At 43.6% G+C, this 136,964-nt stretch overlaps 1 protein-coding gene across 2 annotated transcripts; it reads right to left on the bottom strand.

The window, feature by feature from the left end:
* Positions 1 to 16,690: 16,690 nt before the first annotated feature.
* DENND3 (DENN domain containing 3) lies at positions 16,691 to 84,246 on the bottom strand. Of its 2 annotated transcripts, XM_087962249.1 has the most exons (23): positions 84,037 to 84,246; positions 68,929 to 69,205; positions 66,551 to 66,666; positions 64,032 to 64,168; positions 60,243 to 60,354; positions 58,545 to 58,664; positions 55,965 to 56,183; positions 53,889 to 54,010; positions 53,149 to 53,304; positions 52,038 to 52,134; positions 50,707 to 50,810; positions 49,034 to 49,215; positions 47,315 to 47,836; positions 43,465 to 43,727; positions 40,238 to 40,408; positions 38,668 to 38,797; positions 37,512 to 37,619; positions 36,061 to 36,197; positions 28,233 to 28,393; positions 26,412 to 26,545; positions 24,622 to 24,740; positions 22,852 to 22,989; positions 16,691 to 20,911 (listed from the first exon to the last, which is right to left on the bottom strand). In XM_087962249.1, exons 1-23 carry the CDS (start codon positions 84,121 to 84,123, stop codon positions 20,687 to 20,689), a joined length of 3,837 nt encoding a protein of 1,278 aa, XP_087818375.1. In that variant the 5' UTR covers positions 84,124 to 84,246; the 3' UTR covers positions 16,691 to 20,686. The 2 variants fall into 2 exon arrangements, with proteins under 2 accessions (XP_087818375.1, XP_087818376.1); XM_087962250.1 differs by lacking the exons at positions 60,243 to 60,354; positions 64,032 to 64,168; positions 66,551 to 66,666; positions 68,929 to 69,205; positions 84,037 to 84,246 and adding an exon at positions 59,463 to 59,608.
* Between the last annotated feature and the right edge of the window lie 52,718 nt (positions 84,247 to 136,964).

Here is a 136,964-nt window from a genome sequence, read left to right as displayed (position 1 = left end):
TGGGTGGATTTTGGATCCCCACCATAAAGGTTCCCCGTCTTTTGACTTGGTCGACCACGGCCTCAGGACAACCCTGATTTTATCTTCAGTCTTCGGCCAGTCCTGTCTTGTGCTTTTCAGCAGTCATTTTACCTCTCCTCTTTATAGGAAATTTCATAGAAGCTCGTTTTCTACCAGAGTTTCATAGAACTATTTTTAAAGGATCGAAGGAATATTTTGTTTCTCCCCCTTCATTGCCCACCCCACCCCCCTCCAAAATATGACATTTGGAACATTATTTTTTAAAAAAAGAGGGAGACCTGAAGGCTGTCGAAGTTGGGAAACAGATTTTACGTGGTTGTTTTTAGCTAAGCGTGTTCTCCTTCTGTTGCACTCGGAGACTTTGCTACACCTAACACATGCACTCCACTACTCCCACCACCCAGCAGTGTTTTAATTTACCATGGGGGGGGGTCTCCACCCCCCCTTCAGAATAGTTGCTCATTCCCTTTTAAATCAGCCATTTTAATTACGACCCTTGGCCTTTCTGGAAGGGCCCTGCTGAACAGGAGTCTCGATGAATCTCGTGAAATGAGATTGCCGTGCTAATTTTCTCTCCTTGGGAGTTAAAAAAGCAAAAAAAAAAAAAAAAGGCAACCCTCTCTTTTCTCTCTTCGGTGGAATTTTGCTTTTTTGAGTTGTGTGTTCCCTTCCTGGAAAAGCTCGCTTTCATTCCGTTCCCTCAATAAACAAAAATAAAAGAGATTGACATTCTGCTTGGCAGAGAAATGCGAAGCATTCAAGATGGTGGCCACGATTGTATGATTGATGCCCCCCCCCCCCCCGCACATGCCTTGCACCTCTGAAAAGGGGAGGGGCTTTGATCAGATAATGGCCATCTTGTTTTGTTTTGTTTTGTTTTGTTTCTCAAAATCAAACAAGCAACGATGTGGTGGTTTTCCCCCAAAATTAACTTCCTTTAAGGCAGGGGGGTCTCCAAACTTGGACATGCTGGCTGGGAATTCTGGGACTTGAAGCCCACAAGTCTTCAAGTGGCCAAGGTTGGAGACCCCTGCTTTAAGCCATGGTGACTCCAAACATCAGAGAGTGTGCTTGTTCCTTCCTGGCTAATTGAGAAGTTTTCGCCCATTGTTCGATGACATCCTCCTTGGTTCTGGGGTGGGAAAAGGGGAAGGCCTCTTAGATGTTGGGCTATACTTTGGTCCTTGTTCTTCTGAGCCATTGGGTTAAACCACACTGACAAACCCAAGGTAGTTTTCTGCCCAGTTCTGATAAAGAAGGCCCTCTTAACTTGAAAGTCCAATCTTCTCAACGTTCCTCATGTTTAGACTTCCTGGCAGAATTGTTCTCCTTCATCTCTGGAGCTTTATCTTAAGAACATTGAAATGCTTTCAAACGTGGCTACCCTGATGTCCGAAAAGAGACGTGCAGGCTATCATTAAATTGGTATTAAATTAAATGGGATTTAGACCTGAACTTTAGATTTGTAGGTCTATTTGTCTATCTCAGGGGTCCCCAAACTTGGTCACTTGAAGTCCACAGGTCTTAAAGTTGCTAAGTTTGGAGACCTCTGGTCTATCTGGAAGACAATGGGACACACACTTTGCTTTTTATAACTGAAAGTGATTTAATCCCGTGTCATTAAAACTCAGGACATGATTGGTGTCTTTCTCCTTTACTTAGAGATTCCCAAACCATGCTGGACTATAAACTGAAGTGTAATTTAAGAGTTTTTAGAATAGCAAAAAGCAACCCTGGCAGTATATTTTGGCTTGGGCCTTGGGATGAACACAAAATTCACCGCGTCCTAGTTAATGCTTCTATTTCCATGTTTTGGGGCAGGACATAAATGGCGCACATTGAAAAATCCTCATCCCTTCAGGTGGTTCAATCAAAAGCCAAATTCTTCCTTGAATGTGATGTATCTTATCTCGTCTATCAAATTCAGCTGGCTCTGCGTAGTCCTACTTAACTGTTGACCAGATTTACTTTAGGAATTACCAATATTTATTTTCTATCTGACATGACAAGTTTTCTTCATTTAGGGTGAATTAAGGGGTAGGAAAAAAGCAATAACCGCTCTTCATTAATTTTTTGGAAATGGGCTCTTTATTTGGTTATGGAGACTTTTACCCAACCAGCTGTTAAAATATTCTGTAATGATTCAAGAACCTGTTCCCTCATCCAGACCCCGTTGGAGGTTTGTCAACGAAGGGAGCTCCTTCACTCCAAAAGACAATGGAGGTTGAGCAAATTCCTTGAGAAGGAATTTGATTCTGCTGAGCCATTTAATTTAGATTATTCCTTGACAGTGGAGAACCTCTGGACAAGATCTCCGGTCCATCGTGGTGATCTTTCTCCATGCTAAAACTCCTGGAGAGAGAACTTCAGAGAACCTTTGATTTTTAAATTTTTTTTTTTTTTTGGAAAGATCTCTGGCAGAGATGCAAAAGCAAGTTCAGTTAGAGTTGAACTGTATTATTGCAGGATTAGCTGATTGGATTTTGGTGGGAACAGATTCGAGGCCTTCAACTCCTGGTAGCAAATGAGAACCAGGCTGGGTCCCTTCAAGGATTTTAAGAAAATCAGATGCTCCTGGGTAGAAGCTTCTGGTGATGACTTTCTGGATCAAGGGTCTCCAACCTTGGCAACTTTAAGACTTAAGCTGGCTGGCGAACTCTGGGAGTTGAAGAGTTGAAGTCCACAAGTCTTAAAAGTTGCCAAGGTTGGAGACCCCTGACCTAGATCCAATTTGATCACAGCTCAGTTAGAAAAGTTCACCTAGCTCTTTTCCTTTTTGATCAATTCACTTTTGATCCCTCTTTGTTCCTTTAAATCGTTTGAACCCGCTGCTCCCTTCCCTTGCCCTGCGTTTGCCAAAGTGTACAACTTTTCCATGCCCTGCTGACCAGCGCCAGGCCATGCTCAATTTAGTTGGTGGCTTCTTCCACACACTCCTTTGAAGTCCGGCCGGTCGGTCGTGGGAAGGAACCAGGGAAGATTGGAAGTGTCTTGCAGTTGTCCTTCATTTGCAGGAGCCGCCTTGGTTTCTCGCTCATAAAGCCAAATAAAAGTTAGGGGCATCCAAAGTTGCACAAAAGTTTGAAAATTGGGCAACTTGCGTTGCAGAAAGGAAGAGAGAGATCAAATGAAATCCCAAATTGTTTCGGTTGTCTCCTAGCTGTGGAATTTGAAGTTTGCACATTGAGCCCCAGAGCAGTGATTTCTGCAAGAAAAGATGGAGGTTTTTAAAACATCTTGATTTTTTTTTTTTTAAAAAAAGGGGGCATTTGGGGGGAAAAAAACCTCCAGAGTATCCATTTCCATGTTGCACTCGCAACTTCATCAGTAACGTACCTCTTACTAGAATCTTCTTGACAGTCAGGTGGAGATTGTGGGAGAATCTGCAAACAGGAAGAAGGTTCTGGAATCATAAGAGTTTCTTCCCCAGACAGTTGAATTCCATTAGATCATTGAATATTTCACCTCCTGTGAGAGAACAAATTTAGGATGAGTTGAATCCCAATATATTCCTTGGAATAATTCCTCGATCACCAAGTAATCACAAAATGGCCCGGGTTCTGTAGCATCTTCCAAAGTTGACGAAAGACACAACTTTGGAAGCCTTTCCGTAGCTGCAACATGTTTGCTCCAAACACCACGAAGGGATGAGGCAAATTCTCAAGAGCTGTGATCTTGCTTCTTCAGAATCAGGAAAGGGGCTGAGATGTCCAGCTTTTCCAGAGGTCAAGGTGTCATCCCTTAATAGAGGTAGTAGTCCTGTCAAGCTATGGGGTCATTTCCTCCTCCCTTCCCGGCCTCCCAATGTCACGGGTGATAATGAAGTAACTTTTCCAATGTTGGTCATTTTTGTTCTTCTTCTTTAATTTCTGGTGCAACCCAAACCTGCCACTTCCCTCATAGTTAAATGGCCAGCTGAATTTCTTTTTGTTTTTTGTTTTTGTTTATTTTGCAAAAAAAAATGCCTCATCTACTGAAAAGCTGCATCTAGGCATCTCATAATGAAAAATAAATAAATATAAGTATATAGAGATATCTATAATTAGTTCCATTGTGAACTGGCCGTAAGAAACTTCTTTTTTATCAACTTATTAAGTTGGAGCACTATACTAGCTCTTGCTGAGTTTAGCAAATGTTTATAAGTGTGTGTTAAACACATAACGTTTCACAGGGACTTAGGGAAAAGGGACAAGCGAGACGACGTCGGCTGAGTGCAAGTGGCATTGACGCCTGGGATGGTAATTTCAGCACAGATATTTTTGTTTTGGCGGGGGGGGTGTTGGTGTTTTTTTCTTTTCTGGACTTCATTGCATGACAAACAGATTAACCGTTCTGCACTTTTGATCTGTTGGTATATATATATATATACATATTTTTTCCCATGTATCGTTAGAAGCGGCTGAATGTATAAAAAAAGTCAAAAGTTCACAGTTACATGTGCTCAATCCATTGTTCTACAGTTCAATCTTAATAAACATTTCAATAAGAGAGATTGGTTTGTGTCTTGTGTCTGCAGGGATGGGGAAGGGGAATTCACTCTGGAGTATATATTTACGCACAGCTCGTCTTTTGACTAGTTGACCATTCATTTAACAGATTAACAGAGTTGGAAGGGATCTTGTAGGTCATCTAGTCCAACCAGGAGACCCTACACCATTTCTGACAAATGGGAATCTAATCTCTTCTTGAAAGCTTCCAGGGATGAAGCTCCCTTCTGAGGGTAATTCTGAGCGCAGTTCTGTTTAGTGACAGAGGTGGGTTGCTGCAGGTTCGGATCGATTTGCCCAAACCCTTTGTTCTGATTCAGCATGGTTCAAAGAATCGGCAAATCGAATCATCGGCTGGCCCCACCCCCGCCTGTTTTGGGGGGCAAAAATCAGCCTGAAAAAGGCCCCCAAACCAGCCTGAAAACGGCCCAAAAACAGGCCGGAAAATGGGCATGGCCAGCCAGTGGTGGGATTAGCCCCAACCGGCTGAATCCTATCTCTGTGAGGCGAGTGGCCGGGAGGCGGGGCTGGGTGGGATGAGTGACATCGCCCACCCAGTCACATGACCAACCAGCCAGAGAACCGGTTATTAAAAAATGTGCAGCCCAACACTGTTTAGTGACTGTTTGAAGTTGCCAAAGGGCTGGAAGAAAGTGACTTGCAACCAGTCCTCAGATTACGACCATCATAATATCCTTGCAGTCAGATGATCAAAATTTGGTGGCTTGGCAACCAACCTGTATTTTTATTACGAGTTTAATACACATTTGCTTATATACACAGTGGCACCTTGGTACTCAACTGTTTTGAAATTCATCGAATTTATTACTCAACGCATTTTGACATGAAAAGTTTGTACTTCCTGTCAGGATTCCGGCAGTTACCCCCATTTAAATCATGTGTCTCGAGCCAAACTTCCAAAACTTCAAAAGGATTTATTGGGAGTTAACATGTCCGGCGCTGCCTGGGGGTAGCCAAGTCTGAGGCACATCATTCATTGTCACCCTTGAGCAGAGGTGGTATTCAGCAGGTTGTGACCAGTTCTGGAGAACCGGTAGCGGAAATTTTGAGTATGGAGAACCGGAAAATACCACCTCTGACTGGAGATTTTACCACCAAGCCACGCCCACAGAACTGATAGTAAACAAATTTGAATCCCACCACTTCCCTTGACCCTGGTTTTCCCCCCACCCCTCTAGGTATATCATAATTCATATTCTCCAATGGGACACCTCCATAGCCAAGAGCCATCAATCATGCTCTCCAGTTAGAATTTTGCACGGCAGAAACTTCAGTCACCTAGTTACTATAGTTGAAAACTATGGAATGCACTTTTGATTTCCAAGCTGCCGCACTGCTCATCCCTTCCTTTCTGATGGCAACTCTAAAAAGATCATAGAAATACTTTATGAGTTGACACATTGTTTGCTTGGTACTTGACATACAAACTAGAACATAACAGTGCCGACGGCCTTGTGACTCTCTACAGGTAGTCCTCAAGTGACAACCACGATTGAGCCCAACATTTCTGTTGCTAAGTGAAACCTTTGTTAAGTGAGTTACACAGTGGCTCAGTGGCTAAGACGCTGAGCTTGTCAATCAGAAAGGTCAGCAGTTCGGCGGTTCAAATTCCTAGCGCAGTGTAACGGAGTGAGCTCCTGTTCCTTGTCCCAGCTTCTGCCAACCTAGCAGTTTGAAAGTATGTAAAAATGCAAGTAGAAAAATAGGGACCACTTTGGTGGGAAGGGAACAGTGCTCCATGCGCCTTCGGCGTTTAGTCATGCCGGTCACATGACCACAGAGACGTCTTCAGACAGCGCTGGCTCTTTGGCTTTGTAACGGAGATGAGCACCACCCTCTAGAGCTGGAAACGACTGGCATGTATGTGCAAGGGGAAACTTTACGTTACCTAACAGATAACAGATCATCAGAGTTGGAAGGGACCTTGTAGGTCATCTCGTCCGACCCCCCATCCAAGCTGGAGACCGTACACCATTTCTGACAAATGGCAGTCCAGTCTCTTCTTGAAAGTCTCAAGTGATGAAGCTCCAACAACTTCTGAGGGCAACTTCTGTTCCATGGGTTGATTGATCTCACGGTCAGAAAGTTTCTCCTTATTTCCAGGTTAAATCTCTCCTTGTTCAGTTTCCATCCATTATTCCTTTTCTGGCCTTCAGGGGCCTTGGAAAACAGCTTGACCCCTTCCTCTCTGTGGCAGCCCCTCAAATATTGGAAGACGGCTATCATGTCTCCCCTGGTCCTTCTCTTCACTAGACTAGCCATGCCCGGTTCCTGTAACCTAGGTACCACTGTGTGTTTGTGTGTGTGTAAGCAAACTTCATAAAAATAATGATTGCAGTATGTGATCACCATTTGCAACAAGCAAACAGAGAAGCTGGATTAATGGCTGCAGCATAAAAAGATTGTAAGATTGGGCATGGCTCACTTAATGACCACGCTGCTTAGTGACAAATGTTGCAGTCCCAATCATGGTCACAAATCAAGGATTCTCTGTAATAATCATTATATTTATATGCCACCTAACTCCCAGTTATTCTGGACCGATTACAGTTGTTAAAGGTTTTTTTTAAAGAACAACAAAAACAAAAACGGAAGAACACAAAAGAACGATAACAAATAAATAAACCCAGAGGGGGAGTAAAAAGGAAGAAAGAGGCATATTGATCAACACAAATCAAGTTGACCAAATTGAACAAAACAATACCTAAACCGCTCAGCTAATATGATTATGTTCACATCAATTGGCAATTCTTTTGCTTAAGGACAGGTGTGTGTCCTTTCCTGGTTTATAACACACATTGTCGCAGCTCCTAGACCCTGGTTTGCAATTCCCCGTGCCTCCATATCCAACAGCATGCTAGATATGAGATCCTTAGTGGTATCCAATACCCAACTAGGTAACATCATCAGTGCCGAGCACCAAGTTTTTAGAATATCAAGGACTTCACGGTTCAACCCCCAGCTATAAATATTCCATTCTTATGTTGGATTTCCCCAATGTGGTCCTTCCCAGGTGTCTTTCTCATCAGAGTAGACCCTGTGGCCAAGATGTTTAGGATGTGGGGAAAGGACAGTGTCAACTCCTAAAACATTTCTATGCCGATTTTAGAATTGCCATGAACCGGGTGCGATTGGGGAGAAATTTGAAGGAGCAGCGCGGCAGTTTAAAACCAAAGTGCATTCCATTCTTATCTTGCAAAGATGGCAACTAAGCTACCAGAATTTCTGCCGAGAAAATCCCTAATTGGAGAACATGATTGATGACTCTCAGCTATGAACGTGTTTCGTTGGAGAATATGAATTATGATACAGCCAGAGGGGGGGAAAGCAGAGTCATAGGTGATAGTGAATTACATGTCTCAGAATCGGCTTCATATACGTCATGCCGACATGTTCGCTCCTAATAAATCCGTTGAAGTTTTTGAAGCTTGGCTCGAGGCTCATGATTTAATTCGGGCAACTGCCGGAATCCTGGCAGACAAGAATATTACCAGCGGCTGCAAACAAATGAAATTGTTTTCTGTTGATTTGTGGGAGACCTGAAACTTTGTACAAAACCAGATTTTTCAAAATTAAAGTTACAACTCAAGAGGTCGAGAGCAAGAGAGAGAGAAGTGATTGAAAGGGAGACCCTGCCTTGCTCAGGGAGATAATAAATCAATGTCAACCAATTCTCCAAAGCACCTGAGGGCAGGACAAGAAACAATAGATGGAAACTCATCCAGGAGAGAAGCAAATGGGAAAATAAGGAGAAATTTTCGTGGCAGGGAGAACAATTCATCCATTTGTCTTCAGAAGTTGTGGGTGCTCCATGACTGGAGTTTTTTTTTAAGATCAATCAATCTGAATAGAGCTGGAAGGGACCTTGGAGATCTTCTAGTCCAACCCTCTGCTCAAGCAAGAAACCCTATACCATTTCAGACAAGGGGCTGTCTAATTTCTTTCCAAAAATCTACAATGATGGAGCACCCACATCTGAGCCAAGATCAGATTAACTTAGAAAAGCCTCTGGGAAAATCCCTTTTTTTCCCTTCGGCAGAATTGCATTTGAAAACTAGAGATTTAAGGGGTGATGAAGGAGCCAAAGCTGCCAAGAAATCTCTAGAGGTGGCAGGGCGGGAGTTATGGACTGTGAAGTTTTAAAATGCCTGTAACTTTAATTTCCTTTGGTGATGTCATGTGAGGAAATCTGAAGTGTTGACAGATTTGAATTGTGGACAGATCCATTTAGTGGATCGCCAAATGCTTTGGAGCAGACTTTGGAGTTAAATATAAACCCTGGATAAAGGATGAACGCAGAGAGCTTTTTCATAGCATACATCATGAGGCCAAAAAATAACAACAGCACAACAGTGAGGAAAAAGTGGGAGCACCACGAAGTGTAAATAAAGATTGCCCTCCATCTTGGAATAGGATAGAATAGAATTCTTGATTGGCCAAGTGTGATTGGACACACAAGGAATTTGTCTTTGGTGCAAATGCTCTCTGTGTACATAGAAGAAAAGATACATTCGTCAAGAGTCAAGAATCATCAGGTACAACCATGATAGTCATAGGGCACACTAAGCAATAAGCAATAATCTTCCCTGTGACTCAGATCACAAATGGCAACCAAGGTAGCATCATGGCTTTGCTGTGGGGCTAGCACTGGGCTAGGGGAACTCTGGGTCAAACCCATCTTCCAACGTGGAAACTCAATGGGCCACCGTGAGCTCATCCCTCTCTTGCTCCACCCTACTTTACAAGTTGTTGTGGGGACTAAATAAACAGAGAGCCTCAGAAGAACTCCAGAAGGAAAGAGGGACATAAATCTAATTCATGAACTGATCCAAAAAGTCATTCAGAGCCTGAGGTGCTCTCTGAGCTCAGTTGTTTTCTTGCAGACGTTTCATTACCTAACTAGGGAACGTCATCAATGCTAGGAAGGAATGGGTGTTGGTTCTCTAGTGGTTTGCCTTATCCATGTTGGTGGGAGTGTTTTTGGTGGTTCTGTGATTAGACAAACACCAATTTAATGAATTTCTGGAGACAAGTTCCAGTGGTTAATTGTTCTCACTGTCAGGAAATTTATCTTTAGTTCTAGGTTGCTTCTCTCCTTGATTAGTTTCCACCCATTGTTTCTTGTCCTGCCCTCAGGTGCTTTGGAGAATAGCTTGATTCCCTCTTCTTTGTGGCAGCCCCTCAAATATTGGGAGATGCTATCACGGCATGCCTCGTCCTTCTTTTCACTATAGCTATTCCTGCAACCGTTCTTCATGTTTTATCCTCCAGTCTCCCAATCAGCTTTATAACAGAATAATAGAGTTGGAAGGGACCTTGTAGGTCATCTAGTCCAACCCATCCCCAAGCAGGAGACCCTACACTATTTCTGACAGGTCTCTTCGTGAAAGCTTCTAGTGATGAAGCTCCCACAACATCTGAAGGCAACTTCTGTTCCATGGGTTGATTGTTCTCACTGTCAGAAAAATTCCTCCTTATTTCCAGGTTTAACAGACAGATAATCAGAGTTGGAAGGGACCTTATAGGCCACCTAGTCCAACCCCACCACCGAAGCAGGAGACCCTACACCATTTCTGACAAATGGCAGTCCAGTCTCTTCTTGAAGGTTAAATCTCTCCTTGTTGACTTTCCATCCATTGTTCCTTGTCTGGCCTTCAGGTGCTTTGGAAAATAGCTTGACCCCTTCCTCTCTGTGGCAGCCCCTCAAATATTGGAAGATGCTATCATGTGTCCCCTGGTCCTTCTCTTCACCAGACTAGCCATGCCCAGTTCCTGCAACCGTTCATCATATGTTTTAGTCTCCAGTCCCTAATCATCCAGTTTATCATGAACAAAACTGGATGCAGTACTCTAGATGTGGTCTTACTAAGGCTTTATAGAATAGTATTAGTACTTCCCTTGATCTTGATTGTATCCCTCTGGTAATGCAATTTAGGATTGCATTAGCTTTTTTAGCTGCCGGTGCACACTTAGTTGCTTGGTTCTTCCCTTTCCCATTAGAAAATGAGGAGGGCTTCCCCCTCCTCCTTTGACCAAGAGCCCTGACCATTAAAGGAACAGTCTGTGTCCTCCAAATGTTCTCCCTTGTATAAGAACCTTGCCCAGTTCATCCACCCACTCTGTAGGAAATTGGCCTGAGAGCGGATTTGAGATGCAGATTCCAAGCTGCTATTCACTGGGTCATTTTTAATCATGCAGCTTTATCAACATGAGGCAAAATGCAGAGAGAAAAAAAAAAAAAAAAAAAGGCAGCGAGGCAGACAAAAGAGATTTCCAGGGTTACACGGCTGTTTCTTTTTCCTGAGGCCAAGTGGCATTTCCTCAAGGAAGTGAATCGAGAGCTTGCACGGGGATTAGGTGTGCAAAAAACAGCCTGCCCTGGTGTGGCTATTTTGTACAATCGCAGGGGAAGCACCTTCAATGCTTTCTCTTGTGCATCTCTATCTGGAAATCGCTCCCGTGGGAACACCCAGGTAATCCTCGACTTACAACAGATCATTTAGTCACCTTCAAGGTTACAACGGCACTGGAAAAAAGTGACCCGCGACCATTTTTTCACCCTTAAAACCATCGTAGCATTTCCCGCGATCATGTGATCAGAATTCAGATGCTCGGCACTGCTTCGTACTTACGTCCATCGCAGTGTCCCGAGGTCATGGGATCGTCTTTTGTGACTTTCTGGCAGGGGTAGGATTCAAATTTTGTAACAACCGGTTCTCTGGGCGTGGCTAGGTGAGTGTGGGCGTGAGACTGAGTGGGCATGGCTTCTTCTTCGTTTGGTTTTTTTTGGCAGCAACCCCCCCCCATTTTTTGGGCCTTCTGGGCCTCAGGAAAGCCTCCTGCGGGGGCGATTTTGCTCCCAGAAAGCTTCCTTGGGGCTCAGGAAAGAAAAAAACGGAGCATGGGGGAGCACGCAGCACCCCCCCTGAGCTCCATTTTGGGGCCTTCTGGGCCTCAGGGAAACCTCCTGGGGGCCATTTTTGCTCCCAGAAGGCTTTCCTGGGGCTCAGGAAGGCAAAAAATTGAGGGGGTGGGGGGAGCTGTGCCCCCCTCCATTTTTTGCCTTCCTGGGCCTCAGAGAAGCTTCCTGGGTGAAGCAGTAAGGAAGCGAAGGGAATCCCAGCAGAGCTGAACATAGGAACAGCTGATCATTGGGAGAGAGAGAAAAAAAGAAATTCCTTGAGGAGTGACTGGGCAGGGAAGAATGCAGTCAACGATGTCGGGCATGTGTGTAACGTTGCACATGCGCGATAAGGACTGACGGGGCAGGGAGGGGTGGGGTGGGCAGAGAGGGGCAGGGCCGGCCAGGGGCATCATTTCCCAGTTCTCCGAATCGTGCAGAATCATAACAACCAGTTCTATAGAACCGGTCCAAACCGATAGAATCCCACCCCTGCCTACTGGCAAGCAAAGTCCATAGGGAAGTTAAATTCACTTAACAACACCTTACTAACTTATCAACTGCAGTGATTTGCTTAACAACGGTGGCAAGGAAGGTCATTAAAAAAAAACTCGCTGAACAAATGCCTCTGTCAACTCACAAAACATTTCTATGCCTGTTTTAGGGTTGACACGAACAGAAGGGGTGGGTGGGGATTTGAAAGAGCAATGCAGCAGTTTGGAACCAAAAGTGCATTCCATTAGTATCTTGCAAAGATTGTAACTAAGCAACCAGAGTTTCTGCCCCGCAAATCCCTAATTGGAGAACGTGATTGATGACTCTTGGCTATGAACGTGTTTCATTGGAGAATATGAATTGTGATGCACCCAGAGGGATGAGGGGAAACCAGGGTCAAGAATGACAGTGAATTACATGTCTCAGAATCAGCTTCAAACAGGTCCTGCCGACATGTTCGCTCCTAATAAATTCTTTATAGTTTTTGAAGCTTGGCTTGAGGCTCATGATTTAATTAGGGCAACGGCCGAAATCATGACAGCCTCACTTAAAAACAGGAATGTTGGGCTCAGAAGTGGTTGAACATTGAGGACTCCCTGTAATAGGGACCATATAAATAGGAGACAGTCAATATAAATCCTAAGGATACAAGCAGGGAATTGTTTGTTTAGCAGAGTGATGGCGTTCGGGAAAAAACTGTCTTTGCATCTAGTTGTTCTGACGTGCAGTGACCTATAGCATCGTTTTGAGGGAAGGAGTTTAAACAATTTATGTCCGGGATGTGAGGGGTCTATAGATATTTTTACAGCCATCCTTTTGACTCCTGCAGTATACAGGTCCTCCATGAAAGGCAGGTTGGTAGCAATTGTTTTTTTCTGGAGTCCTAATTACTTTCTGAAGTCCTGTTGGGTTGCAGAACCAAACAGTTGCCTCCAGAGGTTGGGGGAGGTCCATCACTGGAGGTATTTAAGAAGCGATTGAACAACCATATGTCTGAAATGGTATAGGGTCTCCTGCCCGAGCAGGAGGTTGGACTAGAAGACCTCCAGGATCCCTTCCAACTCTGTTCATATGTTGTCCTGTCGTCAGGGTGCGTTTCCGATGGACCTTTTGGGAAATACCCCCCCCCCCATTATATAAGAAAGGAAGTTAGTCTGTTTTGGTTCTCCACGCTTCAAGCTTTCTTTCCTCGTGTACAAAATCTGAAATGTTCATCTCGATTATTGGCAGAGGAACTTTCACGTCCTTCCTTTGACAAGTGAGACTTGTGAAGAGAGACACAACATGCCCAGAGAAAGATGCTGTCACCTACGTCTGATGAAATGTGAACAAAAATAAAGCGAGAAAGAACAACGTTGCCCTGACAAAGGATGCCCTATAACCGTGATGGCGAACCTATGGTGCCACGTGGCAGAGCCATTTGTGCCGGCACACGAGCTGCAAGCAAATTTGCCTCACTGTGCATGTGCGTGCCTCACAGCTGATTTTTGGCATGTTGGAGGCCTTTTTCGGCCTCCCAAAAGCTTGAGGAAGGCTTCTGCAGGCTTGGCAGGCCAAAAACTAGCCCCGTTTCGTCACTTCCTGTTTTTCTGAAAATACCAGAAGTGACAAAACAGGGCTAGTTTTTGGCCTGCAGAACCTGCAGAAGCCTTCCTCAAGCCTTTGGGAGGCCAAAAAAGGCCTCCAATCCACCAAAAATCAGCTGTGAGGCGCAGTGCAGATAAGGGGGCGGTGGGGGTGGGTGAATGCGTGGAGGGGCATGCATTGCCTTCTGAGTGCTGGCATGCGAGTATGTACATGCAAGTGCACGCACCATTTTTGGCACAGCAGCCCCAAAAAAGTGAGCCACCACTGCCCTATAGCATTTCAGACAAATATTTATCTGGTTCCACTGGTTAATTGTTCTTAGTTCTAGGTTGATTCTCTCCTTGCTTAGTTTCCATCCATCCATTCAATCAATCAATTAGAATAGATATGTAAGGAACCTTGGAGGTCTTCTAGCCTAACCTAGCCTAGCTCAAGCAGGGGATCCTATCTCTTTTCATTTCAGACAAGTGGATGTCCAGGCTCTTTTGGAAAACCTCCAATGTTGGAGCACCCACAACTTCTGAAGGTGAGCTGTTCCATTGGTTAATTGTCCTCCCAGTTAGGAAGTTTCTCCTTAGTTCTAATTTGCTTCTTTCCATTAGTTTCCATCCATTGCTGCTTGTCCTGCCTTCAGATGCTTTGAAGAATAGCTTGACTCCCTCTTCTCTGTGGCAGCCCCTGAGATATTGGAAGACTTCCATCATGTCACTCCTAGTCCTTCTTTTCATTAAACTACACATACCTAATTCCGCAACAGACAGCTAGAAACTTAGAGAAGTTACTTTCTTGCACCCCACCCTCAAAAACAAAATAAATTATTTGGCAAAAAGGACATATTTTAAAATGCCCGGCGAAGATCAGGATTTCCAGCTCCTTTCCACCCTGCTCAAACAATCATTCTTCTCTTTCTTTAAAATGTCATTTTTTTTCCGTTCCTGCAAACCGGCTCGTCTGCCCTGGACCATGTTAGCAGCGGAGGTCATCCCATCTCCAGGCACAGGTCAGCAGCCAGATTTGGCCCTGGGACTGAGCATCAGCAAAATCAACAAGGCTTGTCATTGCTTATAAATTCTCGGAAACCCGGCTCCGTGATTGCCAGAATCCTGAGACCAAAGAACTTGGGAAAAGGCTGAGTAATGGTAGGCGCACAAGGAAAAGCCCCGTTGTGGGAAAGAGCGCCTTGTGCCAAAATCTCAGGTGGCTGAGAGGACCTGTTGTGTTACGGGATCTCTTCAAACGGGGGTTTTTTGTTGCTGAGCAAGCAATTTTCTTTTCTGTTTTTATTCAATAATTTTTATTGTTCTTTTTTTACCTTTTACACATCTTAACCTTAATATTAACAGTACTGTGTCATCATTATTATATAAACCAATCTCATATAAATATCTACATTTATATACATTCATATATGTATCTGTAATTTTATCTCCGTTATCTTTATTTCTATTATTCAACCATTTATACCAATTATCCCAAATTTTGTAATATTCCGACTCTTCTTTATCTTTTAATGTTAACATCAGTTTATCCATTTCAGCACAATCTAAAAAAATTTGGATTACTAATTCCTCTGAGGGCATATTATTTTGTTTCCAGCATTGTGCGAATGCTATCCTTGTTGCTGTCAATATATATAGTAAAATATATTTAATCTTTTTCCTATATTTCCCTTGAATTATTCCCAACAAGAACAATTCCGGTTTAAATTCTATTCGATCTTCCACTATTTCTTGTATCCAACTCCATATTTTAGTCCAGAATTTTTGGGCTTCTGGGCATGACCACCACATATGATAGAAGGTACCCTTGGTTCTGTTTGCATTTTGAGCAAGCAATTTTCATTGACACTTCCCAAGGCTCCCGTTTTCCCAATTCCCAACCATCACACAGATAGAAGAATCCTTATCCCAAGATTATTTCCCCCTCTTCAATGGGTTTTCTCAGGCAAATAGAATAGCTAGAGAAACGTGGATTGAGGCCAGCTCACCTGACACTCGGGTTGCTTCAAGAATTGGGACGCTGCTAAGTTCCAATTATACTACCCGTGTTTCCCTGAAAATAAGACCGTCTTATAATTTTTTTTGCCACCAAAAAAGGCACCAGGGCTTATTTTCAGGGGATGTCATCCACTGACTAACCTCACTTTGCTGTCAGGAATTTCTTCTTCTGCGGCCGGCAAGGCTTTCCTGAAGGCCTCTGCAGTTGATAACAGAGCTCTGAATCAATCCAGAGCTTTGTTATGAGATACAGAGGCCTTCAGGAAAGCTGTGCCAACCTTGCCAGCTGCAGAAGAAATGGGCCGGCAAGGCAGGTGTCGGGGTGTGCAAGGCCTGGCTACAACTGTCCAAAGATAAGGAGTAGGGCAGCTCCACCACCCTCATCCCTATCCTAGCTTAATTTTTACCCCTGCACTCTGGAGTGGGCAGGATCTTAATCAGGGTTTATTTTTTGGGGGGGTAGGGCTTATATTGGGCGCAGATGGAAAAATCAAGCTAGGACTTACTTTCAAGGTAGGTCATATTTTCGGGGAAACAGGGTAAGTTAAGTGCTCGGCCCAGGAATGAAATTGATACAGTAGTCCTTGACTTACAATCCCTTGTTTAGTGGCCGTTCCAAGTTACAACGGCAGTTAAAAAACAAAAGTGACATTTGACCGTTGATGACAAGCAAAGTCTATCAGGGAAATGGAGTTCTCTTAACAACCGTATGATTCACTTAGCAAAGATGCAACTCGCTTAACGACCAAGGTAAAAAGGGTTGTAAAATTGGGTCCAGTCGCATGGCATGCTTTATGACTTACGACTGTAATTCTGGCTGGAAGTTGAGAACCACCTGCCACAGAAGCAAAGGGGGGGTTGAGTTTGTAGCTGCCTGCGCAGTTCCTTATTTCTTCTTACTTCTGACCTTGGGTGTGTTGTGTTATGGATTTCTGTTTTTCTTTTTCTTTTGCTGGTTCTGGATGTGAAGAGCACTATGCATTTCATCAAATGAAACCATTATTTCATCTTCTTCTATCTTTAGGTCTTTTGTTTCCTGGAGAGACTCAAATGGGATATTCACTCTCCTTTGTATCAGACATTTTCTTGAGCTAGGATAATTTGGCATTTAATACTATGTTTGTTTGGCATTTCATGGAGACATTTAAGCATCGTTTAAAAAAAAAACCTCATTCCAGTGCTTTTCAAATGACACGATTTTTTTATTAGAAGTCTGTCATCGTTCACAATGAGACTCTATCCGCTGGCATTCAAAATCTTATACAATTCTTTAATATTTACAATATGGTATATTGTTACGCAGACTCTTATTCACAACTAGGAAGAACGAATGTTTATTGCAGTGTACAGTGTTTTAAGCAAATGAGGGGAACAGAATTGGTTGGGAAATTGCCAATTTAGGCTTCAAAACAGTGGAAGGGGCTTATTCAGAAGTGAGAGAGTGGGGGAGAAAATAAGGTTTTCGTGAGAGGAAGATCCCGTAGGCGAGATCCATTTTGCAAACGAAAGACACCCCCCCCCCCTTCTTGCTGCCAACAAGCCTTTCCCATTTTAAGAGGAAAACGGTGGACAAAATGAAATAATAGATCATTGTTTCTCCAAGAAACTGACAGTTTAACCCATTAAATATTTGCAATAGCAGCTTTCCTGGGAACGTGGTAAGCCCTGACAGTTAGAACAATTAGTCAGTGGAACAACTTGCCTCCAGAAGTTGTGAATGCTCCAACACTGGAAGTTTTTGAGAACATGTTGGATAACCATTTGTCTCAAGTGCTGTAGGGTTTCCTGCCTAGACAGGGGGTTGGACTAGAAGACCTCCAAGGTCCCTTCCAACCCTATTCTATTCTATTCTATTCTATTCTATTTTCTATTCTATTCTATTCTATTCTATTCTATTCTATTCTATTCTAATCCTTGAATTCTTTTATCAAGAATCTCTTGCTAAGACAAAAAAAAAAGAGAACACCTGTCTGATCTTGATGAATACAAATCACCAGGACCCAATGGATTACATCCCAGAATGCTAAAGGAGCTGGCAGAGGTTATCTCAGAACCACATTTTTCCAAAGTCCTGGAGCACCAGGGAAGACCAAAGGACTGGAAAAGGGCTGATGGGATTCCCATCTTCAAAAAAAAAAAAGGGTGGGGGGGAAACAGACCCAGGAAACTACAGACCAATCAGCCTAACATCGATACCTGGGAAGATACTGGAAAAGATAATAATACTAATTATTAGTTAATAATGATTTTTAAAAACCAGATCTGCCAACATCTAGAAACGAGGAAAGTAATAACTAGAAGTCAGTTTGTTGAAAGCAGATCATGCCAAACCAATCTTATTTCGTTCTTCAACATAGTGACTGTATTAGTAGAATTTAGCCATCTGTCAGTAATGGCGTAGGGCAGTGCTGTCAAACTCGCGGCCCGGGGCCCAGATGCATCATGCGCTGGCTACTCCCACGCTCGATTTAGAAAAAGGGAAAAAAAGTCCCGATATGCCATGAGACGCCCCTGTGATGACACGAGTTTGACGCCCCTGTGTAGGGCCTCCTGCTTGGGCAGCCCGGGGGGTGGGGGTTGGACTAGATGACCTACCAGGCCCCTTCCAACTCTGTTAATCTGGAAATCCTGCTTAGAAATACAGATATACAGATTAATGGAGTTGGAAGGGATCTGGTAGGTCATCTAGTCCAACCTCCCGCCCAAGAAGGAGACCCTATACCAGGGGTCTTCAAACTTGGCAGCTTTAAGACTTCTGGATTTCAACTTCCAGAATTCCTCCTCCAGTCATGTTAGCTCAGGAATTTTGGGAGCTGAAATCCACAAGTCTTAAACTTGCCAAGTTTGAAGACCCTTGCCCTACACCATTTCTGACAGATGGCAGTCCAATCTCTCCTTGAAAGCCTCCAGCGTTGAAGCTCCCACAACTTCTGAAGGCAACTCCTGTTCCATGGGTTGATTGCTCTGTTAATAATCTGTTAGCAAAGTTTAAGAGCAGAGCACCACTGGGAAAAAAAAAAAAGGATCTGGGTGTGTGTAGGGGGGTGTTGTGCGGTTCTCTGCAGGGCAAAGCAACCCTTTATATGCAGAAGAGTTTCCCTGCAGCCCCTCCAAACAGGGCACCAGACACAGCCGAGTGGGTGTCTCCGATGGCGCCTCCCGTGCACCTTATTTTAAATTTTGCAAAATCAAAATTTAACACCCATTGCTCAATTGGTGCAATCGGACCGTGAATAGTTTCGCTTTTCAGGAAGCCCAGAGGTCCAAATTCTGAACCAGGTAGGTGACAGGCAGTCCCCGACTTACAATTTAGTGACCGTTGAAAGTTACAACGGCAGTGAAAAAAGTATAGAATAGAATAACAGAGTCGGAAGGGACCTCGGAGGTCTTCTAGTCCAACCCCCTGCTTAGGCAGGAAACCCTATAGCATTTCAGACAAGTGGTTGTCCAATCTCTTCTTTAAAACTTCCAGTGTTGGAGCCTTCACAACTTCAAGTGACCGTTTTTCACACCTACAACTGTTGCAGCATCCCCACGGTTCAAAATTGAGATGCTTGGCAACGGATTCATATTTACGATGGTCGCAGGGTCTTTTGACAAGCGAAGTCCATGGGGGAAGCCGGATTCACTCAACAACCGGGCTGCTGATTTAGCAACTGCGGTGATTCACTTAACAGCCGTGGCAAAGAAAAATCGTAAAATAGGGCAAAACTCACTTAACAAATCTTTCCTTTACCCTACTGATTCTGAAATGAAGGTTCAGGAGAGTTTGATACAGCTAGCCCTCGCTTAAAAACTGGACACTTAGCAATAGCACTTAGACTTATATACCGCTTCACGGTGCTTTTACAGCCCTCTCTAAGCGGTTTATAGAGTCAGCCTATTTCCCCCCCAAAATCTGGGTCCTCATTTTACCCACCTCGGAAGGAAGGAAGGCTGAGTCATCTTGAGCCGGTCAGGATCGAACTGTTGGCAGTTGGCAGAGTTTGCCTGCAATACTGCATTCTAACCACTGTGCAACTACGGCTTAGATAGCGATAGTACTTAAGACTTATATACAGCTGTCAACTCATAAAATATTTCTATGGTCTTTTTAGAGTTGCCAACTGAAAGGGGGGGGAAGGGGTTTGAAAGAGCAGTGCGGCAGCTTGGAAATCGAAAGTGCATTCCATACATATTTTTCCAAACATAGTAACTAGGTGACTGAAGTTTCTGCCGCGCAAAATTCTAACTAGAGAGCATGATTGATGACTCTTGGCTATGGATGTGTCCCATTGGAGAATATAAATTCCGATACACCCAGGGGGTGGGGGAAAACCAGGCTCAAGGGTGACAATGAATGATGTGTCTCAGAGTCGGCTACACCCAGGCAGTGCCGGCATGTTAACTCCCAATAAATCCCTTTGGAAGTTTTGGAAGTTTGGCTCGAGACTCATGATTTAATGGGGGCAATTGCCAGAATCCTGACAAACACTTAACAGGGCTTCCCAGCCCCTTTCTAAGTGGTTTACAGAGTCAGCCTCTTGCCCCCAACAATTGTGGGTCCTCATTTTACCCACCTCAGAAGGATGGAAGGCTGAGTCAACCTGGAGCCTAATAAGATTCGAACTGCCAAATTTGCAGGCAGCCAGCAGTCAGCAGAAGTAGCCTGCAGTACCGCAGTCTAACCACTGGGCCACCAAGGCTCATTTGAAGCAACCATCTGAAGTTACAACAGACTCCCCAAAAGATACTTACCACCCCAACTCAACATTTTGACATCTAACCCCACCCACAGTGCATTTTCAGCACTTGGCGATTGGCCCACATTTGTGGCTGTTGCAGCGTCCTGGGTTTCACATGACCCTGGTTTACAACATGGTTACTTCCAGGTTCTGGCAAAAAAAAAAAAAAACCCACCCCACTCATTGCAAACAAGTTCACTTAACAACCACGACAACCACAACAAAAGTCATAAAGTAAGTTTGGTCATAAGATGATCTGCTTAACAACTGGCATGATTTATGGCTGTAGTTCCAGGTTCGATTACCTTTGTTAAAGTCGAGGACTTCCTACATGAAGGAATTTCCAGGGATCCCCTAGTTACCCTCTTTCTCAGGATGCAGTTTGTGGTTGAAAGGGGTGGAAATAAATTAAAAAGGAACATTAACTTTTCCATTCGGGTTTTTAAAATGCTATTAAACGAAATGGAAGCCCAAACTCTCTTCCACCTTCCAGATTGCTATCTTCCCTTCTTCCTTTCCACCTCCACTCAGAACGTAGCGATCCTCGGCGGAGCACAAGGACTTCACCGTATCCGTGTGTCCAACCAACTCTTTTTCCACCAATTTCCTTTCCGTGTCCAACACGTAGACTTTTCCTTTGACCTTGCCCTGGGAGAGTCCTCGGCCACCAACCCACATCTGGAAAGGAAATCAAACTTTTAGAACAGGGTTTGGGGAAAGGAAGACTCGGAAGGCGGATGGATTCGTCTGTTACGTCTGTTCTTTCTTTGCAACAAATGCACAAGCCTAAGAAAAATGGATGTTTTTCTCCGGCATTACAACATGAACCATCATCCTCTTTTAACGACCCCCCCCCCCATAATCCCTTGCGGGGTGGAGTCTGGGCAACTAAATGGAGCTGAGTGTTTACTGGCTGGATGCCCTTCCTGTCACCAATGTGGAGGTTTTTTTCCCCAGCAGATATATTCTCAGTGGGTCCAGAGAGAGAAATATCTGTGTCTACTGAAGACTGATCTCACAGGCATTATGACACCGTTACTCCAGGTCACATTTTCTGCTTTGAACATGGATGTCTCGTGGCTCTAACATCCATCCATGCAAAGTAGATGTTTTAATTTGCTATCCATCCATCCATCCATCCATCCATCCATCCATCCATCCATCTTTCTATGGTTATTACCAAGTTTATTACAACACCATCAGCAGAAAAGGGGATTTTTTTGTTTTAAGCAACAGAATAATGGTAAAAAGTGAGGATCAACTAGTCATACCTGATTTTCACCAGAGGTACAGTTATTTAAAAAAGACATCAGGCTACAAATGGTATACACCTTATTTAAAACTCTGAGATTACAGTGGTATTTTTTCAAACTTGGTAACTTTTAAGATGTGTGGGACGTCGACTCCTGGAATTCCCCAGCCAGCCATGCTTTCTTGAATTTAGGGAGTTGAAGCCCGCAACATATTAAAGTTACCAAGTTTGAAAAAAAAAACCACTGGACTAGACAATTAGAGGTATAATTTTATGCCACGCCCTTATATCAGAGGCACCTTACGACGAGAAAAATATCTCAGTATATATTCCTGGTTTTACACCTGCAGATATAACGGAGTGGAATGCAATGTAGGCACAATGGTCATTCACTGCTCTCTAGTGGAAAAAGCCATATATAAAATCGCATTTCTATGGAGCAGGGGTCTCCAACCTTGGCAACTTTAAGCCTGGCAGACTTTAACTCCCAGAATTCCCCATCTAGCTTTGCTTTCATGAATTCTTGGAGTTGAAGTTCTCCAGACTAAAAGCTGCCAAGGCTGGAGACCCCTGGCACCACCAGAAACCCCGTAATAAATGATTTATTATAAAATTTTCATTAAATGTTCAGTTTGGTTGCCACTTTCTTCTAAACACGTCCTTCTTCCTTTGAGCCAGGAGCTTTGAACCATCCTAGGTGCCGTACTATTTTTTTTTCTCTTAATGAATAAAATAGGCTATAAATGGTCTATGAGACCAGATTCTTGTCCATCCTGTCCTTTTGAACGCTTAAGTCATTTTTTACAGCTTTTTAAAAAATCGGCCCTTTATCGCTTTTATAAATACTCAAGGCAGAAAATGTCTTTAATGTTCTTCTTGCTCCTCCTGTTTTCCCAACGAACAACAACCCTGTGAGGTGGGTTGGGCTGAGAGTGACTGGCCCAGAGTCACCCAACTGGCTTTCATGCCTAAGGCAGGACTCGAACTCACCGTCTCCTGGTGATTGGCCCACAGTCACCCAACTGGCTTTCATGGCTAAGGAGGGACTAGAACTCACCATCTCCCAATTTCTAGCCTGGTGTCTTAACCCCTAGACCAGGGGTGTCCAACCTTGGCAACTTTAAGACTTGTGGACTTCAACTCCCAGAATTCCTCAGCCAGCAAAGCTGGCTGAGGAATTCTGGGAGTTGAAGTCCACAAGTCTTAAAGTTGCCAAGGTTGGACACCCCTGCCCTAGACCAAACTGGCTCTCATTTTAAGTAAATTGTTGGACTTTTGGTTACCCAAATTCCATGACACTCCTATAACTGGCCAAAATCCCTACAACAAACGAGCAAGAAGTATTCCTCCTATGCGCTCAGTGTACCTGGTTTTTCACTTTGATCATGCAGGTGATCTCTGAACAGTCTTGCAGGCTCATCTTCTGTAAGGGGGTGGAAAAATCCTCCATATTCCAGATCAACAGCTCACAGCTGCCGGCCCACGAAGCCCAGACTTCGCCCCTCTGAAGCCAAAAATAAAGAAAAGCAAGCGACATGCTGAGGTATTGAGATTTAATAGCTAACCAGCTGCTGTAAAAGGCTGCTGCAATGAGGATGAATCGGCATGGTTATTGCCGCTTTAAGACTGAGGGTGGGTATTGCCACTTTAAGAAGCTGTCTATATAAATGAAGCCATGAGAGGCCGTATCTCTCTCTCCTTGGGTTCTGTCTCCATTGTAGCTCTCTGTGTAGACTAAAGAAGATTGATTGATTGCCAGGCATTTGCCTACCACATATACTGTATGTATGTATATAGCAGTCTTGTATATAAACCTGTTGTGACTCCGAGACTTAAACCTGATCAGTCAGCAGATGTGGGTTTGAGCGAGGAAGAAGATCTGGCACTGAGATTCGAGCCTGCATGTGACTTGGAGGGGAGTCAAGTAGAGGGAGAGGAGTTGGATTTGAGAGATGAACCTGATTTATTGGAAGATTCAGAGGCCACTCTCCCCCCTGAACCTACTTCCCTAATTAAACCTCAGGTGTTAACTGTTAATCAGGAAAGTGTGTCGGAGGTTTCAAGCGGAGATGAAACTGCCGGATGCTGGCTGGATGCCAGAACTAGGAGAAGATTGAGACGTCAATCTCAATTAGAAAAGAGACGTCCAGCAAAGGATTAATTAATGAGACTGACACGCCCTCTCTCAGAGGATATAAGGGAGCGCACGACTTTGAAATCTTTGCTGGAAACAAAGTGAGTTTTGCCTTGGAAAGATTCGCGTCTGACTACTGCGTTGTGAGTTACGAACTTTACAGAATTGCCGGACAGATTCTAGGAGGATTGCCAAAGGACTGTGATAACAGAGCAATTGAATCTTCTGTCTCTGGTTTTGTTTGCGTAAAGTATTTGAACTATATAACTTGAAGTTTTCATCTGTGGATACAGGTGGGACAGAACATAAACCATTGTTAAAAAGCAAAGCCTCTGTGTACTGTGCTTTGCTCCTGGGTTATCTCACAATAGTAGTCACGCTGCAAACACTGACACAACATCAGACAACGGGGTAGAATATTCTGGATGGTGGACTTTGCTTGAAGCTGCCACAGCTGCCCATCTAGAATTTACAAGTAGCCCTCGATTTAAAATGATTCATTTAACAACCATTCAAGCACCGGAAAAAAAAGTGATTGATGGCTGTTTTTTCACCCTTCCAACCATTGCGGTATCCCCGCGGTGACGTGATACCCAAAATTCAGATGCTTGGCAACGGATTCATATTTATGACGGTGGCAGCATCGTATTGGGGGTCACCTGGTCCCTTTTGGCAACCCTTCTGATAAACGAAGTCAATGGGGAAGCCAAATTCACTCAACGACTGTGTTCCCAACTCGGCAAGTGACTCGTATTTATGACGGTTGCAGTGTTCTGTGACCACTTTTTGCCACTTTCCGACAACGGGGAAGCCAGATTCACTTAACAACTGGGGTTTACTCACTTAACAACTGCAGGGGTTCACTGACCAGCTGTGGCAGGAAAAGTCGTAAAACAGGGGCAAAGTTCACTTAACAACTATCTCGCTTAGCAGCAAAAAAATTCAGCCTCCATTGTGGCCATAATCGGGGACTACCCGTGTACAATGCTTGGAACAGGTTACCTCAGGAAACAACTGGAAACAGAGCAGGGGTGTGAGGGGTTCCAAGGGCACATTTTCCAGTTTCACCTTCTGGCGAACCAGCCCGTTTGTGCTGACCACAGCAATGTAGTCTTGTATACCTGAAAGCAAAGAGACAACGCAGAGTTTAGGACTGGGAGCAACGCCATCGAAAGAGACCGCAGCACGAGAAAAAGGAGAGCAAGAGGGCTTTAAATGGTAAATATGGTATTAATTCAGGTGGCCCTCGAGTTACAACTGTTCATTTAGTGACCGTTTGAAGTTACAGTGGCACTGAAAAAAAAGGGGACTGATGAGTATTTTTCAGCCTTACGACCAATGCAGCCACCCCCCTGGCTAGTCTACAGAAAAGAAGGATTGTGGGGGGGGACATTATAGCAGTCTTCCAATATTTTGAGGGGCTGCCCCAAAGAAGAGGGAGTCAAGCTATTCAGAGAACCAGAAGGCAGGACAAGAAGCAAAGGGTGGAAACTAATCAAGGAGAGAAGCAACCTTGAATGAAGGAGAAACTTCCTAACAGGGAGGACAATTAACCAGGGGAACAGCCTTGACTTCAGAAGTTGTGAATGCTCCAACACTCAAAGTTTTTAAGAAGAGATTGGACAGCCATTTGTCTGAAATGGTATAGGCCAGAATTTCCTGCCTAAGCAGCGGGTTGGACTAGAAGAACTCCAAGGCCCCTTCCTGCTCTGTTATTCTGTATTTGGGTGGATAGATGGATAGGTGTAGATGATTAGATAGATAGATAGATAGATAGATAGATAGATAGATAGATAGATAGACAGACAGACAGACAGACAGATATCTATATCTATCTATCTATCTATCTATCTATCTATCTATCTATCTATCTATCTATCTATCTATCATCTAGAGTGATAGGTGATATAGAGATATATAGATATATAGATAAATAGATATAAATAGATATAGATAGATATAGATAAATAGATATAGATGATAGAGATAGCGAGATAGATAGATAGATAGATAGATAGATAGATAGATAGATAGATAGATAGATAGATAGACAGACAGACAGACAGACAGACAGACATCTATCTCTATCTATCTATCTATCTATCTATCTATCTATCTATCTATCTATCTATCTATCTATCGTGATAGGTGATAGATATAGAGATATAGAGATAAATAGAGATAAATAGATATAGATAAATAGATATAGATATAGATAAATAGATATAGATAGATGATAGATATAGTGATATAGATAGATGGATGGATGGATGGTTGGATGGATGGTGGGTGGGTAGGTGGATGGATGGATGGACTGCATCCATTCTAGTACTTGAGGGGCTGCCCCAAGAAGAGGGGAGCAACTTATTCTCCAAAGCATCAGAAGGTAGGACAAGAAAACAATGTACTGAAACCAATCAAGGAGAGAAGCAACCTGGAATTAAGGAGAAACTTCCTAAGAGTGAGGACAATTAACCAGTAGAACAGCTTTGCCTCCAGAAGTTGTAGGTGCTTCATCACTGGAGATTTTTAAAAAGAGACTGGGCAGCCCCTTGTCTGAAATGGCTGCCATATAGAGTCTCCTGCTTGAGCAGAGGGTTGGACTAGAAGACCTCCAGAGATCCCTTCCAGCTCTATTCTGCTTGACTGATTTAACCTATAACTGCTGCCATCTTTGACTTTTTAGGGTTGCTCAGGCTACCCCAGGAACGATACCGAAAGAGAGAAAGGACTGAGATTGAAGTACGAAGCATTTCAGAAGATAACCGGGCGGGCGACGCAGGAAAACTCACAGCACCAAAGCCGATTCTTGTAGAACTGGATCGAAGTCACCGTTTCCAAGGGCAGCTGGAACCGACGGTTCACTTTCAGAGAGCTGATGTTCCACGCAATGACGGTGCCGTCCACACTGCAGGAATACACCTCGCTGTTTGAAGGGATTAAGAAACACGCTTCTTACAAAACGCACGCGCAAATCAGCACAGGTAGTTCTTGAGTTACGACCTTAATGGGTTACCTATAAGACCGACCCAATTCTTAGAGCTGTTTTTGTAGTGGTTGTGGTTTGCTATGGGGAGGTTTGGCCCGAAAATCCAGAAGGAAAGGGTGCTTGGGGGAGGAGGGGGCGCGAATCAGTGGTGGTGTTTTACCGGTTCAGCCCGGTTCGCCTGAACCAGTAGTAGTAAAAAAAAAAGGCCCAGCTGAGAGGAGGGGAAAAAAATCCTCCACAATAAACAAGATTTGAAAAAAAGATGCAAAAGTGTTACACTCCAGTCTAGTAATTAGAGGGGGAAATTTGTTTTATGAGAAAAGATAATATGAAATTGTAAACAGGACAGACAAAAGTATACATTGATTAGAAATATTTTTAAAAAATTAGAAAAAGATACGTAATTGAATTAAGAAAGGAACGAGGTCATTTAAAATAAGGCTACAGGAAGTAAAGGAAGGTTAAAACTATTGCGAAAAAAGTTATAAGATATGGATTAGAATGTGTAAGATAAATATGTATCGAGTTTATGTCTGTATGGAGAAGTGATAACCCGGGAGCACGCTGTTCTAAAAAAAAAAAGATATTTTATTTGTATTTATATGTTTTGTGAAAACTTAAATAAAACTTTTATTTAAAAAAAAAATCCTCTACAATCAGCTTAGAGGAGAGAGAAAAGCATAGAATCGGCCCTTCCACCCGCCCCTGCGCTTTTCTCTCCTTTCTCCTCTCAACTAATTGGCACGGCAGGCCTCAGGTGGCGTGGGGAAAGCTGTGCCCACGCGTTAGGTACACGCGCATTAGGCGCACGCGCGCGTGGGTGATCATCTAACCGGTAGTGGAACAGGTAGCATCCCACTGCTGGGGGAAATGGCATTGTGGTTTGCTGGCAGCCTGTGCAGATGGCAGTGGAATCGGACAGTGGGGAAGAACAGGGACCAGCCCAGGAGTCTGGAGAGGACTCGGACGAGGGTCGTGCGTCCGATGCAGAGATGGGACCAGGACCATCTGGGAGCGGTGTGCTAACTCCGGAGCCTCCAGAGTCTGGCAGCAGTGAGGCAGAGGATAAAGGGGAGCCTGTTCCCAGTGAGCATGTGCACAGAGCTGCTAGAAGGCAAGAGCAGTTAAGACAAAATGGGCGATTCGGGAGTAAGGCTGGGAGGTGATTGCCCCTCCCCTAAGATATAAAGGAAGTGCAAAGGGACAGGAACCTTTGCAGGAAGCAATGTCGCTCGCTCTGTTCGGATTAAACCTTGAAGCGGTGTGTGGACTTTGTACTTCGGTTGGTTTTTTAGAGTTAATTTGGCACTTTAGTTGTTGGCAGCAGTTCAAAGGAGATAAAGGTGGGTGCTTATCTCGAGGGACTATTTGGGACTCATTATGGACTGGGAACGAACATAATTCCCAGCGTTGAAATAAAACAGGAGTTGTTTTAACTAAGTGTGTGCTTAATTACGGTCTCAGAAAGCCTTGGTCAGAACAGGCATAAAACATGGTCATGTGACCACAGGGTGCTGGGAACAGCTGTCAATGTGAGCTGGCTGTCAAGAGCCCAAAGTGCAAGTACAACGACCATGGGGGGCGGGGAATCTGTCATAACCTTGGAACCAGATCCTCTACCCACCTAGGTAGACTCTCTCTGGTATCCACAACAATGTCCACAATTTCACGGCGATGGTCATTCAGTTGCTTATTGCAAGACATGCTGTAGGTGTTGATCAAGTAGATGACGGAATCTGCAGAGCCGATCCAAACTTGACTTTGTTCTGCCATGATCATACATTTCTGAAGAAAGGAAGGAAGGAAAAGAAAAAGAGAGAGAAAAGGAAGGAGGAGGAGGAGGAAAAAAAGAAAAGAAGGAAGGAAGGAAGGAAGGAAGGAAGGAAGGAAGGAAGGAAGGAAGGAAGGAAGGAAAAGAGAGAGAGAAAAGGGAGGAGGAGGAGGAAGAGAAAAAGGAAGAGGAAGTAGAAGAGGAGGAGGAGGAAAAGAAAAGGAAAGAAAGAAGAGAGAAAGAAAGAGCCATGTAATGCAAAACTTCTCAAGAACTTATTGTATGTCACTTTTTCCACCTTTTATTTACAAAAAATCCATGGGGTGTTGTTGTATTGGTCTAGCTGTGGCTTGCGTGAAGGGGTATGTGGGGACCACTGAGTTAGGGAGCTGACTATGATGGTCAGGGCCTAAGGCTGAAAAAGGGGAGCAGGCCTTCGTGCTCTCCTGGCCCCCTAGGGTAGTGACAATCCAACCTCCCACCCACCTAGCTTCCGCCCCCTGGGGAGTGTAGTGCTAATGTCAAGGTAGACAAGCCCAGGTGGGAGAGACCCTGGAGGTGGGTGCATGGAAGGACTCTAATGGTGGGTGCGCACCTCCTTGTTCAACGCCTGACACCCACCACCCCTAAATACCGGAATCCATCCCCAGAGTCATTGGGAAGGGGGGGCAGAGAAATTTTTATTTAACAACCTGAGAGAACGAAGAAAGGTCTCAACAGTTCAGTGAAACATGGAAACGAACACCAGCCCTGCTCAACACCGGAGGGGCTGCATCTCTGCAGAGCCAATGGCTGCACCCATGTCCACAATGGTGAAAAAGCCTGAAAATGGAGAAAGGCCTGGAGCTGAACGCAGCAGGCCCACGAAGAGCTGCACCCGCAGTAGGCCCATCGCTCGGCAGCCGGTGGAAATCGAGGCGCTCGGGCTGTCGGCGGCCACGGCGGAGGCGGCAGCGGCGGCGACGGCCGGGACGGGAGGCGACTGCAGCGGAGGTCGCCGGCGGCTGCGGAGAGACGGGCTCGGATGGGATACGTGGCGGCGGTAGAAGAAACGCGGCCGCGCGGCGGCAGCGAAGGCGCGGCGGTGGCAGAAGAGCAGAGGCCGCGGCGGCGGCAGCGGAGGCGCGGCGGCGGCGGCGACGCTGTGGAGGCCCAGCGACGGTGGCGCAGAGAAGCGGAGCCAGCGCGGCGGCAGCGAGCGCGCGGCGGCAGAACGGGAGGCGCCGCGGCGGCGGCAGGAGAGCGGAGGCTGCGGCGGCGGCGGCAGGCCAGCGGCAGCGCAGAACGGAGGCCGCAGCGGCGGCAGAAGAGCGGAGGCCGCGGGCGGCAGCGGAGGCCGCAGCGGCAGCTGAAGAGCGGAGGCGGCGGCAGTGCGGAGGCAGCGCGGCGGCTGAAGAGCTGGAGGCGCGGCGGCTGAAGCGGAGGCGCGGCGGCGGCGCGGAGGCGGCAGCGGCGCGGCAGAGAGCGGAGGCGCGGGGCGGCGCAGCGGAGGCAGCGGAGGCCGCAGCGCGGCGTCCTCGGGCGGGAGCGGCTGCAGCGGGGCGCCGGCGTCCTTGGCGGGAGTGGCTGTCGGGTCGCGCAGCGGCGGCGGCAGCGACGGTAACGGCGGCCGGAGCGGTGGGGGGAGGGTGGAGCGCAGTCTCCGCCCGGCCTTCACGGCCTTGAGGCGAAGTCTGGACCTCTGCTAGAGGCTGTAGGCTTTTGCGCCTTGTAGCGCCCACGGGTGGGGTTTTTTTTCGCCAGCCTTCACGGGCCTTGAGGCGATGTCTGTTCCTCGACTGGGGAGGCTTTTCAGACTTCTGCGCTCTTGGTAGCGCCAGCGGGGACTTCGCCAGCCTTCACGGGCCTTGAGGCGACGTCTGTTCCTCGACCGGGAGGCTTTTCAGACTTCTGCGCTCTTGGTAGCGCCAACGAAGTGCCTTTCGCACGGAGGCTAGAGTGCCTGTCAGGCAGTGACTTTCTCCTCAGCTCAGGGAGACTTTCTCCTCAGCTCAGGAGACTTTCTTTTCCTCAGCTCAGGAGACTTTCTTTTCCTCAGCTCAGGGAGACTTTCTCCTCAGCTCAGGAGACTTTCTTTTCCTCAGCTCAGGGAGACTTTCTTTTCCTCAGCTGAGGAGGCTCTTTAAATTTATGCGCGCGCAGAGACTGTCTGCGGCTCCAGACATTCTGTGGCTTCAGCTCTTTCTTCAGTGACTTAGCTTCTTGCCTGGGTGTCTCTTCTGACATCCCACCTTCGTCGCCAGTGTTGTATTTGGTCTAGACGGACACACCAGGCAGACACAGGAGCTGAAGAATAACGTTTCTTTATTTGAAGCAGTAACAGATTAACGTGGCTGCCCAGCTGGGCTGGCAGCCGCTGGCTGGAGCCGGGCCCCAACTGCTCAGTTGATGCCGTTTGACAGCTCCTTATATAGTCTGCTGTCAAACGGCACCAACCAATGGGAACAGTCAGATGGTCCCGCTCAAAATGCGGACCAGGTTGAAGACTTAGCTAGTCAGGGACACAACACCCCTTTCCCCTAGCTAAGGGCATGCGCTGCCCAGCCTTTTGGAAACACAATGGTATAACAAGGAAATTGAACTAGTATCTGCTTGCACACCTAACCACTAGGCTTAACACAAAATTGGCACCCCACTTGTCACAAGGCAGGAGCCTGAGAAGGGGAACCAGATAAGATGGTGAATAAACCTGTCTGGTGACTGCCTGCATGGGGTAGGGCAGAGGTGCCTGAACCCTAAGGCTGGAGGCTCGTTGTGCTCTCCTGGCCCCCTTGGGACAAGAACATCCAACCTCCCACCTACCTAGCTTCGCTCCCTGGGGAGTGTAGTGCTAATGTCAAGGGAGACAAGCCCAGGTGGGAGAGACCCTGGAGGTGGGTGCATGGAAGGACTCTAATGGTGGGTGCGCACCTCCTTGTTCAACGCCTGACACCCACCACCCCTAAATACCGGATCCATTCCCCAGAGTCATTGGGAAGGGGGGCAGAGAGAATTTTTATTTAACAACCTGAGAGAACGAAGAAAAGGTCTCAAACAGTTCAGTGAATCATGGAAACGCACACCAGCCATGCTCAACCCCGGAGGGGCTGCATCTCTGCAGAGCCAATGGCTGCACCCAGTCCACAATGGTGAAAAAGCCTGAAAATGGAGAAAAGGCCTGGAGCTGAACGCAGCAGGCCCACGAAGAGCTGCACCCGCAGTAGGCCCATCGCTCGGCAGCCGGTGGGAGTCGAGGAGGCGCTCGGGCTGTCGGCGGCCCGGGCGGAGGCGGCAGCGCGGCGGCGACGGCCGGGACGGGAGGCGACTGCAGCGGAGAGTCGCGCTGCGGCTGCGGAGAGAGGCGACGGCTGCGGAGGCGCGCGCGCGGCGGCGCGAAGCAGAAGAAACGGGCCGCGGGCGCGGCGGCAGCGGAGGCGGCGGTAGCGGCGGCCGCTGGTGGCGGCAGAAGAGCAGATAACGCCGGCGGCGGTAGCGGAGGGCGCGCGGGCGGGCGGCGCGGAGCTGGCGCGACGGCTGCGGAGGCCCGGCGACGGCGGCGGCAGAAGAACGGAGGCGCGCGGGCGGCGGTAGCGAGGCCGCGGTGGCGGCAGAAGAGCAGAGGCCGCGCCGGCAGCGGCGGAGCGGCGACGGCGTGAGGCCCCGCGACGGCGGCGGCAGAAGAAACGGAGGCGCGGGCGGCGGCGGCAGCGGAGAGCAGCGGCGGCGGCAGAACGGAGGCGCGGCGGCTGAAGAGCGGAGGCCGCAGCGGCGGCAGCGGAGGCCGCGCGGCTGAAGAGCGGAGGCCGCGCGGCGGCGGCAGAAGAGCGGAGGCCGCTGGAAGGACACGCGCTCAACCCCGGAGGGGCTGCAGCTCGTGGGCCTGCTGCGTTCAGCTCAGGCCTTTTCTCCATTTTCAGGCTTTTTCACCATTGTGGACTGGGTGCAGCCATTGGCTCTGCAGAGATGCAGCCTCCTCCGGGTTGGAGCGCGTGTCCTTAGCTAGGGGAAAGGGTGTTGTGTCCCTGACTAGCTAAGTCTTCAACCTGGTTCGCATTTTGAGCGGGACCATCTTACTGTTCCCATTGGTTGGTGCCGTTGACAGCAGACTATATAGGAGCTGTCAAACGGCATCAGCCGGGCAGTTGGGGCTCCGGCTCCAGCCAGCCGGCTGCCAGCCCAGCTGGGCAGCCACGTTAATCTGTTACTGCTTCAAATAAAGAACGTTATTCTTCAGCTCCTGTGTCTGCCTGGTGTGTCCGTCTAGACCAAATTCAACACTGGCGGCGAGGATGGGATGTCAGAAGAGACACCCAGGCAAGAAGCTAAGTCACTGAAGAAAGAGCTGAAGCCACAGAATGTCTGGAGCCGCAGACAGTCTCTGCGCGCGCCAAATTTAAAGAGCCTCCTCAGCTGAGGAAAAGAAGTCTCCTGAGCTGAGGAAAAGAAAGTCTCCCTGAGCTGAGGAGAAAGTCACTGCCTGACAGGCACTCTAGCCTCCCGTGCGAAAGGCACCCCGTTGGCGCTACCAAGAGCGCAGAAGTCTGAAAAGCCTCCCCAGCCGAGGAACAGACGCGCCTCAAGGCCCGTGAAGGCTGGCGAAAAACCCCACCCCGTGGGCGCTACAAGAGCGCAAAAAGCCTACAGCCTCTAGCAGAGGTCCAGACTTCGCCTCAAGGCCGTGAAGGCCGGCGAGACTCACGCTTCCACCCCCCACACCGATCCGGCCGCCGTTACCGTCGCTGCAGCCGCCGCGACCCGACAGCCGCTCCCGCCAAGGACGCCGAGCGCCTCCGCTGCAGCCGCTCCCGCCGAGGACGCCGCTGCGGCCTCCGCTGCCTCGCTGCCGCCGCCGCGGCCTCCGTTTCTTCTGCCGCCGCCGCCCTCCGCAGCCGCCGCCTTCTCCGCCGCCGCCGCCGCCGCGCGCCTCCGCTGCAGTCGCCTCTCCGTCCCGGCCGTCGCCGCCCGACAGCCCGAGCGCCTCGACTCCCACCGGCTGCGAGCGATGGGCCTGCTGGGTGCAGCTCTTCGTGGGCTGCTGCGTTCAGCTCCAGGCCTTTTCTCCATTTTCAGGCTTTTTCACCATTGTGGACTGGGTGCAGCCATTGGCTCTGCAGAGATGCAGCCCCTCCGGGTTGAGCATGGCTGGTGTGCGTTTCCATGATTCACTGAACTGTTTGAGACCTTTTCTTCGTTCTCTCAGGTTGTTAAATAAAAATTCTCTCTGCCCCCCTTCCCAATGACTCTGGGGGATGGATTCCGGTATTTAGGGGTGGTGGGTGTCAGGCGTTGAACAAGGAGGTGCGCACCCACCATTAGAGTCCTTCCATGCACCCACCTCCAGGGTCTCTCCCACCTGGGCTTGTCTACCTTGACATTAGCACTACACTCCCCAGGGGGGCAGTTGGGGCTCCGGCTCCAGCCAGCCGGCTGCCAGCCCAGCTGGGCAGCCACGTTAATCTGTTACTGCTTCAAATAAAGAAACGTTATTCTTCAGCTCCTGTGTCTGCCTGGTGTGTCCGTCTAGACCAAATACAACACTGGCGACGAGGGTGGGATGTCAGAAGAGACACCCAGGCAAGAAGCTAAGTCACTGAAGAAAGAGCTGAAGCCACAGAATGTCTGGAGCCGCAGACAGTCTCTGCGCGGCGCCAAATTTAAAGAGCCTCCTCAGCTGAGGAAAAGAAAGTCTCCCTGAGCTGAGGAAAAGAAAGTCTCCCTGAGCTGAGGAAAAGAAGACTTAGCTAGTCAGGGACACAACAGGGTGTATTAATTATTTCAGGATATTAGTTTATTAATTAAATGGTTTAATTATATGGCCAACCAACTCATACACAGTCCCGAGAGGCAGGCGGGATAAAACTTTAGTTACTCAAATATATTATATTAAACTAGATCAAAGCTTCGTATGATAGGAGGAAGGTTATAAAATAGGAGTCAGCGACTGATTGGACTCAATATCCCTAAATTGCATGTATTGTGCAAACATAACCTCTGTATCTTGTAAACTGTCATTCACAGCTTGGCGTGAAATCAGAAATTAATTAGCAATTCTTCAGCAGCTAATCTATCTAAAATAAAAGGTGGAGTATTCTCCAGAGCAGAAACTTCCACTAATTACGAGCTTCACAAGTAATTGCTTTAATATGATTTTTTTTTTTTCAGAGAAAGGGAGATCCCAAACATGGTTTTCTTCTGAAGAAGCTGGACATGTGGTCCTTCCTCTCCTGGGTCATGTGGTCTTCCTTGTTTAATGACGTGGTCCTTCCTCTCCTGGGTCATTAAATAAGGAAGACTCACCCTCTTTTAATGACCCCATAATACCTTGCGGGGTGAAGTCTGGGCAACTGAATGGAGCGAGCGTTTACTGGCCAGATGCCCTTCCTGTCCCCAATGCGGAGTTTTATTCATAGCCTCCTGATTGTGAGAAAAGAGCTCCTCCTCTACAAGGAAGACTACCGTATGGGAAAACACATTTCCCAGGACATTCCCTGCCTATCCCTGAGTTTGGCTACCAATCAGCAACCTGCTATCAACTGGAGAAGTTCTAATATTATTACATTTCCCAACTTCAGTAACTTTAAGATGTGTGGATTTCAACTCTCAGAATTAGCCGGCCTGGGAAAATTTGAGAATTGAAGTCGACGTATCTTAAACTTGCTGAGGTTGAGGGACGTTGAACTACAAATAAAAAACAAGCAGGCTAATGCGAAGGACACAGAGCCTTATCTGCTAAAACAAATGAAAAGAAAGCCATCAAACCAGAGTGAGATACTTGAGAAGTTTGAAAGTCCCAAAGGTGCTTTTCCCAAAAAAACAACTGGACTTTCTGCGTTTTTCCTTGAAGACGTTTCGCTTCTCATCCAAGAAGCTTCCGTTCATGAAGTTCAGTCCTTCAGAATGGATGAAGCTTCTTGGATGAGAAGTGAAATGTCTTCAAGTTGCCTCTTCAAGTCTTCCAGTTGCCTCTTGGGGAAAAAAAAAAAAACCACCTTTGGGACAATCACGACCTGGATGACCAAAAATCTCCACAGACTTGGAAAGAGGTCTAAGTGTCATGCCCTTGTTAGAGTCGGACTCTGAGGGAGAGGAGGAACAGCTGACAGGGAGTGGAGGTGTGGCTCTGGGTGTTGTGGAGGAGGCTGGGGAAGGGCAGAGGCTGGCTGGGCAGTCAGAGGAAGAACCAGGCTCTCTCCTCTTCATCCTAGGACACGCAGGGAGGAACGGAGAAGGAAACAATTTGGCTTACGAGAGAGGAAGCGGCCATGATCCCCCTCATTGGTTGCAGCTGGGGAGAACAGTATATAAGAGAGATGGTTAAAACATAGCGTTGCCAGAAGCAGAGTATTTTATTCTGGGCTGAAGTTATCTTGGCTGGCGTCCTTCGGACAGACTGTGCCTTGTTATCTCCTTGAAGTTGGTAATTACTTATCTCAGTCCGTTGTGGAAATTCCTTCATTGTTTTGGTTTTTTATTTCACCTCTATCTGCTCATTAAGCTTGGACTGTATTGCTTTCTTTTGGAGACTATTTTTGAATAAGTTTTATCTCCAACTGAAAATTATTGAACAGTGGGGCCAAGTTGGAGGCATTAAAGGACATTTATTTACGTTTTGGATTTTGCTACGTTTGTGTTACACTCTGGGTCATCACACTAAGTATGATTGGAAAACCTCTACAAGAAGTCCATTGTCAATGTCACCTACCAGTTTAGAGTTCCCCACTTTAAAAGAATGCTGCAGAGACCACGTTGAGGCATCAAAGACCACAACCTTCCCTCCATTCAAAGCGCACCACAATTTTGGATGGGCGTCTCCGTGCTTTTCGGTGGGTTCCAGCTGCCCTAAAGATTTAGAGAATTTTACATTATATGGTTGGAATTTATGGAAAAAAAAATGATATCCCTAAGATTTGGAGTAGCCAAGAAGACTTTGCAGTCAACCTCCTTGATTCAACCTGCATGACGGCAACCGAAAGGGATTGTAGCAACACATTTTACGTTACAACAAAGAATGCTACTGAATCTTAGAATAGAATTGGAAGGGACCTTGGAGGTCTTCTAGTCCAACTCTCTGATCAAGTAGGAGATCCTATAGCAGTCCAGACAAGTAGCTGTCCAGTCTCTTCTTGAAAACCTCCACTGATGGAGCACCCACAACTTCTGGAGGCAAGCTGTTCCACTGATAAATTGTTCTCACTGTCAGGAAATGTCTCTTTAGTTCTAGCTTAGATCTCTGTTTAATATTTAATCCTTCCATCCTTCCACCCCACAAATGACCAGCTGTCTGCAAGGAGTATCAATCCTTCTGTTCTCCACCATCCAGTCAGAGCTGAAGAAGCTCCTTGGATGAGAAGCAAAACGTCTTCAAAGAAAAAACAAGAAAGTCCAGTTGCCTCCTGAAAAAGCACTTTTGAGACAACACATGGATGACAAAGAATCTCTACAGACTTTGGAGAACTTTTCTCTACTCCTTCATTATGATGTCATTTGCTGAACACCTTTTCATGTTTATAAAGATAATGTCAGGATTCCGGCAGTTGCCCCTAATTAAATCATGGGTCTCAAGCCAAACTTCCAAAACTTCCAAAGGGATTTATTGGGAGTTAACATGTCTGGCACTGCCTGGGTGTAGTCAAACTCTGAGGCACATCATTCATTGTCACCCTTGACCCTAGTTTTCCCCCCAGCCTCCCAGGGGTATCATAATTCATATTCTCCAATGGGACACATCCATAGTCATCAATCAGGCTCTCCAGTTAGAATTTTGCACGGCAGAAACTTCAGTCCCCTAGTTACTATCTTTGAAAAACTATTTATGGAATGCCCTTTCGATTTCCAAGCCGCCGCACTGCTTTTTCAAACCCTTTCCCCTCCCCTTTCTGTTGGCAACTCTAAAAAGACCATAGAATAGAAATATTTAACGAGTTGACAGATAGATCTTGGATTCCGAAAAATTCCCACAACACTCAACGTTGGCTTTCAGGGAAAAGCAATGGCTCAATGTCTCTGAGCCATGAAGCTGGATGAGTTTAGACGTGTCTTGGACTACGTCAGCACCTGGGACCGTTGTTGAAAGACCACTGTACCCCCTCTTTTAATGAATGTAGGGAGCGGGGCAGGCAGCGTCCTGAAGTGAGACCACATTCAATCCCATACCTGGTGTATACAGCAAGACTTCCACTGCTTGTGGGAAGGTTTCACCCGCTGATGGGTTGATCTTGTGCTTTAGTGTTTCAGACGTGGTTTTGGGGACCATCATGGGCACTGGACAAATAGAAGGCATGCAGGTTTAAAGGTGGTTATAGGGCCAAAAGGAAAAACTTAAGAGATAGAAGATAGATCAGAGAGGAAAAGGAAAGCTCTCCATAGAGAAAGCCATATATGAGTGATCTATAGCAATTCTTGGTATCCTTCATAACTACTCTGTTTCCCCCAAAATATGACCTATCCCAAAAGTAAGTCCTAGCTTGACTTTTTTTCACGTGCCCAATATAAGCCCTATCCTCAAAATAAGCCCCTATTAAGATCCCACCCAGTCCAGAGTGCACAGGTGAGAAGTAAAGCTAAGGTGGGCATCGGAGGTGCCCTACTACTTACCTTTGGACAGTTGTAGCCAGGCCTCGCACACCCCGACACCTGCCTTGCCGGCCCATTTCTTCTGCAGCCAGCAAGGCTGGCGAGGCTTTCCTGAAGGCCTCTGGAGCTGAGAACAAAGCTCTGGATCGATCCGGAGCCCTGTTATCAGCTGCAGAGGCCTTCAGGAAAGTCTTGCTGGCCACAGAAGAAGAAGTTCCTGAAGGCCTCTGACAGCGAAAAAGGACGACGACGCGCAAGTGAGGTTAGTGGATGACATCCCCTTAAAATAAGCCCTGGTGCCTTTTTTGGTGGCCAAAAAATAATAATAAGATATGGTCCTATTTTCGGGGGAAAACAGTAGAAGATAATTATGGTCACTTGCAACTCTGCACTTTGGCGACCATCCAACACAAGAGTGTAAAGGAGGCCACACAATTCACACTACCAAAGTAGTATTATCTACTGAGTGGTGTGGTGGCCTAGAGGTGAAACCTCTCGCCTCACCATCAGGAGGCTGTAAGTTCGATCCTAGGTAAAGGCAGACACTTCTCTCTCTGGGCATGCTGAGATTAGATCTGCTGAATATAACTCTGCAATGGTGACAGGAAGGGCATCGGGCCAGTAAACACTCAGCTCCATTCAGTTGCTCAAGATTCCATCCCACAAGAGATTATGGGGTCATTAAAAGACGGTAGTGGAAAGGGCATTATTTACTGTAAACGACCCTTCAACTCACCTTCGTTCTTCATCCTGTCAAAGTAAGACAGCTTCGAAGCTGCGTAGATTATTTTGGAGGACTGCAGAGAACCCACTACCGCGTCCATCAGAAGAACGTTGGTGAGGGCTTGTTGAAGGTACTGTGGATCCTGAAAGGGAAGAGATGGGATGTTGAGATGAACAACCAGATGAACAAAACCCTGATTGCAACCTGCACGTACTATGCACATGAGATTCCATGTGAATTTTCCCCAATGTATACTGTGGGAATCGTGTATGAAGTTCTGGGCCTCTTAACATAGATTATTCTGTACATCACAAATCCAAATATGAATGTGGAATTGCGGATTTTACTCCTTAAAACTAGAACTCTGCATTCTTGGACAGAAGAAGTCCATGTTTGAGGTCTTGGAACAGACAAATTCAATTAAAATCCGTGTGGGGAGGGTTGAACTACAAGACCTCCCTTCCAACTCTTTTATTCTGAAATTCTTGGGATCCTTAAAGACAAATCAATATAATTGGTTAATCAAGCAGGAGGAGATGTTTGAAATAAATCCAGGGAAATGTAATCCTTGGCATCTTTAAATAACATCCTTTGGAAATAGTTTGGAAATTCAAACAGCTAGAAACTATCTACTCTACTCTTGATGTCCTCCCATTGTTTGCTAAATCTCTGGAGCATTATTCACCTCCAAAGCCATTTTTGTCATGTTATGGTTCTGATGTTACTTTTAGGTAAAGATAAAGGTTCCCTTCGCACATACGTGCTAGTCGTTTCTGGCTCTAGGGGGCGGTGCTCATCTCCGTTACAAAGCCAAAGAGCCAGCGCTGTCCAAAGATAATAATAACAGATAATAACAGATAATCAGAGTTGGAAGAGACCTTATAGGTCACCTAGTCCAACCTACCGCCCAAGTGGTAAACCCAACATCATTTCTGGCAGTCCAATCTCTTCTTGAAGGTCTCAAGCGATGGCGCTCCCACAACTTCCAAGGGCAAGCCGAAGACGTCTCCGTGGTCATGTGGCCGGCATGACTAAACGCCGAAGGCGCATGGAACACTGTTACCTTCCCACCAAAGTGGTCCCTATTTTTCTACATGCATTTTTAACACATTTTCGAACTGCAAGGTTTGCAGAAGCTGGGACAAGTAACAGGAGCTCACTCTGTTATGCGGCGCTAGGGATTCGAACGGCCGACCTTTCTGACCGACAAGCTCAGCATCTTAACCACTGAGCCACTGCGTCCCTGAAGTTAATTGTAGTGTTACTTGTATTGTATTGTTACTAGACGTTACTTGTAGTCCCAGATGTTACTTGTAGTGGGTCACAATAAAATCAAACCAAGGAACACGGATGCTGCAAGTAAGAAAAAGTTAGAAGAACTGAAGAGACGAAGCTTCCAACAAATTGGAAGCAGAGAAGATGCTCAGCTTCATTAATATGGAAGCTTGGATGATGGTCGCCTTACTTGCTCGATTATTAATCTTGCCATCTGGCAAAGTCACATGAAATAGGAATCTGAGAAGGTGAAACATTGTAAAAAAAATGTGCCCACGTTATTTATTAACCCACGCAACGTCCGAACCTTGTGATCGTCTGCCATCTTCTTCCCAGCGCACATCTCTTTCACCATCAAGTGCCAAAGGTCGCACTCGGACTTCAGATTTGCTTCAAAAACATCCTTTTTGTACTTGACTCTTATCTTCAAGGTGGGAATCTTGAGGAGAAGAAAAGTGACGGTGGTATTTCTCACTTCCTGCAGGGGGAAGGTAGAAAAGGAAGAGCTGAGAACCACAATAAGGCAACACACACGGTTCTGTTTTCATCTTTTCTCATGGCCCCTTCCTCCCCCAAGATCTGCTGGAGCAGAGAAGGTAATTGGGTTGTTGTTGTTTTTTGTTTTGCTATCAATGTCAGGAGCCCCAGCCCAGAGGACTTTGGTCTAATACATCCGGGAGGCCCACAGTGTCCTGTTGTGTATTTTTCAGTGTTAAAAAAATCTACTCTCTCTCCAGATTGGGAAAATCTGTTCTTTCTCTGGATCTTCTGTCCCAGCCACTTTTTACAGAGGCCCGATCGAGAGCCTTTTAACAAACTGCATCCCTGTTTGGTTTGGTGGCAGCAAATAGAAAGCCCCTACAGAGAGTGGTGAGGACAGTGGAGAAGAGTACAGGAAGCTCGCTTCCCATTATTCAGGATGCTGCCTATAAACGCTATGTGCTTAGCATTGTTAGAGACCCCACACACCTACTTTCTGGTCTGTTTCTGTTGCTCCCCTCTGGGAGAAGGCTTCAAAGTATTTCTAGCAGGACTAACTACCAGATACTGTAACAGTTTTGTTCCCTAGGCCATCCGTCTGGTAAACTTGCAAGATTCGTTTTTCTCGCCATGTACACGTATACATCCAAACTAGACTGTGTTGTTTCTCTGTGTCACATAATATATGTGGCTATGTGGGTATATGCATATTTTTATTTATTTATTTATTTATTTATTTATTTATTTATTTATTTATTCTATCATGATTGTATAGCATATATTGGAGGTGGTGACACTCCTCTGAGAGCTGCACATGATGAAATTTCATTTTAATGTATGCCGATCAGTGTACATTCAAAGTAACAATAAAGTTATTCTACGTTCTATCTTCCTCCTTCCTTTCTTGGTGGGATACATCCTGTTTTGCTCAGGCATGTCAGTATACAGGTGTTCCTCAACTTACAACCATTCATTTAGTGATCTGTCATGCCCCTTTCGGAGTCTGAATCCAAGGAGGAAGACGAACAGCCGACAGGGAGTGGGAGTGAGGCTCCGTTGGCTGTGGAGGAAACTGGGGAAGGGCAAAGTCAGGCTGGGCAGAGCAGGGGAGAGGTAGAACAAGGGAGAGGGAGTTCAGAGGAAGACCCAGGCCCACCCCCCTCTTCATCCTAGGGCACACAGGGAAGAACGGAGAAGAGAGCAATGTGGGTTGCGTGGCTTATGGGGGAGGAAAGGGCCCTGATTCCCTTCATAAAGAGATGCAAGCTGAGTGCGATGTCTGCTGGGAACAAACATGAGTTTATCTTGTGTTGACTGTAGTTATCTGCGTTCCTGGCATCCTCCCAACTGGGTTGATTTACTGCTTTTCCTTTACTTCTGGAATTCCTTATCTTCTTGCCCTGCGGGATTAATTACCTCATCTTGCCTTGATTGGACTTATAAAGTTTTTGTTGGCCACGTTTTGGACTTGATTCTCTGCAGCCCAAAGGCTGTTCCTGGGAGAGTTTTTCTCCAGCTCAGAGAGTAACCAGGACATTGGGGGCAAAGTTGGAGCTAATAAAGGGACTCCTACTGATTATCTGACTGTGTTGCCTTTGTGCCCTGGGTCATCACAGTGACCATTCAAAGTTACAACAGCCCTGAAAAAAGTGATTGATGACTGTTTTTCACACTTATGACCATTGTAGTAGCATCCCCCTGGTCACATAGTCCCGTGGCATAGTGGACCGCACTATATGGAGCATGGGCTACTGTTTTGATGACCAGCCACAGGGAATTGAACCCAGGTGATGGAAACCTCTTTCTGCTGCAGGGTGAAAACACAATTTGGAATAACAAGGAGGAGATAAAAGTTCCCTAAAGCACCATTTGGAATCGTGGATTTTGTGTTTACAATGAGACAAGAGGGGGAAAAAAACTTTGATTCTGTGTTTGTAAATTAAGACAGGCTTATTGTTATACAAATGGCTTGTACATATTGCTGTGTAAGAGCAAAAAGTTGTAGTTGTAATGTTATGACTGTGTCTTTTCCCTTTATTTTTCCCCATTACATTATACTCCCTCTTTTTCCCTTCCTCTCTTCTTACTCTTCCTTGTTTTTTTTCCTTTGTATTTTATACTTCGATAAACTTAATAAAAAAGTTTTAATTGGAATTGTGGATGTCTCCATGTTTAAGCCAAGATCAAAGGCGAGTTTCAAGTCAAGTTTCCTTCAGGCCCGTCGTTGTTGGTGCTCCAATGGAAAGACTCCGGAAGGAAAAAAAAATCAGCCAAAGAAACAAAAAGACCAGGGTATTGACTATAGGCAGTCCTCAAATTACAACTGAAATTGTGCCCCAAATTTCTGTTGCTAAGCAAGATGGTTGTTAAGTGAATTTCACCCCATTTTACCACCTTTCTTGCCACAGCGGTTGAGTGAATCTGTCAACTCAAAAATATTTCCCTGATCTTTTAAAGTTGCCAGCAGAAAGGGAGTGGAGGAAGTAGTGCATTCCTTAGATAATGTCTAGGTGACCGAAGCTTCTGGCACGCAAGATTATTACGGAAGAGCATGATTGATGACTCTTGGCTATGGATTTGTCCCATTGGAGAATATACATCCAGGGGGTGAGGAATGACCAGGGTCAAGGGGGAAATGAATGATGTGTCTCAGAGTCGGCTACACCCAGGTAGCACCGGCATGTTCACTCCTAATAAATCTTTAAACATCTGAGAGACGTGGCTAGAGACTCATGATTTAAATGGGGGGTGGATGCCGGAGCCCTGACAGAATCACTGTTAAGTCAGTATTACCATCGTTAAGTGAATCTGGCTGGTCAGAAGGTCGCGAAAGTAATTTACGTTACCCCAGGGAGCACGGTGACCGTTGTAAGTTTGAACCAGTTGCCAAACATCTGAATTTTGATGACATGACCATGAGAATGCTGCAAGGATGCTCGCGAGTGTGAAAACGTTCATAAATCTGATTTTTTTCCCCACTGGGGCTGTTAGAACTCTGAACGGTCACAACATGGTCGTTAAATAGAACGCAACCTGTGCTTTTGTTGGGCTCACCTCTATATCTCTGAATGTGGCGATATCTTGATAGCCGGGACAAGCTCCTCCCATCAACAGAAACAGGCGTTTCGGCGTCAATGCGATTTTGCCGACTCCTTTGTTGGTTTTGACTGAGTTGGACAACTTGTAAACACACTCGTTTTTGTCCAGGTGTTCTATGACGCTCGGCGGCAGGTTGACGTCCTGAGCTTCTGCTTCTGTTTCCTTCCAGTAGGTATAAAAGTCTTTAAAGGTTTCCGGGTTGATTTGTTTTTGCTGCCCTTAAAAATTAAGAAAATGTTTTACCATAATGAACGTTTGTGCATCTCCTGTACTTCAAACGTTACAAAAAGAGAGATGGATGGATGAATGATAGGATATAGATAGATAGATAGATAGATAGATAGATAGATAGATAGATAGATAGATATGATAGATGATAGATAGATAGATAGATAGATATGATAGATATGATAGATAGATAGATAGATAGATAGATAGATAGATAGATAGATAGATAGATAGATAGATATGATAGATATGATAGATAGATAGATATGATAGATATGATAGATATGATAGATGGATAGATGGATAGATGGATAGATGGATAGATATGATAGATATGATAGATATGATAGATGGATAGATGGATGGATGGATGGATGGATAGATAGATAGATAGATAGATAGATAGACAGACAGACAGACAGACATCTCAATGTTTTATATCTACCATTCTAACAGCATGACTAGAGATGTTAGGACTTAAAAAGACCCTGACTGGTTCTGGTCCAAATTATAACTTCAGATCTTTTCGCCAGTCTATTTGGTTTAGAAGCTCAGGGAAATTTAGACTTTGGGTTATGATGCTTCTTTCCAGCATTCTGCTGCCCGGTATAATTTTAAGGGGCACTCGGATACTCTGCATTCGAGGGTTTCTCAACATATAAGCAACATTGAACCCCCAATTAAAAATCGGCCAAAGTAAGACAAAAAGATCAGGCTATTGACTACAGGCAGTCCTTGACTTATGGCTTCCCCATGGACTTTGCTGATCAGAAGCTTGTATGTTGAGATGCAAAAGGGGATCACATGACACCCCCCTGGGACACTGTGACCGTCATAAATATGAATCGGTCGCCAAGCACCTGAATTTTGATCACCTCACTGTGGGGGTGCTGAAACAGTTGTGTGAAAAATGGTCTAATCACTTTTTTTTCAGTGCTTTTCTAACTTTGAAGGGTCAATAAATGAACTGTTGCAAGTTGAAGACTACCTGTAGAGGTAGTCCTTGATTTACGACTGTTTGCTTGATGAGCATTCAAAGTTATGACCTGTCTGGAAAAGGGGAGCTATGACTCAACTCCAATGGTTGCTTTCTACGATTGCATGACTTCTCCTGGGTCACTTGGCAATAGCATTTCTAACCGTTTGGGGCATCCCGTGGTCACATTTTGGGCAAAACCTGGAAGTTACAACTGGTTTCAAGCAAAACTGCGCCCTAGCAAACAATGGGTTAAGAGTTAGGGTTATCTGACGCTTGCGAAGAATAACCTTCTAAAAGTTGTTCTTTTGATCTACCTTTAATCAGAGCCCTGGTGGTGGCGCAGTGGTTAGAATGCAGCATCGCAGGCTAACTTGGCTAACTCTGCTCACTGTCAGCAGTTCAATCCTGACTGGTTGGCTCAGCTTTCCATCCTTGCAAGGTGGGTCAAATGAGGACCCAGATTGTTGGGGCCAGTTATGCTGATTCTCTAAACTGCTTAGAGAGGGCTGTAAAGCACTGTGAAGGGATATATAAGTCTAGGTGTTATTGCTCTTCCTTCCTTCCCCTTCCTTCCTTCCTGTCATGTCCCTGTTGGAGTCTGAATCCGAGGAGGAAGATGGAACAGCTGACAGGGAGTGGGAATGTGGCTTCATTGGCTGTGGAGGAAACTGGGTAAGGGCAAAGTCTGTCTGGGCAGAACAGGGGAGAGGTAGAACAAGGGAGAGGGAGTTCAGAGGAACACCCAGGCCCACCCCCCCTCTTCATCCTAGGGCACACAGGGAAGAACGGAGAAGAGAGTAAAGTGTGTTGCGTGGCTTACCGGGGAGGAAAGGGCCCTGATTCCCTTCATTAGCCACAGCTGGGGAGGGAGTTTAAATGAGATCCAAGCTGAGTGCAGGGTCTGCTTGGGAACAAACGTGAGTTTATCTTGTGTGTACTTTGGTTATCTGCGTTCCTGGCATCCTCCCAACCACGTTGAGTTATTGCCATGCCTTTACGTCTGGAATTCCAGGGCATTCATTTAATGATTGTTGAGTTTGCTTTACAGCCAGTGCCAAAAAACAGGTTGTAAAATTGGATTGGTGATGGGACTCATCCAATTTACAACTGTCATGGCATATGACGGTAATGATCAAACTTCATGATAGTCGCATCTCGAGGACGACCTGCGTTTTTGTTCAGGTGCTATTTCCCAAAGCACCTGAAGGCAGGACAAGAAGGAAGCAATGGATGGAAATTAATCAAGGAGAGAAGCAATCTAGAACTAAGGAGATATTTCCTAACAGTGGGAACAATAAACCAGTGGAACAGCTTGCCACCAGAAGTTGTGGGTGCTCCATCACTTGAGGTTTTAAAGAAGGATTGCACAAACATTTGTCTATACTCATGACAGAAAAACAAAGAGTTGGAAAAAGAATGCTCACGAAGTGTCTATGGAGATTCTCCAGTCGTCCAGGTCATGGTTGTCCCAAAGGTCTTTTTTTCAGGAGTCAACTGTCAACTCATAAAACATTTTGTATACACGTTTTACAGTTGACAATAGAAAGAAGGGGGGGGGAGTTTCAAAGAGCAGATGGCAGAGTGGAATCGAAAGTACATTCCATTCATATTTTCTTCGAACACTGATTAGATGACTGAAGCTTCTGCTGTGCAAAAATCTAATTGGAGAACATGATTGATGACTCTTGGTTATGGACGGTTTTCGTTGGATGACACACCCAGAGGGGTGGGGGGGAAAGTAGGATCAAGGGTGACAGTGAATTACGTAACTCAGAGTTGGCTACGCCCAGGTAAATGCCAGAAGTAGAATGTTACCTTCAAATAAATCTTTTTTAGTTTTGGGAGTGTGGCTCGAGGCTCATGATTTAATTGGAGTAACTGCCGGAATCCTGACATGGACTTTCTGGTTATTCTTTGAAGACATTTCGCTTCTCATCCAAAGAAGCTTCTTCAGCGCTGACTGGATGGTGGGGAATGGAAGGGTTTGTATTCCTTGCAAACAGTTGGTCATTTGCATCCTTTTAGCAGATTGTTAAAGTCACCTGGAGGTGACCTTAACAACCCGCTGGACCATTTTATCTGGATCACTGCATAAACACATGGCACAACATAGGAGAACAAACACATCACGACTAGATTCAACAATCCATCTGCATTTAAAAGACAAAGTCCACTCTTTTGAAGACAACAAAGTCCATATTTTGGACAGAGGGGATTGCTGGTTTGAAAGAGGGGCCGAAGAGGCCATCTACGTCAAAATTGATCATCTATCTCCAATCTACAACACAGTCCTTTTTCAACCGCTTCCAAGAAGGCTCCACGCCTACTTGCATCATTCAGGTGACCCTGAGGACACAGATTAAACATCCAAGTGGCCTCAACGACCCTCTAAAAGGATGCAAATGACCAGCTGTCTGCAAGGAGTATAAATCCTGCCATTCCCCACTATCCAGTCAGAGCTGAAGAAGCTTCTGGGATGAAAAGTGAAGCGTCTTCAAAGAAAAACAAGGAAGTCCAATTGCCTCTTGGGAAAAAAAAAACACCTTTTGGAATTCTCACAAAGTTTCTAACCATTTTTCTTTTGTTTTTGCCCCTTACCTACGGTTAACGCATCGAACAACCGATGGATCGTGTCTGTATCTTTGACAATCCCAGATTCCTGGATACGCTTCACAAAGTCATTCACCTGCATGTGAGTTTTGGGCAACGCAAATTTCTTCACGTGGTCATCGGCTTTAGTGACCTCTCGTTGTTTATCCAGCAGGTGACTGATCAACCTCTTCAGTTCGGGTTTCTGATCTGCCTGAGAGCGATCCAGGGGTGGGAGATTCTCGATCATTTTTCTCACAAGGTCTGTAGGGAATATCCGGATGTCCGTCTTGTACAGGTTTTGGAAATCCGAAAGCGCATTGAGGAATTTCCTTTGCATCAGGTTGACGAGTCCCCGAAGGTAGAAATACCTCGCTAGAAGCGCAGAGTTCTCCGGGGACAAAATTTGGATAGCTCTGCTGAGATGGTTACCCAAGTCGACGTAATAGGACTGGACGCTCTGACCCAGCAGTGGGAAATGGATATCTGGGATCTTGAAAGTGCTGGTGGGTTTCGAAATCGATCTTTTAGCTAGAAAAAAAGGAGGAGAAAGTTACAAAAGTGACTTTACAAGAGTTACAAAAAAGGCACCAAGGGTTCCCGTTAACGTTCTGGGTTCATTTTGAACTTCTACATGTTTCTCCTCCACGAAGAGATCACAGACTGATGGATAGGACTAAATCAAAAGGTGAAGAGTCCTTGGTGCTCTCTCAGCTTGGTGGTTTTTTTTTTACAGACGTTTCACATTATGAGGTTAACTTAGTTTGGGTAATGAAACGTCTCCAAGAAAACCACCAAGCTCAGAGAACACCAAGGAACCCACAGTCTTCCTCCTCCTCCTCCTCCTCCTCCCTCCTCTCCTCTACCTTTCTTCCTCCTCCTCCTCTTCTTCTCCCCATTTGGCAAATCCTCACTTCCTTCTAGCGCTGACAATGTTACCTAGTGTGATGACCCAGGGTGGGTTACAAAACCACACTGAAGCAATTACTGGGACAAGGCAGGATAAGGGCTTGAAAACGTCCATAGATATCAAAATGCACGCACTGGGAAGGACACCAGAACTCAGATAAGAACGGACAGACTAGGCATACTTTCATGCGTTGTTTCCAGCACTGGCCCATGCGCAGTCCGTCCTTTTAAACAGTCCTCATAGCTGCAGCCCATGAAGGGGATCAAGGCCCTTTCCTCCCTCATAGACCACGCCATTCGTGTTTCTCCCTTATCCTCTCCTCCCTGCGTGCCCTAGGATGAAGAGGGGATGGGCCTGGGTCTTCCTCTGACTGCCCAGCTGGCCTGTGCCCTTCCCCAGTTTCCTCCACAACCTCCGGAGCCACATTCCCACTCCCTGTAGGCTGTTCCTCCTCTCCCTTGGAGTCAGACTCCAACAGGGGCATGGCATCTAGTTTGGGTAATGAAACACCTGCAAGAAAACCACCAAGCTCAGAGAACACCAAGGACCCCGCCGTCTTCCTTCTCCTCCTCCTCCTCCCTCCTCTACTCGTATCTTTCCTCCTCCTCCTCTTCCTCCTCCTCCTCCTCTTCTTCTCCCCACTTGGCAAATCACTCGGTTCTAGCTCTTCTCTGTGGTTTTATGGTGTATTTCAAATGATCTGAGCCTTCTCTGCTCATTGGCTAACTCACAACATGCATCCATCCATCCGTGCCAAGGTTTCCCACTCAGATAAGCCAAGCAGCAATGGCAGCTTGGGAGGAGTTTCTCCATCTTACCTTGTGTAACGTCTACGCTTCGGAGGGATAAATTCCTCATCGGGCTGTCGCTCGGCTTAATGTTGTGCAGATCAGGAAGGCTCACCCCCATGCGCCTGCTGAGCATGTACTGAGGATTAAACCTTTTAGAGATCATCTTCTCCATCGTCAGCCTTCTCGGGTTACCAACCAGGAAGTTGAATCTAAAGGAAGCCACAACGGTTGGTCCTCGTTTAGGGACCGGAGTTACAGCAGCACTGAAAAAAGGGACTTAGGAATGTTTTTTTCACACTTATGACCGTTGCAGCATCCCGTCCCACATCCCCCCCAATGGCCGCGTGATGAGAATTCAGGGCCTTGGCAAACTGACTCACGTTTATGATGGTGTGATCACCTGTTGGGAACCTTCTGACAAGCAAAATCAATGGAAAAGCCAATTTCGTTTAACGACCCGTTGTTGCTAATGGAATAGCTTAGAATTTTAGAACACAGAATAGAGTTGGAAGGGACCTTGGAGGTCTTCTAGTCCAACCCTCTGCTCAAGTAGGAGATCCTATAGCAGCCCAGACGAATGGCTTTCCAATCTCTTCTTGAAAACCTCCACTGATGGAGCACCCACAACTTCTGCAGTGATTCACTTAACCACGGTGGCAAGGAAGGTCGTAAAACAGGGCAAAACTCACTTAACAAATGTCTCACTTAGCAACAAAAATGTTGGGGCTCAACTGGGGCCATAAGTCATAAGACTACTTGTATATACACATACAAGTAAAACACAACATTATTTTATTACCTTTATTGTCAGAGTATATGTGTACAATGAGATTGGCTGAGCCTCCCTTCGTGCACACAACTCACAGCGAGGACAGAAGTCCCTAACCCAGACCCAAACTTTTTACACTATGTGATCTTGTTGCACAACGCACCGGCTCCACAAATCTATTATACTGTGTTGACATGCAAGTTATTTTCCGTTCAGAAGTCTGACAGCCACGGGTAGAAACTGCTCTTCAGCCTGTTGGTGCAGCTGGCTGTGCTTCTGCATCTCCTACCCGATGGTAGGAGGATAAAGAAGTGCTGACCAGGATACGAGTCATCCCTGAGACTCTTCCTCACTCTTCCAAGGCAGAGAGCCCTAGCGATGTCATCTGGTGCAGGGGTCGCCAACCTTTTGGACCTCAGGGACTACCAAACTCATCATTTTAAATCCCGCGGACCAGAGACCCTGGGAAAACCCCCAAAAAAGTCTGCAGGAAAATCCCCCACCCCGTTTTCCCACCGATCGATCATTCTTTATTTGGGATCGCAGGATACTGGTCTCCAGCTCTGTTCTCAGGGGGAGAAAGAGAGAGAGAGAGAGACTTTTGGCTTCATGCAAGGAAAGCAGCAGAAGTCTTTCTTTCTCTCCCCCAAATAACGCCAGAAATGAGTCTTTGCTGACGCAGCCTCTTGGAGCAGGAGGCCTTGCAGGGTCCCAAAGACTCATTTCTGGCGGAGTTTGGAGGGAGAGAAAGAAAGACTTTTGCTGCTTTCCTTGCGTGCAGCCAAAAGCAGAAGAAGAAAGAAGCGGAAAGGAGCAGCCTGGTGGCCAAACGAGGCGTGTGGGTGCGTGGGGCAAGTTCCCCCCCCTCCGCCCTTTCCGCCCTTCCCCCACCACCTCATGTTGTTTGCAAAGCAAGTGATGTCAGGTTTACCTGTCTTCTTCATTCTGGGTGCTTTGCTCTAGGTAAGCAAAAGCATCCATCCTTCCGTTAAGGCGGGCTTTGAGAAAAGAGTGGAACATATACGTTTCCAGCACCTGCACAAACACAAGAGAAGGCATTACCCACAGCACAGGTAGTCCTTGACTTACAGCCATTCATTTAGCGACTGTTCGAAGTTACAGTGGCATTGAAAAAAGTGACTTTGGACCATTTTTCATACTTACGACCATGGCAGCCTCCCTACGGGCACGTGATCAACATTGGGCCACTTGGCGATTGGTTCATATTTATGACGGTTGGAGATCCCATGTGATCCCCTTTTGGGACCCTCTGACAAGCAAAGTCAACGGGGAAGCCAGATTCACCTAGTAATGATGTTCCTAATTTAACAACTGCAGTGTTTCACGTAACAGGTGCGGCAGGAAAAGGTCATAAAATGGGGCAAAATTCACATAACAAGTGTCTTGCTTAACAACAGAAATTTGGGGCTCAATTGTGGTCATAAGTCAAAGACTATCTGTATCTCCACTGTGCGAGATTATCGCTGAGAGCAAACGTTTCAGAAGTTTCTCCTTTAACCTATACAATTTGGGATTAACACCCTTGGAATGGTGTGGGAGTAGGAATGGATTTCCAGAGGAAAACTGCAGACTACAGGAACCATTTGCGCTACTCAGGTGACCCTGAGAATGCAGATAAACCTCCAAGTGGCCTCAACGACCCTCTAAAAGGATGCAAATGACCAGCTGTCTGCAAGGAATATAAATCCTTCCATTCCTCACTATTCTGTTAGAGCTGAAGAAGCTTCTTGGATGAGGAATGAAACGTCTTCAAAAGAAAAACCAAACAGTTCACCTGCCTCCTGAAAAAGCACCTTTGGGACAACCATGACCTGGATGACTGAGAATCTCTACACAGACTTTTCTCCTTTAAACTATATTATTGCATACTTAAAGTAGGACTGCTACAGCAACAGTTTCTGTGTTATATTCTTACATTCTATGAGGTCATTAAGAGTAAACAACAACTTGATGGCACCTAAGTAATCCAATATATCAAATAGTATATTATAAAAGTTAATTCTGTAGTTATGCATATTTCAGACAAATGACTTCAGTAAGTTTAACGAATATATTGGCAGAAACAAGATCATCCAAAAATGTTTGGATAGGCATACTTTCTTCAAAAGATCAAATTATATAAAATGATATAAAACTATATATATAAATTATATAAAACTACAGCTCAAATAAACATTTGTGGGTTTTTTTTTTAATTACAACATGAACTAATGGAACAATTTATGTCAAGCTACACCTTACCTTTCTGTAAAACGGCTGATCGTTTATTGCTCTTGTCTTTAAGAATTCTTCACTGTTAAATACTCGGTGTTCATAGTTCAAATGGTCTTTCACCTCCCTGTTGATAAAAATGGGATTACAAGAATTAACGCATGGTGTAAATCCACGGATCGTCAAATGAATCCACCCAGATGTCAGGATTCCAGCCATCGCCCTAATGAAATCATGACCCTTGAGCCAAACTTCAAAAAGCTTCAAAGAATTCATTAGGAGCAACATATTGGCATGACCTGGAGGTAGTCGATTCTGAGACACGCAATTCACTGTCACCCTTGAGCCTGGTTTTCCCCCACCCCTCTGGGTGTATCATAATTCATATTCTCCAATGAAACATGTCCATAGCCAAGAGTCATCAATCTGGGTGTCAGGATTCTGGCAGTTACCCCCATTTAAATCATGAGTCTCGAGCCAAACTTCCAAATCTTCAAAGGGATTTATTGGGAGTTAACATGTCCGGCACTGCCTGGGTGTAGCCAACTCTGAGGCACATCATTCATTGTCACCTTTGACCCTGGTTTTCCCCCACCCCCCTGGGTGTATCGTAATTCATATTCTCCAATGGGACACATCCATAGCCAAGAGTCCTCAATCATGCTCTCCAGTTAGAATTTTGCACAGCAGAAACTTCAGTCATCTAGTTACTATCTTTAAAAACATTTATGGAATGCAGTTTCAGTTTAGCAAGCTACTGCACTGCTCCCTCCTCCCTTTCTGCTAGCAACTCCAAAAAGACCAGAGAAATAATTTTATGAGTTGACACTGGGTCTCCAATTGGAGTTTTGAGCACCAGAAATTCCAGTCAGTTAGTATAATTTTTGCAAGGTTCGCTTCTAAACTGCTGCATGGCTCTTTCAAACTCCTTCCCCCCCACACACACACTTTCGGTTGGCAACTATAAAACGGGCATAGAAAATGTTTTATGAATTGACACCAGAATTGTCTCTCGAGGCGCAAAAGGAGCAGGCTCGCTTATCCCTTCATTTAAAGGGTTTTACATTTTGAACAGGTGATGGTACCTGAAGGCGGAGGAAAGAGCTAAAGGGCTCTGGAAGGAAATCTTTCGGACACCCACCTAAACATATTGACGATTAACTGCAGAGTAATCTGTTGAATTTCAGAATTCAGCTTGTGTTGCCAAGTTCTCCGTCGGCCTTGTATTTCGAAGAAGTCCGTGGAGGTTCCCAGATGGCAGAGTTCAAGGTCATAGTGCAGCTGAAGGTTTTCAGATCTGGAGGAAGAAGAGCATGGCTCGTTACAAGGAGCCAATCAACCAGAACAGAGCTGGAAGGGACCTTGGAGGTCTTCTAGTCCAGCCCCCTGATCAAGCAGGAAACCCTATACCATTTCAGTCAAATGGTTGTCCAAGTCTCTACTTAAAAACCTCCAGTATTGGAGTACCCACAACCTCTGCAAGCAAATTGTTCCACTGGTTAATTGTTCTCCCTGTTAGGAAGTTTCTCCTTAATTCCAGGTTGCTTCTATCCTTGATCAGTCTCCATTGTTTCTTGCCTTGTTTTCTGGTGCTTTGGAAAATAAATTGACACTCTCCTCTTTGTGGCAGCCCCTCAAATACTGAAAGACTGCTATCATGTCCTTCTTTTCTCTAGACTAGCCAAACCCAAATCCTGCAACTGTTCTTCCTATGTTTTAGTCTCCAGGCCTTTGATCATTTTAACCAGCCATGGGTGGGATTTGTCAGTTTGCCAAACCAGCCATAATGTTAGCCCACTGCTGAATCCAGCCATATCTTTTGTTCTGACTTTTTAGAGCCTTATTCATGGAAGCAAGCGAAATAATCTTGATTATTTTTACCGTGTTATAAAAACCCTGGCTGCTTCTGCTGGGACATCTGGAATGTCGGTTTCCTCTTCAGAGGACTTGGATTGAGCGATATCGCCAGAATCGATGTTGATTAGAATTAAGTCGTCGGCTTCCTGATTGTTACAAAAAATTGGGAAGATTGATAGTTAAAAATAGAAGTTAACAATCCATTATGGTAGATGTCACCCTTGGCAGACTAAGAACAGAAACAATTTTAATGGTTCAACTCCTACCCTCAAAACCACGCTATAGGGCACTGCACACCAGAACTGGACACAAGGACACCATCACTCTGCTAAACAAATAATTCTCTCAACACTAACTATTTACAAAGTCTGCACTACTATTACTGTTAATCTTCTCATCACTCCTTATCACCCATCCCCTCCCACTTGTGACTGTATGACTGTAACTTTGTCGCTTGTATCCTTACGATTTATATGGACTGTTTCCTAGTATGACTTGATTGCTTATTTGTACCCTATGACTATTATTAAGTGTTGTACCTGAAGATTCTTGACTCTTGACGAATGTATCTCTTCTTTTATGTATACAGAGAGTATTTGCACCAAGACAAATTCCTTGTGTGTCCAATCACACTTGGCCAATAAAAAAGAATTCTAATTCTAGATAGATAGATGGATAGATGGATGGATGGATGGATGGATGGAGAGAGAGAGAGAGAGAGAGAGAGAGAGAGTTGGCAGATAGATGGATAGACAGAGAGAGAGAGAGACAGAAAGATACATAGATAGATGGCACATAGATGGATAAATGATATATTAGATAGATGGATAGACAGATAGACAGAAAGGTATATAGATAGATGGCAGATAGATGGATAGATAGATTTGATTGCTTATTGTACCCTATGACTATCATTAAGTGTTGTACCTCATGATTCTTGACTCTTGATGAATGTATCTTTTCTTTTATGTGCACTGAGAGCATTTGCACCAAGACAAATTTCTTGTGTGTCCAATCACACTTGGCCAATAAAGAATTCTATCTATCTATCTTTATCTTGTCTATGGAGATTCTCAGTCATCCTCAGTCATTCTCAAGTCATAGTTGCCCCAAAGATGCTTTTCCAAAAGGCAACAGGATTTATTTATTTATTTATTTATTCATTCATTCTTTTTTTACTTTGAAAATGTTTCACTTCTCATCCAAGCACTGAAGTCAGAACTTCAGTCAAAAAGCGTTTTGAATGAAAAGCAAAACCTTTTCAAAGAAAAAAAGAAAGCCCAGTTGCCTTTGGACTAATTTTGGTTTCCCCCTCCCCTCCATTCAATTGTGTCCTATTCTCAGAAACTGCCTGGACAAAAATCAAATTTAAAAAAAAAAATGGTACACCACTTTTTCTCCCATCGAATAGAATAGAATAGAATAGAATAGAATAGAATAGAATAGAATAGAATAGAATAGAATAGAATAGAATAGAATTCTTTATTGGCCAAGTGTGATTAAACGCACAAGGAATTTGTCTTCGTGCAAATACTTTCAGTATACATAATTTTTTCCCCCTAAGACATTAATTTAAAAAACAGGTTTCTGTCAAGATCCTGTAACATGTACACCGCAGGAGATTGGATAGCGCATTTTAAAAATCTAAATGTATCCTGTAATAGACAAGCTGATAAAATGCGGTTAAGAGACTTCCTGAATATGTAGCAATAGCAAATAATATTTTTATCAACCGGATAAACAAATGCAAGTTGGTTACTGCTTTCTCTGAAGCTTGCACAAAGATAAAAGTGAAGTTTGAGAGCCAGTTTGGTCTAGTGGGAGTTCTAATTCTGCCTTATGCTGGGTGACTTTGGGTCAATCATCAGGTGATGGTGAGTTCAAGTCCTGCCTTAGGCATGGAAGTTGGCTGGTGACACTGGACCAATTCCTCTCTCACAGCCCAATCCAACAATCCCAAGGTTGCTGATGTAGGGAACGCACAAGAAAGAAGGATATCAGGTATGTTCACTGCCTTGACTTGCATACAAATTAATAAAGATGAGATTAAAAAAAACACAAATAAATAAGTTGTGGATCTAGAAATAATTCCTGACCAACCTTGCAAACTTCCGCAAAGTGGTCGATGTGACAGCCCATCAGGAAGGAGGTGGGTGCCATGACAAAATCCAACATCTGATGGGAGAGGATTGGTACAAACGTGTGTTGCCACTGAAGAGGATGGATGTACAACATGAAGCATTCGGATACAAGAGTCAGCAATGCCCAGTCCGAGCAGAAGAAGACAATTTTCCGTTCAGTTAAAATACAAGTAAGTATCTGGAAAGAAAGGAAAACCCAACAGATCACCCTAACTTTTATACATATATAAAACTGCATCATTCTCCGAGTAATTTTTAAACATTTTGGGGATTTCAAATGTATTGTATCATCATCCAATCAACTAATCAATCTGAATAGAGCAGGAAGGGACCTTGGAGGTCTTCTAGTCCAACCTCTTCCTTAAACAGGAGACCGTACACCATTTCAGACAAGGGACTGTCCAGTCTCTTCTTAAAAACCTCCAGTGATGGAGCACCTACAGGCCAGCTGTTGCACTGGTTAATTGTCCTCACTGTTAGAAAGCTTCCGGTCAACTCCAGATTTGCTTCTCCCCTTGACCAGTTTCCATCCATTGTTTCTTGTCCTGCCTTCTGGGGCTTTAGGAAATAAATTGACCCCCCTCTTCTTTATGGTAGCCCCTCAAATACTGGAACACTCTCATGCCCCCACCCCCCAATCCTTCTTTTCTCTAGACCGGCCAAACCCAAATCCTGCAACCGTTTTTCATATACTTTTGTCTCCAGGCCTTTAATCATCTTAACGGCTTTTCTCTGCACTTTTTTTTCCAAAGTCTCAACATCTTTTTTTGTCATGAGGTGACCACAACTGGATGCAGTATTCCAGGTGTGGCCTGACTAAGGCTTTATAAAGCGGTGCTAATACTTCCACATGATTTTGATTCTATGCCTCTGTTTCTACAACCAAGGATTGTATCAGCCGTTTTGGCTGCCGCCGCACACTGCCATTAATTCCTCACCATTAATAACTCCACGATAGGTCAACTGGCGCCGGAAAACTCAAACTTGTTTGCCGATAAACAGAACAGGCACATTTTAACAGACGGAAAGCAATTTCTGTCCAAACTATTTTTCCTGCCCACCATTTTTAAAAAGATACAGGTAGTTCTCGATTTACAACTGTAATGGAGCCTGCCCGTTAGGGTTGTAATCAGGGATGGGATTCAGCCGGTTCGGATCGGTTCGAGCAAACCGGATGTTAAATTTACACCTGGTTCGCTGAACCGGTAGTTAAACCGACCAGCCTGCCCTGCCCACCCCATCCCACCCCTCACAGGAGTCTCCACATGGCCCATTTTGGATGCAGGTAAGTGCAGGTTCTGTGTGGAGGCTCTAGGAGGGTGAAAAACGGCCCTCCTTGAAGTTCCGGAAGCCCAGAAGCGGATCTGTTTCAGGCTTCTGGAGGGCCTCCGGAGTTCGGGAAAAGCTGTTTTTGCCCTCCCAGAGGCCGAAGGAAAGCCTCCGGACTCTGGGGAAGGTGAAAAACAGCCCTCCTGGAAATTCTGGTAGGCCACGCCCACCATAGCCATGCCCAGCCAGCAACCGGGCAAAGAACCGGTTGTTGGGATTTTTGAATCCCACCCCTGGTTGTAATTCGTGACAGTTGCAAAGCAGGTCACCCATATGACAAATCTGATTTCACAATCTTTGTTGCGGTGGTCATTCAGCGAATCGGTTGTCTGCTAGAGGCCATTCTGGGATCTGAAGTCCACCTATCTTAAAACTTCTGAAGTTGAAAAAGACTGGGATGAGGGAATTCCCTGCCAATTTGGCAGAAGTTTGATGGAGAAAATTTCAGTCCGTTTAAAAACAACCCTTTATCAAAAATCCACATGTGGTTGGAAAAAATGACAAAAAAAAAACATATAGATTTGAAACCAGAGATATTTTTATTAGGAATTTTACCTGAAACATATAGCAAAGATTTGAAATATCTGATTGTAAATGTATTAACAGCGGCTAGGATTGTATTTGCTAAAAACTGGAAAAATGAGAAAATACCATCGCAGGAGGAAATCATTAAGAAAACATTGGAATGTGCTGAAATGAGTAGATTGACATTTGAAATTAGAGAACAAGAGGATAAACAATTTTATAAAATTTGGGACCTTTTTTTATCAATGGTTAAATAATAAAATACAGTAATGAAATATGTAGATTTTTAGAAAATAATAAATATATAAAGATGTACTTCTTTTTTATTATATCTACAAAATGTTTTTAGGATAGATTTGGGAGGATAATATGAATTGTTATAAAATAAACTAAGTAAATTATGGTTATCTCGTAAAATATGAATGAATAAATTTATAGTCAAATGATTGATTAATAATGATATTAGGGTATTTAATTTTTGACTGATAATATGAGCTTTTATGTAATGTAACTGTAATTGAAGACTACGAAATGGATGCACAAAATGATTTGTAAACCAACCGGCACACTGTTTGTATACCTATGGAAGAAAGTTTGATGTTTTTATGTTTTGTTTGTTTATGTTTGTTTTTAAAAACCAATAAAATTTACAAAAAAACAAAACAAAACAAAACAACCCCTTTACCTGTAAAATCTGTTCCGGCTTGAAGCAAAGGAAGGGAAGATGTAGATCCAAATCAATAAGAGGGCTGTCAGGATCTTCCTGAGATGGAAATACGACTTGGAGAGGCTTCATATTGAATAGCTAGAAGAACAGAGGGGAATATCCCGTTTTTGAGGGTTTCATCACCACAAACAGCAGAAGGAGATTACAATTCGTTTTCTAAAGAGAATCGGAGTGGAAGAGGCAATGTAGGATACACCAGGGATTTCCCAACCCCCCCCCCCCGCGGGCCACTACTGGATCACGGCTAATTCACAACCAGGCTGTGCAAGTGGTCTGGAACGCATGGGTGCACACTCAACTTGCTCACTTGCATGGGCCGCCTTCTTTCCTCCTTCAAAGTCTTTGTAACGTACCGGTGGATTACGTCACGTTGTATATAGCAGAGGTGTCAAGCTCAATTTCATTGAGGGACACATCAGGTTTGTGTTAGGCCTTGGGGGGGGGAGGGGGCGTGGCCAGCTCAATGTCACTCATCGAGGCTCCGTTTTCGGCCATGACAGCCTCCTGTAGACCCTCTCCCAGCAAAAAAGAAGCACAAGCAGCCCTCCCGGGCTCCGTTTTCAGCCGCAACAGCCTCCTGCAGCCCTCTGCTACCAAAAACGGAGCTCAGGGAAGCACACGTGGCCCGCCCGGGTTTCCTTTTTGGCTGCCGTGGCCTCCTGCAGCTCTTTGCCAACAAAAACAAAGCTCGCGGAGGCCGCATGTGGCCTGCCCAGGCTGTTTTCGCTGGCAGAGGAACCATGGGCCAGTCCTTTGTTATTTCCAGGGCCGGAAATAAGCACCCCATCGGTTGGATCCGGCCCGTGGGCATTGGTTTTACACCCCTGGTATATATAGTTTTCCGATAGTATATCTAAGAACCCTGTGCATACTTACATTGTGATTCCGTTTTCTCTTTTGGTGTGAGCAACACTACACCGAGTACAGAAATGGTGTCGGGGGGGAATAGGTTAAAGAAAGCAGAAACATGAGATCCAGAAAAGGGAAAAAAAGAGCTCAAATCCCTCTTGCCAAAAGTGGCTTCGGACAGAAGATGAAGAAGGAAATCCTAGGAAGGCAGAAAGAGCAAAGGAGAAAGAGAAAGTTTAGCGACAGGGAAATCAAGGCAGTTCTCCGTTTTGATTGTGAATGCCCCAATATGCATCAAGAATAGAATAAGCTGGGCATTCTGAATAGAATAGAATAGGATTCTTTTTTGGCCAAGTGTAATTGGACACACAAGAAATTTGTCTTGGTGCAAATGCTCTCAGTGTACATAAAAGAAAAGATACATTTGTCATTTGCAGTGGGAAAATGATAAAAGGGTGTGTGAGAATGACTTTGAGGGGTGAAGGGAAGAGATCAGATAAAAGGATGTGTAGCCCTCAGCTGCTTAACAGCCAGAGATAGAGGAACCTAAAAAAGACCCACCCTAATAAATCAGGCAGATAAAAGCTTATGTGGGAGATCTGTACTTTCAGATTTACAAGATTCTGTTAATGTAACCCTGCAATAAAGTAAATTTAGCTCATCTTATCCATGTTTCCTGTTCGGCATCGGGAAGGAAATCCTCATTGTTCTCTTCTCAAATCCTTTTGCTTTTAAAAAGTACTTAACAATTCTTGTTTGCATTAAAGCACAGGAAATTATAAAGTATAGTATATTTTAAGTATTTACCAGATGAAGCTGCCCAGGAGGAGAACTGGGTATCAGGGATAATTTTGCTGCAAATTCTTTTATTTGTTCCTCGATCTCTGAATCTTTGCAAGGCTTAAGACGTAGCAACAAACTGCAAAATAATAACAATAACAATAACAATAACAATAACAAAACAACAACAACAACAACAACAACAACAACAACAATAATAATAATAATAATAATAATAATAATAATAATAGCAGCAGCAAAGAGTAGGAAGTTGCTTGAGAAGAATTCTCGTGCCTTTCAACATTTGTTTCTTCTGCAAAAAATGTACCATCTTATTATTCTTTAATTTAATGCAATTCTGATCTTTTCCTACCCAAGTACAGATCTTAAGTTTTAAAGCAATTAAGCTTATAGAACAATTCATGCAAATGTAATCTAGTTTTTGCAGCTCCGCTCCTGCCAGCTTATTACTATATGAAATTAAAAGTCTAGCCAGTAGGACATAAAATTCAGCACATTCGCTTCAAAAATTTAGAAGCTGTGAATTCATAATAGGAGGGCTCTGTCCTCAACTGTTATCAAAATCTCTAAGAAACTACTTAGCAGTGGTGTCAGGATTCCAAGCAATATGCCCATCGCAAGCAGAACTCCGAGGCAAGTGGGTTGCTCAAAGAACAGGTTTTATTGGATATATCATACTGGCACAAACTGGTGAAAACCGATTCTAAAGATTCCTGCAGTTTTCACCCAATTAAAAGTAAAAGTTATTCCCCCTTTCCCAATCAATCAATCACATGGTCCAGTCAAGATGCTGTGCAGTTGCTTGGAAACTTGACTCCTCCTCTTTTCAGCCACCTGTGGGAATGTCCTTGGTTCTCAAGGGAAACTATTTTGCTTTGGCTACAAAACCCAGCTATCTCTATTCTCCCCTCCTCCCAATCCCTCAGCTCCAGTATGGCAACACTGAGATGGACTCAGTCAGGCCAGCTTCAGAGTTGACAGGTGGTACTAACGATAAAAGAGCACTGGACCAAGAGCCACTGACGTACACCTGTTAGGTACGCAATTGCACAACCAACCCTGTGTCCCTCTAACTGCAATACAATCCACCCCTCATGTTGAAATCTCTACTAGAATCTCATGTAATACAGATAGTCCTCAATTTGCAACCTGTCATGCCCCTGTCGGAGCCTGAATCTTGCAGGGAAAGATGAGCTGGAAGTGGAGTCAACGGAGATCGAGGGGGCAGCTTCGTTGGCTTCGGAGGAAGATGGGGAAGAGCAGGCCCAGTCAGGCCATGACCTTTTAGGATTAGGATGGCTTGTAGGCAGGGAGGAAGGAGGGCAGGATGACCAAGAAGGGGCTAAGCAGTGAACGTGAGAAACAGAGTTCAGGTGATGAGCAAGGACCACCCACTCCTGATCATCAAGCATGGAGAGTAGAGAAAAGACGGGAACAGCACAGGCCGACCCAACAACTCAGGAGGACACAGGCCGACTGTTAGGAATAACAAGGTTACCTAACGTAGTTTGGGTAAAATAATATATATAGACTATGATAGTGAATTTAAGTGTGTGTCACTTTAACTGCAAAGCATGTAATTTTGGGTGCGGCTGTAAAGCGCCATAAGAGGGAGCAAGAGAACTGGGTTGCTTGCTGACGATGATGGATTGTTAACTGCGTGTTCTCTGCTGTTGCTGAAGGAAGAAAGGAGGTTTTACTTCTTCATATCTCTACTGCAAGGAGATATATTACTGGACTGATATTTGTAAGTTTACTGACCTCTTTTTCGACACTGGACTTTGCAACTGAATAATCCCCGGACGGACTGAACTAGTGTATGATATATGGACTGTTTGACTATGCTAAAACTATTACTGGAATAAACTATTTAACTAGCACATTGTATCTGTTTTACTGAGTGTAAGCTACAAAAACGTTTGTCTCACATATTTGCCTGACTGCCTGACTGTCGTGCAGGTTCTGCTAGGGTGTTATATCCCTAACAACAACTCTTCTCAAGGCGCACCTGGGGACTGTGACTTAAGGAGACGTTGTAGGGAGGGGCATTTGCCGGGAACAAACACTAAATTCCTGGAGCGTTGACTGCTGATGTTTGAACTTTCCTGGATTCCTTCTTGATTTTGGGATTCTTGCCTCGCTTCTGGGCTCTTCGACTTGCCTGCTGGATTTTCTTGCTTGCAGCCGTGGTGGCTCAGAGTGTTGAGCTGGACTATTTGCAGCCAGAGGCTGCGTAAAGGGGTGTGTGTATGTGTCATCTCTTGGCTCTGGGACTTGCCAGAAATGTGGGAATATTGGGGGAAAATTTGGAGCAATAAAGGGGTGGGTTTGAACAGCTAGATGGCTGTGTTGCCTCTGAGCCGTGCCCCGGCTCATTGCGCAACCATTCATTTAGCAACTGTTCAAAGTTACAGCAACACTGAAAAAAAGCGATCGACAACCAGTCCATACAAACACTTATGACTGTTGCAGCATCCCCAGAGTCACATGATAAATATTCGGGCACTTGGCAAGTGGCATGAAGTTATGAGGGTTGCAGTGTCCCAGTGTCAAATAATTGCTGTTTGTGACTTTCTCACTGGCTTCTGGCAAACAAAGTCCGTGAGAAAGCTGGATTCACTTAACGACTTCCTGATTCACTGAACCACTGCAGCCATTTGCCTAAAAACCATGGCAAAAGGCTCGTAAAATCAGGAATGACTCACTTAGGAACCTGCCTTGCTTAGCAACGGAAATTCGGGTGGCAATTGTGGTTGTAAGTCGAGGACCACCTGTATTTGGTGAATTGTTACGGGAAACATTATCCAGTGGGAATCAACACTGTTTCTCAGGGAAGGAATCGAACGTGGAAAACTGGAATCGTATTCAGAGAGGGAAGTCCACATCCATGCTGAATTATCACTGTATTAATTAGCCTGTCTGTGTTAAGCTTTCTTCGACTTCCTCCTCTCAGCAGGTTTTTGACAAATTTCTTGTACAGGTAGTCCTTGACTTACGACCACAATGGAGCCCCACATTTCTGTGGTTAAGTGGGTTTTGCCCAAGGGTGGGATTTTACTGGTTCGGACCGGTTCGGTTAACCGGATGTTAAAGTTACAGCCGGTTCGCCAAACCGGTATTTCAACGGATAGGCTGGCTCCGCCCCTCCCACCCCGTCCCTCCCAAAAGCCTCCACGCGGCCCATTTTCGATGGAGGTAAGTGCAGGGTCTGCGCGGAGGGTCTGGGAGGGGGGAAAACGGGCCTTCTGGAAATCCGGAAATGGGCCCATTTCGAGATTCCAGAGGGCCTTCCAGAGCCCGGAAGAGGCCATTTTTGCCCTCCCAGAGGCTTAGGGGGAGGTCTCTGGACCGAAAATGGCCTCCCCTGGATCTCTGGAAGCTGAAAATAGGAAGTTCTGGTAGGCCCCACCCACTATGGCCCCGCCCATCCAGCAAATGGGCAGCAAACTGGTTGCTGGGATTTTTGAACCCCACCCCTGGTTTTGCCCCTTTTTACAACCTTCCTTGCAATAGTTGTTAAGTGAATCATTCACAGTTGATATGCTAGTAACACGGTTGGTTAAGCCTGGCGGACTTCAACTCCCAGAATTCCCCAGCAAATCAAAGCTGAATTCTGGGCGTTGAAGTCCGCCAGGCTTAAAGCAGCCACGGTTGGAGACCCCTGCACTAAATGAACTGTTGTAAGTCGAGGACTATCTCTAACGGCTAACAAAATTTGTGGCTCTATCCCAGCAGCATTATTTGTCCTCCCAAAGGAAAAAGAAAAAGAAAAGCCACCCAAATATTTATCCTTACCAAGACAAACAGTCCTTCAGGGCGTTGAAATATGGGTACTTGGATATGACACAAACAGCAAACGGTACGAAGTACGAATCGGCTCTGGAGCTTTGAAGGTTATCCCAATGTGCCTGCCCATTGTAAAGGCGTCCCTCCTAAAGGAAGAAAAAAAACACAACTGCTTGCAAAGGGGTCGTCTTTCAAGGACGGGGGAACGTCATTCACATACACACAAAGGGCTCTGACCCAGGCTTCGTCAAACTTAATCAAAACATGAACTGGATTTAAAAGTAAAACCTTTTTTTAATGCAACACTGGGAATTACTTGCATTCCCAGCCAAAACTCATTAGACACAAATATCTCCAAAAAAGAGCACGCTTTTTCAGTGCTGTCGAATGCTCCCAAGAAACAAAAGTCCAATTAAGGCTAACATAAAAGCAACCCAAAAACCCAGGGAAAAAAATGATCAGAGTACGGAACTTCACGAAGGACTCGGAGGTTACTGAACTGCTATGCTTCCTGCAAAGCTCTTCGGCATTGAGGACTGACTTTTATCCCTTATGGGAGGGGCAATTATCTCCCAGCTTTACTCCTGAGTCGCCCCTTCAGCTTCGGCTGCTCTCGCCTTCTAGCAGCTCAGCGCACATGCGCACTGGGAACAGGCTCCCCTGGGTCCTCTGCTTCGCTGGCTGCCAGACTCCGAAGGCTCCAGAGGTTTGTTTATAAGTGTTGAGAGACACGAATACGAGTCTCTTGTGGCCAGCCGCCTGCTCCAGCCCACTGACTCTCAGCTTTTCCATGGCCCGCGCAACACATCTGGATCACCTCCCTTTCCCCCCGCGCCTGTGACACAGTCTTCTGCCAGTGCCTGCAGCTGCCTGCATGGTCCAGCCCACTGACTCTCGGCTTTCCGACACCATCAGCCTACACGCACTCACCACCTCCTATGTTAGCCACACCCATCCTCCTTCACTAGGGCTTATTTCGGGGGCAGGGCTTATTTTAGATGCAAGTTTAAAAATCAGGCTAGGGCTTATTTTTGGGGATAAGTCCTATTTTCGCGGAAACACAGTATTTAACCATTTTTCTTTCTTTCTTATTCTACTTTGCATACTGTACTTTCCTTTTTGTCATTTCCTTCTCTCCTTTCTTCATAGATTTTATTTCCATTTGCTTTTTACTGATGTAAAAATCATTAACAAAAATTATACTTAAAAAAAAGAATTTAACAAAAACAGAAATAAAATGGAATGAAACCCAAAAAATACCAGTTTTAGGCAAATTACTGGATATATTAAGATACCTCAAACCCAATCCAGTTTTTAAATGATTTGGTAAAAGTCCAAGTTTCAGAAGCCAACTCTATATTACAAAGTTAGCCAGATCAAAAGACTATTGAATGGATTCATTCTATATAATTCTACGACTAGAAAATACAATCAACAGCTATAGCCTGTTTCATAAAATCATGCTGCAAACATAAGAGAATAAAGAGCACAAAATAAGCAAGAGGCACAAAATACAGTTAGTCCTTGAGTAACGACCGTAATGGAGCCAGTTGTGATGGTTGTAAAAGGAGTCAACACATGACAGGAGTCAATTTTACAACCTTTTTTGTTATGCTAAACCTGCAGCCATGAGGCAAACTATTGTTTGCTATGGGGTAGCTTTTGATTGAAACCAGCAGTAACTAATGGTTTCTGCTATAAACATTGTAAATTGTGATCAAGGCACTGCAAATGGTTGCAAACATGATTGCTGAGCACCTCAAATATAGTTGTATGATCTGGGGACGGGGGAGGGAACGGGAGGGAAGATGTTGGAATATGGAATATGGATTGTTAAGTCCCATTTTCGGGGTCCGTCGTAACTTCAAATGGTTGCTAAGGGGCTGGGCGTAAATCAAGGACAATCTTTCATCAATGTTCTGACCCAAACCTTTTTCCAATAAGACAGACAATAACCAAAGGGAACAGAAACCTTTTAATGAATCTTACGCATCCCTGGTTAAAAGGCTGCTGAAAACTAATTAACTTCGATAAGCATAAACCTTGCCAAAACTGTGCAAGACTACCAAGAGTTACAGATAAGAAATATTTCACAACACAACAGTCTTCAAATACCAACTTAAGATATTGTAATGTCCATGAGACTGAGTTTTAAAACATCTTTGCTTCCTGCAAAGAACGTTCGCTTCACAGCTGCCTTTTATCTTCTTGAAGGAGGGGCCATTACCTTGCAACCTTACTCCCAAGTTGCCCGTGCTGTTGCAGCTGCTCTTTCCTGTGAGCAATCCTACGCGCACGCGCTCTTGGCACAGGCTCCTCAGGAACCTCCTCATCACTGCTGCCAGCCCCCACAATCTCTGAAGGCAGCAGTCCACTCCCTAATGGGCCCTCATCCGAGTCCTCGCTCTCCTCAGCCGTCCGCATCTGCTGCCGGCTAACCACAACAGTCAATACATTCTGAAATTAATCAACGATCCAGCTCTGGAATAGCTTCCTTAAGGCCAAAATCATTTTTTAAAAAAACATACTTGCATAGGCTGGTAATACTGGGCCACAACTCCATACGTTCGGTTTCCAAAGACATCTGTGAAAACGAGAAAGTGAAAATGGTTCTCCCTCGATTGTCCCGTGATATAAAATCCTCCTGTAAAAGAAGCAAAAAAAAGGCAAAATAAAAGCATCGCAGAAAAAGAGCACGGGTCTCCCAGAATACGGCATCAATCAAAGGACCATAATTCACATATTTATAAACCCCTGAACATTAGCAGGGCTCATAAAAAAACCCATCCCTTTTGAACTATAGGTAGTCCTCAACTTACAATCACCACTGACCCCAATGTTGCTAAGTGAAACAGATACGAAGTGAGTTTTGCCTCATTTTACAACCCCTCTTGCCACAGTCCATCGCTACATAGGTTAAGTGTCAGCCTTGCTGGGTACTTGAGGATTTGCACTGAAAAACCACTGTACGCACAATTAAGGGTTGTAGTAATCAAGGTTTATTTCTTCAGTCACTCTCACAATAGTCCCAAAAGGCAACACCTAATTCCAAGTGGAGCCACTGCCTCTCAGCACTTATTATAGCTGCTTGTCAACCCCACCCGGCTAACCTATATCCGCCTGCTCTTCCAATGCCTCTACTCACGCCTAACCTAGCCCTTCACCTCTAGCTCCTCACCACCCCAGGAACAACGAAACAGTCAACATACACAGTAAAACTGTATATGAAAACACCCCAGCCAACCCTGTAGATATCACAGCGCCTGGAAACCTCTGCGTCCCGCCGATCACTCCAAACGCTGCTAAGCTACAATTGAAACTGCCGCCAAACAGCTGACGCTCTTTCCAGCGTTCCGGAGCAGCTGCGGCTTGGCTTAGTCCATGGGCGACGCCTAGGCAGAAGAGGCGGGCATCGCTTCCCCAGCGAAGGAGGTGCCCTGAGTAAGGAGCAGTCCATGGGCGACACCAGGAGCAAAGAAGCAGGCATCGCTCCCCCCGTTGTCAGAGAACGAAGAGAGAGAGGCAACGAAGGAGGCTTTCTCCAGTGTCGGGCTGCCAAGACTCTGTGAGCCCGACGTTAATAACCCAGTTGTTAAGTGAAACTGATTTCCCCATTGACTGCTTGTCAGGTCACAACTATTTATCTGTCTGTCTGTCTGTCTGTCCATCTATCTAATATATCATTTATCCATCTATCTGCCAACTATCTATAATCTATCTATCTATCTATCTATCTATCTATCTATCTATCTATCTATCTATCTAGAATTAGAATTTTTTTTATTGGCCAAGTGTGATTGGACACACAAGGGATTTGTCTTGGTACAAATGCAAGTGTACATAAAAGAAAAGATACATTTGTCAAGTATCATAAGGTACAACACTTAATAATAGTCATAGGGTACAATAAGCAATCAAATCTATCTATCTATACATCTATCTGCCATCTATCTATGTATCTTTCTGTCTGTCTGTCTGTCTATGTTTGTCCATCCGTCCATCTGTCCTCTCTCAATATTCATTTGCCAATATGCTTCTTCAAATGTCTTGACTATCAGAGGTCATGTTGACAATGACTTGGGATTATATATACAGGTCATCCTCAACTTAAGACCGCAATTGAGCCCAACATTTGTGTTGCTAAGTGAGACATTCATGGAGTGAGTCTTACAACCTTTCTTGCTACAGGTTGTTAAGTGAATCACTGCAATTAAGTCACACGGTGGTTAAGGTAATCTAGCTTCCGTGTGGATTTTGCTCGTCAGAAGGTCGCAAAAGGGGACCGCGTGACCTCGGGACGCTGCAACCGTCATAAATATGAACCAATTGCCACGTGTCTGAACTTTGACCATGGGGATGCTGCAATGGTTGTAAGGGTGAAAAACAGTCGTAAGTCACATTTTTCAGTGCCGTTGTAACTTCGAACAGCTAGGCTGGGGATGGGGGATTGGAGCTGCCCTCCTACTTACCTTTGGACAGTTGTAGCCAGGCCTCACACACCCCGACACCTGCCTTGCCGGCCCATTTCTTCTGCAGCCGGCAAAGCTGGTAAGGCTTTCCTGAAGGCCTCTGTAGCCGATTACAAAGCTCCGGATCGATCCAGAGCTCTGTTATCCACTGCAGAGGCCTTCAGGAAAGCCTTGCCGGCTACATAAGTTCCTGAAGGCCTCTGACAGCGGAAAGGAGGCCGGGGGCGACTCGCGCAAGTGAGGTTAGTCAGTGGATGACATCCCCCGAAAATAAGACCTGGTGCCTTTTTTTGGTGGCCAAAAAAAAAATAAGACAGGGTCTTTTTTCAAGGAAACACGGTAGCTAAAATGCAAAGTCACACAAAATTTTTGGTCACACACTCCTCGGGCCTCTGCAGCAAAGTGATATATAAATCTTAATAAATAAGAGAAATAACCTGGAAAGCAAAGCTGAGGCAGTCCATTCAGGTCGACATCTTTGGGGACAGTGATGTCTTCATCCTCAGGTGTTTTGGGGGCTCCGTTCACAGCTTTTGCCTCCTCCGTCTTAAATTTATCTTTCCTTTTCCGGAAAGAACGGCGTTTGGTTTTATTGAGTGCGTTGCTATTTAGAGGAAGAGCTTGCAAATCTTCCTTGCTGATAAACGGAGGTACAAAAACGGAGAGAACTTCCGGTTCGAGTGGGATGGTTCTCACGTCCTTTTGTTGTGCAAGCTAAAACAAACAAACAAATTAAGATAATTGGGATGGATTTTGCAACGAGCAATATGTTAAATCACCTTCTAATATTGAGCTGCTTTTCCTTGTTCCTGTGAAAGGGGGACAGGCAAGCTGCATACTTCCATGTCCTTTTTTTATAGCTCTCAGCAACCTCCTTCAATATCATCTACGTACAACTACAATTCTCATTTATGTTTGCTTGTTTGTAACTTTCAATCAGGTGAAATGGTGCATCGTAGGGAAAACAAATTTTAAATCAGCATTCCTCAAATATACTAACTTGAGGGATGTGCCCAAAATCCTGGATCCATGACTCCCAAGGGACTGAAATTTGGCAAAGTTGTGGCCACTTCAGTGCTGTTTTGTGGCCACAGTCACAGGTTCGCCAATGATGGCTAAATACTGAAGATACCTTTAGACTGGAAACCAATAAAAGCTACAGTATAGCCCTAATTAGGTATATGACCATTATAATTTAAAGTCCTGTCTATATTATTTAAAACCCTAAACCTATTATTATTTAATTTACTATTAGATTTATAGTCCATTCTTATTCTACAACTCAAGGTGGTGTGTGTAATGTATGTATGTAACGAAGAAGAGGGGGTCAACTTATTTTCCAAAGCACCAAAGGGCAGGAAAAGAAATGATGGTGGAAACTAATCAAGGAGTAAAGCAATCTGGAATTAAGGAGAAACTTCTTTTTTAAAATAAATTTTAATAATTTTCTATTTATTACATTTCTTAGTGCTTAATAAACATCATGTTGTCTGGGTATTTAACTTGCTTAGCGATACAGATTCCATTCTTACTTCCCACCCTTTTTTTCCCAACCATTGGTAAAATAAGTTCCATGTTTGATAATATTCTGTGTCTTCTTTCTGCTTGAATTTCAATGTAAGTCTATCTATTTCTGCACAATCTAATATCTTTCAATAAGGAGAAACTTCTTAACAGTGAGGACAATTAATGAGTAGAACGGCTTATCTTCAGAAGTTGGGGATGCTCCATCACTGATCATTTTTTAAGAAGAGACTGGACAGTCCCTTATCTGAAATGGTATAGGGGGCTGGACTAGAAGACCTCCAAGGTCCCTTCTAGCTCTATTCTATTATAATGTCCTGTCTCCCATTTTCCACACCACATACCCCCAGCTCTGTGAGATGGCTGGGCTGAAAGCAAATGGCTGGCCCAGATTAGGTTTTCATCCATAAGGGAGGACTAGAATTCGCAGCCTCTTGTTTTGAAGTTCAGCACCTTCACCACTACACCAAACCAGCTCTGTGATTCTCCCGACTTTGTAGCCCTCGACCTTCCAAAATTGTAAGTATGGTCCTTGGATATCAAGACTTTGCCCATCAAATTGTAAAACATCCCCAAAATGCATAAAGCAAAGTGTTAATAATTAATATAATCTTTATTTCCAGGAATGCTATAGTATTCCAGATACCAGAGAGAGAAAACATAAACAATACCATACAATTGATGTCATCACAAATCTCATTGTTAATTTGCATGCAAAAAAATTCACTGGCATTTGTAAGAGGGCACCACACCTACAAACTGTTCTCACTTTAGATTGAAACTGGTTTGGTTTACTTAAATCTTAGAAAAAAAGGCTTCATACTCAAAGTTTCTTTTTTTTTAGAAATTTCCTTTTTTTTTTAGAATTTCTTTTTAGAAATCTTCAATAAGAATTTTAAAAATCCTGCTCCCATGTCTTTTCATCAAGTTTTAATTTATTTATTTGAACAAATTAACACTTGTAATTAAAGAGAAAGAGTAAACTGAATATTATAAGGTACGGGAACTATTCTATCAATGGTTAGAGAAAAAAATATGAAAGCTAGATATAATTAATGGATTAGTTAAGAAGGACAATAGATATTTTTCATTGATAGAAATAAATAAGCTAAGTTAAAAGATAAAGAGATAGTGATATTAAGTACATAATAAATCTAGAAAAGAATACTATGTAATGAATATGATTGTAAACATTAACTGTATTGCACAAAATATTTGTAACCAGACGACACGTCGCCAAATGGAAGAAGATACGTTTGTAATAAAAATAAAATAAAAAATTCATGGGGGGGAGGAGTTTTAATTTATTTATTTATAACAAATGAGCAAAATCTTGTAGCCATTGTATTTTCTTCTGAAATTTCATTGTTTACCCTTCATTTGAGTAGTTCTGTATGTGGATGCTGTGTTCACAGACTGACAGCAGTCCTCTCTCTAATCCGCCGCCTGTGCGGGAGCGCCGACTGCTCCCATTGGCTGATGCCGTTTGACAGCCAGCTATAAAAGGAGCTGTCAAACGGCATCAGCTGTCGCCGCCAGCTGACTGCCAGTTAGCCTCAGCAGCCGCGGCGACCCTTTATTCACTAGAATAAAGCCTGTTAACGTTCAGCCTGCGTCTGTCTCTATCTCTACCGCCGCTCTACAACACTGGCGACGAGGGCGGGATGCGATAAGAGACGAAGAGACAACCAGGCAAAGACAGCTGAGCACAGTCACTGTCAAAAAGAGCCGAAGCCGCTAAGAGCTGAATAACGTCACCGCCGCTGACGCTCTCCACGAGCGCGGTTCAAACTCCCAGCTGAGGAGTCTGACGCCTCCTGACAGGAGCAGCTGCGAGCGCTTTTCTAAAAGCGCGAATTTAAAGCTCCCTCAGCTGAGGAGACCAACACCGCCGTTTTCAAGATGGGTACAAACCCGACCTTCCCTCCCTTCCAGCCGACCGGCGAGACGTGGGAGTCGTATATGAACCGGTTCGAATGCTTCCTAAACGCTATCGACCTGACAGAAGCCACTGACCTGAGGAAAAGATCCTATTTTCTGAGTTTCTGTGGGGCTGCAGTTTTTGACACAGCCTCAGCATTAGTATCCCCACGCTCTGTGAAAGCTATTCCCTGGGAGGAGTTGCAGGGAATCCTGTCTAACCACTACTCCCCCAAACCCTCTCAAATAGCTAGGAGACTGGCTTTTAGAAGGAGAGTTCAGGCTGAAGGGGAGACCGTTAGTCAGTATATGGCAGCCTTAAGATCAGCTGCCATACACTGTGGGGGTTTAGGGATTACCTGGAAGACATGCTGCTTGACCAAATTGTAGGAGGGGTTAGAGACCTAAAGCTACAGAGGCGTTTACTAGCAAAAAAGGATTTAACCCTAGCCTTAGCCATTGAAGAAGCTCAGGCTGCTGAACTGTCAGAGCTGTCAGCAGCTGAGATTCAGGGAAACCCCATAAAGCAAGGGAACTCTGCCATTCACTTTGATGAGGTTTCCCTAGAAGAGGAACCGCTTGACGTAAACCGCCTCAGACAACCAAGACCCCCAACCCCCAGAGATGCCAAGGAAAAACACCAACCCAACAGCCAGACAGCAACCCAATTGTCTGAGCTGTGGGGGAGCACATCCCAGGTCAACCTGCAGGTTCAGAAATGTCATCTGCCTAAACTGCCAGAAAAAAAAGGCCACATAGCTAGGGTTTGCCAAGCTGAAAAAACCTTCCCACAAAGACCTCCAGCTGCTTCCTCCTTCCAAAGGCAAGTTGAAGATTGCTATGCCTGTTACCACTCAGACAATACCACCCCTGGGTCTAACAAAATAAGCATTTTTGTCTTTTTAGAAGGTAAACCCTGTCGGATGGAGGTGGACACCGGGTCTGCCCTCTCTATCATCTTGTGGGCCACCCTGAAGAAGCTGCTCCCTACACTCTCCAAGAAGAAGCTGCTCAACTGCCACCTGACTCTTCGAGACTATCAGGGAAAGACCATTCCAGTCCTGGGTAAAGGCAAGTTCCTAATTCAATTCCAGAACTTTAGAGGCCACTTGCCTCTGGTGGTTGTAGATGGCGCCCTTCCCAGCTTGCTTGGGCTAGATTGGTTCTCTGCCCTAGGCCTTAGTGTAACCGGTATTCACTCTGTGGTGAATACTGAGGTAGACACCCTCTTCAGGGACTACGCTGATGTTTTTAGTAATGAGCTGGGATGTTATTCTGGTACCCCTATCTCATTTGATGTAAGCCCACAAGCCACCCCCATTCGTTTAAAACCTCGCAGAGTCCCTTTTGCCATTCGCCCTAAATTGGATTTGGAACTAGATAAGCTAATTAAGCAAGGGGTACTAGAACAAGTAGATTTCGCAAAATGGGAGACCCCCATAGTCACCCCCCTTAAAAAAGATGGCAGCGTGCGAATCTGCGCAGACTATAAAACGTCCCTCAATCGTTTCCTCCAAATTAGTGCATACCCAGTCCCCGTAATCCAACACCTGTTGCACTCCTTTGAGCCAGGTACAATTTTCGCAAAGCTAGATATGTCCCAAGCATATCAGCAGTTTCCTGTAGACCAGTGGTCCCCAACCTTTTTTGTACCAGGGACCAGTTTCACGCAGAAACACTTTTTCAAGAACCGGGGTTTGGGGGAAGGAGTCCGAGTTTGGTGGTTTGCTTGCAGGCGTTTCATTACTTGACTAGATAACATCTGATGTTGTTACCTAGTCGGGTAATAAAACGTCCTGCCAGCAAACCACCAAGTTCAGGGAGCGCCAATGCCTCCTCATTGCAACCCTGAGCGACAGATATTCTCTTCTATTGGGACATTTAAAACGGAGGGTTTCAGCTGCAGATTCAGGAACTGCGCCGGGCTGAGGAGCGCCTTCAAAACTGAGCGCTGGGGCGGCGGCCCACGGCTGTCTCCGCAGCTCAGGACAAGTCCCTGCAGGATGGCTGAGAAGGCCCGCCTCTCGGCCCTCCCTCCCTCAGCCTCATCCCTCAGGTGTCTGCCTCGTTCCTCTCAGTCGCTCTCTCGCTCCTCCACTAGCCCAGGAAGAAACTGCTTCAAAGAAGCCCTGGCAGGGTGGCTTTTCCTGTCAGCGCAGCTCCTCCGAGCGCCCGTTCACCCCCACCCCGCCGCCTGCAGTTCAATCCAGTGCTCCGTTCTGCGTGCCTGCCTGCCTGCCCGTTTCTGGTTGTTTCGGAGCAGCTTTGGCTGAGAAAAAGAGGCTAATAGTTATTATTCTCAGCCGAAGCTGCTCCGAAACAACCAGAAACGAAGGCAGGCAGGCAGGCAGAACGGAGCACTGGATTGAACCTGGATTGATTGGCGGCAGGGTGGGGGTGAACGGACGCTCGGGGAGCTGCGCCGACAGGAAAAGCCACCCTGCCGGCTTCTTTGAAGCAGTTTCTTCCTGGGCTGGTGGAGGAGCAAGAGAGCGACTGAGAGAGGAACGAGGCGGGAGGAAACCGAAGCCACTGAGCCGGAGAGCAGGACAGGCTTTGGTTGCTTCCTCCCTCCCCTTCTTTCATTTGTGTCCTTGATCCCTGATCCCAGCAGCATTCACCGAAGGCGAAGAAAGCCGCCATTTTTATTTTATTTTTATTTTCTTTGTGGCCCAGTGCAAAGTGATCCACGGACCGGGACCGGTCCGCGGACCGGTGGTTGGGGACCCCTGCTGTAGACAATCACACTGCTGACTTACAAACAATAGTTACCCACAGGGGCGCTTTTAGGTGTAAGCGTTTACAATTTGGAGTTAGTGTGGCCCCAGGCATTTTCCAGTCCCTGATGGAAAGGATTCTCCAAGGACTCCCAGGGGTAGTCCCATACTTTGATGACATTTTGGTCTCTGCCACCAACAAAACACAATTATTACTTAGGGTTAGGTCAGTTCTTGACCGTTTTAGGCAGCATGGGTTAAAACTTAAAAAAGACAAGTGCACCATTGCCACTAAGCAAGTGGACTTCCTAGGTTATCGAATTGACGCCTCTGGAATTCATCCTATAGAAACAAAAGTTAGGGCCATCCATGAGGCACCTACTACCTCTAACAAAACGGAACTACAAGCCTTTTTAGGACTTCTGGATTTCTACGCAGCTTTTCTTCCACATAAGGCTTCTATAGCTGAACCTTTGCCTAGACTTCTAGATAAGAAAGCCCCCTGGCACTGGGGGCAAAGAGAAGCCAATGCTTTCCAAGCGGTCAAATCCCTGCTAACCTCAAATACAGTTCTAGTCCAGTTTAACCAACAACTTCCCCTGGTTCTAGCTGCAGACGCTTCCCCCTTTGGCATAGGGGCAGTACTCAGCCATAGGCTGCCAAATGGCTCCGAGGCCCCCATCGCCTTCTTCTCAAGAACATTCTCTGCAGCAGAAAGGAACTATAGTCAAATTGATAAGGAAGCCTTAGCAGCAGTTGCTGCTGTGAAAAAATTCCACTAATTCCTTTATGGTCATTACTTTGAGCTTGTAACAGACCACAAACCACTTTTAGGCCTTTTAGCAGGAGACAAGCAAACCCCACAGGTACTATCCCCGCGGATGACCAGATGGACCCTGTTCCTAGCCGCCTACTCATATAAGCTGGTACATCGCCCGGGGAAGAACCTGTGCCATGCAGATGCCCTCAGCAGGTGCCCCCTGCCAACACCAGTGGAAGACCCCGCACCCATCCACGCCATTTTTTATTGCAACGAACTCAACCTGCCAGTCTCAGCGGAGGATATTGCTGCCCACTCCAGAAGGGACAAGGTAATCTCCCAAGTCCTGGACTGGGTGGGGAGGGGGTGGCCTGAAATTCAGTACACCCCTGAATTCATGCCATTTAAGACCCGCAGGCAAGAGTTATCTTCACTACAGGGCTGCTCACTATGGGGGACAAGAGTGGTCATCCCCACTACACTCCAAGAGCCAATTTTAAAAGCCCTGCACGAAGGCCACCCTGGCATCGTGAGGATGAAGGCTCTGGCCCGCAGCTACGTGTGGTGGCCAGGCCTGGATGCCCGGATCTCCAGCTGGGTAAGCACGTGCCAGCCCTGCCAGGCAACTAGATCAGCACCTCCAACAGCTGTCCCAACCCGATGGGAGGATGCTGGGGCCCCTTGGTCCCGGCTGCATGTTGACCTGGCTGGCCCTGTGCATGGGCGGACCTTTCTGGTCATAGTAGACTCATTCTCTAAATGGATTGATGTGGCCTTGCTTCCCTCCACTACGCTGGCTGTCACGAGAGCCCTGACCAGACTGTGTGTCACGCATGGCCTCCCTGACACCTTGATATCTGATAATGGCCCCCAGTTCACCTCTTCTGAGTTCGGGGTTTTTGCAGCCAACCTGGGCATCAGGCACGCCCTCACAGCCCCTTTTCACCCTGCAAGCAATGGGATGGCTGAGAGGGCTGTTAGATCTGTAAAGGAAGCCTTGGCAAGGTTTGGCCAAGCAGACTGGCACTCCAAACTGTCCACTTACTTGCTCACCCAGCATTCTACTCCATGCACCACCACCAACAAGTCCCCTGCAGAACTATTGATGGGCAGACGCCTCAGGACCACCCTGGACAGGTTGCACCCCCACTATGCCCCTGGCACCCCTTTGGGCTTTGACAGCCATGCCAGGGAATTTACCCTGCAAGACCTGGTTTATGCCAGGAACTATGCAGGGCACCCTCTATGGATGCCAGGGCAAATAGTTTCCATTACAGGACCCAAGTCCTATAGGATCCTCTTGGAGGATGGTCGAGTATGGCGCCGGCACATCGACCAGCTAAGGAGGAGTTGGGAAAGAGCTGCTGTTGACTCCCAGGGACCGCCAGACACACCTGCTGAAGCCTATCTGCCAAATGCCCCAGTCTACCAGCCGCCAGACGTGCCGGTCTACCAGCTGCCTGCTGGTGCCTACCTGCCAGACGCCCCGGTCTACCAACCGCCTGCTGAAGCCGACCAGCCGAGCAAACCGGTCTACCCAGCAGTTGCGAATGGTTCCCCACCTGACGACCTGGTCTACCCGCCAAATCCCGAGCCGTCCCCGCAGCGAGCCAGTCGGAGGGACCTACCTGGTCAGCAGCTGGATACTCAGACAAGGGCTCCTGAAGGCCGATGAGGATCTCCAAGCGACTCCCTGAGAGCAAGGGACCTCTTGCCTGCCGGCAAGCCCCTTGGACTACGGCGATCTGGCCGTGAGCGAAGGTGGCCTACCCGGCTGCAGGACTACGCATGCTCCTGGCCAGGGGAAAGGAGTGCTGTGTTCACAGACTGACAGCAGTCCTCTCTCTAGTCCGCCGCCTGCTCCCATTGGCTGATGCCGTTTGACAGCCAGCTATAAAAGGAGCTGTCAAACGGCATCAGCTGTCACCGCCAGCTGACTGCCAGTTAGCCTCGGCAGCTGTGGCGACCCTTTATTCACCAGAATAAAGCCTGTTAACATTCAGCCTGTGTCTGTCTCTATCTCTACCGCCGCTCTACAACAGTGGACATTTTAATATCAAAGGTTTTGAAATGTTATTACAGCTCATCTTTTATTTTACAAAGATTTTGTTTATCTCTTATGAGATGGTCTTATCCCCGCAAGGAATGCCTGAAACCTCAAATCTCAATGCTCTATAACCAAGAGCGAATATTCTAGGAATGATTTCAATTTGGTTCGCTCTCTTTTGTTAACTGCCAGAATGGATGCAAGCCCCATCCCTTTTACCACCAGGAATTAAGAGTTGAACATCATTACCTGGAAGATAAACGGTGGCCACAGAGAATACATTACTACCCCAAACAGGAGATGGAGCCAGGGTGTGACAATCCAGAAGAGTTCTGGGTGAGTTACTTCAGGCCTCCAGCTTCACAATCTATAAAAGAACTTGCAGAAGTGTCCAACTATGGAAACTTTAAGACTTTGGGACTTTCCCCCAGCGTGGTTGGCTGGAGAATTCTGGGAGCTAAAGTTCAAAACTCTAAAAGATGCTAAGGTTGGACACCCCCCGCTCTATAGGATCAGCCATTATTTCGACTGAACTCTGTAATGTACAATCACACAACATTAAATACAACACACTGTGATACACATGTGCACCAGAGGCGATGACCGGTTCTGGAGAACTGGTAGGGGAAATTTTGAATAGTTTGGAGAACCGGCAAATCCCACCTCTGACTGGCCCCGCCCCCATCTATTCTCTGCCTCCTGAGTCCCAGCTGACTGGCTGGGTCTTCTTTCGTTGCCCTGCACAGGAGAACGGAGCTGGAAAGCAGGTTAGTTGGATGGGGAGGGAACGGGGATTTTGCAGTAACCTTCCCTTGCCACGTCCACCAAACCACACCATACCCATCAAGCCATGCCCACAGAACCGGTAGTAAAAAAATTTGAATCCCACCGCTGGTGTGCACATGTATGCATGCACAAGGGGAACCTAATTAAGACTTGTTTCCAGAAATTTATGCTTTCTCCTGTTCCCATGTTTCAGAAAACCGTGGCCTATATAATGTGTTTTTAAAGGCTCAACTGTTTAACGTTCGTAATAACTTATGAACTAGCTAAACAAAAGTAATCTGCTCACAGATGAGGGGAAAAATGAAAGAATGTTTTTTTAAAAAGGCAGGATGAATAATAGTACCCTTGGAAAATTTTTTCTGCTGTTTTTCCTCATTAGTTAGTTGGAAATCGTTCCATGAACCCTTATGAGTCAGCCTGGATGACAGAAAGAGAAAAAAAGATTGTGCCATCGCATTACAACATACGTTGTACTGTCCACAGAGCCAGAAGGAAATAAATCATTTAAATCTGACCAAAAGAGCATACTTTATATACTGTGCGATGTGTGGCACTCTCTCAGCCTTGGTCCATAGCGTCAGACTGATCCCACCTCGCATACTACAAAATTACAGTGGGTGTGAGAGGAACCTGGCCCGCTATTTTCACTTTACCAAAAGTCCTCGACGTACGACCACAACCGTGCCCAACATTTCCGTTGCTAAATGAGACAGTCGTTAAATGAGTTTTGCCCCGTGGTACGACCTTTCTACGGCCACATGTTTGAACGAATCGCGGCAGTTCAGTTAGTAAGAGGGTTGTTTAAGTGAATCTTCCCCACTGATGGTGCTTGTCAGAAGGATTGCCAAAAGGTAAATCACATGACACTGCAACCGTCATAAATACGAATCAGTTGTGAAAGCAGCTGGATTTTGATCATGCGACCATGGGGAAATGCTACAATGGTCGCGTGAAAAATGGTCGTAAGTCGGTTTTTTCAGTCCCGTTGTAACGTCGAACAGTCACTAAGCGAATGGTTGTAAGTAGAGAACTAACAACACAAATCTAGTTAGAACTTCCTTCTACTTATTGGGCTATTTATCTTCTAATAGTAATCACAGTGCTCTAATCTGCTGTTTTTGTATTAGATAAAATACGTTGCATGAAAATTATGCATGCTATTCTTGAACCTACACAGTTAAGTAAGAAATAAAATAACTAGGAGAGTAAGTTCAAAATATTTTTCCTGGCTCATTCAGGTCCCACAAATCCCACAAACTCAAAGGAATATTAACACTTGTGAAGCCCAAAAATAAAGCAACATCTCTATGTGTCAATATAGGCATTAGGCAAAATCATATTTAATCATCCACTTCAAAAGTACAACTTTGGTTAATACCAGAACGGCTTAGCATCAATTATGATAGCAGTTGACAGAATAATCTGTCAGCTGAGAATTAAACAAGTAGCAGCATCATTCTGTATTTTCTTAAACTAGAAAAACAAATGTTATAAAGCAGGGAAATGAGCAACCCTATTGATATATAAACTGCAGCCAATTAAAGAAAAATAAAACTGGCTCAGTTACATCCTGTTTCTTTTACTGAGGTTTGCAAATGGGAAGATACATTTCGTCCCACCCTTATTACAACATGCATGTTTCATGCAAAACAGACAGAAACACTATTCTCCATTAGGAACATTTGTGCAAACTAAGAATTGCACAGAAATGCAACAATAGTACGTCAGCCTTCTATGTACTAACTAGAGATACTTAATATTTTCTAAACTGAAGTAAGATATTTTTGGCCAAAGTCTTATGGGGCAATTTGAAAGGGGGCCAGAATAAATGTTAAATGTAATTTTTTTTAATTTCTTAAATGTGACAATGATAATGGGATTCCTTGATCATGGATGTAAAAATGTCCTTTTTCAGGCACTTTTGGAAACCTCTAAGATTGCATTCAAAGGTTTCTGATGCCATCGGCCTGGTGAGGCTTCAGATCAGATTTGACCTAAAATTAGCAAACTATCATCAACAAACTTAGTACATGAAAAATTTGAAGTCTCCTATATCATTGCAACGAAGAGAAAAATGTGAAATGGGGCTGGGAGCCCCAAGTCAACTTCTTCCCCAACTTCAGATAGTAAAGAGATGCTCTCAAGGAACCCAATATTTTGACATGCAAAAACTAGGAAGAGGTAGAAGCTATAAATAATCATTGGGAGGATTGTGGTGGAAAAAAGGTGGAAAAAAGTAGCCAACCACAGTCTGAATGTCTATGAAGATTCTCAGATATCCAGGTCATGGTTTGTCCTTTATTCTTAACACTGGTACACCACTGGGTTGCTTGTTGAGTCCCTTACTCTATACTCTTTATGTGCATGACTACATTTCCACTCATGCCAGAAATGATGATGATGATTATTAGTGTTGTACCTTATGATCCTTGACGAATGTATCTTTTCTTTTATGTACACTGAGAGCATTTGCACCAAGACAAATTCCTTGTGTATCCAATCACACTTGGCCAATAAAGAATTCTATTCTATTCTATTCTATTCTATTCTATTCTATTCTATTCTATTCTATTCTATTCTATTCTAAATTCTATTCTATTCTTATTAAATTTCCAGATTATACAACAGTGGTGGGAGTGAATCTATCGAGATGAGGTGGACCGGTTGCTTTCGTGATGTGGAGATAATAACTTGGTCCTCAACACCAATAAGACCAAGGAGCTTATAGTGGACTATAGAAGGAACAGATGAGACATCCAGCTCTTGCTTATCGGTGGGGACTGAGTGGAGCAAGTGGCCAGTCTTAAGTTTTCTGGGTGTTACCATAAAAGAGGACCTGACCTGGGGTGTCCACATTGCAGCCCTGGTCAAAAGGGCCCAGCAGAGATTATACTACCTGAGACTTCTCAGAAAACAACAACTGAATGAAAAACTGCTGGTGACCTTCTACCGCTGCACCATAGAGAGTATCTTAACTTACTGCACCTGTGTATGGTTTGCCAGTTGTACAGTGGCAGATGGGACAGCGCTCCAGAGGGTTAACGTCATTGCCCAGAGGATCATTGGTTGCCCTCTCCCCTCTTTGGAAGAGCTTTATAGCTCCCGCTGCCTTAAGAAAGTTCAAAACATTCTCAAAGATCCATCTCATCCTGGCAGCCTTTTTTTGAACTATTACCATCTGGCAGACGGTACAGGATAATAAAACAAGGACAAATAGGCTGAAAAACAGCTTCTATCCCAAAGCAATAACTTACATTGAATTCTACTGTATAGTGCAATATTAATGCATTAGCAGAGGTTTTCAATTCTGTGTATAGAATGTAAAGGATGTGTGTTTGTATTTTATTTTTATAGTTATAATGTACACTGAAGAAGGCATTTAATTTCGTTGCACGAGGTGCAATGACAATAAAGGAAAGGAAAGTAAAGTAAAGGAAAGGAAAGGTGCTTTTCAAGAGGCAACTGGATAACTGGAACCAGAAAGTCCGGTAGCCTCTTGAAAAAGCACTTTGGGGACAACTGGAGTCTGACAACAGTAATTTTAAAAGCCCAACAACAATACGATTGTGGCTTACAGAGGTGGCTGGTAGACCAAGAAAGTTGCGTACTTGATTCCTAATTTTATCAAATTCCTGTTCATTTTAATGTTGTTGACATTTTTGCATTTTACAGTGCCATTGTAACTTTGAATGGTCACTAAATGAACTGTTGTAAGTTGAGGACTACCTATAGTGAGATGAGTAGCGAATAAGCTTAATAAATAAATGGCTTAAAAACAAATAATCTCAGAAGCATGGGTTCCCAGTTTTATCGAATAACTAATGTTAATGTTTTTAATATGTTTGCCGTTGTATAACCTTGTTTTTCTCGTTTTGTAAGCTGCCCAGTCGCTTTGATAGCAAGGTGGGAGGCATATCCATGTAATCAATGTTGGATAAATAGCAAATAACCTCTGTACCAGAGGTGTACTTGATTCTCAGTTTTATCCAATCCCTCTTCATGTTCACAATTTTAATATTTTTAATGTGGCTTTACAAGCTGCCCAGAGTTGCTTCGATAATGAAGGGAGCAGGAAATGCACTTAATGGGTTTCAAAATAAATAATAAATTCAAACCTCAGCCTCAGGCCTTTCCACTGGGAAATTAACAGTGCTGAACAACAACAAAATAAATCACCTCTCTTTAAGGTTGTACAGCAATTACAGATAGCTCTCAACTTAAAAACAGTTTATTTAGACACCTTTCAAAGTTACAACAGCACTGAAAAAAGCGAGTTATGACCGTTTTCCACACTTATGACCATTGCTGCATCTCCATGGTCATGTGATCAAATTTTGGGCGCTTGGCAATTGACTCATATTTATGACGGTCAGAGTGTTCATTTGGTGACTTTCTGATAAGCAAAGTCTCTGGGGAAGCCAGATTCACTTTACAACTGTGTAGGCTGACTCTGTAAACTGCTTAGAGGGGGCTGTAAAACACTGAAGCGGTATATAAGTCTAAGTGCTATTGCTGTTGCCCTCCCTCACTCCCTCCTTCTCAGTGATAATGCAATATTGCAGCAAGCAGTATATAAGTGCTATTATTATTGCCCTTCCTTCCTTCCTTCCTTCCTTCCTTCCTTCCTTTCCTTTCCTTTTCTTCCTTCCTTCCTTGTGGTTAGAGTGCAGTATTGCAGGCTAACTCTACCAACTGCCAGGAATTCAATCCTGACCCATTCAAGGTTGACTCAGCCTTCCATCCTCCAGAGGTCGGTAAAATGAGGACCCAGATTGTTGGGGGCAAGAGGCTGACTCTGTAAACCGCTTAAAGAGGGCTGTAAAAGCACTGCGAAGCGGTACATGTCTAAGTGCTAGTGCTATTGCCCATCGAAGGAGTGCTAGGAAAATATATAAATAAATTCCTTTCAGATTCCTATTGCAGATAGTCTGAAGGCATGCATTTCTATGCTATGTATCAGAGCTGGAATTTGATGCCCCGAAATTGTTGGGGACAGTAGCCATCCTTCTGAGGTGGTTAAAGTGAGGACCCAGATTTTGGGAGGCAAAAGGCTGACTCTGTAAACCGCTAAGAGAGGGCTGTGAAAGACTTTAAAGCGAAATAAAAGTCCAAGTGCTATTGGTCTTCCTTCCTTCCCTTCCCTTCCTAACTTCCCAGTGGTTAATATGCAATATTGCAGACTAATTCTGCCCACAGCCAGCAGTTAGATTCTCACTGACTCAAGGTTGACTCAGCTTTACACAGCTTTTACCCAGGTGGGTAAAATGAGGACCCAGATTGTTAGGGACAAATATGCTGACTCTGTAAACCGCTTAGAGAGGGCTGGAAAGCAGTATATAAGTCTAAGGACTATTGCTCTCTCCCCTAATCTCTGCCAAGACCTGGCAGGTTCATACCAAGGTTGTTAAAAAACAAAGGAACCAATAAGCCAAATGCCTGAGTTCCAGGTCAGGCAGGTAAGCCCCGTTGAAGTGTTGAATGGGTGTTTCACGAGGAAGAGGCGACACGCAGGCTGATCCGGGAAAAGCTTCCTTTCCTTCTTCCTCCTCCTCCTCCTCCTTGCGAAAGGTCAGCCGTTCCCACCTTCGGGGCTGCCGGATTTCAAGGCAACGAGGCGGACCGAGGAGGAAGGGAAGGCAAGAGGGAACTTTTTCCCCACCCGCGGGCGAAAACTCCCTTCAAACGGCATCGAGGGACGCGGGGACGCGGTCCAAACAGCACAGGTGACCCCCGATCCCGTCCGGGAGGCGCATTCCGACGTTGCCGCCCACCCCGACACGCGTGTTTATACCTGACGCGCGTCTCTGGCTTTCTCCCGGGAGACCCCGACCAAGATGCAGACTTCCAGCACGGCCGTGGGCAGCAGCAGCTCGTCCATCGCCCCAGCCCCCCCCCTCCGGGCCCCGAGCAGGACGTCCCCTCCGCTCCGCCGGCTGAAGCCGGACCCTTGAAGAGGCAGCAAAGCGCCGGCCTCCCTGTGAAGGAAAAGGGGGAGGGGCCGAGAGGCCGGGGGCGTGGTCACGGCCTCCCGGAGGAGGAGCCACGCACGCACGCGCGGAGGGGGGGGCGTCGAGGGCGGGGCCAAAGGAAGCGGGCGCTCGTGGCCTTTGAAGGAAAAAAGGGCGGGAACCTCTCGCTCCCATTTCTGACTAGTAACATAACGACACAGTTGGAAGGGACCTTATAGGTCATCTACTCCAGCCCTCCCCCCTCCCCCGCCCAAGCAGGAGACCCCCCCCACACCGTTTCTGACAAATGGCAGTCCAGTCTCTTCTAGGGATGGAGCTCCCACAACTTCTGAAGGCAACTTCTGTTCCTTTGGTTGAATGTAGACATAAGAAGGAATTTTCTGACAGTGAGAACAATCAACCAATGGAACAAAAGTTGCCTTCAGAAGTTGTGGGAGCTTCATCCCTGGAAACTTTCGAGAAGAGACGACTGCCATTTGTCAGAAATGGTGTAGGGTCTCCTGCTTGTAGGGGGGTTGGACTAGATGACCTACAAGACCCCTTACAACTCTGTTATTCTTACTGCCTGGAAATTTCTCTTTATTTCCAGGTTGAATCTCTCCTTGTTCAGTTTCCATCCATTATGCCTTGTCTGGCCTACAGGTGCTTTAGTTTAGAAAATAGCTTGACCCCTTCCTCCTCCCTGTGGCAGCCCCTCAAATATTGGAAGACTGCTATCCTGTCTCCCCTGATCCTTCTCTTCACTAGACTAGCCAAGCCCAGTTCCTGCAACCGAGGTGGGAGCACCATCCCTGGTCTGGAAGTGTACCTGTGCTATTGCCAGTTCACCTTTCAGTCTTGCCTACTTTTGACTTCACAACAACCCTGTGAGGTCGTCCTAAGGAAAATGCATGGCCGAGTCACAGAAAAGACCCAGCTACAGCATATCCAGGACCTGCTGCTTGGTTGCTTTTTAAGAAGAGATTGGACAACCATTTGTCTGAAATGGTATAGGGTTTCCTGCCTGAGCAGAGGGTTGGACTAGAAGACCTCCAAAGTCCCCTCCCCTCTTGTTATTCTGCTTTTAAATCATGATCATCCAACCTTTTGGCTTGCCTGGGCCTCATTATATGAAAAGGAATTGTCTTGGGCCACATATGAAATATATAATTTAACATATAAACTAACAAAAAAAATAATTTATTTGTTTTTTATTATTTTGCAGGGCCACATTACTGGCTGCCCAGGGCTGCATGCAGTCTGTGGGCCGAGGATTGGACATGCCTGCTTTAAATCTTCGTTCTTGTAAAACCTGGTTGGATCTGCTGTGCAAACCTATGGTTGATAATGTTGTGCCAACCCAAGAAATTGCTTTCTTGGCATGGCAGAATGGATGAGTTAGAAGGGACCTTAGATATAATCTAGAGTTGCAGAAAAAAGAGCTAGTTTGGTCTAGTGATGAAGGCACCAGGCTAGAAAGCAGGAGATCGTGAGTTCCAGTCCAGCTTTAGACATGAAAGGCGGCTGGATGACTATGGCATAGAGTTTCTCTGCCCAGCCTACCTGACAGGGCTGTTGTTGTGGGTTGAATAGGAGGAGGACGGAGATTAGGTATTTATTTATTTATCTTGTCGTGTTTATGTTTATATTAGAGGTGGAGACCCTTTGAGAGCTGCATGCAGCATAATTCCATTTTAATGTATGTCGAATCGTGTACATTCAAAGTGACAATGAAGTATTCTATTTATAAAAATAAAAAAGGAAGCATAAAAGTCTAGTAATTAAAATAAATGTCCAATGTTTCTCAGCTTTGTGTGTTAAGATGGGTGCATACTGGCTGCAACATCCTGGGAGTTAGTCTATACACCTTGAATTTGTTGAATTTTGTTGAGAATTTTGAGAATTAATGTCTACACATCTTGAATTTGTAGAGATCTGAGGTTTGTTAAGAATTTTTGAGTTAAAGTCTACACCTTGAATTTGTTGAGATTTGTTGAGAGTTCTTTGAGTTAAAGTCTACACATCTTAAATTTATGAGAATTTTCCTTTCTGGGATTTGGAATAATGTGAACATGTCTGGATTATGTCACCTTAGGAAAGGCTGCATACATACATCAAGCGTTCAGTTCTGTAACAAACCAGAAAAAGGTGCCATCCCATGAACAATTAGTTCCCTTTCAAAGGGAACATTTTCTTTCTGTTCCATCATTGGTTTTTTCTTGGGTTTAGAGAAACTGTTCTTTCGAAACACTTCAGAGTTTTCTGCTCTGGGAAAAAACCCATCTTCATTTCATAGCAAACTGGAAAAGGGAGGAGCAGACCCACAAACACAGCAACGTGGCTGTCTTCCTCGTGACCAAGAGAAAAAAATCTGACTGCCGGTCTCTATAAGCATAAAAGAGAAACATTACCATCATAAAACTCACTGCTCAATCTGCCAGTTGCTCATCTGATACAGGTGTGGTGCTGGCAGGTGGAACTATAATTATTTACAGGATTAAGGAGTATTTTGCAAAGTAAATGGACTCAGTTACAACAGGGATGTGTGCCATGTTGGGAGACCTGAAAAAGGCTACAGAGGAATATACTGCTCCAATATTTGAAAGGCTGCCACAAACAAGAAGAGGTCAACTTATTTTCCAAAACACCTGATGGCAGGAAAAGAAGCAATGGATGGAAACTTATCAAGGAGAGAAGCAACCTGGAATTAAGGAGAGATTTTCTGACAGTGAGAACAATTAACCAGTGAAACTGTTTGCCACCAAAAGTTGTAAATGCTCCAACACTGGCGGGTTTTAAGAAGAGACTGGATTAAAGTCCTGAAGACAAAAACATATAAAGAACAGTTGCAGGAATTGGGTATGGCTCAGGGGTGGGATTCAAATTTTTTAACAACCGGTTCTGTGGGTGTGGCTTAGGTGGTGGGCGTGGCTTGGTGGTCATGTTATTGGTTGGATGTGGCCAACTCAACATCACTCACATCGAGGCACGCATCTCCTCGCCTGGCCTCTCATCACTGTGGCGATGTTGCAACAGTCGTAAGTGTGAAACATGGTCATAAGTCACTTTTTTCAGTGCCATTGTAACTTTGAATGGTCCCTCCACACAAGCAAAGTACCAGCAAAGGAGGGAAAAATAACTCCAGAGAAGTTCCTGAAACAGGAAGTCTAGTCCTGCCAAGAATGTAATAAGGGTTAATGGAGAGGCAGTTTCTGTAAGCAACACCAGAATGTTTCCTTCCTGCCTTCCTTACAGGATTAGGCCAGTAATTTCTTCTAACAACTGGTTCTCCGAACTGCTTAGAATGTTAACAACCAGTTCTAGCGAATAGGTGCAAACTGGTAGAATCCCACCCCTGGTATGGCTCAGAGGTAGTATTCAGTAGCTTCTGACCTGTTCTGGAGAACCTGTAGCAGAAATTTTGAGTAATTCAGAGAACCGCCCCCATCTATTCTCCGCCTCCCGAGTCCCAGCTGATTGGCTGGGTCTTCTTTGGTTGCCCTGCGCAGGAGAACGGAGCTGGAAAGCAGGTTAGTGGGGTGGAGGGTGGGAATGGGGATTGTGTAGTAACCTTCCCTCAGGAGTGGGGAGGGAATGGGGAATTTACAGTATCCTTCTGCCACGCCCACCAAGCCATGCTATGCCTACCAAGCCACACCCACAGAACCAGTATTAAAAAAATTTGAATCCCACCATTGGTATGACTAGTCAAGAGAAAAGAAAGACTGTGTTGGAGTGGGGCATGATAGCAGTATTCCAGTATTTGAGGGGCTGCCACAAAGAAGAAGGGGTTGACTTATTTTCGAAAGCACCAGAGGGCAGGACAAGGAACAACGGATGGAAGCTAATCAAAGGAGAGAAGCAACCTGGAATTAAGGAGAAATTAATCAGTGGAACAGCTTGCCTGCAGAAATAATGGAGGTTTTTAAGAAGAGACTGGAATGATAGGGTCTCCTACTTGAACAGGGGCTTGGACTAGAAGACCTCCAAGGTCCTTCCAACTGTGTCCCGATTGACTGATTGATTGACAGCCACTTGTCTGAAATGATACAGGGTCAAGACATATCCAGTTCCTGCAACTGTTCTTCCTGCTATAGACAGAATCTCACTGAGGTCTCCCAGAACCCGTAATTGGCTTTCAGATTTCCCACCTGAATAATGGAGGACATTCTGGTTTCCTGTACAAGCAGGGGGTTGGGCTAGAAGACCTCTAAGGTGGCTTCCATTCTGTTAAATCTTGAGTCCTTTGGACAAAATCTCCGTGGTCCCTAGGAATCGATAACAATGGATGACACGCATAATTCAACGCCCTAGAGTCAACGATAGGTTTGCTTAACAATGAATGATTCATTTATCAGCTGAGGTGATTTGCTTAATGACCCCTGCAAAAAAAGTTTTTAAAAATGGGGTCTGTGACAGGAGTGACCTGCTTTAGGACCATCACGGACAGGGTCCATTAATGTTTGTAAGTTGAGAACAACCTGAATGCAGAAAGCACCATTGTGTGGTTGCAATAGAAGCTGTGTCCCTTTTGCAAAAGTAGTCCCTGGCTGGTTGCCATTCAGTTAGTGACTGTTCAAAGTTACGACGACACTGGAAAAAGTGACTTACAACCAGTCCTCACAGATACAACCATCACAGCTTCCCCAGTTGCAATCTCCTGGGGTCACGTCATCCCCTTTTGTGACCTTCTGACAAGCACAGTCAATGGGGAAGCCAGATTCACTTAACCTTGTTCCTTACTTAATGACTGCAGCTATTATGTCAACTATTATGTCCAACTATTTACAAAGTCTGCATTACTACCACTATTAATCTTCTCATCACTCCTTATCACCCCTCCCCTCCCACTTGTGACTGTAGGACTGTAACTTTGTCACTTGTATCCTTACGATTTATATTGACTGTTTCCTAGTATGATTTGATTGCTTATTGTACCCTATGACTATTATTAAGAGTTGTACCTGATGATTCTTGACTCTTGACGAATGTATCTTTTCTTTTATGCACCAAGACAAATTCCCTTGTGTGTCCAATCACACTTGGCCAATAAAAGAATTCTAATTCTAATTCTACCACTGCAGTGATTCACTTAACAACGGTGGCAAGAAAAGTCATAAAATGCGGCAAATCTTGTTTAACAAATGTCTCACTTAGGAACATAATTTTTGGGTTCAATTGTGTTCGTAAGTCAAGGACTGCCTGTATTTACAACAGTTGCGGCATCCCGGGCTGGTGTGATTGCACATTTGTGACCCCTCCAACTGGCTTCTGTCAAGCCAAGTCAACGGGGAAAGCTGGATTTACTTAACAACTGCAGTGATTCACTTAATGAAGGTGGCAAAATGGTCGTGAAAGTGAGCTCGACTCATTTAACAACTGCCTTGCTTAGCAACAGAAATTCTGGTCCCAGTGATAATCGCCAGTCGAGAATTATTTGTATGTGTGTTGTGATGATGTTGCAGGCAGGGGTGAAACGGAGCAGCAAGAAGGCTGTGATTGTAGACTGATTATTATATGAACGGAAAGAAAAAACACTTCCCAGAAATGATTAATAAAATGAGTCATTGCAGATAACAAAATACTGTTGGTTCCCAAGTATGAAGGTGCAAATCATTGGCAGAATAATTAGAAAAAAGTTACCCAGGAGCTTGCCCTTCCTGAAACCATCATCTGTGAACTATCCTTAAATATCACAATTCGATTCTTACTATGTTACAGAGCACCTGATTATGACATCGAACATATAAACAAGCTAAATACACTACTAACATGGGCTACATCCTGCCCATACCCTTTTATCTTTCTTGGAGATTTCAATCTACCTCATATTGACTGGACCCTAAATAATTGTACAACTGAAATCATACACACAACCTTCTTCAATGCTATTACAAATCTAGGTCTTGAACAACTAGTAACCAACAACACTAGACTGAACAACTGCCTCGATCTCATCTTCTGCAATAGTTTGAATTTAATTTACGAATACAAACCAAAGAACCCTTTTCCAGTAGTGATCACAATATGATTGACTTTTGCCTCAACATACGTCCACGCAAAAATCACCACAACGATGTCATCCCTAGTTGTAACTTCAAAAAAGGCAATTATGATCTTATAGATAACGATCTCTCATCCCTCGATTGGCAATCTCTATTCACTGGATGCAATACTGTTGAAGATCATTACAACATATTTTTACTTGAAGTCAAAGAGTCATCAAACTATATGTTCCAACAACAACTCCAATAAAAAAACAAAAAAGCAGATTACCCATATCAATAAGGAAACTTCAATCCAAAAAGAGATCACTCTGGCGGAAAAAACAAATCTGGTCACGTTGCTAATTTCAAAAACCGATATAAAAATTTATGCCACCAGATAAAGACCGAATGCACCAATTACCACATTAAACAAGAGGAAAACCTTCTAAGCACCAATTCCACCGTGCTTTTACAATTTTGTAAACAACAAACTAAAAGACTCAAGGTCCATCCCTCCCTTGATAGGACCTGATGGTAAAGACTGCAGCGACGACACCATTAAAGCCAACATCTTTAACACATTCTTCGGCTCAGTGTTTGTAAACAGTAATGGATCATGCCCAATGTTTCCTAGCCGTACCACAGACAACAATAATGATCTAATACATATCGATTTTACAGTAGACAACGTTGAAAAAGCACTACGCAACCTAAAACCATCTCTATCTATTGGACCGGATGGAATATGTGCCTACTTCTTAAGAAAACTATCCGCTGCCATAGCCAAACCTCTAAGCATAATCTTTGAAAGATCTTTCAGAACCAGCTCCTTGCCCAACCTATGGTTACAAGCCACAGTCATTCCCATCTTCAAAAAGGGAGACCCAAGCCTAGTTGAAAATTACAGACCAATCTCCTTATGCTGCGTCACCTGTAAAGTCATGGAATCAATTATTAACCAATCCATCATCCTCCATTTAGAGACAAACAACCTACTCTCCAATAAACAATTTGGTTTCAGAAAAAAACTATCCTGTAATCTGCAACTCTTACACTGCAAAAACATATGGACTACTCAACTCGACCAGGGCAAAGCAATAGACGCAATCTACATAGACTTCTGCAAAGCCTTTGATTCAGTGGTACACGACAAACTACTCCTAAAAATAAAATCTTATGGTATCTCTGGACAACTGAATAACTGGATAGAAGCATTCCTGTCAAACAGACAACAAATGGTCAAAATTGGGAACGCCCTATCAAATCCAGTACCTGTCAATAGTGGTGTTCCCCAAGGCAGTGTTCTAGGACCAACTCTCTTCATAATCTACATAAACGACCTTTGTGATCATATCAAGAGCAATTGCGTTCTCTTCGCTGATGATGTAAAGCTGTTCAATACCACAGACAATACTACTACCCTTCAAAAAGATCTAGACTATGTATCTGAATGGTCTAACATATGGCAACTCCAAATCTCAACAAATAAATGCTCTGTCTTACATATTGGTAAAAAAAAATCAGAAAATAAAATACAAACTGAATAGTCAAGATCTTGTTGATGACCCAAGCTCTGTAAAGGACCTGGGAATACTCACCTCTAATGATCTAAGTGCTAGAGCTCACTGCAACTACATAGCCAAAAAGGCATTAAGAGTTGTTAACCTAATCCTACGTTGCTTTTCTCTGGTAATATCTCACTACTAACCAGAGCATACAAAACATTTGCTAGACCAATACTCGAATACAGTTCATCAGTCTGGAATCCTTATCACGTATGTGATATTAACACAATTGAGAAAGTCCAGAAGTATTTCACAAGAAGAGTTCTCCACTCTTCTACCCGTTATAGAATACCTTACGCCACCAGACTCGAAATTCTAAAACTAGAAAACCTCGAATTACGCCGTCTTCGGTCCGACTTAAGCATGGTATATAAAATCATACATTGCAATGTCCTACCTGTCAATGAATACTTCAGCTTTAACCATAACAACACAAGAGCACACAACAGATACAAACTCAAAGTAAACCGCACCAAACTTGATTGCAGGAAATACGACTTCAGCAATAGAGTGGTCAATGTCTGGAATACTCTACCCGACTCTTTAGTCTCTTCCCCAAACCCCAAAAACTTTAACCTTAGACTGTCTACTATTGACCTCACCCCTTTCCTAAGAGGTCTGTAGGGGGCGTGCATAAAGCGCACCAACGTGCCTACCGTCCCTGTCCTATTGTTTCTCTTATTCTTTTATTTTTCTTATATGTACCCATTTCATATATTCACAACTATGTATACACTTGTACTTATTATCTTGTAAACAATTGACAAATCAAATAAATAAATAAATAAAATAAATAAAAGGACTTCCAGTTTGTCGGCTTCGCGAGCGGCAGGGATTTGCGAAGCTGCGCGATCCCTGCCGCGCTAGCCGTTTTTGGGGCTCCGATCCGGACGGATACGGAGCTAGGCTGCCCTGCAGGGGCAGCTGAAGGTAGGGGGATCCGGAGAGGGGTTTGGGGGTGTTGCAGACCCCCTCCCCGGCCGGCAGAACCCCCTTTTCCCAGGACGGTGCAGCGGCGGTCCGTAATGGCCGCCACAAAGAAGCTGGCAGCCGGGTAAGAATGCGCAGGAGGAAGTGGAGAAAGTGCTTGAAAGGAGAAAGTTTTTCTTGGTTCCTAGGACTCTAAGACATATTTAACAAAATTCCTGAAAAGTATGACTTTCTGAATGATACCTTCGAGAAGAGGAAAAAAGCGGCAGTTTGATGGTGCTGAAAGGATAGCTTACCCTCTTTTTCTACGGAATAAAAAGTGAATATTAAGAAACCTATTTTTTTTAGGTGAAAACTGACTCTAAGCGATGAGTGGGAAAAGAGAGGGCTAAAAAAAAATATTTGTATGCTAAGACTTTGTTGGAGGAGATGCCTTAAGGATTGAAAGACTAAAATATATTGCAATAAGATTTTAAGAAATAGATTTGGACTTTCTTTTTTTCTGATTCATACTACCCTAGGAGGAGAGAGTGGGAACCCTGTCTTGGTTTGGACTGATTGATAACTTTGGGATTGTTTTATTTTTCCTTTGGAATATTTTGGTTGTTGTAAGAGAAAAGAAAAGAAAAGATTTATAATGGCTCCTTCTATTGAGGAACTGAGAAGGGACTATGAGCAAGCAAAAAAAAATGGTAAAGCTGGTTTGAAAGAAGCCTGCCTTTTTTTTTTGGAAATGGCGCTTATTAACTATCAACAAACATTGCAACAGATGAAGACAGCAGAAGAAGAAGAAGGAGAGGAAGCCATCTTTAATAAACCTCAGAACTCGACCAAGAGGGAAGGAAGAGGGAAAGGAAGAGAAATAAAGGACTTAAGATTTAAAAAAAACATTTAAGAAAGGGAAAAATAAGGTGCAAAATCAATATAATGATGGTAAACAAAAGGGAAGAGAAATACGACAGAGAAGGGAAGCCAGTAAGGCAGAGGCTAGAAGAAGGGGGGTAGAAAGGTTTGTTGGGAGAAGAAAGAAAGGGAAAAGGTGAAGAAAAGCTACAAAGTTTTGAAATTAAATGGGAAAAAAGGAATCTTTTTTAGGGATAAAGGATAAGTATAATTTCTGCAAAGAGATTTTGCAAGGTACATAAGATGATATTGTAGTATTGTATTAGAAATAGAAAACTTAAATGGCTTAAGAGTTGATAAGAGATTAAAATGTTGAAATGTTAATAATGATTGGTTTTAAAATTTAATAATATGAGGGGAGATTTAGAATATTGAGCTTTAATTAAAGAGTTTAACAAGATTATGGTATTGATGTTATTATAAAATTTTTATTATAGTATTTGTTTTTAATATTTAGATTTATTGTTTAACTATGTATTTAATTATTCTGGATGTATTATTCAGTTAGAATGTACCAAGCAAAATCGGATTGGGTATTGGGTGTTATTTTAAAGATTAACTTGATTAATTTAGTGGGGAGATAGAAAGGCATCATACTCTGATTAGTGATTTCAGGAAAAATTTCTTTTCTTTTTTTATAAGGAATGAGACAAAGGTACAATAAAGAATGGACAAAAGATACAAATATAATGACTCAAATTAAGATGATTAATTAAGATAGAATTAAAAAGAGTGAAATATGGGGAGAAGTTAATATAGAAGACTTAGAATGGTAAATAAAATAAGTAATGATATGTAATATGAGCATGAATACAGTGGAAGTCCATGAAGAAAGAGATACCTGGGTCCAAGTTACTTTCCAAAAAGATTTTTTTTATGTTTTGTGTGTTGTGTATATATGTTTTTTTTTTGGGGGGGAGAATTAATGAAACCTTGCAGAAATATAGAATGAGAATAATGGTAACTAAGTCAGAAAGAAATAGATGAAATAATAATAATAAAATGGAATAAGAGTAAAGAGAAATAAAGAGAAAATGGATAAGAGGTTTTTGTATGTTTATATGGAAATGGTTTAAAACAGAATTATAGTTCATCTGACTTGTTAAATTTATAATGGAAAAAGGTTTAAATATGTAATGGATAATGATGACTTGTGTGTTTTGAAAATTAATAAAACTTGTTTTTTTTTAAAAAAAAGAAATTCTGGTCCCAGTGATAATCGCCAGTCGAGAATTATTTGTATGTGTGTTGTGATGATGTTGCAGGCAGGGGTGAAACGGAGCAGCAAGAAGGCTGTGATTGTAGACTGATTATTATATGAACGGAAAGAAAAAACACTTCCCAGAAATGATTAATAAAATGAGTCATTGCAGATAACAAAATACTGTTGGTTCCCAAGTATGAAGGTGCAAATCATTGGCAGAATAATTAGAAAAGTGCAAAGCCCAAGCGTCAAATTATGTATCATTCACAAACATGCAACCTAAAGGGTTTCTTACTAGGAAACGCTGTCATACGATCCTTATCACTAATGGAAGTGTTATCTGGATGGAGTAAAATTCCTTATGTGATCAGATGCGCTACTCTTCAGTCCTCAGGAATACTTCATTTAAACTGCGATAAGCCCGAATGACAAGGTTGTACAAGGAGGCAATTTAGAATAGAATAACAGAGTTGGAAGGGACCTTGGAGGTCTTCTAGTCCAACCACCGGCTCAGGCAGGAAACCCTATACCATTTCAGACAAGTGGCTGTTCTATCTCTTCCTAAAACTTTCCAGTGTTGGAGCATCCACAACTTCTGGAGGCAAATTGTTCCACTGATTAATTGTTGTAATTGTAGTTTAAGAAATTTCTCCTTGATTAATTTCCACCCACTGTTTCTTGTCCTGCCCTCAGGTGCTTTGGAAAATAGCTTGACTCCCTCTTCTTTGTGGCAGCCCCTGAGATATTGGAAGACTGCTGTCATGGCACCCCTAATTTTAAATGGTAAGAGCTGCGCTGTTTGGTGTATTTGAAATGTAACCCTCAAAATGCAGGCCTGATCCTCATTGCCACCATGGTAAATGGAAGTTTGATTTTAATCCATGCAAGGGTTACCATAGTATGTGCAGGGCATACAAAGTAGCACCACTGGCATTGTTGGTGAAAATAAATTCAGCATCCTTGTTGATGCAAGAAGTTAAATCACAAGGATGATTTTATTTCATTTCTTATTTTATCGTCTTATTTCATTTTGAATTTAGCTGCCCAATTCCAGTGGATTCTTTCTAGAGTCTCAACATCTTTTTTATGTCGTGGCAACCAAAACTGGATGCACTATTCCAAGTGTGGTCTTACTAAGGCTTTATAAAGTGGTACTAGAAGTTCATGTAATCTTGATTCTGTCCATCTGTTAATGTAAGATAGGACTGCCTTGGCTTTTTTGGCTGTTGCTGCACACTGCTGGCTCACTAGGAATCCAAAGTCTTACAGTTAAGTACTGTTAAGCCAATGCCGTTTGTACAATTGTAAATCATGTTGCTTGTACAATACCATTGTACAAACAATACGATTTACAATTTACGTCATTTACAAAAGTGATGGGATTTCACCTGCCTGTCATAAAACATCCTCTTTCATGTGTTAACCTTTCAGACTCTATGAAACAGTAATTATATGCAGATTTCTTTGGGATCTTCACTTAAGAATATACACAGAAGATTTCTCTGTGAGGGGAGAAAACGTACGTGAAGATGGCTTGAGGCTGAGTTACTCAGAACTCAATCCTCCGTAATGCTACTTGTTTTTCTTTTTACGTATTCACTTGTTAGATTTTTTTTTGGTAATCCCATCTTTATTACTTTGTATGTAAATCAAGGCAAAACGTACATAAGTCTCCTTCCTTCTCCTATTTCCCCATAACAACAACCTTATTGGGCTGAGAGAAAATGACAAGCACAAACTCACCCAGCTAGCTTTCCATGCCTAAGGTGGCACTAGAACTCACTGTCTCCTGGTGATTGGCCAAAAGTCACCCACCTGGCTTTCATGCCTAAGGCAGAACTACAACTCATCATCACTTGGTGAACTGGCCCAAAGTCACCCAGCTACCTTTCATGGTTAAGGTGGCACTAAAACTCACTGTCTCCTGGTGAATGGCCCAAAATTCTCCTGCCAAGACTAGAACTCACTGTCCGCTGGTTTGTAGGCCGATATCTACACCAAACAAGATTTTGAATTGGTTGGTAATTTTAACATGTTTTTATACTTACAGAGGGCTGCTTCGTATATATTTTATATCCAGTTATGCCAAGGTCTTCCTGCACCTGTTGTGTTCCCTTCTTTTAAGTGTTATATATGTGTTTGAAGATAATCTGGTTTGTTTGCTTACATGTTTTCAATCTCCTGCCAGAGAAGGAAATTGCAATCGAAACCCTTTGCAACCTGTCCATATCTTTCTGGAAAGGAATCCAGATGAAATATTTTGCAGATGAGTAATGGAGGAACAGGAAAGATTGCCGGATCGGAGCTATGTACAAACTATCTTGGGCAAGACAAGGGAGCTTCACCCGAGCCTGTTACAAAAGAATGCAAGGTGTGAACCAGATCTGAATGTTTTCATAAACAATACAACACGCTTCTGAAACTGGAACTTAGATTTCCAGCATCCATACTGGCTGAGTGTTGGGACAACATCATTGGAGGGCATCAGGCCTTATAGTTATGTGGTAGTTATAATAATTGTACATCTCTACAAAAGGTGAACATCATAGCAAAAGTATTTTAGGATGAAGGTTAAGCCAACTCTTATTCAAGACCTGCATATTTGTAGAATAGAAGAATAGAATTCTTTATTGGCCAAGTGTGATTAGACATGCAAGGAATTTGTCTTGGTGCAAATGCTCTCAGTCTACATAAAAGAAAAGATACATTCGTCAAGAGTCGAGAATCATCAGGTACAACACTTAATGATAGTCATAGGGTACAATAAGCAATCAAATCATACTAGGAAACAGTCCATATAAATCATAAGGACACAAGCGACAAAGTTACAGTCATACAATCACAAGTGGGAGGTGATGGGTGATAAAGAGTGATGAGAAGATTAATAGTAGTGCAGATTTTGTAACTAGTTGAACAGAGTTGAGGGAATTATTTGTTAGCAGAATGATGGCGTTCAGGAAAAAATTCTCCTTGTGTCTAGTTGTTCTGGTGTGCAGTGCTCTATAGCAGAGGTTGCCAACCTTTTGGACCTCAGGGACCACCAAACTCATAATTTTAGATCCCAGGGATCACTAACTGGTTCTGTGGGTGTGGCCTAATTTGTGGGTGTGGCTTGGTGGTCATGTGACTGGCTGGGCATGGCTTGTATGTAAATATTGTAAATATTTATATAAATATTGAATTTTTTATAAAAAAAGAGCAACTTTTACCCAAAATCAGGCAAAGCAGGCAGGCAGGTTGAGCTGCTCACAGAATCACAGATTCATTCAGAAATCTATCTATCTGCCATTGGCTAGCTCAGTCTGTCACATAAAATTTGCTTGCAAGCAAACTATAAAATTTGCTTGCAAGCAAACTATAAAATTTGCTAGCAAGCAAACTCACAAAATTAACTCACAACACACCATGCATGTAAATATTGAATTTTTTTATTTAAAAAAAGAGCAACTTTTACCCAAAATCAGGCAAAGCAGGCAAATTGAGTTGCTCACAGAATCATTCAGTGATCTATCTATCTGCCATCGGCTAGCTCAGTCTCTCAAATTTGCTTGCCGTGAGTCTGCAATGAATTGGCTTGCAAGCAAACCTTCAGTCCGAAAGGAAGTTCCGCTGTACTTAAAAGCAGAGCCGAAGATCTAAAGACTAGCTAGAAAGCAAGAAACCCAACCATTTCCTGCTTCCTAGCTAATCTAAATCTCCCGACACAGCAGAATACCTGATGGTTGGAAGAAGGAAAAATAGCAACTTAGCAGGCAAGTTTGTGGGGTAAGGAGTGAGTGGGCGGGGAGGGTTCCCACGGGCCATGTGGGCAGCGCAGCCTTGTGTTTCTGCGCAGCCTTGATTAATTGCTTTGGGTGGGTACTCTGGGGGTGAGATTTCTCTGAGGCCCACCAAAATTTTCTCACGGCCCACCAGTTGACGACCTGCTGCTCTATAGCGTCATTTTGAGGGAAGGAGTTGAAGCAATTTATGTCTGGGATGTGAGGGGTCTGTAAATATTTTCACAGCCCTCTTTTTGACTCCTGCAGTATACAGGTCCTCGACGGAAGGCAGGTTGGTAGCCATTGTTTTTTCTGCAGTCCTAATTATCCTCTGGAGTCTGCGTCTGTCCTGTTGGGTTGCAGAACCAAACCAGACAGTTATAGAGGTGCAGATGACAGACTCAATAATGTAATGTAATAATGCATCTAAAAATGGGCTTGTTTTTGCAAAGGGGAAACCTGCAACTTAGGGGTGAACGCTATAAAAAAATGCTTTGCAGGCAATCCTCGGCTTAGGCCCACAATGGAGCCCAAAATGTAGGTGGTGAAGTGAATCATTTGTGAAGTGAGTTTTGCCCCATTTTACGACCTTTCTTGCCACGGTTGTTAAGTGAATCGCTGCAGTTGTTAAGCTAGTAACCCGGTCATTAGGTGAATCTAGCTCCTCCATTGACTTTGCTTGTCGGGAAAAGAGATCACATGACCTTGGGACACAGCAACGGTCCTAAGCGTGAACCGGTTGCTTAGCGTCTGAATTTGGATCACATGATCATGGAGATTGTAACTGCAAAGGTCGTAACTGTGAAAAACGGTCATAAGTCACTTTTTTCCGTGCCTTTGTAACTTTGAACGGTCACTAAATGAACTGTTGTAAGTCGAGGACTTACCTGTCCTATGTGGTTCCGTAAAAAAAGGCAGGAAGGATTCTCTTCTACAAAGCGTTTGAACAGTTTTCCAGTAAAGATTTTATTTATTCCATTTCTTATTGGGATCAGTTGCTCCCGCCAGGATTTTTAAAATCCCATTAATCAATCAACAACACTAATTGTGACTTATACAGGTGAGGCACTTGGTTTTTGTTTAAATTTGAGGTAATCGAGGTGGGAATTCCACACCAATCAGAGTTGGTTCTGATTGGTGCAGCGTATAAATCAAGGGTCTTCAAACTTGACAGCTTTAAGACTTGTGGACTTCAACTCCCAGAATTCCTGAGCTAACATGAGTGGAGGAGGCATTCTGGGAGTTGAAGTCCACAAGTCTTAAAGCTGTCAAGTTTGAAGACCCCTGGTATAAATCCAGTAAATAAACAAATTTTAAAAATGAAGTTTTATTTATTTATTTATTTATGTTTGATTTGATCTAATCTGATTTGTTTTGACTCAACCGGATTTCATTTTGGCACCACCTTTCTTCAGAGCTACTCTAAGCAATTATCAAATCAGAAGAGAGCTGGAAGGGACCTTGGAGGTCTTCTAGTCCAGCCCCTTGTTCAAACAGGAGATCCACCTAGATCATTTCAGACAAGTGACTGAGCTTATTGCTTTCATCGTTTAGAGTAGTAACTTTCCTCTTTGAGCGACCAACAGCGGAAACTAAAACTCTCAGATGCCAATTAAGAGCATCCGATAAGAATATCCTTCGGTTTTTGTCTCACACCGATTTCTACAGAGAGAAACTGCGGCTGAATTTTGCGGTGGCCCAGCTCATTAACGAAACCATGCTGTCATCAAGGGCTCGATTCACAACACAACTTGGGTTTTTGGCACACACAGTCATAACAAGGTCTCGTTTTTTTTTCTGCTCAAGCGGAACACGACTGCTTAGAGTCAAAAACCGGATGAACCTGGTCTGAAGAAAAGGCAGAAAGTAGCAGAGGTAATTAATTATTTTCCAGCAAGCAAAGTTCAGGTTTCATGTTTCAGGGGTCAGATCCACCTCGGGAGGGTTGAGAAACTCTGCTAAGTTGTGAATCAACATTCAAGATCGTCAGGGACTTGGAACCAGCATTGTTCACACACACACACACACACACACACACACACACACACACACACACACACAAGATTAGGGGCTTACAATGTTTGAAGGGCACTCCGTCCTGATACATTGGTAAAAAAGATCACATCGCTGGATATGCAAAAGGCACCTTCTCACTTTGTTTCTGGTCCATTCCAGGCAGTCTTTGACTTGTTACAACCATTCATTTAGTGACCATTCAAATTACATGATGACTTCCCCGTGGATGCTGCAGCCATCATAAATACATATGCTGGTGCCCCGGCCCCTGAATTTACATCACATGATCATGAGGATGCCGCAACTATCGCAAATGCCAGAACTAGCCATAAGTCAGTTTTTTTCAGTGTTGTTGAAACTTTGAATACTTGCTAAATAATGGTTGTAAAGTTGAGGACTGCCTCTGGCATTATACAGATTTGGCAATAAAACATCCTCTATAATGTGGTTGGTAGACTTTCCTTATTCCTCTTTAGCATTCCTCTGTTGACCCCAGAAAGTCAGGAGAGAGAAAAGACATTGTCAGAGTTCGTTGTGCTAAGACCAGCCTGATGATCTTCCCTTCCTTCCTTCCTTCTCTTTTTCTTCCTTCTTTCCCTCTTTTTCTCTTTCTCTGTCTTTCTTTTTCTTTCTTCTTCCTTTCTTTTTCTTCTTTCTTTCTTTGTCTCTTTTTTGATTCCTTCTTTCTTTTTCTTTCTTTCTTTTTCTCTTTCTTTCTTCCTCCCTTTCTTCTCCTCCCCATCCCCCCTCATCCTTCTTCTTCTTCCCTTCTCCGTTCTCCTCCTCCACCTTTCCCCCTCTTCTTCCTCCTCTTCCTCCTCCTCACCTCCTCCTCCTTCTTCCCCTCTCCCTCTCCATTCTTCTCCTCCACTTCCCCCCTCCTCCTCCTTTTCCTCCTCCTCACCTCCTCCTCCTTCTTCCCCTCTCCCTCTCTGTCCTCCTCCTCCTCCTCCTCCCCCTCTTCCTCCTCCTCACCTCCTCCTCCTTCTTCCCCTCTCCCTCTCCATTCTTCTCCTCCACTTTTCCCTCTCCTCCTCCTCCTTTTCCTCCTCCTTACCTCCTCCTCCTTCTTCCCCTCTCCCTCTCCATTCTTCTCCTCCACTTTTCCCCCTCCTCCTCCTCCTTTTCCTCCTCCTTACCTCCTCCTCCTTCTTCCCTTCTCCCTCTCCATTCTTCTCCTTCACTTTTCCCCCTCCTCCTCACCTCCTCCACCTTCTTCCCCTCTCCCTCTCTGTTCTCCTCCTCCTCCTCCTCCTCCTCCTCCTCCTCCTCCTCCTCCTCCTCTCCTCCTCCCTCCTCCTCTGGACACTGACTGTGTTCACAAATGGCACTCACCCACAAGGGCATTTGTTTGGATATATATTATCAATCTCCTGGCACTCAGACAATAAACTGTGATTTGTTCAGTAGCCCATATTTAATAAGCTATGGGTCAGCATGGACAAATCTGTGTACTGATAATATAACTTTATGTGATACACCAATTCTGCTCTATTCTCTAAGCTATAATTAAACCATGACTTCACCTAGCGCACACACAGGGTAAAAGCAGCCTGTCCATTTATGGATAGTGCGTCTGCCCTTCATGGGCTTAGTTGTCCAGTTATTCAGCTTTTCCTCTTGGGCAATATCCATTTATAAATTTCCTTGTTGACGTGGCAGATTTTTTTAAACAGCATTTTTGGTCTTTTGGTTTCCCTTTCAAAGAATCTGAAGCCTGAAATCTCTCCAGATCTTTCTCTTGCCCAGTCATGCAAGATCAGATATCTTCAGCCTAGAATTTGAAGGAATTTTACTTTAATTTCTCAGGTCCCTGGTTCTCTCTGAGCTTGGCTGTTTTCTTGCAGACGTTTCATGACCCAACTAGGTAATATCATCATCAGTCATAGAAGGGTTTGCAGAGAGGAGGAGAAGGATTGTGAGGTCCCTGGTGTTCTCTGAGTTCGGTGGTTTTCTTGCAGATGTTTCATGACCCAGTTAGGTAACATATAAGGGAGTTTTCATCTCTTTTGCAGTACAAGAGAATTTGGCACTTCATGAGGCAGCCTGTTCCATAGGCTGATCATCCATACAGTCAGAAAAATTGTACCACTTCCCTTGTAATTTTAATGGTGGCTCAGTGATTAAGATGTTGGGCTTGTCGGCTGGAGACCTGAGCCTCGGGCGACGGGATGAGCTTCCAACTCCTGCCAATTTAGCAATTCGAAAACATGCAAATGTGAGTAGATAAATAGGTACCACTTCACCGGGAAGGAACAGCGCTCCGTGACTTCACGCTGGCCATAGGCCCACGGAAATATATTTGGCCAGCACTGGCTCAATAGCCTTGAAACAGAGATGAATACCGCCCCCTAGAGTCAGCACTGACTAATGGAGTAAAATCTGCACAGGATTCCAGTGGTTAAAGTGCAGTATTGCAGGCAAACTCTGCCCACAGTCTGGAGCTTGATACTGACCAGCTCAAGGTGGACTCGGCCTCCCATGCTCCCAGGGTTGTTAAAATGTTTATTGGTGTCAGAAGCATCACAATTAAAACAAGGTATGCTATATGACATAAAATTTAAAATACAAAATACAAGATATATACAAATTAAATGTCTTGCCCAGAAACTAAAATATATACAAATTAAAGATATCTTGACCAGAGACTAACAACAGAATTGCATTCTGTCTCACTGCCCTCATGTGTGCACTGATCAAGACACAAAAGGCAGTTATGCATGTGTGTGGTTGTCTATATGTCACCACAATCGCACAGAGCAGAAGCCACCATATCAACTTGTACAGAATGTCTCTGGATCTTGTATCCATGCGCAGTCTGCAGGTGATCCTCGATTTAAAACAGTTCATTTAGTGACAGATAGACGGGAAAGGCTGCCTCGAAAAAAATCAAGATAAGAGAAGACGTAGCCCACAGCTACACAGCAGGAGGAGATTCAGGAAGGAACTAATTTCTCAAATTGTAAATGAGAACGGCAGGAGATTCGCACTATCAGGCTTGCAATATTTGGTTAATAAATTATAATTAATAAACAAAGCATAAGTCATTATTCATGAGAGCCTGTTGGGTCTAGGAGTTAAGGCTCCAGACTAGAAAGCTGGAGACCATGAGTTCAAGTTCCACTTTAGGCATGGAAGACACATGGGGAATTTGGGCCAATCACCAGGAGACGGTGAGTTCTAGTTCCACCTTAAGCATGAGAGCTGGCTGGGTGACTTTGGGCTATTTCCCCTCTCTCAGCCCAACCAACCTCACAGGGTGGTTGTTGTGGGGACATTAGGAGTTCACCATCCTGAGATATTTGTAAGAACAGTATGTGGATGAGTAAAATAAAATAAACATAAAATCATTAGCTCATCTGGTTGTATTTCCTGTCTGGTGTCCCTGGCGCTTCCTGCCCTTAACCACAACTTTCTCAAGAGTGTCAAGTACAAATGGCAGTTATTGAAACAGAGTTTGTAAGGCGATGACAAAACTGATCTTGCAAAAGAAAAATAAGCGAGGTGGAGAATGTGTCTATTGGACATCTGCATTTGTTTCCTTATATGTGACATCCCGTGGTGTCGCAGTGGTTAGCGTGCAGTACTACTTCTGCTGACTGCCGGCTGCCCACAATTTGGCAGATCGAATCTCCTCAGGCTCAAGCCTTCCATCCTTCCGAGGCCGGTAAAATGAGGAACCCGATTGTTGGGTGCAAGAGGCTGACTCTGTAAAACGCTTAGAGAGGGCTGGAAAGCACCATGAAGCGGTATATAAGTCTAAGGGCTATTGCTATCCCCATTGCTATAACAAGCGATCATGTGAGTAAACAAGTGAGAAGGTCAGCAAAATTGTGCACTTTATTCCTGGTGATGTGAAATGCTACATCAGTGAGGTAGATTTTTCTAGGGATTAGGATTGGATTGTGGAGAAAGAGTTCATTTTAAATGGGCTGGGCACATGTCACCCAAAGTGACCAGATTAGAGAAAATGAGTTCAGATAGATTGTATAGGTAAATCCTCAACTTACAACAGTTTATTTAGTCACTGTTCAAAATTACAATGGCGCTGAAAAAATGTCTTATGAGCCAGGGGTGGGCTGTTGGGGGTCGCAGGGGCTTGGGCGATCCCCTAGCGAAGACTCTGCTGCGCTCGGCAAGCTCCCAATAACCTCAGAAAGGCAAGCAGCCACACTAGAATAATAAATGGACACCTTTTTGGCTTTTTTCCCTTTCTGGGCGTTCAGCCAAGAGCATTTCACACCTGGTAAAAGTGTTTCAAGCTAGATAAAGGCCTTGCCGAAGGAGAGCCATTGTGAAAACCAGATAACATAGCCACTATAAACTCCCTGCTCTGCCTTCCAAGGGGATTAATTCCCAAATAATAAGAATCGCGTAACCCACCAGAAACTCCACTAAGACTCCTTTTGCAGTCACTGCTCTTAAGTCCTGGTTTTACCCAGTCTTTTATTTAAGTATTAAATGCACGAAACAATAAACAACTTTTGGGTATATTATCTTTTTTTTTTTAGATAATTAGGGCAAAGAAGCGACATTGAGTTAGCCACACCCACCCAGTCACATGACTACCTAGACCCGCCCACCCAGCCACATGACCAGCCAGCCAATCATTAGGGCAGAGAGACCCCCTTGCTAAAAAAATTCGAAGCCTACCCCTGCTTATGACCGTTTTTTGCAGTTACGACCTTTTCAGCATCCCCGTGATCATGTGATCATGTTGGCAACTGGTTCCTACTTATGACCTCTGCCGTGTCCCAGGGAGCCCGTTTTCTGATCTTGACTCAAGCAAAGTCAATGGGGAAACTGGATTCACTTAACAACCGGTTACTCACTTATCAACTGCAGTGATTCACTGAATGACTGTGGCAAGAAAGGTCGTAACTTGGGGCAAAGTTCGCTTAACAACAGTCTCTCTTAGCAACAGAAATTTTGAACTCAATTGTCATATGTTGAGGACTACCTGCATTGGCATGTTGAAACAGTTTACTCAGTGACTATTCCAAGTTACAATGTCACTGTAAAAAGTGATTTAAGGCTGATTTTTCAAACCGCTGTTGCAGTATCTACCATGGTCACATGATCCAAATGTGGATGCTTGGCAACTGACTCATATTTACGACGGTCGCAATGTCCCGGGATCATGTGATCAAGTTTTGTGACCTTCTGATGAATGGGAAAGCCAGTTTCACTTAACAGCCGTGTTACTAACTTAACAACTGCAATGATTCGCTTAACAATGGTGGCAAGAACAGTCGTAAAATGGAGCAAAATTCTCTGCCTTTGGCCATCTGCATTGGAAACTCATGATCTTCACCTTAAACTGGGGTTTCCTTAGCCACTTTGAGGTGTGTAGACTTCAACTCCCAGAATTCCTCAGCCATCATGGTGGCGGGTGGGGGGGGGAGGCGTTTGAAATCAATGCATCTTAAAGTTGCAATCTACACATCTTAAAGTGGCCAAGCTTGAAATTACTGCTTTAAACACATCTGGAAGGGCACCCATCTGTTCTTCATGTTTCTCTAGCGGGGCACTAGAGGGAGCCAATGTTTTACAGATGGACGCTGGATAGACAAATGTACAACGCAGAATAATAGGGTTGGAAGGGACCTTGGAGGTCTTCTAGTCCAACCCCTTGCTCACTCAGGAGACTAGAATGTCCTCCATTATTCAGATGGGAAATTTGAAAGCCAATTATGGGTTCTGGGAGACCTCAGTGAGATTCCATCTGTACCAGGGAAGAATGGCTGCAGGAGCTGGGTATGTCCAGTTTAATGAAACGAAGTAGGGGTGACATGATAGCAGAGTTCCACTCTTTGAGGGTCTGCCACAAAGAAGAGGGGGTCAAACTATTCTCCAAAGCCCCTGAAGGCAGAACAAGAAGCAACGGATGGAAACTAATTAAGACGAAATCCAATCTATAACCAATTAGGAATTTCCTAACAGTGAGAACAATTAATCAGTGGAATGGCTTGCCACCAGAAATTGTGGGTGCTCCATCACTGGAGGTTTTCAAAAACAATTGGACAACCATTTGTCTGGAATGGTATAGGGTCTCCCGCTTGAGCAGGGGGTTGGACTAGAAGACCTTCAAAGTCCCTTCCAAGTCTTACTCTGTATTCAGAGTAGGGTGTTATCTGAAGCCAGCCAGAAGGGACTTTGGACCAGCCATTCTCTTTCAGCCCAGCCTACCTCACAGGGTTGTTGCAGTGGGGGGGGGGAAGTAGTGGTGGAGGGGGGGGCTGAATGCCACCTTGAGATGGGAGCACAGTGGTCAAAAAAAGTCAAGATGGCAGCTGCCACCATGCAATCAAAGCCCTGACTTTTTTTTCTCAATGCAAGGTAGAAATTTAACATCCTTCATCAGATATTGTATGGAGCAGTGTTTCTTGACCTTGGCCTCTTGAAGATACATGGACTTCGGCTCCCAGAATTCCCTAGCCAGTCATGCTAGCCGGGGAATTCTGGGAGTTGGTCCACACACATCTTCAAGTGGCCAAGATGGACAAACACAGGTATGGACAGTCACAAATTCCGCTCCCAACATCCCAACAAGCAGAATTTGTTTGTGGGAATCGCTTCCTTTGGGAAATCTCTGTATCCAAATAGAAAACGCTTCTGATGTGCAGCTCTCCATATTTGACTCCAGAAAAGCTCTAAGCATTTCTTCCCATTGCCAAATTTGGCCAAACCTGTTGGACCCTCTACAGTTAGTCCTCAATTTATGACCACAATTGAGCCCCAAATTCCTGTTGCAAATCAAGACATTTGTTAAGTGAATTTCCCCCCCATTTTATTAACTTTCTTGCCACAGTTGTTAAGTGAATCCAGGGCAGTTGTTAAGTTAGTAACACGGTTATTAAACGAATCGGGCTTCCCCTTTGATTTTGCTTGTCATACGGTCGTAAAAGGGGATCACATGATCCCTGGGACAGTCATAAATATGAGCCAGTGGCCAAGCATCTGAATTTGAATCATGTGACCATTAGGATGCTACAATGGTATAAAAATAAATCACTTTCCCCCCCCGGCTGTTGTAATTTTGAATGGTCCACTAAACAAACGGACAGAAGTCAAGGATTGCCTGTAACCAGCAGCATCTGAACGGCCTCAGTTGTTTCTCCACCAGATCCAAAGTCCCGGATGGAAAAAGAGCAGGAGAAAACAAGGGACGCTTGCAGAAGATCCTTGCAAGGCAGTTTTCTAGCTGAGAATCAGGAATAGTACATATGTTGGGTGAATTATTAATAAATAAGTTGGGATCACCACCATCTGCGATGGCTAATTGGAGCCTCCAGCAAAATAGCAGCCATGAAGCGTGGAAAGATAATTTTTAAAAAGATTGGGGGAAACCACCAATAATAGCAGTAGCATTTAAACTTATATACCGCTTTACAGTGCTTTACAGCCCTCTCTAAACAGTTTACAGGGTCAGTATATTGCCCCCAACAATAATGATCTTCCTCATAAATATATAAACAGAGGCACAGAATCAGAATCACAGGAAGTATTAGTGCCGCTTTATAAAACCCAGTAGTAAGGCCACACCTGGATTCCTGCAACCGATTTTGGTCACCATACTCCAAAAAAAGATGTTGAGACTTTGGAGAAAGTTCAGAGAAGAGCAACTCAGGTGATCAAAGGCCTGGAGACTAAAACATATGAAGAACGGCTGCAGGATTTTCCGTTTGGCTAGTCTAAAGAAAAGAAGAATTGGGGGCGACATGATAGCCATATTCCAGTATTTGAGGGGCTGCCACAAAGAAGAAGGGGGTCAATTTATTTTCCAAAGCACCCGAAGGCAGGGCACGAAAAAACAGATGGAAACTAATCAAAGAGAGAAACAACCTGGAATTAAGGAGAAACTTCCTGACAGTTAGCACAATTAACCAGTGGAACAGCTTGCCACCAGAAATCATGGGCACTCCACAGTGGTGGGATTCAAAATTTTTTACTACCGGTTCTGTAGGCGTATCTTGGTGGGTATGGCAGGGGAAGGAGACTGCGAAATCTCCAGTCGGAGGTGGTATTGGCCGATTCTCCAAACTACTCAAAATTTCCACTGCTGGTTCTCCAGAACTGGTCAGAATCTGCTGAATGCCACCTCTGGCGCTCCGTCACTTTAAGAAGACACTGGACAGTCACTTGTCTGAGATAGCATAGGTTCTCCTGCTTGAGCAGGAGGCTTGACTAGAAGACCTTCAAAGTCCCTTCCAGCTTCTATTCTATTCTATTCTATTCTATTCTATTCTATTCTATTCTATTCTATTCTATTCTATATTTATGATTCTATTGTATTGTATTGTATTGTATTCTATTTTATTCCATTCCATTCCATTCCATTCTCCCTTCCCTTCATTCTATTCTATTCTATTCTATTCTATTCTATTCTATTCTATTCTATTCTATTCTATTCTATTCTATTCTTATAATTCTATTCTATATTTATGATTCTATTCTATTCTATTCTATTCTATTCTTATAATTCTATTCTATTTTATTTTATTTTATTCCATTCCATTCCATTCTCCCTTCCCTTCATCCTGTTCTATTCTATTCTATTCTATTCTATTCTATTCTATTCTATTCTATTCTATTCTATTCTATTCCATTCCATTCCATTCCATTCCATTCCATTCTCCCTTCCCTTCATCCTATTCTATTCTATTCTATTCTATTCTATTCTATTCTATTCTATTCTATTCTATTCTAATAATTCTATTCTATATTTATGATTCTATTCTATTCTATTCTATTCTATTCTATTCTATTCATTCTATTCTATTCTATTCTATTCTATTCTATTCCATTCCATTCCATTCCATTCCATTCCATTCCATTCCATTCCATTCTCCCTTCCTCTATTCTATTCTATTCTATTCTATTCTATTCTATTTTTATAATTCTTTTCTATTTTATTTTATTCCATTCCATTCCATTCTCCCTTCCCTTCATTCTATTCTATTCCATTCCATTCCATTTCCTTTCTCTTTCTCTTTCTCTTTCTCTTTCTATTTCATTCCATTCCATTCCATTTTATGGATTGACATCCTTCATAAGCTACCTTTCTCCACAAGACACTTCCCAGAGATCAGGGATTACAACTCCTCATCCCCAGTCCGCAGTCTGGCTGGGAATAATGAGTAAGACGATGCGAGACCTTCCGATGGCGCCAGGAGAGGGCCTGCCAACCAGAGGATGAACCAAGGCTGAGCGTATTCAGGGAGTAACAGCACAGCCCCATCCAGATGGGATTCCCTGGAGAGGTTGGGCCATCTGGCTGGGCTGCTGAAATCCCATAAATACAGGACCTCTTCCTGTGGATTTCCTTCCTGCCTTGCTTCTATGACAGCATTCATCCGCTTTCAATGGGAAGGATGGCGATTCTTTTTATTTGAGGCTAGTCCTTGTGAAAAATATGACGTTTGAATCTCTTAAGTTGTCCTCCTGGATTCCCCATAGGGCAGGTTCTGCTGAACATAATAAATGTGCCTGCCAGGAGAAGGGTTTCTGTATGGTTCTTTTTTTTTTTAATTGCATTTGAGTTGGACATCTCTCTTTTTCAGCCAACAGTATTGAGGTCCCTTGATCTGTAATCTCTTCATTCCAGAAGCCCTGGAGAACTTCTTTAGCTCTTCCACAAGTCCTGAGTCCCTTCTTGAGATTTTTCCTTAGCAATCTTAATGAGAAGTTGAATTCTTTTTCATCCTCCCTTCTTCCCTCATCTCGTCAAGTTTTTAAAACTAAAAGAAAATTTATATTTTCTAAATCCAGGATAATTTAAATATTAAGTATAGTCTAATAGCAATAGCACTTATATACCACTTCGTAGTGCTTTCCAGCCCTCTCTAAAAACGGTTTACAGAGTCAGCCTCTTGACCCCAACAATCTGGGTCTTCATTTTACCCACCTTGGAAGGACGGAAGGCTGAGTCGACCTTGAGCCTGTCAGGATTGAACTGCTGGCAGTCGGCAGATTTAGCCGGCAATACTGCATTCTAACCACTGTGCCACCATGGCTCTTATAATATTTATTTCCTTGGTTCAGTTTCTGTGTTGTTTCTCCGTGTCATATATTTATTTATTTATTTATTTTGTCATGTTTATGTAGTGTATTGTCAGGGTAATGATGGCTTAATAGCTGACCATCTGCTGTAATGCTGTAATGATGATGCAATGATAGGAATGAGTCTGCAGGGTTATTTGACTGTTACCACTTTAAGAGTCTGTATTATAAGAGAGGCCCTGTTGGGATGTATCTCTCTCTCCATGTATGCTTCCCTGCTGTAGCTGCTGATCGATCATTTGACCTTTGCCTGGTACATGTGTGTATATTCTTTTGTAGAGATAAACCACTATTTATTATTACAAACCTCTGTTTTCTGTTATTGCTCTTGGGTCATCTCACAAGTCACACTGTGCGTGCTCTGACAGGTTATGGGCCCAGTCCAGAGAGAAGGCCAGAGTGACTAGAGAGACCAGAGAGAAAAGAGAAACTCAGTCAGAGCTTGCTCTAGAGTCGGAGGGGTTGTGCATCGTGGTTGGTGCTTGTAACGGAAACAAGCAACAAGCTTCCATCAGCGTAATGGGAGGAGGTTTCATGGTGTCTAAGCTGAATGGGACAAACTACCTCTCCTGGAGTGTAAAGATGTAAATGTACCTGCGAAGGGAGGGATGATAGTAACTAATCCCCTAGCAGAGGTGGTGACCCTTGGAGAGCCATATGCCACAAAATTTCATTTTAATGTATGCCAATTAGTGTACATTCAAAATGACAAAGTTATTCAAAGCCTTCTTCTTTTTTTTGCATATGTTGATTTTGTGAGTTGCCTTGTTCAACTCTTGGGAGAAAGATGAAATAGGATGTTGATTGTTACGAACTAAGCAAACGCGTTAGTTTAAAATCCTAAATAGTTTTGCTTCCACAGCAGGCTCGTAATCCTGCACTTCTGATTGGCCCGCGAACAGCGGATCATGATTGGTCGTTTCTGGCTGATCTGATTGGCTGACAGCGGGTCGCCGCTGATTGGACGCTCCCAGCGCGGCAAACTCAAATCATTGGTTGTTGTGACAGCAGCCAGCTCTATAAAAGAAGCTGCTGCTGCCCAAGTATTTTGCTCTGTTCTGAAGTCACTAATAAAGAGTTGGAGTTACTATTCGATGCCTCGTCTCCGTTCTTCGCGCCCATGCTCCAGATCTAACATTGATAAATGACAATGTAAAAATAAATCCATCTGGAGTCAAAATCACTTCACCTGATTAGGTTTTTATGGTGAGCATTCGGGTGGAAAAAGAAAACTAGAGAGTTTTCTCTTAGCTTGTACTTGTAGCCCTTCACTTAAGATCAAATCGAACCCAAGCAAAACAGTTGTGAAGTGAGTTTTGCACCATGTTATGACATTTCTTGCCATAGTTGTTAAGTGAATCACTGCAGTTACTAAGGGAATAGCATAGTTGTTAAGTGAATATGTCTTCCCTGTTGACTATGCTTGTCAGGAGGTCACAAATGGTGATCCCATGACCCCCGGGACACCACCATAAATACATGCCAGTTGCCAAACATCCAGTGGTGGAATTCAAAATATTTTGCTACCAATTTTGTGGGCGCGCACAGAACGTTTTAAATTGGGCTGTCAGCTTTGGAAGCCATATTCCACGCTGCCCCATAGCCTGAGAAAGTGGGAGGTGGGTGATTTCAATTGAGTAGCTCAAAGTAGACAAAATAAAATTCTTTTTTTTAGTTCAAGGTCATTTAGTATGGCGCAGGATGAAATAAGGATCTTACTTTTGGACTGATCGTGATTGGGCCATGTGATGTGATGACGACTAAGGGGGATGGATTTATAGTTTGGGAATGTGTGGAAAGGCCTAAAAAACTTTTAGATTCGGGATTCCACAGAGGTGCCAGGTGCTATTCTAATAAAGGTACTTTTTGAGATATGTTTGTCTCAGAATTACTGATTGGAATGGAGGTTTTCTAGAACGCTGACATGGGCAATTTTAAGCATGAAAACTTACCTTACTGTCAATGCTGGTGAGTAAAAACAGCTGAGACGCGGCAATCCATTCTGCCGCGCCTATCAGCTGAGCTACAAACAAAGAAAATGTAGGACAGGAAAGGGCGGGTGTGGGTGGGTGGGTGGGTGAACTTCTGACTGGTGCAACCGAATCGCTAGAACCAGTGAGAACTGGCAGCATACCACCACTGCAAGTGTCCAAATTTTGATCAAGTGATTACAGGTCATAAATGTCAAAAACGGTCATAAGTCACTTTTTTCAGTTCTGCTGTAGCTTCTAAATGAATGGCTTTAAGTCAAGGACTCCCTATATAGTAGTTTCTGGTTGACTTCAATAGCTGAATTATCTTGGGATGGAGAGCACTGGTAATCCAGACTGGGACTTTGAAAAACCATTCTAGAAGAAACAGCGGGGCATTCATTTTGATAGTTGTTATGAAAAGAAAAGTACCGTCATAGAATCACCAAGGGCCCAGCACAGTGGGAGACCCTCCAACTTTTTATGCATTTGTGTCATTCTATCAATAGACTTTTTTTTCCTCTGTCTTCTTATAAGTCACAGTGTTTTTTTTTTTTAATCAATGTATTATATAAAACGTTCATATGAAATCATTTCAAAAATCAAACCTGTAAAAAAAAAAGGAGCATTCTCAGATCTGGTATTTCTGTACAAATGAGGGATTACAACTCCCATCACAGGCCTCAATGTTAGGGAATTAGGAGAAGTGTAGTTCTACCTTTCTAGAAAACGCTAGGTTTTGAAATGTGGGTCTAGAAAACGAAAGGTTTCTAAATGCATTTCTAGAATATGCAGGGTTTCTAGAAATGCATTTTTTAGCAAGTTCAAGGTTTCTAGAAATGCATTCCTAGAAAATGCAACGTTTAAAATGCTCTTCTAATTCCAACCCAACACCGCGTAGAGATATTATTCAATGGCTTGTTGTTATTTTTTTATGCTTCTTGCAGCACCGAGCAGCTGAACCTGTGATTGAGAATTGTAGGCTAGAGGCTGGGAGAAATAAACACGCTGCCACCTCCCACCACAAAAGGAAAACAGGATGTGCTTACAGGATAGTCAATACTCCCAAGGTCAATTTATCTGGTTATTCTTTTGAAATGGTTCTGCTACATTAAGCCGGAACAATTTCGATGCTGTGTTGGCGGAACAATTTTAGCTACCAACCTAAACTGCCTACAGGGATCAATATAGCGTGACAGCACATTGAGAAATATCCAAGGAAACACACCTCGGACCTACGGTATTTTGGATGAATGCATGGTGGAGAGTCTCTTGAGTCCTCTCAGCCCTGAAGACTCGAAGTTCAAACAATGGGAGGAAGAACTTCTCTATGCTCCAAGAGATGCGCTGGTCATTACGTGGAACCAAATGCCAGATTAAAATAGCTTTGGTCTGATCCAAAAAGGGTTTCCTTACATTCTCCTATTCTTCAAACGTAATTTGAATAGGAGAAAGATGAGAGACCAGCTCTATCTGGTGTCCCACCAGAGGGAAGAGCAACCAGGATGATTAGGGGACTGGAGGCTAAAATATATGAAGAACAGTTGCAGGAACTGGGCATGGCTAGTCTAGTTTTGGTCATCACACTATAAAAAAGATTTTGAGACTCTTAAAAAAAATGCAGAGAAGAGCAACCAGGATGATTAGGGTACTGGAGGCTAAAACATACGATGAACAGTTGCAGGAACTGGGCCTGGCTAGTCTAGTGAAGAGAAGGACCAGGGGAGACATGATAGCAGTGTTCCAGTATTTGAGGGGCTGCTACAGAGAGGATGGGGTCAAGCTATTTTCCAAAGCACCTGTATCTACAACTTCTGTTATGAGGACTTCTTGTTGTTGTTCAGTAGCTATGTTGTGTCCAACCCTTCAGAACTCCATGGAACACACCACACAAGGCCTCCTTGTCCTCCACTGTCTACTGGAATTTCCCCAAATTCATGTCCATTATGTCGATGACCCTATCTAACCATTTCCTCCTTTTGCTTTACATCTTTCCCAACACCAGGGTTTTCCCCAAGGAGTCCTCTCTTCTCATTTGGTGGCCAAAGTATTTGAGCTTCAGCTTCAGCATCTGTCCTTCCATATCTTAATACAGAAAACTCTTAAAGTGAATACCGAAAGAAAACCAAAGACTTTTCTTTTGGGTTTAATGGAACAAGACTGGGGGAAATCAGGAACTCTGATGTTATATATGTTGCTGGCAGCAAGATGACTTAACACAGAGAAATGGAAGGTCACCTCAATTCCCATCAGAGGAGGTTCTGACCAGTCCTGGAGAACCGGTAGCGGAAATGTTGAGTAGTTCGGAGAACCAGCAAATACCACTTCTGACTGGAGATTTCACAGTCTCCTTCCCCTGCCATGCCCACCAAGCCACACCCACAGAACCGGTAGTAGAAAAATTTGAATCCCACCACTAATTCCTACCATGGATGAATGGCTGCAAAAACTGATGGAATTAGCAGAGATGGCTACATTGAGTGTTTTGATTAAAGAAAAAAAAAAACACAAATACATTTATTTCTACTTGGAAACCACTTCTGGACTTTGTGCTTGAGGTGGGAAAAAAAATGAAACTTTGGATTTTGGGTTTTACCGATTAGATAGATTTGTTGTTATAGAAATGGCTAGTTTCTATTATTATGAAAAAGTAAAATGTTGAGAGTAGATGTTAAATGCCTTATTTTACTGCACCAAAGGAGTCGGAAGTCAATGCCTTTTTTCCCTTTCCTTTTTCCTTGCTTTCCCCCACTATCCACTTCCCTTTTTCCTTCCCTAATTTCCCTAATCTTTACTTGTATTCTCTTTGTATGTCATATTATAAATTAATAAGAAACTATATTAAAAATAAAAAAAGCATCTGTCCTTCCAAAGGAAAGCAGGGGTGGGATTCTACCGGTTCGCACCTATTCGCTAGAACCAGTTGTTAACATTCTAAGCAGTTCAGAGAACCGGTTGTTAGAAGAAATTACTGACCTAATCCTGTAAGGAAGGCAGGAAGGAAACATTCTGGTGTTGCTTACAGAAACTGCCTCTCCGTTAACCCGTATTACTTTCTTGGCAGGACTAGACTTCCTGTCTCAGGAACATCTCTGGAGTTTTTTCCCCCTCCCTTGCTGGTACTTTGCTTGTGTGGAGGGACCATTCAAAGTTACAATGGCACTGAAAAAAGTGACTTATGACCATTTTTCACACTTATGACTGTTGCAGCATCCCCACAGTCAGGAGAGGCCAGGCGTGCCTCGATGTGAGTGATATTGAGTTGGCCCCACCCAGCTAATAACATGACCACCAAGCCATGTTCACCCAGTCACATGATCACCAATCCACACCCACCACCTAAGCCACACCCACAGAACCGGTTGTTAAAAAATTTGAATCCCACCCCTGAAGGACAGGTAGGGGTGATTTCCTAAATTCAGTGGGAACTGTAGATATAAGAACAAGGGCTCATGTAATATGCTTCTTATGTGCAAACAGAGAGTAAGACAACTGTCAGAAATATTTATCCCCGCTCATTTGCTACTAGACATGCCAATTGCTCGCTGCCTGTTGTTAATCCTTGCATTGGAGTGATCTCACCATGTTTAATGAAGTTTCCTTAAACAACCTCAACTTGGAAGTCCTCCTGCAAGTCATGAATCTAATGGTACCCTAACTAAATGAGAATACTGCCTTGTTCTACACAATTAATTAATCCATTAGATGACCATGACTGCATTCAGGCAGGAATACTGGAGGTAACAAAATAATAAAATAACAGAGTTGGGAGGGATCTTCTAGTCCAGCCCACTGCTCAAACAATAGATTTATGTCATTTAAAACAAATGGTTGTCCAGTCTCTTCTTAAAAACTTGGAGCATTCACAACTTCCGATGGCAAGCTGTTCCACTGGTTAATTATTCTCACTATTAAGAAGTTTTTCCTTAATTCCAGGTTGTTTCTCTCCTTGATTAGTTTCTACCCGTTGCTTCTTGCCCTGTCTTAAGGTGCTTTTGAGAATAGGTTGACTCTCTTTGTGGTAGCCCCTCAAATATTTTTAACACTGGTGATAAGATACGAATTGGAAAGCAATCTGTCCTGAAAGGGAAAGGTTAACCACTGTTGGAAGTTAAAACCCACCCCCTCCTAGGAAAATGAAATATTTTAGGATATACTAAAAAGGCAGAATATTTCCCCTAAAAAGAGAAGCAGAGAAGCAGAAGCTCACCCCCTCACCTTTGTTAATGGGCGGGCCATTAAGACCTGGGCCAGAGTGTTCTACATAACAAAGGCCTCTACCCATCTCACCACCTCACCTGGGAAGATTGCATCAGCCAGCACTCAGGTGAAGCTATGTGGTCCAGACAAAGCTTACAAAGTTAGCTAAGACCCCACACCCCTGGGAGTCTGACAGCCAATGGGATACATATCTTGCACAGGAACAGGAAACAGTAAGGTGGGGCCCAACAGAGGGTATATAACTAAGGGTCTCTCAGCATCTTGGCCCTTCTTTTCCTTCACCCAACATCTTGAAGCATGTGATCGTCCTTTTCACTTTGGAGCTCCAAGCCATGTGGTCCTGTCCACCATTAAACCATCTTTCCAAACAGCCTCCATGTTTCCAGTGTCTTTTTCCCCATTTGGAACTGAAACCCAGAAGGATTTTTCTTCCAACATTACCACAAAAAAAATATCCCTTCATCCAATTCTAATCGGAGGCTAACTATGGCTGAGAAATAAGAAGAAAAAAATAATATGAAAAACTGGAAATAATGACTAAGGGCTTTGAAAAAAATCTAATGACACTAAGGACATTCTGGGGGCCATAACTGCTTGTGGCTCAGCTGTGTGTGTGTGATGGCAGAGTTTATCCCAAACAATAAGATTTGCAGAGGTTGGGTGTTTCTTGAATTCGCAGCCCTTTCCACCAGCACGCCGATTTCTGGCGGAGATGATATTAGAAGATCTGTCAAAGTTACATGTTATAATTATACTGCGTACGTTAAACTCAGCGTCTTTTCTGCCTAGCATGGTCTTGGCTTCAGCCGGGATCAAATTATTACATGTCAGCCAATACTATGAAATTGCTCTTTAGAAAGAGAAATATTTTGGCGGCTTTAATAAGTCCTTTGGTTAAAATGTGCGGTTCAGGCTTTCACTGCAATGGATACGTCTGGATTCCTTTGGCGTTAGATCTTGTTAAAAAAGCAACAGTCCTGTGTTATTATTGTTATGGATAGTCTTGGGAAAGTTTTTCCGCGTAGGCCAGTTAAATTGTGCCTAGACACATTAAAGAATTGCTAGCACTCATGGATCCCTGCAAGATGAAATCAGGGTCCAAGGAAAATATCGAAGTTTCTGATTTCACACTGCGGTCATCTGGATACAGAGAAGCAGTCTAGAACTAAGGAGAAATTTCCTGATGGTTAGAACAATTGATCAGTGGAATGACTTTGCCTCCAGAAGTTGTGAAAGCTCCAACCCTGGAAGTTTTTAAGAAGAGATTGGACAGCCATTTATCTGAAATGGTATAATTTCTGAGCAGGGGGTTGGGTTAGAAGACTTTCAAGGCCAATTCCAACTCCTGTTCTATTCCCATTCCTATTCCTATTCCTGTTCCATTCCATTCCATTCCATTCTCCCTTCCCTTCATCCTATCCTATCCTATCCTATCCTATCCTATCCTATTCTATTCTATTCCATTCCATTCCATTGCATTCCCCCTTTCCTTCATCTATTCTATTCTATTCTATTCTATTCTATTCTATTCTATATTCTACTCTGCATCTATTCTGCATTCTATTGTATTCCATTCCATTCTCCCTTTCCTTCATCTATTCTATTCCATTCTATTCTATTCTATTCTATTCTATTATTCTATTCTATTCTATTCTATTCTATTCTATTCTATTCTATTCTATTCTATTCTATTCCATTCCATTCCATTCCATTCCATTCTCCCTTCCCTTCCCTTCCCTTCCCTTCATCTATTCTATTCTATTCCATCTATTCCATTCTCCCTTCATCTATTCTATTCTATTCTATTCTATTCTATTCTATTCTATTCTATTCTATTTTCTATTCTATTCTATTCCATTCTCCCTTCTCTTCATCTATTCTATTCTATTCTATTCTATTCTATTCTATTCTATTCTATTCTATTCCATTCCATTCCATTCCATTCCATTCCATTTTCCCTTTCCTTCATCTATTCTATTCTATTCTATTCTATTCTATTCTATTCTATTCTATTCTATTCTATTCTATTCTATTCTATTCCATTCTCCCTTTCCTTCATCTATTCTATTCTATTCTATTCTATTCTATTCTATTCTATTCTATTCTATTCTATTCTATTCTATTCTATTCTATTCTATTCTATTCTATTCCATTCTCCCTTCCCTTCATCTGTTCTATTCTATTCTATTCTATTCTATTCTATTCTATTCTATTCTATTCTATTCCATTCCATTCCATTCCATTCCATTCTCCCTTTCCTTCATCTGTTCTATTCTATTCTATTCTATTCTATTCTATTCTATTCTATTCTATTCTATTCTATTCTATTCTATTCCATTCCATTCCATTCCATTCCATTCTCCCTTCCCTTCATGTATTCTATTCTATTCTATTCTATTCTATTCCATATTCCATATTCCATATTCCATATTCCATATTCCATGTTCTCTATTCCATGCCATGCCATCCCCTATTCCCTATTCCCTATTACATTCCCTATTCCATTCCATTCAATTTCTATGTTTTTGACAAATAAGAAATATAGGGTTCTACTATGTATGCTACACTTTGATTAGATATAAGGAAAAACATCTTGATGCTAACATCTGTTCAGGAGTGGATCAGTCTACCTACCAAGGTTGTGGTTTTCTATCTTTGGAGTTTTTAAAGTAGTTGGATGACCCCCTCTCAAGGATACCACCTGTTAGGTATAACATTGATACCAAATATGGTTTGGGTGAATAAATATATAAAACTTAGATATCATGGTTTAAGTGCTTATCACTTTAAGCACAATGCAGCAGGCAATTAGCCGATTAAGGGTGCGGTTAGAAGTTACTATATAAGGAAGCAATAGAAGCTGGAAAGCTTACTGTTTACTGACTGTCTGTCTGGCTGTAACTGTTACTGTGTGCTGCTGCGACTAACTGTGATTACTGACTGTGAGTGCCTGTGACTGAACTGTTATTGTTTGCTACTGTTTGCTGAATATCCAGCGTTTGTTTCTCTGGAGAGTGAAACCGGAGGAGGAGAAGATATCTTTATCGGCTGATAAAGATATTGCAAGGACTCTTAACTTGGACTATACTAGTGAGTCTTACTGGATGGAAATACTGTGAATGACTTAATGGACTGAATGACAATGCTTAAACTCTAACTGGATTAAAAACTATTTAAACTACAAACAGTGTTTGTGTTCAGTGTGTGTATACAATGGGGCCCTTCCGCTCTCCTTTGGTTGCCTGGCTTGACTACTGCTGAAATACTCTTCTAGGGGTTAATTCCAAAACCCTAACATTGGTTATGGGCCCAGCAGCATAGTTTAACTAACCAGGATATAGCAGAGAGAGTTGGTGTGAGTTGCACATTACTGTAAAAAACAAACTGTTTTAATTAGTTTAAAATAGTCAAAATATCTGAAGAGTAATGGCACAAGTAAATTTGTCACAACTGTCCATGATATCCAGGCTGGATGGAACAAACTATGTTTCATGGTCAATGAAATGTAGTTTACTTCTACGCAGAGAAGGATTGTGGGACATTATAGCAAACCCACCAGATGTGAGTAGCTGGGATCCTGCTAATGATGATGATAAAGAAAAGTTACAAGACTTTAAACTGAAGAATGAGCAGGCTTTATGCATCATAGGACTGACTCTCTGTGATCAGCAGCTTGTCCATATTCGTGGAGAAGAAAATGCTGCAAACTGCTGGGAGAACCTCAGGAAGATTTATGTTCGGGACAGTGTAGGAGCACATATAAATCTTACACGGAAGCTTTTTCGAACGCATCTTCAGAGGAATGGAGATATGTTAGTTCATTTAAACTGTATGAAGAGCATTTTTCAAGAATTGCAAGAAAAAAGAGCTTATATTTAATGAACTGCAACAAGTCTACATAATATTATCTTCATTAGATCAAAGCTATGATGACTATGTGACTTCGTTAGAGGTATTGCCAAAAGAAAGCCTCTCATTAACCGAGATTACAGGCAGGCTACTAGAAGAAGCCAGAAGAAGGCGTGAGCGTGACGAGCTGAGAGAAGATAAGAAAGAAGAGAAATTATCTTCAAAGCCTGAAAGAAACCAGCAAAGCAAAGTAAAGCACCTGGAAGAAGAGAATTTATCTTCAACGGCATACACAATTAAAAAGTGTTTTAATTGTGGAGGCAGAGGACATTTGGCAAGGTTCTGCAAAAAGAGAAAAAGCCAGAATGTAAAAAAGCCAAAGAAAGCATTTGAACTAGCCACGTTTAGCAACTCTGATGTGAAGAATAATTTATGGGTGGTTGACAGTGGCGCATCCCACTGCATCACAAGAGATAAGACAAAATTTATAAAAATGTCTACAAGTTCTCAACATATATCACTTGCAAATGGCTGGAACCTGAAAGCGAAAGGTCAAGGTTTTGCACGTTGTCCGTACATAAACCAGGATATAAAAATGTTGTATGTACCGCAACTAAAGTTTAATTTGCTTTCAGTAAGAGTATTAGATAAATTAGGTTATGTAATTACTTTTAAAGATAATAATTGCATAATTGAAAAAGATAACAAAAGGGTAACTGCAGCTTTAAATGGAACATTATATGTCTTAGATAATAGTAAGAAAGGGGAGGCTCAAACTGTATTTAATAATATAAAGCCTCATGATGAATGTATCCATTTATTGCATAGGCGTTTGGGGCATGTAAATTTTAAAATGCTAAAACGTACAGTTGAGTTATCTGAAGGAATAAGGTTAAAACCTTGTGATAAATATTTGCGTTGTAATGTTTGCTGTGAAGATAAGAGCAAGGTATTGCCTGCAAATAGGCTAAATGGTTTCAAAACAAAAGAACCTTTAGAAGTGGTATTTGCAGACATAATAGGTCCAAAGAAACCCAGTATGGGGGTGCTAGATATATACTGAGCATTATGGATCATTATTCTAGATATGGGTTTTGCTATTTAATGAAAAGCAAAACTGAAACATATCAACATTTTTTCAATTGGCTTAGGTTTGCTGAAAGAAAGTCTAAACGTAAACTGATAACCCTGGTGACAGATAATGGTACGGAATTTATTAATAACAAATTCCAGAACAGACTTAAGATAGCTGGAATAGAGCATAAGAAGTCTGCTCCATACAGGCCAGAACATAACGCTTTTATTGAAAGAAGAGGCCAAACACTACAGGCAATGGTTAGAACAATGTTAAATGATTCTGGGTTACCTGATTCTTTGTGGGGGAGGCTACAATGTGTGCTAATAACATATTGAACAACATTGTTAATACAACAACAGGTGAAATACCATTTACCAGATGGCATGGCAGGAAACCTGATCTAAGTTACCTGCACACATTTGGTGCACCAGCATGGGTGCATATTCCTGCAAAACTCAGAAAAAAAGGGCAACATAGAGCTAAAAGATTTTTCTTCGTTGGTTATCAGGCAAACCATAGGGCATATAGATTTTGGGAGAAAGGCACATCTAAAGTGTTATGTAGTGCTAGTGCCCAATTTCTAGAACATGAAGGATGGGAGAAATTAGAAAAGGATGCCAATAAAGATGTAATTATTGAATCCTATAAAAATCCCATTAGTTATCCCTGTAACTTTAAAAATAAAGTAAAGAGACAAATACAGGATGAAATAGTGCCCATAAAGGAAGAAACAGATTCAATAGCTGAACAGGATGAGGAAGATGAACAGGTAGTAGTTCAACAAAGTCCTCCTGTAAGCCCTGTAATTCCCAGAAGAACTACACGTATATCTAGACCGCCTGATAGGTACCAGGCTAACACAGTGTGTCAGATTAATCAAGTTCCTAATTCTGTAGAAGAAATTAAAAAGTATCCTAATAAGGAAAAAGAAAGATGGTATGCAGCAATGAATAAGGAACTGAATTCATTAAGAGATATGAAGGTGTATGAAAATGCCAAATTACCTGTAGAAATGAAAACCATTGGCTGCAAATGGATATTTAAGGTAAAAATAGATAAGGATGGTAATTTAATCCATAAGGCAAGGTTAGTAGCCCAAGGTTTTAGGCAGAATGCTAATGACTATGATGAGGTGTTTGCACCTAGTCTTAAGGCAGCAACCTTGAGGGCAGCTTTAGTGTGGGCAGCTAGTAAAAACTATATAGTTAACCATCTAGATGTGGAAACTGCTTACTTGCATGCCCCATTAAAACATATTATTTATATGAAAAAACCTGTTGGTATTAAAAGTGAAAATAAGGATAATAATGATTGTTGGTTGTTAAAGAAAAGTCTATATGGTCTTAAACAATCAGGCTATGAATAGAACCAGTATATTGTAAAGGAACTAGACAATATGGGATTTAAAGCTGGTTTAGCCGATCCATGTCTGTTTAAGAGGGTGACAAATGGGAAAGTATCATTATTATTACTATTCACAGATGACATTGCTTTGATAACTGAAACTAATGATGAAGCAAATAAAATAATAGCATCATTAGGAAAGAGAATAAAGATCAAGCAATTAGGGGAGATAAAGAAGTATCTCGGTTTGAATATAAAGAAAACACGGAAAGGTTTTAAGATATCTCAGGAAGATAAGATAAGCAAATTACTAAAAGATTACAAGATGGAGCTTTGTAAGCCAGCTAAGACTCCAATGAGTCAGGAGTTTAGCAACACTGATGTACAAAGCCCTGAGTTTGATAAGGTGATTTATCAATCTTTAATTGGTAGTTTGAGTTATATTAGTAATTGGTCTAGACCAGATATATCGTACTGTGTGAATCAGTTGGCTAGATTCAATTCTGCACCATGTGAAAGACACTGGAATGCAGCTAAGAGGATATTAAGATATCTTAAAAAGACAATGAATTATTCATTGTATTTAGAACCAAAGGGTGATTTAATTTTGAGTGCTTATGCAGATGCTAGCTTTGCATCAGAAAGAGACACTAGAAAGTCGACTTCAGGAACAGCCATAATGCTGGGTAATACATTAATAGGCTGGAAGTCAATAAGACAACAGCATATAAGTTTGTCTACTATGGAGGCAGAATTCTCCTGTTTATCACTGTTATGTACAGAATTAATAATGTATAAACAAATGTTAATTGATATAGGTATAACTGTGGATTATCCTATAATTATACATGAAGATAATCAGGCAGCAATTCAAATGGCCACAAATATTGGAGTAAAAACAAGGAGCAAGCATACAGATCTAAGATACCTAAACGTGAGACAATCTGTAAGAAGTAAGATGATTCAGCTAGAGTACTGTATGTCGGAGGACAATTTAGCTGATAATTTTACTAAAGCCCAAGGTGCCAGTAAGCACCAGGAGAGTTGTGAAAAATATGGGATAAGATTGTAAAGGTATTATATATTTATTTCACCCAAAAGGGGAGTATGTTAGGTATAACATTGATACCAAATATGGTTTGGGTGAATAAATATATAAAACTTAGATATCATGGTTTAAGTGCTTATCACTTTAAGCACAATGCAGCAGGCAATTAGCCGATTAAGGGTGCGGTTAGAAGTTACTATATAAGGAAGCAATAGAAGCTGGAAAGCTTACTGTTTACTGACTGTCTGTCTGGCTGTAACTGTTACTGTGTGCTGCTGCGACTAACTGTGATTACTGACTGTGAGTGCCTGTGACTGAACTGTTATTGTTTGCTACTGTTTGCTGAATATCCAGCGTTTGTTTCTCTGGAGAGTGAAACCGGAGGAGGAGAAGATATCTTTATCGGCTGATAAAGATATTGCAAGGACTCTTAACTTGGACTATACTAGTGAGTCTTACTGGATGGAAATACTGTGAATGACTTAATGGACTGAATGACAATGCTTAAACTCTAACTGGATTAAAAACTATTTAAACTACAAACAGTGTTTGTGTTCAGTGTGTGTATACAATGGGGCCCTTCCGCTCTCCTTTGGTTGCCTGGCTTGACTACTGCTGAAATACTCTTCTAGGGGTTAATTCCAAAACCCTAACACCACCTATAACATTCCAATCTCTTCTTCAAAACCTCCAGTGATGGAGCACCCACAACTCCCAGAGGCAATCTGTTCCACTGGCTAATTGTTCTCCTTGTCAGGACAGTTCTCCTAAGCTGTAGGTTGGATCTCTGTTTGGTAAGCTTCCATCCAGTGGCTCCTGTGCGGCGTGTGGGTTTTAAAATTAAGGAAACACCAGTACCCTGATAACAAAGATGCAAAGGATCTGGGAGCCTTGTAGTAAAAGTCAAGGAGAAAAAAAAACGGAACTAAAATTTAAAGATAAAAAGACCAAACTGAGGAGGAGAGGTACAACAACCAGCCTTGGAACTGAGAATGAAGACACTGAATTGACAAATAGCTTCTGCCTTTTTGGATGAACTATCAACAGTGCAGGAACAAACAGTCAAGAAAGACCCTCCCCCCCTTTCTCTCACAAACACACACACACACACACTCACACTTAGTACAGCAGCCATGAATTCCTTGGAAAAGATAATCAAGTGCAATATGTCGTGTTGATATCTAGACAGATCAGAACCACGCAGAGCGGCGTAAGGTACTCCTCGACCTACGACCACAATTGAGCCCCAGATTTCTGTTGTTAAGTGGGACGTGTTCAGTGAATTTTGCCCCATTTTATGACCTCCCTTGCCTCGATTGCTAAGTGAATCGCTGCAGTTGATAAGCTAGTAACCCGGTTGTTAAGGGAATCTGGCTTCCCGGTGGATTTTGCTTGTCGGAAGGTCGCAAAAGGGGATTATGTGACCCTCGGGGACGCTGCAACCGTCATAAAAAAGGAACCAGTCGCCAAGCATCTGAAAGTTGATCATAGGGATGCTGCAACATTTGTAAGTGTGAGGAACGGTCCTACGTCATTTTTTTCAGTGCCATTGTAACTTCGAACGGTCACTAAATATAGACTCAAAAGCGCCCAGTAGCAGAGGTGGTATTCAGCAGGTTCTGACCAGTGTCTGGAGAACCGGTAGTGGAAATTTTGAGTAGTCCAGAGAACCAGCAAATGCCACCTCTGACTGGCCCCGCCCCCATCTATTCTCCGCCTCCCATTGAGTCCCAACTGATCGGCTGGGTCTCCTTTTGTTGCCCTGCACAGGAGAACGGAGCTGGAAAGCAGGTTAGTAGGGTGGGGAGGGAATGGGGATTTTGCAGTAACCTTCCCCTGCCACGCCCACCAAGCCACGCCCACAGAATTGGTAGTAAAAAAAAATTGAATCCCACCACTGCCCAGCAGAGATTATATTACCTGAGGCTTCTCAGGAAACAACTGAATGAGAAGCTGCTGGTGAGCTTCTACTGCTGAACCATAGAGAGTATTTTAACTTCCTGCACCTCTGTATGGTTTGCCAGTTGCACAGTGGCAGATAGGAAAGTGCTCCAGAGGGTGAATGTCATTGCCCAGAAGATCATTAGTTGCCCTCTCCCCTCTTTGGAAGAGCTTTAGAGCTCCTGTTGCCTTAAGAAAGTTCAAAACATTCTCAAAGATCCATCTCATCCTGGGCACCCTTTTTAAAAAAAACTATTACCATCTGGCAGACAGTACAGGACAATAAAAACAAGGTCAAATAGGCTGAAAAACAGCTTCTATCCCAGGCAGTAACTCTATTGAATTATGTTGTATAGTGCAATGTTAATGCATTAGCAGAGGTTTTCAATTCAATGTATAGAAGGTGAAGAATGTGTTTACTTTCATAGTCATAATGTACACCGAAGATGGTATTTAATTTTGTTGTATGAGGTGCAATGACAATAAACTAAACTAAGCTAAGCTAAGCTAAGCTAAGCTAAACTAAGCTAAGCTAAGCTAAGCTAAGCTAAGCTAAGCTAAACTAAACTAAACTAAACTAAACTAAACTAAACTAAACTAAATGAACTGTTGTGAGTTAAGGACTACCTGCCCTTTTATTTACTGTGATTTTGTTTGGACTTTGAAGCTAGATAGTGGTAATTTGGATGGGTAACCTTCAGGTTGTGGGCTAGACCGAGGCTTCCATTAAAATAAATAAAGAAATCTGGACGAAGGTAAGGACAAAATGACAAACGTTAGCAAGAAAACTGTGTGGAAATGTCCATGAAGACAACAGAACCTGAATTCAATAGAAAAAAACAAACCACTGTTTAAAATGTATTATCAGAGTCAGAAATCTCTCTTTGTGTTTTGCTCTGGAATGGAAAGAAGATTGGAATGAGGAAGGGGGACCTTTCAATGGTCCTGGTGTGCGTCACAATCAAGGTAATGCGTGTTCCTGAGATATCACGCAATGCGTCTACCTTACCAATTGTCTGCCATGGCTTTCGGCTCCAGGATTTGGAACTTATTCGCGACTTCAGTGGGAAGATTCTCCAAAGTATTGAAAAGGCTGAAACGGCCTGGGCGGGGGACATGAGCGGATTCTGAAAGTTTTGTCACTTCCCTACAAGAGCAGAGGGTGAGTATCGGGCAGGTTTCTCCAGAGAGGAAATCCATGCACCTCTCTCACAGGATCCGGGGTGGGATTCTACCAGTTTCCCTACAGGTTCGGTGATCGCCCACTTCACGAGCGTGCCACAGCTTCCCAAACACCAGCTGAGGCTCTGCTGCACCAACTCGGCTGAGGGGATAAAGAAGAGAAAAGTGCAGGGGCGAGTGGGAGGGCCGATCATGTGCTTTTCACTTCTTTCTCCCCTCAGCTCATCATTGGAGCTTTTTTTAACTACCTGTTGGGCTGAACGGGGCCAAACCAGGAGCATTTCACCACTGGTCAATATGTATATAATCCTAAATTATCATCCACCTTACCTTTGATAGGAGACACTTGAAGAAGCGTATTGGCAGATGATAGATAGATAGATAGATAGATAGATAGATAGATAGATAGATAGATAGAAGATTTACTTAGAATAACTTTATTGTCACTTTGAATGTACACTAATCGGCATACATTAAAATGAAATTTCATTGCTCTCAGAGAGTCTCTACCCCTAATATACACTACATAAATATGACTAAATAAATAAATAATTATGCATATACCCCACATATATTCTATGAAATAGAGAAACAACACAGAAACTGAACCAAGGAAATAAATACTATAAGAGGCATGGTAGCGCAGTGGTTAGAATGCAGTATTGCAGGCTAAATTTGTCTAGTTCAGATGTAGACATGTGCATGGCGAGAGATCTTGTGAGTTTACCAGACAGATGACACGGGAAGTGAGCTTCCTATAATCTTCTCGGCTGTCCACACCACTCTCTGCAGAGACCCTAACCCTAACCCTAATCCTAACCCTAACCCTAACCCTAACCCTCTATCTGAGGCGCTGTGCCACCAAACTAAACAGGGATGCAGTTTGTCGAAACACTCTAAATTGTGTCTCTGTTCAAGGTGGCCAGGATAGAAGGAAAAAGATGTGCTCTCCTCCATATAGATAGATGATAGATAGATAGATAGATAGATAGATAGATAGATAGATAGATAGATAGATGATAGATAGATAGATAGATAGATAGATATAGAGATAGAGATAGAGATAGAGAGATATAGATAGATAGATAGATAGATAGATAGATAGATAGATAGATAGATAGATAGATAGATAGATGATAGATAGATAGATAGATAGATAGAGATAGAGATAGAGAGATATAGATAGATAGATAGATAGATAGATAGATAGATAGATAGATAGATAGATAGATAGATAGATAGATAGATAGATATAGAGATAGAGATAGAGAGATATAGATAGATAGATAGATAGATAGATAGATAGATAGATAGATAGAGATAGAGAGATAGATAGATAGATAGATAGATAGATAGATAGATAGATAGATAGATAGATAGATAGAGATAGAGATAGAGATAGATAGATAGATAGATAGATAGATAGATAGATAGATAGATAGATAGAGATAGATAGAGATAGAGAGATAGAGATAGAGATAGAGATAGATAGATAGATAGATAGATAGATAGATAGATAGATAGATAGATAGATGAGAGAGAGAGAGAGAGAGACAGAGACAGAGACAGAGACAGAGACAGAGAGACAGACAATTGGTAGGTAGCTAGACAGAAGGAAAGATAGCAGACAAACAGATAGACAGAAAGACAAATAGATGCCAGTTTGCTGTAATTGTTAAGGCACCAGGTTGGAAAGGGAAGACTGTCAGTTCAAGTCCTGCCTTATGCATGAGAGCTAGCTGGGTGATTTTGGGCCAATCATTAGTCCCACCTTTGCTACAAAAGCCGGCTGGGTGATCTTGGCCTAATCACTCTCTTAGCCCAACTCACCTCACAAGGTGGTTGTTGTAGAGAAAACAGGAGGACGAAGGAGTACTGTGTATGCTTGCCACCTTGAGTTGTTTTTAAAGATAATAAAGTTGGAATAAATAAACAAAACAAAATAAAAATACAATACATAGGTACAAGTATTTCTTTTGGTACCTACGCCATCTAGAACCCATAGCTACCATTCCTTATCTTGATTTGGGTTAATTTGGGTTAATAACCAAAGAATTCTAATGAACAGATACTGTTAGAAGGAGACATATGTGGACTTGACTGGTCAGCCTTCCTACATTCAGTTCTTGGGTTGCCTTCAAGGTCAAAGAAGTCTATAATTAATCACCATAGTAAGAGCACTACCAGAACATTCAAAATTTTGTCCAGTGAAGAATTTCCCTTTAACTTTGCAAAGACAAAGAAACTGGATTTTTCTACTCAGTGAAACCAGTTATATCGCATACGGCATCGTTTATTATACTGCAGTTTAGCTACTAGAGACAATCGCCAGTAGTACAGTGTTTGTTTTGAAACATAATTCTTTGTCAATGCCAATAATAGCAATAGCACTTAGGCTTAAAAATCTCCTTATAGGTCATCTAGTCCAACCCCCCACCCAAAAACCCTACACCATTTTTGACAGATAGCAGTCCAATCTCTTCCTGAAAGCCTCCAGGGATGAAGCTCCCACAATTTCTGAAGGCAACTTCTGTTCCGTTGGTTGATTGTTCTCACTGCCAGAAAATTTCTCCTTATTTCCGGGTTGAATCTCTCCTTGATCAGTTTCCATCCATTATTCCTTGTCTGGCCTTCAGGTGCCTTGGAAAATAGCTTGACCCCTTCCTCCTCTCTGGGGCAGCCCCTCAAATATTGGAAGGCTGCTCTTGTGTCTCCCCTGGTCCTTCTCTTCACTAGACTAGCCAAGCCCAGTTCCTGCAACCATTCATCGTATGTTTTAGCCTCCAGTCCCCTAATCATCCTGGTTGCTCTTCTCTGCACTTTTTCTAGAGTCTCAACATCTTCTTTATTGTGTGATAACCAAAACTAGATGCAGTACTCTAGGTGTGGTCTTACTAAGGCTTTATAGAGTGATATTAGTACCTCCCTTGATCTTGTTTGTATCCCTTTGCTAATGCATATTAGGATTGCTTTGGCTTTTTTGGCTGCTGCTGTACACTTGGTCTCTTTCTTCCACTTCATTATTACTATTTTGACCTTTTCGTTAGTTTATCTGTGGCTTTGTCCATTCAAGGAGATGTAATCCTTTGAAGAGGAAATGCAACCTTTAACTATCAAATTCCCTGCCTATAAATTAAAGGATGACTAACAGAAACTTAAATAGAACAGCGTAGGCAGGTTGGTAATCTTCGGGGGTGAAGGAGTTGATTGTTGCCTCAATGATCTTTGTGTGTATGTGTATTATTCAATGACCAATGTATCCTAGCTTCTTTTTTGGGTGAGCACATTTTTTTTTAGCCAATTGTGTCAGGGTTTTCGGAAGAATTGGCTATTGTCATTAAGGAGATGGTATTTCCTGCCGGGATACTTCTACTGTCCAGAAGCTGGATTCATTAGACTGCTCAAATGTTTCATAAACAAAGCCTTGATTACCATCTCACTTAGCCAAACTGCAAAACAGAGGAGAAGGTTTGCTAGAACAGGAGCTTCAACCCAAATTCAGCCGGAGTTTGTAATAAATCAACTGTAAATAATTGACATCCTGAATTTAATCCTCCAGGTAATTTTTTTTTTCGAACTCACAGATTTAATGAACAATTTCCGTTTTGGTTTAGCATATGGGAAGGGAGATATAATTGTTGTGGTTCGCCGGCAGCCTATGCAGACAGCAGTGGAATCAGACAGCGGGGACGAACAGGGACCAGTCCGGGAGTCTGGGGAGGACTTGGATGAGGGATCTGCATCCAATACAGAGATGGGGCCAGGGCCATCTGGGAGTTATGTGCTGATTCCGGAGCCTCCAGAATGGAAGCAAGGAAGAGGTACAAGGGGAGCCTGTTCCCAGTGCATGTGTGCGCAGAGCTGTCAGAAGGCAAGAGCAGCTAAGATAAAAGGGGCAAATTGGGAGTAAGGCTGGGAGGTGATTGCCCCTCCCATAAGGTATAAAGGAAGTGCAAAGGTAGGAAAACCTTTGCAGGAAGCAACGTCGTTCACACTGATCAGTTTGGACTCTGAAAGCTCCGTGGTGAATTAGTTCTCTGTTTGGTTTTGGAAAGACTAATTGGGACTTTAGTTGTTGGCAGCACTTCAACTAAGATAAGGTGTTTTATTGGGGATTTTACCAGAAATATATAGTAGAGAATTGAAATATTTGATTGTAAATGTATTAACTGCAGCCAGAATTGTGTTTGCAAAAAATGGGAAAAATGAGAAAATACCAAAGCAGGAGGAAGTCATCAAGAAAATAATGGAACGTGCTGAAATGAGTAAATTGACATTTGAAATTAAAGAACAAGAAGATAAACAATATTACAAGATATGGGATTTATTTTATCAATGGTTAGATAAAAAATATGGAAATGATATATCTTAGATAACTTTATAATACAAGGATACTAGAATTATAGAGGATATAACATAAGGATGTATTATTATTGGATGGATTTATGTTGGGGTATTGAATGTTATAATATAAATCAATCCAAAATGTTGAATGTCTCACATAAAACAATGGAATAATAGTTATAGTCAAATAAGTGATTAACAATGATAATAATACATACATACATATACATATACATATACATATACATATACATATACATATACATATACATATACATATACATATATATATATGTTATGTCCCACCTTCTAAAATAAACAGTTAAGGCTGAAAGCAGCAGTCCTTGTAAAGAAAGGCAGTAAACAGGAAAATGTTATGTCCCACCTTTTAAAGTAAACAGATAAGGCTGAAAGCAACAGTCCTTGTAAAGAAAGGCAGCAAACAGGAATTTTCACAGATAGCTCCAATAAGTAAAAGTTCCAACGAACTAAATCCAAGACTCAACAAGATTCTTCAGATCAAAATCCTTCACAAAATAATTCCAATAAGTAGAAGTTCCAACGAATTAAATCCAAATCCCAACAAGATATTTCAGATCAAAATCCTCCAAACTGTGCTCTTCAGTTCTCTCTTGCAAATAGACACTTTGTTCCGGACAAAGTGCAAAGTCATATCTCTCCCTTTATAGAGTAACTAATTAGTCTAATTGCTGGTCTGCTCTCCTACTGTATCCTCGTTGGTTCCTCCTTGTCAGGAGACGCCTTGTCCTGACATCTACCCAGCAATCATCCAAATTATCATCTTCTTCACCTGAAGATAACATTTGTTCCTCATTATCACCCGTTCCCGGCTGACCACCTAATTGAAGGGTGGAGGAGTTTGAAGGTTCAAGCGACCTTGCAAATCAAATGCATTCATCTCCTCCTCATCGTTAGAACTTGCTGATTCATATAAGTCCTCCTCGCTGGAGCTGTCATTCAAAAAACCTGTAGCAGATGCCGAATCACAACACTATCCTCACCGCAGGGCCCTTTCCCCGGTCTGGCGATCCGGATGCGGTTTCAAGGGAAGCGTGCATGAAAGTCTCGAAGCAGATCCGAAGCATGAAGTGTAGACGCATCCGTCCAGGAACAAACCTCCGAGTCATCTACCCTCCTCCTGACCAAATACTGGAAGCGACCTTTGAGCCAACGGGAATCAAGGACGCCGACCACCGTATCGCCAACAGCAGGCTCCTCAGAAGGCAATGATAACGGACCCGGTTCAGCAGAATCACGTAATCGACAAACAGAAGAATCAGGAATCAAAAGAGATCGATGAAAGACGGGGTGAATACGCATGGATCGTGGCAAAGTGAGGCGGTATGCCACGGGATTAATAACTGCCTCAATCGGAACGGACCAATAAACCGATGATCAAGTTTTCTAATAGGGCGATCGACCTTCAGATGTTTTGTAGATAGCCACACTTTATCACCCACAACTAACGGAGGTGTATCTCGACGGGACCGATCTGCAAACCGCTTATAATCTTTTTTTGCCTTGTTCAATTGTTGTATCAGTAGACGCCGAACTGCGTGTAGTTCTTCCAAAAACTCTCGGTCTCAGGAACCGGGAATCCATCATAGTTAATGGGAAGAAACGCGGATGATAACCCATATTTGCAAAAATGGCGTGACACGGGTGGAGGTATGCTGCGAGTTGTTAAACGCGAATTCTGCTAACGGGAGGTATTTCACCCAATCGCTTTGTCGCAAATTAACAAAACATCTCAAATATTGAGTAAGAATCCCAATCACCTTCTCCGTCCCGCCATCAGTTTCCGGATGGTGCGCTGACGCTAAACATACTTTCACTTGCAAAGCCGCCATTAACTGTTTCCAAAATTCTGCCGTAAACTGGACCCCACGATCAGAAACCACTCTATCAGGCAGTCCATGTAGACGGAAGATATGTTGCAAAAATAACTGAGCCAGTAAAGGGACGATGGTAATTTCCGACAGGGAATGAAATGGGCCATTTTAGTCAACATATCCACTACCACAAGCACTGTTGTGAACCCCGATGAAGACGGTAAATGTGTCAGAAAGTCCATAGAGATCGCTCCCCATGGTCTACTTGGAGTCGGCAAGGGTTGCAAAAGTCCAGGAGGTGCACCGGATGCTGCTTTCGCTTGCCTACATTGAACGCAAGAAGCGACGTAAGAAGACACATCATGACGAACTCGAGGCCACCAAAAAGTCCGAGTGACCAAATGCAAGGTCTTGTGTAATCCAAAATGACCAGCGGCTGGGTTATCATGACATTGTGTCATGATGAGAGCCCTCAACGGTCTGGTAGGCACATATAATAAACCCCGATATCGAAGCAGATCGCCTTCAAAAGACCATGGAGAAGTTGGGCCAATGTCCTCCTGCCTCTGCTGCGTCCACACATCCAAACGTTGCGCCTCGTAGTTGGGCCCGTAAATCTACCGGTTCCTGCAGTACGGCTAGAGATTCCGTGGTAACACTGTCCGTAAAGGAAGAGGATCTTCGGCATAAGTATACTCCGGTTTCCGAGATAATGCATCCGCCCTCCGGTTCTGACCACTTGGAACGTAAGTAACCGAGAAATTAAATCTGGCAAAAATAACGACCAACGAATCTGACTTTGATTCAATTTCCTAGCCGTGGTCAAATGTTCCAGGTTCCTATGATCTGTCCGAACCTCCACCTTGTGTCGAGCTCCCTCCAAATGATGTCTCCAAGTCTCAAAAGCAACCTTAATAGCTAACAACTCTTTTTCCCAAATGGTATAGTTAGCGTCCGAAGCTGTAAGCTTCCTAGAATAATAAGCGCAAGGAAACAAAAGAGCGCCATCCTCCGAAGCTTGTAACAGCACTGCTCCGATAGCGACATTAGAAGCATCTGTCTCGACCACAAATGGGCGATCCGGATCAGGATGCTTCAATATGGGTTCAGTTATAAATGCTTTTTTCAAAGTGTCAAAAGCCTGTTGTTGTGGAGGCCCCACACAAATGGAACCTTCTTACAAAGAAGCTGGGTTATGGGATCCATTATCTTCGCAAAACCTGGAATGAAAGTCCGATAATAGTTGGCAAATCCTAAAAGTCGTTGCACATCTTTAACCCGACGAGGAGCTTCCCAACTACACAACGCCTCAACCTTTTTGGGGTCCATAGCAATGCCCACAGGAGAAATAATGTGTCCCAAGAATTCGATAGACGACTGAAAAAAGAAACATTTTTCTAATTTAGCATAAAGTTTATGTTCCCGAAGACGCTGAAGCACTTGACGCACCTGCTGAAGATGTTGCTCTTTAGATTTTGAATAAATCAAAATGTCGTCCAAATATATGACAACAAACTTATCCAACATGTCTCGAAAGATATCGTTCATTAAATGTTGAAATACAGCAGGAGCGTTGGTCAAACCAAATGGCATAACGGTGTACTCGAAATGACCATAACGGGTGCCAAAAGCCGTCTTCCACTCGCCTCCCTTACGCATCCGAACCAAATTGTAAGCTCCACGTAAGTCAAGTTTCGTGAAAATTGTAGCTTCCCGTAACTGCTCCAACAATTCGGAGATGAGCGGTAAAGGATAGCTATTTCTCACAGTGATAGCATTTAAGCGTCTATAGTCACAACAAAGACGAAGTTCTCCCGACTTCTTCTTGACAAAGAGAACGGGTGCTGAAAGAGGGGATGACGAAGGTCGAATAAATCCCCGAGCTAGATTTTTATTCAAAAATTCTCGAAGTGCAACTAGTTCAGGCTCAGACAAAGAATACAACCTCCCCTTTGGTAATGGAGCGTCCGGTATCAAATCCACGGGACAGTCGTAAACACGATGTGGTGGTAATTGATCTGCCTCCTGTTCACTGAAAACATCGGGGAAATCCGACAGCTCTGAAGGAATCGAGGCAGCAGAAGCGACAATATGTTGGCCTGGCAGACATGTCTCAGGTGGTCCACACATTGCAGGCTTGGAAAAGAAACAGCGTTCTGCGCCCAAGCCACCAACGGATCATGTAGACGCAGCCAGGATACTCCGAGCACCAAAGGAAGATGGAGGTTCGAAGTGATATAAAAACTTATCGCCTCCTCGTGATCCCCAATACGCATACGCAGTGGTTGGGTGGCAGCGAATAGGTCCCGACTTGAGTTCGCGCCCATCTACGGTTTCCACCTGCATGGGGGATTCACAGGCACTAAAGGAACTTTGAAATGTTTTACAAAATCATAATCCATAAAGCTAGTCGTAGCCCCTGAATCCACCAGTGCCACGGCAGGGATTCCCTCCTTCCGAGATTGCAAGAATATGCGAGTGTCCAAAAGTAAATGTCGAGGAGGGCCAGAATTAACTTCAGCAATTTGAGATGAAAGTGAATACTGTGCCCGACCTAGGGTTTCCCTGAGGTCGGGCCTACCCCGTTTCCCGACGGACCAGCAATGGGTTTTGATACAGGTCCACGAGTCCCCTTCCGAGTGCAGGAATTTGCAAAATGTCCCGAACCCCGCAATAAAGGCACAAACCTTCCTGAAATCTTCTCGATCGTTCCTGAACTGTTAAACGAGGCGGAGTGCGCCTATCTCCATCGGCTCCTCTGCTGGAATTCTGGATTGGAAAACCCTCATAGACGGGGTGCGTGAACGAGGAAACACAGGTGGCTCTGCAACGGTCCGTTTACACCCACGATGTTGTAGGCGAGCTTCAATACGTAAGCATTGAGTAATCAATGTGTCCAAAGTTGAAGCACGCTCTGCATGAATTAGTTCATCCTTGATAATGTCGGACAAACCCTCTTGGAATGCTGCCATGTGAGCTGGTTCATTCCAGGTGGAGTCCATACACAACAAGCGAAATTCTGCAACGTATTCTTGCAATGAGTGTTTACCTTGAATAATATCCCTCAATTTTCTGTCCACAGTTTGAGATTTAATTGGATTCTCAAACATAACGTTCATCTGTTGAATAAACCCCTGGAAATCGTCCAGTAATGGACTATCTTGTACTAATAAGGGAGTAGCCCATTTGGCAGCCTGCCCAGTTAACAAACTAATAATAAAGCCAATTTTAACTCGATCGGTTGGAAAATCCTCCGGCCTCACAGAAAAATACAATTGGCACTGACCCAAAAATGTTGAAAACATGTCCGTTTGCCCAGAAAATTTATCTGGCATAGCTATCGGAATTTTTCTCACAGGGGGTGCAGGGGGAACTCCAGCTGCAGCTGAAACAGTTTGAGAATTGGCAACGAACGATAATAATTGTGTTACCTGATTTTGAAGGGATACGTTGCTCTGGAGTAATTGATTTATTTGCATCTGTTGCTGCTCCACCAATTGTTGCATTTGAGTT

The sequence above is a fragment of the Notechis scutatus genome, chromosome 3 (assembly GCF_049901735.1).
Source record: "Notechis scutatus isolate UNSWTSFEM ecotype Mainland chromosome 3, rNotScu1.2, whole genome shotgun sequence".
Lineage (NCBI taxonomy): Eukaryota > Metazoa > Chordata > Lepidosauria > Squamata > Elapidae > Notechis > Notechis scutatus.
Note: the sequence above shows the minus strand (reverse complement) of the source record. Positions and strands in the feature narration are given on the sequence as shown.

Bases quoted from the DNA above. Each gene is read 5' to 3' on its own strand.
- DENND3 (XM_087962249.1), bottom strand. From the start codon at position 84,123: ATGGACGAGCTGCTGCTGCCCACGGCCGTGCTGGAAGTCTGCATCTTG. The intron at 60,355-64,031 runs GTAAGGATAAAT...ATTATTTTGCAG, and splicing joins CTGAAGGACTGTTTGTCTTG to TTTGTTGCTACGTCTTAAGC. The intron at 22,990-24,621 runs GTAACCTGTTCC...TTTTGGCTTCAG, and splicing joins GTTTCCAGTTGTTTCCTGAG to AGGGGCGAAGTCTGGGCTTC.